Below are 144,179 nucleotides of genomic sequence, written 5' to 3' on the forward strand. Positions count from 1 at the left end.
ACCCCAGTGAGGAATCCCAGGACAAGGGCAGAGAAACGCTACAATGAGGCCCATGGGCGAACTTGAGGGATAATAGAGCGGACCTTCGGCCTCCTGAAGGCCAGGTTCAGGTGCCTCCATATGACAGGTGGATCCCTATTCTACTCACCAAAGAAGGTGTGCCAGATCATCGTGGCCTGCTGTATGCTTCACAACTTAGCTTTGCGATGACAGGTGCCTTTTCTGCAGGAGGATGGTCCAGATGGTGGTGTTGTTGCAGCTGTGGAGCCTGTGGACAGTGAAGACGAGGAAGCAGAAGAAGAGGACATGGACAACAGGAACTCAGTGATCCTGCAATATTTCCAGTGAGACACAGGTAAGAATACAAACCTGCCTCCTATTTGAACTTTAACACTACTACCTCTCTACTGTCTGTCGTTTTCACCCAGTGTATGGTCACTGAGTTGTCACTTTACCTTACGATTTCACAGATGTGTGTCCCACAGTGTGACATCTGCTTTGTTTCCTCATGGACTAGAGCTGTGTGACATAGGTATGTTGACATTACAATTGAAAGAGCATTTTGGCACTGTCATTGCTAATACACTATTTCTAAATCACAGACTGACTCCAGATTGTTTTGTGCTTCAAGGGTGTTTATTTAAGTGCTCAATATTGGAGGGGGTTGTAAAATGGTGAGGGGTGATGGTGGAGGAATGTCCATGGCAGAGTCCAGTCTATTACTCTCACAGGTGCATTGCCCAAATGGGCATAGGAAGTGGAGCTGGGGCAGTTTGAGGATGGACAGGGTGACAAGGTGGGACAAAAGGATGTAATTCAGAGCGGTCTCATTTCTTGGCAGGGGTCTTGGCATCGTTCTCTGTCTTTGTACTGGATCTCAGGGACCATTTGCGGGGTGGTTCTCCCTCTGCAGGGGGTGGGGTGCTGGTGTGGTGGTCCTGTGGCGGTGCCTTCTGTCCACAAGCGCCGGCGGAGGTGATGGGCAGTTCATCATCCAGGCTAGTGTCAGGGGCCCCTTGTTGTGCCACAGTGTCTCTCCTGGTGTTGAGTACTTCCTTCAGCACCCCTACGATGGTGCCCAGGGTGGAATTGATGGCTCTGAGTTCCTCCCTGAAGCCCAAATACTGTTCCTCCTGCAGGCGCTGGGTCTCCTGGAACTTGGCCAGTACCGTTGCCATCGTCTCCTGGGAGTGGTGGTAGGCTCCCATGATGTTGGAGAGGGCCTCGTGGAGAGTGGATTCCCTTGGCCTGTCCTCCCCCTGTCGCACAGCAGCCCTCCCAGTTTCCCTGTGTTCCTGGGCCTCCGTCCTCTGGACTGTGTGCCCACTACCACTGCCCCCAGGTCCCTGTTGTTGTTAGGGAGGTGGGTTAGCCTGGGTTCCCTGTAGTGGTGGACACACTGCTGATTGACGTGTCCTGGGGACAGAGGTATGGGACCGCTGGGTGGGTGCTGTGCTGGTGTTTCCAGAGGGGGGAAGCTCTGTAGTGGCCTGTGACTGTGTCAGGGGAACCGACTGTCCCGAGGTCCCCGATGGGCCGGGCTGGTCATCTAGATCCAGTTGGACAGAGCTGCTGTCATCACTGTGGGCCTCTTCTGTTGGTGGTGTGGACATGTGTGGACCCTCCTGTCCGGTGCTGTTGGGTAGGGGTCCTGCAGGGGTATAAAAGGATGTTTATTACATCTGTGTGTGCCATGGTGTGCAATAGGTGGGTGACCGGGTACCCCAAGGTTTGCATTCCTGTGTCGGACCTTGTGTGATGGTGGTTTAGGGGGGTGTATGGGTATGTGCAGTGGCCATGCTTTGGTGATGGGTGTCCATGCTTTGTTGTTGCATGCGGGGCTTGGTGTTGGGATGGGTGGGTTGTGATAGTGGGACATTTGTGAGGAGTAGGAGTAATCGGAGTGAGGGTGGGGGTATGTGATGGCATGCAGGTAGGGTGGGGGATGTAATAATAAAGCTTTGACTTACCAGAGTCCATTCCTCCATATACTCCTGCGAGGCCCTCAGGACGCAGAATCACCAAGACCTGCTCCTCCCATGTTGTTAGTTGTGGGGGAGGAGGTGGGGGTCTGCCGCCAGTCCGCTGAACCGCAAGGTCGTGTCTTGATACCAAGGAACGCACCTTCCCCCGTAGGTCGTTCCACCTCTTCCTGATGTCATCCCTATTTCTTGGGTGCTGTCCCACTGCGTTGACCCTGTCCACTATTCTTCGCCATAGCTCCATCTTCCTAGCTATGGAGGTGTGCTGCACCTGTGATCTGAATAGCTGTGGCTCTACCCCGACGATTTCCTCCACCATGACCCTGAGCTCCTGCTCAGACAACCTGGGGTATCTTTGACGTGCCATGGGGTGGTGTGGATGATGTGTGGGGTAGTGTGTATAGTGATAAGTGGGGTGATATTTAGTGGTGTGTTGTGTGAGGTGCGTGGAAGTTCTATGGGTGATGGTATTGTGTGCCTGTGGATGCTTGGTAGTTGTTTGTGGTGTCTCTCTCTGGCCTTCTCTCTGTAATTGTGGTCGCAGGGGTTTGTGGGTGATGTGGGTGGGTGTTTTATATTGTGATGGGTGTTTGGGAGTGGTGTGTGTATGTGTATCAGGTGTGTTTATTTCGATTTGTCCAATGTGGCTGTGTTTTGTAAGGGTGTGTGTATTTTGAGCGCTGCGGTGCGTACCGCCAATGGAATACCGCACTTGAAAGACCGCCCACGTGGATTCGTGTGTCGTGATAGTGTGGGCGTATTTCTGTTGGCGTGACGGTGGAGGTTTTGTTTTCGGCAGTTTATCACTGACCTTTGGTGTGGCGGACTTGTGTGGGTGTCTGAATTTTGGCGGATTCCGAGCTGTGTGTCATAATAGCTGTGGCGGGAATCCGCGGCCCGCGGCGGTGTGTTGGCGATCTTCTGCACGGCAGTACACAGATTTTACCGCCAATGTTGTAATTAGGGCCTTAGGTGGTCATTACAACCTCGGCGGTCTTTTAACAAGACCGCCGAGGGACCGCCGTGCGGAAGACCGCCAGTAGTGGAGGTTTGCCGCTCAGCGTATCATGACTGTTGGCTGCTCTCCGTCCTTTTTCGGACGGAGAGCCGCCAACCGCCATACTGGTGGGTGGCAGGGAAGTGGAGGTTTCTCCACCTCCACCGCCACGCCAACAGAACACCGCCCTCCGAATCACGTCCTGTGATTCGGCGTGGCGGTGTTCTGTTGGCGGTGTGGTGTCGGCGGAGCAGCCCCCATGGCTACCGTCCCCTCCCGGCGGATCGACGGACCAGGTAAGTCGACCGTCCGTTAGGGGAGGGGGGTGGGGAGTATTGTGTGTTGTGTGTGTACATGCGTCTGTGTATGTAGAGGGGGTGTGTGAGTGCGTGTATGCTTGCGGGAGTGTTGCGTGTTTTGGGAATGAGTGCGTGTATGTCTGTGGGTATGTCTGTATGGATGTGTGCCTGTATGTTTGAATGTGGGCGTGCATGTTTGACTGTGTGTGTGGATGTTAGCATGTATGTCGGTGTGTGTGCATGTGTGTGTGAGTTATGTGATGTTGGGGGTCGGGGTGGGGAGGGGGGCCCTGCCACCTTTAGGGGGTGGCAGGTGTGGTGGGGGGTGTAGGGGAGGGAGTGAGGGTGGGGGTGGGGGGTGGGGGAGACCCCTATCAGTATCAGGGAAGGAATTCCCTGCCACTGATATAGCTTACCGCCATGGATTTTATGGCGGTTCAAACCGCAGGAAATCCATGGTGGTAAGCCGGGTCCAAATACCGCCAGCGGTATAGTGACGACCGCCGGGCTGGAGACCATGGTCTCCAGCCCAGCGGGCGGAACGGAGAAGCGGCGGATGACCATTGCGGTAACCGCCATGGTCATAATTCGAGAAAAAAAGACCGCCAGTCTGTTGGCAGTCTTACCGCCGCTTCACCGCCTTCCGCCAGGGTCATAATGACCCCCTTAGTGTCTTACTTATGTGTCACTGGAAGTAGTGCTGTATGAGAGAACGTCTGTTGCCAACATCTTCATCCTCTGCCTCCTCTTCCTCACTGTCCACAGGCTCCACTGCTGCCACAAGACCATCTCCAGGCTCATCCTCCTGTAGAAAAGGCACCTGGCGTCTCAAGGCCAGGTTGTGCAACATGAAACATGCAACGATGATCTGCCACACCTTCTTGGGTGAGTAGTAGAGGGATCCACCAGTCAGATGGAGGCACCTGAACCTGGCCTTCAGGAGGCCGTAGGTTCTTTCAATTATCCTCCTTGTTTGCCCATGTGCCTCTTTGTAACGTTCCTCTGCCCTTGTCCTGGCATTCCTCACTGGGGTCAGTAGCCATGAGAGGTTGGGGTAACCAGAGTCACCTGCAAATATCGAGGGATACATGTTAGCCACACACTCACCCTTAGAGACAACTCCATACCCATACACCAATATATACTGGGTGGGGACCTTGGGCTCACCTATTAGCCACACCCGGTGCCTCTGGAGTTGAGCCATCACATATGGGATGCTGCTATTCCTCAAGATAAAGGCGTCATGCACAGAGCCAGGATACTTGGCATTCACATGGGAGATGTACTGGTCCACCAAACACACCATGTTCACATTCAAAGAGTGATAGCTTTTTCTATTCCTGAACACTTGTTCATTTCTCTGAGGTGGACAAATGCTACATGGGTACCATCAATGGCACCAATGATGTTGGGGATATGTCCCAGGGCATAAAAGGCAGCCTTCACTGTGGCCAAATCATCCACCTGAGGGAATACGATGTAGCTGTGCATGTGTTTCAGCAGGGCAGACAACACTCTGGTCAACAAGTTGGAGAATATTGGCTGAGACATCCCTGATGCCATGGCCACTGTTCTTTTGAAGGAACCACTTGCCAGGAAATGGAGCACTGACAAGACCTGCACTAGAGGGGGGATACCCGTGGGGTGGCGGATGGCTGAATTCAGGTGTGGCTCCAATTGGGAACACAGCTCTTAGATTGTGGCCTGATCAAGTCTGTAGGTTAGGATAATGTGTCTGTCCTCCATTGTCGCCCGGTCCACCAGGGGTCTGTACACTGGGGGATGTCTCCATCTCATATTCATCCTCAGTGGTTGAAGTCTAGGGAGGAAAACGGTGAGCAGAGGGTCATATTCACACATCTATTGAAATAATGATGAATATCTTCCTTTACAGAGCCAGTATGTGAATCAGAGAGTCAGTTGATGTGCCAATGCCTGCTGTGACGCAGTTAGGTGCCATGGCCTGTGCCCCCCTGAAATGGCGGCTGCCTGACCTGTGAGGAGGGACAAGTGGAAATGAGGTAATTCCGCTGGCATTGTGCGCCATTGCAGTAGGCGGTCGATGACCGCCGCGCAACTTCGCATTGGTTAACATTAGGCCCTATGGGTTCCAGGAGCCAATGGCGATGTACGCCGGTGGTGACGGTGCGCACTGCCACGGACGTGATGGCCATTTTCTATCTGTTCACTCACTTTCTACCTGACCTTCAACAGGAGAGGACCTACACTGCAAGTGCTGTTGTGACCTGTGTCTGGAAGCGACAATGGCTCACGTGTCTGGGGAAAGGGCCGCTGCCTTCACTTCGGAGGAGTTGGAGAGACTGGTGGATGGGGTCCTACCCCAGTACACTTTACTCTATGGTCCTCCAGACAAACAGGTGAGTACACTGTGAGCATGATGAGTGGGACATGAATGTATGGAGTGCTGTGTGTGTAAGCCACTTGATTGGGGGGGCTGAGGTGTCCTGGGCAGAGTGATGCATGTATGGTGGTCAATGTATGAGCGTAAGGGGATGGGAGGGATATGGGGGGTCATTGCAACCCTGGCGGACGGTGTTAAAGCGGCGGTAAGACCGCCAGCAGGCTGGCGGTCTTTTTTTTTTTGTATTATGACCATGGCGGTTACCGCCATGGTCATACGCCGCTTCACCGTTCCGCCTGCCAGGGCGGAGACGACCGCTGGGCTGGAGACCTGGGTCTCCAGCCTGGCGGCCGCCACAATACCACCGCCAGTATTTCGACCCGGCTTACCACCGTGGATTTCCAGCGGTAGGAACTGCCATGAAATCCATGGCGGTAAGCCCTATCAGTGCCAGGGAATTCCTTCCCTGTCACTGATGGGGATCTCCCCCACCCCCCACCCCCACCCGGACACCCTCCCCTACACCCCCCACCACCCCTGCCACCCCCCAAAGGTGGCAGGGCCCCCCTCCCCACCCCGACACCCAACATCACATAACTCATACACACACGACACGCACGCAGGCACCACCAACACACATACACGCACATACACCAACATACATGTCTACATCCACACACACAGTCAGACACGCACACCCATATACAGACATACACGCACACATTCCCAACACACGCAACACACCCGCAAGCATACACGCACTCACACCGCCCCTCTACATACACAGACGCACACCCCCATGCACCCACACAACACACAACACCCCCGCACCCCCTCCCCTAACGGACGATCGACTTTCCTTGTCCGTCAATCCTCCGGGAGGGGACGGGAGCCATGGGGGCTGCTCCGCCGACACCACACCGCCAACAGAACACCGCCGCGCCGAATCACAGGACGTGATTCGGAGGGCGGTGTTCTGTTGGCGTGGCGGTGGAGGTGGAGCAACCTCCACTTCCCCGCTGCCCGCCAGTATGGCTGTTGGCGGCTCTCCGTCGTAAAAAGGACGGAGAGCAGCCAACAGTCATAATACGCCGAGCGGCAAACCGCCACTACTGGTGGTCTTCCGCACGGTGGTCCCTCGGCGGTCTTGTTAAAAGACCGCCGAGGTTTTAATGACCCCCATGGTGGCCCATGAGTATGACAGTCCGGACGGTATGACTAATCCCTTTTCTGCTGTATTTTTCCTGCAGGTCAGCGCTCATCAGAAAAAGGGTATTTGGCGTGCCATCGCCAAGGAGGTGCAGTCCCTGGGCGTCTTTGACAGGTGCAGCACCCACTGCCGCAAACGGTAGGAGGACCTGCGCCGCTGGGCAAGGAAGACGGCGGAGGCCCAGCTGGGGCTGGCCTCCCAACGTGGAAAGGGTTGCCTGTCGTACCCTGAACGCCCTAATGTTCCCTATCCTGGCGGTGGCCTATCCGGAGTTGGACGGGCGCTTGAGGGCATCACAGCAGCCACAAGGGGGTGAGTACAAATTTAGAATCATGACTTTCCGCGCGTTAAGGTTTTTCCTGGGTGGGGGGGCTGGACTGTGGGTGCCCCTAGGCCAGGGCGAACATGGCAGGGTAGGTCCCTTTTTGGGCAGGCTCTGAAGCACTCCAACCCCAATGGGGTTAGTGGGCATCTCCTACTGGTCAGAGCCCTGTTTGTTTCAGGTGTGCAGCTGATGGCGTTATGCTATGTACCCCATGGGCTGGTAACTATCTTTGTAACTGGTAGTGCATGGCCTAGTGCATATTTTGTGTACGCTAACGGTAGTGTTGTTGCTGGCATTGACCAAGTGTATCCTCTGTCTCTCCCCCCTTTTTGTTTTGTCACCCTGTCCTTGTGTGCATTAGCATCATCTGGCGGAGGAGCAGAGGCACCAGCGACAGAGGGAGCTGAATCCCACATGCGCCTGGAGGCCAAATCCACCAAGGGTGAGGGCACCAGTGGGACGGAGGTTGAGGGGAGCACCACGACGGAGACAGGAGGGAACACTACATACAGCGACTCCTCCTCCGATGGAGGCTGCCTGGCGGACACCTCTGTGCCCACCCCAACAACAGGTACAGCTGCCACCCCCCTACCAGTACTGCCCTCCCAGCAGCCCCTCAGCGTGTTTCCTGTGCCTGCTCACCCAGGAGGGTGGGCATCTCCTTTGGCCCAGGCACCTCAGGCTCTGCCCCAGTCAGCCCTGCTGCCCTCAGTGAGGAGGCTATTGACCTCCTGTGATCCCTCACTGTTGGGCAGTCAACCATACTGAATGCCATCCACGGTGTCGAGAGGCACTTGCAACAAACAAATGCATACCTAGAGGGCATTCACTCTGGCGTGGCGGCCCAACAGAGAGCATTTCAGGCTCTGGCCTCAGCACTGATGGCAGCCATTGTCCATGTATCCAGCCTCCCCCCTTCAACTTCCTCTACCCAGTCCCAATCCCCTCAACCCCAGCCTATCCCAAGCACACCTTCAGACCAGCATTCCCCCTAATCAACACACAGAAGTGGCTCAGGCAAACAGAAGCACCACAATTCATCTCAGAGGCACTCACACAAGCACCATTCCCATGCAGACACACCAACATCCACTGCCTCCACTGTGTCCCCCTCCTCCTCCTCATCCACCTCCCTCCCAGTAGCATCTCCACTCACACCCGTGTGCACTACATCCTCATCCACTACCTCCATCACCAGCACGCCCATCACTACACACCCCTCACTGGCAGTCACCACCTCCACATCCATCCACACGTCCCCGGTGTCCTCTCCCACTGTGTCTGTGACCCCTCCTCCCAAAGTACACAAATGCAAGCACACACACACCCAACAGCCAACCACCTCCCAATAGCATCCAGCTCATGCACCTGCACCCAAACACAGAAGACTGACACCTCCTACAACCACTCCCTCTTCCTCCACTCCCAAACCTTCATCCTCTTCCCACCCCAATGTCCCTAAGAAGCTCTTCCTAGCAAACATTGGCCTCTTCCCTACCCCTCCCCCCGTCCTTCACCTCAGGCCAGGGTGGCCAAAACCTAGCCCAGCACCTCAACCACCAAATCTACATCCGCTGTGGTGTCTGCAGCTGTCAGAGGCTCAAAGGGGGCAGCCGTCAGCCCAGCCAGTGTGCCACCAACCCCTGCCAAGGGTAAGAACATTCTGCCACCTGGCAAGGTGAAGAAGAGGACAGCATCCAGCAAGGGGAAGGACCCACAACCACCCAGCAAGGCCACCTCCAAGACACCAGCTGCCAGACCCAAGGTTACACCACCATCTGCCAAGGGCTGGAAGGGGCACAAAACACCAGCCAAGGCACGTCAGCCATCCGAAACTGCAGGTGAAGCCTGGTGGCTACCAGCACAACCGCCAGCACCGCCACCTGCACCGTGGCCAGCACCGCCACCTGCACTGCTGACAGTAGCACCACTGCCAGCAGCAGCAGCCCCAGTGGGCAGCAGTCCGAGGCTGCAGGAGAAGGGCTGGAGCCTCCCCCCACTGTTGGCAGCACCACCAGCACTACCAACATTGTGCAGCCGTAGCCACCAGAGGATGGACTGTAGCCCTCCCTCCATGGACTATCATGCATCCTGGTCACTGCAAATCTCATGGCTCTGACACCCAGGTGAGGGACTGTGACCTGGCACCCCCCATGTGCTGCATCACTGGGCACAAAGCCCCTTTCAGAACCAGTGGAGAAAGGCATCCACTCACCAGATCCTTGACAGGATGAAGCACACTGGGCACCAAGCCCCCTCCAGAACAAGTGGAGAAAGGCATCCACTCACCCTATTCTTGGCAGGATAAAGAACACTGGGCACCAAGCCCCCTTCAGAACCAGTGGAGAAAGGCATCCACTCACCCTATCCTTGACAGGATGAAGCACACTGGGCACAAAGCCCCCTTCAGAACCAGTGGAACATGTCACCCACTTGAGAGACTGTGGCTTTGCACTCCCCAGGACCAAGCAGTGACCAAACCACCCACTGAGAGACCTGAGAGACTGTGGCTTTATACTCCCCAGGACCAAGCAGTGGGCAAACCACCTATTTGAGAGACTTGAGAGACTGTGGCTTTGCACTCCCCAGGACCAAGCAGTGGGCAAACCACCCACTTGAGAGACTGTGGCTTTGCACTCCCCAGGACCAAACAGTGGGCATGGAGCCCCCTCCAGGAGCAGTGGTGTAGTGCCATCTTCCGGCTGAGGTGCCCCCTCTTCCCCTTCCCCCTGAGGTGCCTGTGTGTTTTCGACCTGATGCCCCTGCAGTGTTCTCTCCTTTTTGAGTCAGGAGTCAAGTGTGGGCTTGGCCTATGTGTTATAGCCCAGTGGGCCATGGACTATTTTTGTGTGGACATTGTCCTTCATTTTGTATATATTGTATATATTGTACATACTGTTTATTTATTTATGAACGTATATCTCTAAATTTCTAATATTACACTCATTTGACTCAATTCCTTTTGTCCATGCGTTATTCCAGAGGGTTACGGGGTGTATATGTAATGTTGTTGCTTGGGTTTATGTGTATGTGTAGGAGGCTGGCCTGGCTTGTAGTGGGTACCAAGGGGTACTTACACTCTGTACCAGGTCCAGTTATCCCTTATTAGTGTAGAAGAGGTGTTTCTAGCAGCTTAGGCTGATAGAAGGTAGCTATAGCAGAGCAGCTTAGGCTGAACCAGGGGACATGCAAAGCTCCTACTATACCACTGGTGTCATATGCACAATATCATAAGAAAACACAATACACAGATATACTCAAAATAAAGGTACTTTATTTTTATGACAATATGCCAAAAGTATCTCAGTGAGTACCCTCAGTATGAGGATGCCAAATATACACAAGATATATGTACACAATACCAAAAATATGCAGTAATAGCAAAAGGAAGTAATGCAAGCAGTGTAAAGTTACAATTGAGAAAGATTGCAATAGGAGCACATAGGTATAGGGGCAACACAAACCATATACTCCAAAAGTGGAATGCGAACCACAAATGGACCCCAAACCTATGTGAGCTTGTAGAGGGTCGCTGGGACTGTAAGAAAACAGTGAGGGTTAGAAAAATAGCCCACCCCAAGACCCTGTAAAGTAGGTGTAAAGTGCACCTACAACCCCCCAGAGAGCACAGAAGTCGTGATAGGGGGATTCTGCAAGGAAAACCAACACCAGCAAAGCAACAACAGTGGATTTCCGGACCTGAGTACCTGTGAAACAAGGGGACCAAGTCCAAGAGTCGCGACAGTGTCGAGAGTGGGCAGATGCCCAGGAAATGCCAGCTGAGGGTGCAAAGGAGCTGCCACCGGATGGAAGAAGCTTGGTGTTTTGCAAGAACGAAGAGGACTAGGAACTTCTCCTTTGGAGGATGGATGTCCCACGTCATGAAGAAGCTTGTAGAGGTGTTCCCACGCAGAAAGACCGCAAACAAGCCTTGCTAGCTGCAAGGGTCGCAGTAAGGGTTTTTGGATGCTGCTGTGGCCCAGGAGGGACCAGGATATCGCCACTTGGATGAGGAGACAGAGGGGGCACCCAGAAAGTCAGGGAGCCCTCATAGAAGCAGGCAGCACCCGCAGAAGTACCGGAACAGGCACTTAGAAGAGGAGTGAACCGGAGTTCACCCGAAGTCACAAAAGGGAGTCCCACGACACCGGAGGACAACTCAGAAGGTTGTGCACTGCAGGTTAGAGTGTCGGGGATCCAGGCTTGGCTGTGCATGAAGGAAATCCTGGACGAGTGCACAGGAGCCGGAGCAGCTGCAAATCACGCGGTACCCAGCAATGCAGTCTAGCGTAGGGAGGCAAGGACTTACCTCCACCAAACTTGGACTGAAGAGTCACTGGACTTTGGGAGTCACTTGGACAGAGTTGCTGAGTTCCAGGGACCACGCTCGTCGTGCTGAGAGGGGACCCAGAGGACCGGTGATGCAGTCTTTTGTTGCCTGCGGTTGCAGGGGGAAGATTCCGTCGACCCACGGGAGATTTCTTCAGAGCTCCTGGTGCAAGAAGGAGGCAGGCTACCCCCAGAGCATGCACCACCAGGAAACAGGCGAGAAAGCCGGCAGGATGAAGCGATACAAGGTTGCAGTAGTCTTTGCTACTTTGTTGCGGTTTTGCAGGCGTCCTGAGCAGTCAGCGGTCGATCCTTTGGAAGAAGGTGAAGAGGGAGATGCAGAGGAACTCTGGTGAGCTCTTGCATTCGGTATCTGAAGAATTCCCCAAAGCAGAGACCCTAAATAGCCAGAAAAGGAGGTTTGGCTACCTAGGAAGGAAGATAGGCTAGTAAGAAAGGTAAGAGCCTATCAGAAGGAGTCTCTGACGTCACCTGATGGCACTGGCCACTCAGAGCAGTCCAGTGTGCCAGCAACACCTCTGTTTCCAAGATGGCAGAGGTCTGGAGCACACTGGAGGAGTTCTGGGCACTTCCCCTGGGAGGTGCAGGTCAGGGGAGTGGTCACTCCCCTTTCCTTTGTCCAGTTTCGCGCCAGAGCAGGGCTGGGGGATCCCTAAACCGGTGTAGACTGGCTTATGCAGAGATGGGCAGCATCTGTGCCCATCAAAGCATTTCCAGAGGCTGGGGGAGGCTACTCCTCCCCAGCCTTCACACATATTTCCAAAGGGAGAGGGTGTTACACCCTCTCTCAGAGGAAATCCTTTGTTCTGCCTTCCTGGGCCAGGGCTGCCTGGACCCCAGGAGGGCAGAAACCTGTCTGAGGGGTTGGCAGCAGCTGCAGTGGAGACCCCGGAAAGGCAGTTTGGCAGTACCCGGGTTCTGTGCTAGAGACCCGGGGGATCATGGAATTGTCTCCCCAATGCCAGAATGGCATTGGGGTGACAATTCCATGATCTTAGACATGTTACATGGCCATGTTCAGAGTTACCATTGTGACGCTACACATAGGTAGTGACCTATGTATAGTGCACGCGTGGAATGGTGTCCCCGCACTCACAAAGTCCGGGGAATTTGCACTGAACAATGTGGGGGCACCTTGGCTAGTGCCAGGGTGCCCACACACTAAGTAACTTAGAACCCAACCTTCACCAGGTGAAGTTTAGACATATAGGTGACTTATAAGTTACTTAAGTGCAGTGGTAAATGTCTGTGAAATAACGTGGACGTTATTTCACTCAGGCTGCACTGGCAGGCCTGTGTAAGAATAGTCAGATCTCCCTATGGGTGGCAAAAGAAATGCTGCAGCCCATTGGGATCTCCTGGAACCCCAATACCCTGGGTACCTCAGTGCCATATACTAGGGAATTATAAGGGTGTTCCAGTATGCCAATGTGAATTGGAGAAATTGGTCACTAGCCTGTTAGTGACAATTTGGAAAGCAGAGAGAGCATAACCACTGAGGTTCTGGCTAGCAGAGCCTCAGTGAGACAGTTAGGCATCACACAGGGAACACATACATATAGGCCACAAACTTATGAGCACTGGGGTCCTGGCTAGCAGGGTCCCAGTGACACAAACATACTGACAACATAGGGTTTTCACTATGAGCACTGGGCCCTGGCTAGCAGGATCCCAGTGAGACAGTGAAAACACCCTGACATACTCACAAACAGGCCAAATGTGGGGGTAAGAAGGCTAGAAAGAGGCTACTTTCTCACACAGCCCCCCCCCCCCAAACGAAGGACAATATGGCTAACCTTGGCCAGTTGAGACTTTATTGTCTAAGTGGTGATAAGTGGAGAGTAGCTCTGCAATAGACTGGTTACTCCCTTTATCATCCACTATATGGTTACTTCCCTGTGGGGATGTAATCCACCCTGTTTGAAGTTTTTTAGCTAACCAACAATGTGAAGATATATTTTCAGAGTTTCTATCAGTAAGTTTTAGTTTAGAGCAGTGGGAATTGTCCACTGGACCTATTTCTAGTGATGAGAATGCCAGACAGGGATGCTGTCTCAGTAAAGCCATAGCTGGGCAAAAACTTTGTCCATATGGCTGTAAGAGAGAACAGGGATGCTGTTTCTCTTGAGTTGGAGCAGGGCAGGGATGCTGTCATGGGCCATTTACTACAACTGACACATAATTCACCATTGCACATCCCCCTGCCCCGACTGGTACAAGGAAGGGATGAAGCAGTCACAGCTCCACTTGTATGAAGGAAGTACTAGCAAGGTGCAACACACCTACATGAATATTATCAGCTACCTGGCTGGTTCTACTTTCATGTTTGTCAGCAAATGCCAGTGTCTATTGAGAATGAATACCTCAAGCATAGGTTGTAGAGCCAAACATCACATGGCTACATCAGTGAGTGGAAGAAAAGAGGAAAAGCTGTCCAGGTGTTTCAACAATGCACACAGTGCATCCTTCAACACAAGACTGAACATGGGCTGAGACATCCTAGCTGTTAAATCCACTGTATTCTGAAAGAACCCCCTGGCCAGGAAGTGTAGCACTGATACAACTTGAACGATTGGAGTATGCCATAGGGATGGTGAATTGCAGGCATCAATTCTGTCTCCACCTGAGTATAAAGTTCCATGAGGGTCAGACAATTCACATGATATGTCTGTATTACATGCCTGTCCTCCATGATTTCCAGGTCTACTAGTGGACGGTACACTGGTGAGTGTCTCATTCTCTTCATGGCAGCATTAACGTGTTGAGAGAAGGGAGTATACTATGCGGGATGCTGTATTCAGACATCTATTACACATTGCATATAACCTGACACCTAACATATGTAAAGGATGCGTAGAACTTCTGACATACACAGTACAGCCCATGGGTATTCACCGATTTCTGCCTCATTGCTGCACATTGGCTTACAATCAAATTGGAATGTATTAATGAGACTAATGTAAGTGTACAAGTGTGTGGCACTTAGCTGTCCAGCACTATTCACATATAACTATTATAAACTACCTATATTAACCCGTGGCCTATGTACCTCAGAGTTGCTATACATAGTTATCACAATATAAACTCCCTAATCATGACATTAAGTGAAATATCACCAATATGTTGCACAAACATGATGGCACTACATACGGGGCTACTGCTTTGGGGTGGATTAGGTGCATAACGCAGATAAGTAAACACATCCATCGAGGAAATGTTCACAAAATGGCAGGTGACCTACTATACTGGACAGGTAGAAGTGACATGAGTACGCCGGCGGAAGTCGTAACGGTGGTAGGCAGTTGCAACAGTGGTGCAACTTGCCATTGGATAGCATTGTTGCCTTTGGCAGACTTAGGCCAATGACGATGACTGCCAGCAGTGACGGTCCTATACGTGGTGGGCGTGGCTGCCATTTTCTGCTGTATTGCTCACTTGAATCCTGAAGCTGTTGCCAGGAAGACTTCCACGCCGTGAGCTGCTGTGTACTGCCTCTGGGAGCCATCATGCCACGTCCTGCAGGTGATAGGGCCCCCTGCCTTCACAGTGGAAGAACTAGAGAGGCTGGTGGAGGAGGTCCTACCTATGTATGGACAGCTATATGGGGCACCAGAGGAGCAGGTGAGTCCTACGCCATTGTCATGTGTGATATCTGTTGTGTGTGACGTTGCACACTGCATGTGCATTAGTGTGGGTGCCAATACATGCAGACGGCATGATGTGTAGGTGTGTGTGCTGAGAGGATGGGAATGAGTGGCAACTTGCTGTGCCTGTTGTGCACTGAACAATCCTATTGGTATAGTGCCAGTGTACATGATTTTCTATTTTTGTCTGTGTCAACCATGCAGGTGAACACCCGTCAGAAGAAGGGGATCTGCTGTGACATTGCCAAGCAAGTGTTGACCTTGGGGGCCCATATCCGGCGGAGCACCCATTGCAGAAAGCAGTGGGAGGACCTGAGACGCTGGGCCTGGAAGACTGCGGAGGCCCAGCTGGGGATGTCCTCTCAACAAGGGAGGGTTGCCCATTGGACCCTGACCCCCCCAATGGCCTGCATTTTGGTAGAGGCCTACCCTGAGGTGGATGGGCATTTGAGGGCAGCACAGCAGCCACAATGGGGTAAGTACTGACTGTACCCATGTAATTTGCTATGATAGTTTGGTGCTTGATGTCATACTTTAGAAGCTGAGACAATGCAGTATGTGATCCATGTATGCAGACAAATGGAAATACATTGTACTCTATTTGCATGTCAAAGAGATGGAGATCTGGCCCTAGGCTAGCGCATGTGTATGTTTAGGTCAGCTGTGTCTAGGTACAACTATGTCTGCATGTGGAGATGTACACTGGCCAATGCCACATGTGTCACTCCACCCAGGTGTATATAGGTCTGTGGGCTGCTGCGTCATCCTATCTGTCTAGTATATGCTCGTCCGTATATCCGAATATGAGTATGTAGCTCTCTGGACATGAAGGGGTGGGTAGCAGTGACATATTGTGACAGGAAGTAGGATTTTGGTATTCCATATGGGATTCCCTGGCCAGGAGATGTCTTCCTACAGTTGTGCATGTTATTATATGCGGATGTGAAGAATATGATGACCCTCTCTCTTCCTCTCTCTCTCTCTCTCTCTCCCTCCGCTCTCTCTATTTGTGTGATCATCAGCATGGGCATGCGAAGGAGACATGGTACAGGCGAATGGGGAAGCTGCCAACCACGGGACCCGGAGTGCTGAGACCACCGACAGCGAGGGACCCTGTGGCCCAGAGGGTGAGGTGAGTGCCACAGGGGAGACCAATACATCATCATCATCTTTGGAATCCTCTTCCAGTTGACACTCCCTGAAGGTGGCAGAGCCTCCTGGGACCACCCCAACACTATCCTTGTCCGCCACCCCCCTACTCTACCACCACCCTCTTTGTAGCTCACCACCCAGTTGTCCGTGCCCACTCACCCAAGATGGTGGGTGTCTCCTTCGCTGCAGGCACCTCTGCACCAGTCAGCCCGACTGCCCTCAGTGAAGAGGCTATTGACCTCCTGAGGTTGATCTCTGTGGGTCAGTCAACCATTGTGAATGATGTCCAGGGACTGGCAACTCAATTCCAGCAGAGTAATGTGTTCCTGGAGGGCATTCACGGTGCACTAGCAGGCCTACAGAGATCCTTTCAGGCTCTGGTATCCACACTGATGGCAGCCAGTTACCCTTTATCTTCCATCTCCCCTCCACCTTCCTCTTCCCAAACCCAAACCCCATTTCCTAAACCCAGCCAAAGCACACAGACAGACCAGCATACATCCACCTCAACATCCAAAGGTGTCTCAGTCAAACACAAGCACCACAAGACCCACCACCAGCATGCACACAAACAACACCCACCTGCACACACAGCAACAGTCACTTCCTGCACTGACACCCCCACCACCCCAGCACCTCAGACACTACCGCTGATATACCTGCAGTCACCATACCCACATTCATGGATCGGGCCACAACTCCTATCTTACCCACAGTCAGCACAATAGCAGACCCTCAGACATCAACCTTAGTCACCACATCCGCAGCCACCACAACTACCGACACACCTACATGCAGCACATCCAGCATGCCTGCAGTCACCACCCCAACAGACAGTCACCCAACCACCAGGGCATCTCCCAGCACCTCCACCACGCCTTCTCCCAAGACACATAAATGCCCACACTCACCCACCCAACAGACACCCACCACACACAAGAATACCTCGCTCACACATTCACCTATAACATCTACCAAGACACCTCTTACAAGCACTACTTCTCCCTCCACTCCCAAACGCATCTGTCATGACCGTCCCCATGTGAGTAAGAAGCATTTCCTCTTGGAGTTTTCCCTTTTCCTTACTCTTCTCCCACCCTGTGATACCCCTAGACGATCAGTGCCCCTCCACAAGTCCAGCTCTTCCACCTCCAAGACCTCCCCTGGCCCCCCTGCAATTTCCTATGCCCCTCCCCTCACCAAGAAGTCTACCCCTCCTAAGAGTTCCCAACCCTCCTCTAAGCCTCAACCAAAGCCCCCTCTCCCAAGCCCAAACCCAAGTATCCCCTCCCAATCCTAAGCCCAAACCCCCACCCCCCAATCCCTGAGGTGCCTGCCTGCCCCCTTGATGCCCAAACCAGTGGAGGTTACATGGCAGTCAGGAGTCAAGTTGGGGCACAGATATGTGCATTTTGTGCATTTAGCACTTTGACATTTTTAACTGGCCTATGGCCTTTGTACATTTTTATATATATATTCATGTATTTTAATCATTATCAGGGCCAACTTGTTGTTGGTTCAAAAGTAACATCTTTGTCCTGCATTTCTTTCCTTAAGGCAGTTTTGCCATTGGCTGATATTGTTTATGTGTAAGCATTTGTGTGTGAGTGGTGGTTGTGCTACCAGTTGTGTCTGGCCTGCATGTGTAGTTGTGTGCATGGCATTTGTCGCCCAGTGATGGGTGTGTTTTTGCGATGGGCATGTATATGTTGGGGACATGTCATTGTGTTGGTATTGTGTGGTGTTTGTGTTGACATATGTAATTTGCAGTGTTGTGTGCAGCTGTGTGGTTGTATTGTGTGCGTGTGTGGGGGGATTGGTATGTGTGAATGTGATGTGTGTTTGTGGGGCATGTGTTATGGCTCATTGTTTGGATGTCTGATTGTGTGTTCTTGTCTCTGGAGTTGTAACATTGTGTTGCATGATTGAATTGTGACATAGAGGTGTGTACTGTGTGTTCTGAAGGTGCTTTTGTGTTGTGGCGGTAGTGGTATTGTTGTGTCATTTGGTGGTGTTGTGCATTGTTTTGTGTGAGTGTGCTGCTGCTGAGTATCTGGGTGTTTGTATCTGGGTGTTTGTGTGTTTTTTGCTTGTGTGTGATGAGCGTAGTGTGTGTAGTTGCATGTGCATGTGTATATGTGGCAGTGTGCAAATATTTGTGTCACTGTCAGGTAACAAGTGTGTGTCACCCTCGTCACCCATCCCGGGTGTGTATGTTGTGTGTGCGTAGTTAGGTAGACATTTTACAACAGTGACAGGTAAGTGTGTGTACTCACAGTTGGTGTTGTCATTGCCGTCCCTGGTTCCGAAGTCATTGGGCAAGCAGGAGTAGTGGGAAGACATGTAGTTCTGGTTCCATGGCGGCTCAGGACGAGTATGTGTTCCTGGAGGTGAGTGTCTCCTTTTATAGAGTTGGTTTCCTCCAGGGTTTCCGTGGTGGTGGGACCGAGGCAGAAAACTTGCCAGTGTGCAACCATGTAATCTGTCCGGCGGAAACATGGTCTCCCCGGTCTGAAGGTGGCTACCGTCGTCCGTGGCGTCTTGACCGCTCTGGCAGTCCTGCAGTGGACTGGCTGTATTCTGTTGGGAAGACCACCATGGTCATAATTTGGTGGTCTTCTCTGCCAGCCTGTTGGGGGTACGACCACCACTGCGAACATGGTGGTCCTAAGACTGCCAAAGTCGTAATGACCCCCTAAGATTTGCAGGGTCGTAGGAATGTACTGAGCGCCCCGGAGTTATTATTTTTTAATTGGATATTGAATTGTTAAACACCTTGCTCATGTTCTTTTATGAAAAAATAGGCTGACAGTGCCACTGTGTGGTAAACTTTCAAAAGTATGAGCTGATGTTACAAAATAAGTGTTGGTGCTGAGCAATGGAAAACACCCGCACAAATTAAGCAATGTGTGGTTCACAGAGGCATTTCGGAGTATATAAAGTAGTGCTACAATAGTACTATAGTTCATGCACTCACAAATGCCTTTGTCAATTGTCACTGAAATTTCTAACTCTCAAATAGTAAAAGTACGAAGTAGGCACAGACCTTTTTGTCAGTACTAATTTTATATGAATGCTCCCTGAATATTCCCATTTCTTGATTATTTTGGGTCAATTCAAAAAGAACATTTAACTAGTACTTGAAATATGATTACATGAGTACTACTTCATGTTGTCAAGAACTGGCTTGCGAACTGGGCCACATATGTCAAGTACAAGTCCAGCTACTGGTAAACAGTATTGCGCGCACACACAGCCAAGAAGAGTAGGTAGACAGATCCATCGCAAGCAGAATGCATGGGAAATGTCTGCATTGAATGTATCAGATGGAACGTTCTTTGCTCAAATTTGCAAAACTTTCAAAAATATTTACACTGTGCATGAAAAATGTTTTTCTGCATTGATTGTCTTAGTTAACACTGCCAAAGTCTCTTTTCGTTACAATTCTTTGGCTGGTAGTAACTGGCAGACGAACAACTGATTTAACACTCAAAGCAAAAAACAGACAGCACTGTGGGGGTCTTCATATAGGAGCTAGAAAAATGCAGAGGTGCAGCCTCCTTATTTTTTGACTGATGGTCCTCAGCCACCTGTCCCTGGATGGGTATAAATACAGAGTCTCAAAGAGGCAGGAATGTCTCACAACCAATTGCAGAGGTGTGAAGTATAAGCTTTTTTCCAAATACATATGCTCTCCAGTACCACAACATACTTAGGCACAGTGTGGCAGAGCTATACAAACACTGTCAGAACAGGTAGAATCGGCCCTGAGGGTGGATGGGGCCAGGAAAACAGTGTGTACTAAGGTGCCTGTATATACATACTGAGATCTTGACATACATATCTGACATTTACAGTTATTTTGTAAACTGGGGATATGCTGAACTCCTGAAGAAAAAATGAAAGTTTCCCGAATAGGAATAGCAAGTGATTTAAATACAAGAGTTAAGGCATCTAATGAGAGTGTGATACACAGCAAGGCTCTGTCTGTCTATTGGAGATAGCCAAATAAAATCACAGCACATTAGGACAGTGGAGGAAACACAGAATTGGGCCTTTGCGTAGTGAGCGGCACAAAAGCTCATCAAGGAGCAAAAAATGTGCATGTTGTTATACTCGAATGATGTTATAGTTTTTACAAACATGCTTTTAATTGACAAGTTGCTGGCACATGTCAGTTTTACACATAAATATTAAAGTTAGATAAAATAAGAAAAAAAGAACAATCCCATTGGTTGCCATGCAACAAGGCTACAAAGATGTTCAGTGTTTCATGTGTATTTTGAATGTGTTTTTACCCTGTTTATGACAAGCCTAAAACGGCATGACTAGCAGATAAAGCCCGAAGCTGTGTTTGCATAACGTTAGCAGAACTTCTTTACTTTGAAGACAAGCGTTTATTAGTGAAAACAATTTATTTTACAGGAAATATCATAGGTATTCCTTCTTACAGAAATACACACAATATATGACAGATGTGAAAGTGCATGCAGACTTTTCATAATTTTAAAAATGAACAGGCAGAAACCGAAGTGGACAAGAGGCCCTAGGAGCAATGTATTTCCAGTAAAAATGCTGACCCAGATATAATTAGGTATGAGTATACAACTTTGTTAATCCAAGGAAATCTTCACAAATGAGATTGTTATTTGCTTAATGTTTCCAAACTCTATGAAATGTGACACATTAACTTCAATGTACAGGCTTATTTTGCTATTTACACCTTAAACAAACATATGTAGCACCATACTAACAGACAGTAGAAAATAGTCTGCTACTTACTTAAACAGATAAATCTGGATTGATTCCAGTGAAGAACACAAATCTGAACCAAAACATATTCTTTGCATGATGTGAGAACTTGGAGGACCTTCTCGTAATAGCCAGTTCAAATGCTGAAAACGTGCTGTCTAATCAGCTAGAAGTTCCTATTTAACAGGTTGAGATATAATTTTGTCCAAAGAAAATACAATTAATGTGTTTATTGAAAACTATGGTGTTGGTGAAAACAGGTTGCATTTACCCCAAAGAGTGGATAAGCAAAGGGGAAGTGGGTATTTACCTACCCCACTACTCTTTACTTTGGCAGTTGAGCAGTCCGAATATAGGTTCTGAGTTTATTCATCAGAGCCACCATGGGTCCCCTTGTGTGGGGACAATCTGTTGCCACTTGTTTAAGATGAAGGGAATAATTTCCCAGCCCTGTTTGAATAATTCCTTGGTCACAATTAGGTAGGACAATGCAAATCTGTTCCTTGCTCAGGGGAATGAGAGAAGACATCTTTTTTTGTAATTTGCTACTAACACGCACTTTGAACTGGTTACAATATCACAAGACTAAAGAACTAATGAAGTATAATGTGACTAATAAAGTAGGAAGTACCAGGTCAGTACATTTTTGGCACACCATCATCCTCTCGCTGATATGGAGGATAGTGACAAACAAGATGATCATTTTACAGCCATTATTATAAGTGTGTTAGTGTCATTCCACAATGTGTTCAGTGAAGATGGTCATGAAAATCAGTGGTCAGTTGTTAGGGCTGGAATCAACACATATGGTAGTTCTTGAGGCCACCATAATAACATGGAAGATCAGGACTACTGCATTTTTAAAACATATTATGTTGCACAGCTCCAATGAAGCTAAATGGATTAAAGAAAAGACCTGGAGTGAGATTGCAGCTGAGATCATTAGAATGGCATAGGAATTGTAAAAATAATTCACTGCTGTAGTTGGTGGAAAGATTAGCGTAGAACAGGGGTCTTCAAACTGGGGGGCGGGCCCCACTATGGGGGACTCAAGTGATCCCAGGGTGGGTGCCAGGTTCTGGCCAAAAGAAAGATTATGCAGATAAATGTGCTTTGTTTTTAGCAACAAAAAAGGTAACAGAACTTAAATGCAATGTTTGAATAAGTCTAGACATATTTAAACATTTCCAGCTTAATACAATAACTGTGAAAAATGCTGAGGGGCCGCTTGATTAATTTTTTTCCCATTAGGATACTGGCATTAAAAGGTTTGAAAACCACTGCCCTAGAATAATTGATTCTGCATTTGAAATGTCATACAGCATGAATGCAAGATTACTTGGGGTATCCCCTATGACACAGAGATTCAAATTTTTCAATTCTCTGAAAGAGAAGTGTAGCACAGATACTTTAGGCATAATAGGTTTAGCTATATATATGGCGAATCTCTTAAACAAGGGGAATTTGATGGGTCTAGAGATATATGTGGATTAATAGAGTGTCTATATATATATATATATATATATATATATATATATATATATATATGTGTATATATATATATATACATATATATATGTTGTGCCTCAAGATCTCGTCAATCCCTAAGAAAGTGAAACAAACTGCACCAGTCACTTTTAATGTGAGAAAATGGTAAAATTGAAATGTTACTTTATAAGCACCACTGTGTGTATACTGGGATATGGACCAGAAATTTTCACCAGTCCTTTTCTATTTATGTGTACAGAGGGTCTGCACCAAAATCCCTCTGTTCATCTGGACTTTTCCAATGTTGCTCCAATCTAGGAGATATTTGAGGCTCACCTCTTTAAAGAACACTACATCACAATGCATTCACCGTCCACAACCCAGCTTCTTCTCCTATTATTCATTGCCTTTATGTTAGTCTTTGACCAGGTATGGCATGCCAATGCCTTTTGGCTAGGTTCCCACTATAGACATACCATACAAATATACATATATGCATTTCAGATTTGGAATGGGCAAAGTGTTTCTGGACACAAATAAGTTCTTACCTAACAGACATTTCAAGCAGGATGTATTTCAGTGTGCTTAGGAGATGCTCTGTCAGTCCTGCAGCGTTATACACATTTAACTCACAGTGTTTGCCAAATTGTCCAAAATACAGAAAGGATAAATCAGATTTTATTACTTGTGGAAACATGCTCTAAAATATAGGAGGGGTGGCAAAGGAAGGCAACATTTATCACATATCAGCAGGGTGTGAAAACCTCTGTTATGCTAACATCTACATCTTGTGTTTGTAACAACTTTATTGCAATGAAACCAATGAATGAATAGGAGGTTTTGGTTGAAGAAATGTATCATGACTAACTATGAGTGACGTTGAGAATTGATAACTGAATGATAATGGAAGCCATATTGGTGAGGGAAGAGTTTTAGAAGGTGCCAACAGACACACATAGCATCTGCATTTCTTGAGTGAACCGGAGAACCTATGAGGCAGCACAGAGACAGCAATCAAGAAGAGGTAAGGAAAGTGAATAAAGGGCACTACACCACTAGCCATTTAATAAAGGGACTGAGGTTTGTATAAGAAGGGGACAAGGGAACTTGAAAGGCAACTAAGGAATACTATCAAGAGATGTGCCCACTGCTACTTGCTCTTTGGATTGTATGAATTTGGTAATGTACTTTGGTATGGCTATGTTGTATGTGGAGAACACATACTAATGTTTTGAAAATGGAATTAACAATAAAAATGAATAAATACATCTGAATAAGCCTTCATACTCCTACTTTAACAGCTACAGTGAATGGGTGGCTGGGCTGGGACAATTTCAAGCCCAACCACACAATTTAAATCAAACATATTTGGTGTATGGTGTTATATGTTGAAAGAAAATTCTGACCTATACAAGTACATGGTTTACAGGTAGTGATACGGCCTTCCAGCAGCAATTATAGGTTTGGGTAAACAATTTGCATAAGTGGAGGCATAGCAGTTGCATATATTATGCTTTTTTAGTGAACTTTACAAATAACAATCAATAAAATGTGACAAGATGCATTTGAAAAAGCTGATCTTTTTTCTGAAATATTTCCTAGGTCATTTACATTGCATTTTTTAATCAGATTTGCATTACAGTCAGAAACATTTCTTTACACTAATAAATGAGCTTTGGTGTTCTGCTCTTGTGGCCCAGGAACAACCTCACCACAAAGGTAGAAACCTACTCAAACAAAAGCAATCGCCATACATTTCCTGACTCACATTGCACTTGAAGTGGCTTCCTGATGCATACTATTAACACCTCAATCTCATCTCATTACTAAACATTTACTAAACAAATATGTATATGTGTGTGTGTATGTGTGTGTGTGCTTTTCAGGTTGATCTGTTAAGTTATAATTCATAAAATAAGGGTTGTAAGCACCATTGAATTGTGTGTAGAATGTATCTGGATTGGCGAAGCTTCTGCATCAGGCTCTAATAATAGTGACTATTTCTCCATAGAGGGCTGCAGCACCTGTGTTGTATAGATAAAGTTTTGACCTGCTCCTAATTGCAAGATAAGAATGTACTTTTGATTCACAAATTATTAGAAACGACAACTGAAGAAGTCCTCCAAAATAAAAACATATGGGTATCTGTGATTTGAAACCACAGTTCCTCTTAGTCATGCCAACTCTGAGAAGCAATGGTCTACTCACAAGCAAATGAGTTCTTGTCTTGCGGCAAAGTTTTCCCCATATCCCAAACAAACCCAATTACTCTGTTTATTCCAGCTGCTTCTTTAAGAGGCATAAACTAAGATATGTTTATAAGTGTGTACAAGTGCACAATTTCATGCTTTGCAATGTTCAACTACATAAGTGAATCTCTTGATCCTTATCTGCAGTGTGGTATCATCAGTGATGAGGACTATTGAAAATGAGCAGATCAGTATTAAAATCATTGAGTGCATGGACTTCTTTCGATAGAAAATTCCTACAGATAGCTATATATGAACTTGCAAGAGAGACTGGCAACTAAATTTTATGTCACATACCTGTAATCCATCAAGTAACATTAGAAAATTAGATTCTTCAATATCTTTGGATAGTCAGGAACAGAACTAATTGAAAACATTTGAAATACTAAAATTACAGGTCCATGGCAATGATATATTTAATGCTCTTCATCAATATTCATAAATGTTACAGTCACACATGATTCATTTCGATGTAATAAAAATGTAACGCTACTGCAAGTATTTTCTAGCAGGTTTTCTATGTTAATGCCTTTAAAATACACTTTGGATATTTAGCTAAATATGAATATATTGTTTATTTTTAAAAACGTTCAACAAGATGACAATGTTTGACTTCTAATTATAAAAGAATTGATACTCTTACTAGTACACATTTTTAAATCTTCAATTTACTTTATTGTGCAATAATAAAACCCTTTCTTTTGATAGCTTATTTTTCTATTTTTCATCAGCTTTGCTCTTTGCATAGTGAGCAGCACGAAAGCTCATCAAGAGCCAAAATGTGCATGTTATTATACTCGAATGATTTTACAGTTTTTACAAACATGCTTTCACATGACAAGTTCCTGGTACATGTCAGTTTTACACATAAAGGTTAAAGTTAGATAAAATTTGAAAAAAGAACAATCCCATTGGTTACAATGCAACAAGGATACCAAGGCATGTTCAGTGTTTCAGTTTGTATTTTGAATGTGTTTTGACGCTATTCACGACAAGCCTCAAACAGCATGACTAGCAGACGAAGTCCGAAGCTGTGTTTGCATAAAGGTAGCAGAACTTCTTTATGCGGAAAACAAGTGTTTATTAGTGAAAACAATTTATTTTACTCAAAACATCAAGGGTATTCCTTCTTACAGAAATGCACACAATACATGACAGATGTAAAATTGCATGCAGATTTTTCGTAATTTTAAAAAGTAACAGGCAGAAACAATATTTTCTATTTACTGTTTTAGGCCCCACTTCCGTTATGAAAGAAATCTGTCCCCTGAATTTACAAAAATGCTCTTTAACCGATATACAACTAGTACAGATTTGCAAGCAGAGGCAATGAAAATATGTGGGCTTTTTACAAGTGGCTTTTGTTGGGCAAATGTTAACTTATTTCAATATTTACTTTTATTTAACAAGGGAAGGGTAAATAAATGCCAGGTTGCTCTGGGTTTTACATAACTTGTCTTTTTGAAAACAAAAGTTTGGTAACACACAATTTCAATTCCATTTCAATTTATCAGATACCAGAAGGAACGTTGCTTGTTAACATTCAGGAAATGCCATTCTGAGTCTTTTTTCTATTTGTTATTTTGGCTGTATAGAATTAGACATGGATGCTTAGCATAACCTAATAATGTCTTTGTCTTCAGTGCAGTGGTTTTCCGATCAAACTTTCCCCGTCTTTTAATACTTTAGGGAATTTTCAAACGCCGGGATGTGTGGCTGTAATGACCCAAGATTTGTTCTCCCTGAAAGAAATCATAGTGACAATTTATTAAACTACAGAGCAACCTGGCTTTTAGGGGTCTGCAATTTTTATTTTGCCTTACATGTATTCATCTACACCCTGTACATCTACTGGTAATGAATGATTCTATTAATAGATAATGGTGAGGTCATTTGTCATGCAATTATTTAACAGTATCTGCTAATGATCTGTGTTTTAGGGGCTGCAAGGCCAAAAGGAAAATCAATTGCAAATTATTGTTAAATGTGAATATAAATGTAGAAAAAGCAAAATAAAGGTATTTAAAATCAAAAAGTGAAAAGACATCAAAACATGTTTCTGTGGATAAATACATATTTGTGTATAGTTGTGCATGTAAATGTATACATATATCCACATACATAGCATTTATGTAGATGCATGTGTGTTTACATACACATATATAGACATACAGATTTATCTCCCCATAACTTTCATCACCATTCATTCACATTCTTTTAATCATTCAAGCAAGAAAGGTGTGTTGAGCTATAAATAAATACTATCAGAATGTAAAACTCCTTCAAATCAAAATGATTTATTCACACAAATTGAATAGGATATCTCACAATTGTTTGGTCCATAAATAGTTAGGGGCATTCATTTCTATACAATGCATTTCAATAAACAAAGAAATTGGACAAATTTGCTAGACCACTTACTGTACTCTAAACACAAAGCTCAATATATAAGATTATGGAGTTTTCCACAATACTTGAAAGAGTGCACAGCTGCTTTCTATGACATGGTTGTCCCCTTTAACATGGTACACCAAAAGTAGTTTTTTTTTCCGAAAAAAGAGGTAAAACCGTACAAAACTATTGAGTTGTCAAAAAGAGTATTAAACAATTAAGTTAACAAATAACACATACATCCTGATTTTCACAAAGTAACCCCAAGTTATATCATAAGGCACATAATAGAACTGAGTCATATTTAATTAGTCTACTTAATAAAGTAGGTTCATATTATTGTACTGTTCTGTCAAAGAACAATGTTTTACCTTTCAATATTCTTTACCTGTAAAAGTGTGTTCAAAGGATATCCGCATTAATACATTTGTTTCTATACTGGCCAGTGGTAAATGTCCATTAAGTAACTAAAACAGGAACTCTCAATATTTTCAGTAAAGAAAGGTTTTTGCTTTGCGATAAAGCATATTCCGTGTTTTTGTCTGCTATTTTAATATGGTAGGTTTCAAAATCCCCTGAGCAAAAGTTACAAAGATGAACTAGGATATTACAAGTACATTGATAACGTAGTTAAATATGCATACAAGTTGTTCTCAGTCTAGGATGGCCAGCACTGTGGTTCATGTTGGCAAGTGTGTGACTGTTTATATGATCAGGAAGTGGCTCACTCATATAAGGAGGGAAAGGATAACCTGTAGACAGCAGTAGGTGAACTTGTTGTAAACCTTCTGCTTAACAAATTCTTGTTGGAAATCATGCAAAGTGCTAACAAACTACCATTATTTGTTTCACGGGCAGTGTTCATGGAATTGATTTAGATTTAAAGACATAAGCTACCTGGACAGAGCTGAGGAGAAGGTGTTAACCACTACTCTCCAGCATCCCAGAAAAAGTAAGAGCAGTAAACAGCAATGCATATGTTAGCTTGCAAGTTATCTGTTCAAATCTAATGAGATGATTGTATTGGTCCGGTAAATGCAATTCAAGCAAAATGGACATTCACCACTGCCCAGATGTACATGTAATAAAATATATAAATTAAAGAGTACTGTTAAACATTTAAAAAATCCATATTTATCAGCATCCACTAGGCTTCTGAGTTTGAATAGTACTTTTCAGATGTCAGAACATATGCAATATTACTTTAAAACCCTAATAATGTAATTGCTTTTGAGAGGCCATAACTTTGGATATGTACTTTGGACATATGGTGACATATTTAACAATGGATTTGGTCTTTTTAATTAAGTGTCTTGTGGGTGTTATATATTAATATACTCCATTAGTTTGTAACTTTGTTTTTCAGTGTAAGTTTCTTTCTACCATTAATACAATAGCCTATGCAGGTAAATTGCAAACACAATATTACCTCTCAGGGAAGGTTTTCGGCTTGCAACATAGGAAAGTATCTCAATGTGTAGTAAATGGTGTGAGATGCTTCAGTATGCAAAGGTCTCCGTGCTAAAGGCTTTTCTTGTGAAGATCAGTGTTATATTCTTATACTAAAAAGACAACCATCAGGGGGATTTTATATGAAGACTTATTAGCTTCACATTGCGCTTACTCTCTCTCTCTCTCACTCTCCCTCTCTCTCCTTTACAGATCCTATATTTGTATGTTGTGTACAATACATGTATTTAGTGCACACTTTCTTACATGGTACACCCACATAGGTGGAATACAGTTCTAAATGTGTATGTCAGCTTCTGAGTGTTTTTGTGCACACATTGTATTTTGTCTAGAGGATGCATACTGATTGAGTGTGAAATATGAATCTGCAAAACCAGTTAGGGATTTCAGGTCTCGTGCTGCTAAACCAGATGCTCAATGTCATAATTGTTTGTATATGTTAACAGGGCCATAAGAGGACACTGTAGGATATTGTGGGTTTATAGAAGTGTGCCTATTGTGTAACTATGTATTTTAGGTTTGACACTATCCTTTTTATGGATATGCAATTCACTAGAACTATGCTATCCCTGTAAATTATTTCCAATAGTTCAGTGCAGGTGAGGCCACAAATCACAAGAGTACAGACCTGCGTAGACATACAGTCTGGATCCTCATGAACAATCATTGAAAATAAAAAATCTGCCTTACAACTTATACATATTGTTTACTATACCAAGACATTAAAAAGATAGGGGTTGAAATTTTGCACAAGGAAAGTATATTTAAAGTATAAAGAAGTTTCTTTAAGGTCTCAAGTTAAATGCAAATAAGTGAGAATTAAGGAATAGGGAGTTGGATTTTCAGCATGGCCTGTTGTGGTGACATAGAAACATAATGATGTCCTTGTCTCCTACAGTGTGTTTAAACTTAACTCCAACTGTCAAAAGTAATTTGTCAACCATGGCACCTAGATTCTAAATAGACTAGTGATAGACATTACAACAAAGAGATGAATATAGGGCCATTTTTCATAAGCCTTATGCAGATTTATATTGCCTCAATCATAGGTCAAATAAGCATGCACTGTAAACATTTGTTTTACAGTAATCACACTTCATGAATGCCCCTTTCAAGAATTACAGTCATTACCTTTTTTGTTTTTCTCAGTGAGAGAGCCTAAGTTCAAAAGGAATGCCTAGAAATGGGGTGCAGTTTATTTTTTGTCCCCATTCAGAGGGGCCATGATTTTGCAGTTCAGGATGGACTGCTCCTCTAGGAGCAGGACCATGGTTGATTTCATAAAGTTGAGTCCTGTCTGTAGGGTCACAATGCACAGCAAAGTGAGGCATAAAACGCTTCCAAGAATAATTACACAGTGGCTGCATTTAAACCAAGTTTTCCCAAAATCACATTTTTTTCTCACCCTTCCAGGAACACAGGCAGACACTGCAGGACTGTGACCATCTACTGCTAAGTACTTAAAGAACTCCTAGAATGATAGGACTCCTGTAACTTTCTTGAATGCGTTGGACCCACAAAACCATTGATAAATGCCTGAAGGGACCTGCATGGATGTGTTCAGTCCATTAACATGCCACCTGGTGAGTGGCCTCAGGCTCCTCCCAAAGGTTCTGGCTGTTAAGAACCAGTGCAAACAAAGGAATAATGGCAGTAGACACATCTACCTGTGCTGTGCTTCCACAATTTCACTTCTAAAATGGAGAGAGTCCCCCAAGAAGGTGCAGTGCATGACTGCTTGCATCTTGAAATTTCTAAAAACCCATTAAGCGTATCTTAGGCAACCTACATCCTGTATTCCTTTAGTGTGTTTCACTTCCCAAATGCCTTGTAATGGAAAGCGTGCTGAGAGAAGCCTGTATTCTCCATTTAAACATGCCTGTGGAGCATATGTGCCGGTGCATAGTACTGTTTTTGGACTAGGCACCCTGATTGCAAGGTTAGTTAGCTTTTACTTAACTGAAACAGGTGGTCGAGCTCACTTAATGCTCACTATCTGTCACTGCCTCCATCCCAAATTACATTTGATTGCCTCTATTCAACCCCTGATCAATATTTAGCCAGTCCCTTTTACAACTGCCTGGTTAAAACTCTGGCCCACAACAGAGTTATGTCACCTTTCATCCCACATGCAAAAAAGGTGTTTCATTTGTCTCACTGTTCAGTACACCTCACCCAAATACAGAATCTGATAATGCCTATAGCACAGTGGTACATTAAATGGATTTATCATATATGTGTTTGCTTGCTCTAATGAGTGTGATTGGATAGGCCAGACTGCTTTTGGGGCCTCATTGTGACTGAAAATCATGCAAATTTCCTCCACAGTGTTTGGCTGCAGCAGAGGGAAGAACACATCTTCTATAAACTATATATGATACATACATAAATACATGCTTTGGAGGAAACAGTGATGAGATTTGCAAATTATTTTGCAATACATTTAATTACATAGGATGGATTAGATAAGTTTTGTTTTTTGTGCTAGAAACAGCAAAAAGAAAAACAGACTAGCGCTTCTATTATGAAATGTTGCAGCCAGTGCAGAATGGCTGCATACACGTTTGGGGTATAAGTTTTTATTCCAGCAGAGGGGTGTGCATGTTCTGCATCAGTGTATAAATGCAGAAGACCTACCTGCATAGGCTCCTGCCCCATGCTCATATGGTCATATTTCCTGGCCACCAATGTATGTAAGAGAACAGTTCCGGACCAGGAAGGAATGCACCACACCTGATCACCCCATTATTTTCTTAAATAGTGATTATATGATGGGTCTGTGGACTTTGTGTAACTGCAGCAGTAAGCAGCTGTCATTGGTGGTATGCTGCAATGCCTACTGTGGCAGTATGTGCTGGTCTACAGCATGAGGCCACAAAATGTGTAATAAGGTACTGGGCACAATGTAGCACCAGATGCAGTACAAATTGCACTTTGCTCAAACAAATAATTCATTGGGCTAAGATGGCATAAGGTAAAAAATAATATAAAAATGGAGATTGAAAGCTAAAACTGGTACAACAAATCAGTCTGAGTCTAAAATTACACCTGTCCAATATTTTCTATTACCTGCACTTCTTTACAGTTCGGCACTAATGTTACCCAGATAATAAATTCTTGAGTGAGAGGGAGAGCATATGCATCAGACTAATTTGTTTTTCTTGGCTTCTTCTAATAATATCATTCTTACCTTTGTTGTTTTTAGAAATATCTGCAAATCTGCCTCTTGGCTATATGACCCAGTAGTTCATGTGTTTGGTACTTGCCAAATAAATGCTGCTAAATAAATCTAATCCTGAGAAGGTATGGGGACATTACACTGACCAGCTCATAGAGCTACTCCACATATTCATTAGTTAGCATTAACAAAACACATGGCACATTGGTATACATATTTGTTTTGCCAGCATACTACAGAGGGGATTAATTGGATCTACCTAGAATAATTTGAAACATTATCTGAATAACATATTTTATTGAGATCAGCTTAACCATATTGATTGATGACGAATAATCATTCCTTCGAACTCAGTGATGGCTAAAGTCATGTTTCATTGGCAAAGAATTGATTAAAATGGTCAAAATATCAAAAGAAACTTGCCTCCAGTAGAGTTCAAAGGAGCTAATACCATTCCATGTTTGAAAACATTTCCACAATTAAACCATATTGAATAAGATTCTAACCAGAGGATGACATTATGGGGTGGGGTACAATAAATAAAATCTCAATGATTTAACTTGAAAAGTAAATATACATAAAACATTTTGAAGATGCCATTTAGAGACACAAAAAAGATGACATTTAAAAATGGGAAAATTTCAAACCCCATATTCATAATAAAAGATTTTCTCTGACACCATGTTTTTTTTCTTTTGTACAAAAGTAAAAAAAATAAAGAATATATTAGAACTATGTTTGCTCATATGTAAAACAAAATGTCTGATACAATCTTATGTAACATCCAAAACAAATTCAGAATAGCAATGAATAAACATTACTAACCAAGTTTCCTAAACATCTTATTAAATTATATTTTGCTTATTTCCACGTTCTCTGAAAAAATATATTTTATAGAAAAAATATATTTGCAACTAGAGACTATGCCTAATTTAAGGCTTATTTCCATTAGAAAATAAATATTATTAATGAGAGAATGTAAAATCAATGAAATCAGCTTTAGTCTGTAGAAAAGAATTTTGCTCCGTGTCTGGACTATCCGGAACAATTGTTCCCCAAAAGAAATTGCCAAATGTTAAAAGCCAATGTACTATGTCTCTATTTGTGCTGACTTTTTATTTTCTCATAGCATAATTTCTTCCTAATTTGCTATAGGTGCAACCAACAACAAAAAATCCAATACATTCATAAATAGTACTAATGATAATAGAAGTAAAATGAGCACATAAATTAAAATTGAGGCGTAATGATCACATATTCCATTTGTGAGTAAAAGAGTTCCATTTCTTATTGGAAAGTAGCTCAGTGAAGTATATTAGTCATGGAATTAAACTTAGTTTTTCAAAACTCTGGAAATAAGGAACATACAATTTTAAGAGGCACTTTTTTAGGATAATTTATGTATATTTATAACCAATTATCGGTAATCTAATGGATTACTAAATCAATATGATCCTAGAACAATTTATAGACAATATGTGTTTATTTATAGTATAGACATTTTACTTGCAAACTCATTTGCCAAGTGGCTGCAGATGCTACAAACCGAGCTGATTCCAAAATAAGTTGAGGTGGTAAAAAGTCTTGTGAATTGTTATTAAAATAGAAAAAAAGATCAGTTAGAAAAGGTTTGTTAAGGTAGTTTGTGAGGGGCTCCCAGATTCATGGCTGTCCAAGTGAGGGGTCACTGACGTCACTACAGTGATAGTGGGATTGGTCAAGTCTGTTAAAGTGGTTGCAGTGCCGGGTGGTGGAGGAGACAGAGCGCCGCTGTCTGATGAGGCTGGGGGCGGAAGTGACGTACCATCAGCTTTATCAACACCCCCATTCTCCTGTCGCAAAAGATTCCTTCTGAATTTGGCTCGTGCGTTTTGGAACCAAACCTGCAAACCAATCCCAATTTGTGATTTCTTTACCGAGTTTTTGTTTGGATGTAAAACTGGCAAATCATTTCAGTAACACTACAGTGCCATTGCTACTTTTGTAGGTTTGTTACATTCATGGGCAAGTCAAATCACTACTTCATCAAATTAATTCATGGGGTATTGATTCTAAACTAGAATTCCTCAAAGATGGCATCAGAGAAACAGAAGAAAGACTACAACTGCAAGTTCTCAAGACTCTCTCTGAGCAGACATCAACACAGTGGCCATCTTGACAAAAGTGAGATTATTCCTTTGAATCTATTTGGAGGGCACTGCAGCTAATCAACAAGCACTAGCATCACCCAATAAAATATTTTACTCAAATGCCCTCTTACATCTTTTGTTAGAAACTTTGGCAAATGAGTTATCTGTTAAGACATGAAATCTGCAAGTCTTTCATTTTTCAATTTAGATTTCTCACAGTTGCTACTGAGGAATAACTACTACACTTTTAAGATGGCCACCATCTTTAACACTTCTAAGAAGTCATAGCTGCCAAATGTCCTAGTTTCAGATGTGCAAACTACATCCCGGCCTGGCTTTTCAGCCCACAGCGGTTTACATGCTGGGACTTGTAGGCCTGCTACTAGAATGATGAAAATGGAAATGCTACTAGACAGAGAATGTAAAGTGCTTTTGGTTGAAAGGCCAGAATGTGGTACAGAGTCACTTGATCTCATAGAGAGTGATGTTAGCCAGTCCTCTTTATAAAATTATTTATTAGAAGACTATATTTTCCAAAGAGTTAATCTAAGGCTAATCAACATGTCTTAGTCTATACATCTTCATGGCATGTAGGCACCGTTACATTTCATGCTTCAAATGGGTAATTCACTTGTCACATATACATATATAATCTGCCATGAGTGCATGACTGAATGCAGTATTACAGACATAGATTAAGTTACATATTAACAATTATACTTCTGTTTACATGTGCCAAATGATAACTGATGAAAATCATTTCACTAACACTAACTCCCCCAAATGTATATCTAAATGAAGACAGTCTCCCAAGTGAAAATAAAATTAAGCTGGGCCATATATTTTCTTTAATCTCTCTCAAAATTAAATGTGCACTATTTATTTAAGTGCAATTTAATGTATTTATGCCCCTCAGTAAACTTTTGTACTTGGCAGCTATGTTCTACTGTAAGTCTATGAAGTATTACCATGCAATAAATACATGCATTCATACTAGATGGCATTTAGTATATCAAGCTACGAGGGCTGCACTATGTAACACCAATTAGAATTGTGGAGCCCCAGAGTATATTATTAATTAATATGTGATAGGAAAGGCTAAATGTTGCTCACCTGTAGAACCCTCTTTGTTAATCCTGTTTTTTGGGCGAGCTGTTTCAAATCCTTTGCATCAGGATTGTGATTGATGGCAAAGTAAGACTTCATGGTGCGGAGCTGATGGTGCTTGAATGACGTCCGCATGCGCTTCGTCTTTTGGGAGGGAGGGTAGGACTGGTCTCTGTCCAAGTCTGTATCATTCTCATTACAACCTGCATCAAAAATTCAACAATTATGTATCTTCGACAAAACATGCCACTGTCTAGTTCATACAAATGAAAGATTAATTTTAAAAAACGGGGATATCAGTATGACATGTGATCCTCAATGCACTTCCCTTTGTCCTGCCTCACATATCATTGTTTACAATAACCCCTGGATTGAATGTGTCTTCTTATTTGCAGAGTAAGATTACTATTATAATAATGAAGTATGTTAAATTATGGTCTTACCCACCTGTCATTTGCTTTTGAATCTCCTTATTCACATTATTTGCAATTCAAATTTGGAAACCATGAAAAATCATTCAAGAACAAATAGAAATCTAATACAAATAGTATATTCAATGAGATAAAGATATATACTAGTAGTACTAGTAGTTTTACAAGTAGTATTCAAAATTGTAACACTAGTAACACAAATACTAATAAAGCTGAGGTGTGTCAATAGTAAAAGTGATATCGTTTAGCTGTTGCAGTAGAAGCACCAGCAAATTCAGCACCGTTACTTTTAGGGTCACAATAGCTTTAGTACTAAAAGATCTAGCTATAGTGATGATATTAGTGGTAGCATAATAATTCTAATAGTGATATTAGTGCTCTCAGTGCCTGTAGTAATCATAATTACACTTATATTCTGATGTTCTTCACTACCTTTTGTTCCAGAACTCTTTTTTCTATGACTACCATCCATACGAATTTGGTTCTTGTGAAAGGATTTTAGGCTATCTTTGTTGAATTACTGCTGTCAGTTAAATACTTCAGTTGCTGGGCTTCTGTAAGTCAAAGTCTCCTGTTTTCTTATTTCCTGTTTTATATGTTTACAATTTAAAAGTATATACATTTTAAATATATGTCAGTTGTATGATATTAGACCGTAAAGGGTTTACTAGCTCTAATGTAATTCTAAATAGTTTTGTCAGCTCACGTTTGCATTTAGTACATGGAGGGGGGAGTTCATTTTTTGGTTCTATGTTTTTCATTGTTATTGGTGTATATGAAAGGTCTTCTGTATGTTACACTGTATACCTTACTTTATTGAGTATTATACCTCAACAGAAAACTTATCATTAATAGTAGAACTATTTTGTGTATTTATTTGTGTTATTTGAGTTGATATACACATAGAAGACATCATTGCATATTATTTTTCTTTTGCCATTTATTTTCTTTCTTCTATAGTGATGCATGTTTACACATATCTGACCTAACATACCTATCAGTGCAGGGTCCATTGACACCAGTAGAAAAAGTTTGATGCTCTTTCTTTAAATGTGAAATTCAGTTTCTTTAATTTCGTTTTCAATATAGAAATTATGGTTTGTTAGGCCACATCCCTTAATAGTCCAGCCAAGCCTATCAAACACAAAGTGAGAGGCTTCTCTCCATGTTCACAACATTTCAACAAACATATTTATGAAACACTGCCTCTGTTTCTCCTTTATTGTCCACAAAAATAAAAATGATGTTATTGTTGATTTTATAAATTGTCACCTTGAGTTTGCTTAATGTTATTTCATCAGAGATGCTATGAACATTTCCTTTCCTTTAATGTTTTGTTGTGGGAACCCTAACATTAGTGCTGAGATTGTATTGTATCCTTTCTTTTTCTGACATTGATTTTTCTTGTGTTTCAGTTCCTTTATTGTAGTACCGATCCAGCAAACACCACAGTGCACTCAAGTGGCTATCATACATCATTGTTGGACTGGTCTACCAAGCAGACCATTGCCTTTAGTAATTAAAGTCCCTATTTTACATGTCACTCCACTAAATAGAGACCCTGACAGCAATCTGTGCTTGTCAGACTGCTCCCCCAAAAGACAGACATTAACTCCATGACACCTCGGTCTATGTTTTTCAGAATACTGTCAGAAACATGGACAAAAGCTAAAGTCTGGGGGCTGACACTCTTTTTTATGATAGACTAGTTGGCCAAAAGTGGACAACAAACACAATAGTGATAATCTCTAATCCTTAAATTGATGAGCTGAATGTAAGCATTTGTAGGGTTGATCCATGAACCACAGATGGTCAATGTGTGCTTAAAATGCCCCTGAACATCTTTCTGATGAGTTTTCATTTTCAAAAAATATTTTTTTAACTTCCTGCAGCTTAAAAAATGAAGATATTTTAGGATTGTCCAGTCACTGAAAAATGTATTCTAAATCCTGCCTTTTTGGAATAGTGAGCCAAAGATTGAGCTCTCCTATTACAGACTGCCCACTGAACCTAGAACATGTCTGTAGCCTGTTTACTGGGAATGGTATTGCAAACTTAGACCTTGGGCACAAAAAGCCAGGGTGCGCATCTGCTGAAACATTTCCCAACACATAACATAGCCACAAACAGCTGTGACCTATGTCAGCATGGACCAAAATAAAATCATAAGAATGATCTAAAAGTTTAAATATGCCAGTGCAAGTAAGATGTTAATGATCACAAGACATTAGTAATTGATTACATATATAGAACAATGCCTAGGCATTGTTATATTTTATGAGTGATTGGCTGACTGACAAATATTTGTATTCTACACAAGTATATTACATGAATAGTGCTTGTTATTCGCTGATATTAATGGCTTACGCCTCCTTCCATAAACCATGAATGTGTGCACAGTATGCAATGCATACAGTACACATGCATAGGGTTGGAAAATTAGTGAAAGTTTGCTTTTTGTTTTGCACCATGTTAAAACTGGTAATACTGGCACACATTTCACGCTTTGCGCAATTTCTAAACAAATTGTTGTTCACCTCATTTTCTTTGCCGTTTCCTGGTCATGCCATTGAGCCCATTGTTCCTACTAAGTTCACAACATTGTGTATGTTGAGTATGAATGAGATAGTACATTATGCAGATGTAGATCCCAGGTGGGTACATGCATTCACACATATTTCACATGTTATGAATCACACACAAAGTACACAAGAATGTATTACAATTTTCAACACAAGAGTATGATATATGCCTTGAGAAAGTGTTTGGAGCCAGCATAGGATATGGTCCTTATACAGAGTCACTGCTCCTGATGCACTGAGAGCTGTATCACATGCAGAGAACATTGAGCTTTCAAATGTAAGACAGGTCTCTGCCACAATTTGTTTTGACTGGTGTCAGGCAAAGTGCTTCAGAAGTGGTATTTTACCACCTTAGACAGTGGCAAAAGATTGGTTGTCGCTGGAACTTTAAGGAGTGTGCTGCATTTACTGGTAATGCTGCAGCATTTGCTGACATCTAAAAAGTAAACAACACAATGCAGCACAATGGCATAACATAAAGGAATATTTCAACACAAACTAGGAACATAACAGGGCACTGCATAACAAAACAGTCAAATCAGAATGCATCATAACAACCACAGTACAATATAACAACACAATGCAACAACGCAGCACAGAAAACCTTGCAAATCTGCTTTCGAAATTGTGGTACCTATTTTTCCCCCTAAGCACTGTCTTACTTATCATCAAAAAGATGGATTAGCACTTGTCAAAATGTTTTGTGTGATCTACTTGCCAAACGGACGTCTCAGTTAATCAATCTTGCATTAAATGTTACTATTTAAGTAAAACATAAATATCTGCAACCAAACCACTAACTTGCACAAATTACTACCAATTGTTTCAATAAATATAAAATATGTGTACTAGAACTTTAAAGTGATATTAATACCCATGTAAAAATACAAAACCAAATATATTGTGATGCTCTTTTTTGACCATCTAGAATATCAAATTAAAAATATTCCTAAATCCTTGTGAGAAATAACATGATTTTAGTTTTTTGCACCATTATCCCTTGCATGACATGGTTTGTAATCTATACCCTGAATGCTGAGTAAGCAGGTTGCCATTAACAATTGGAATTTCAATTTATAATGTCAGAATACAAAATAATTTTATAAAACAACCCCAGTAGATTAGGTGAGAATACTCCAATGTAAATGTCCAGAAGAGCGCTCACTGGTCTTGTTACTGTACAAGATAATTCACCAATCAGGGATTATATTATTGTGTAATGAGGCATGAACTATGATAAACAAGTCCTAAAGTAGCATATCTATATTAATTTTTAGTGGTCTGATATTTCTGAAGCAATAACTACACTAGATCACTGTAGCTATGAGTATGCTGACTTATGCCTTCTGTACCACATTCCCTCAGTTAACAAACTCATTATCCAAGAAGGGCCATCTAAGACATTCATATTTTTGGTGATGATAAATTAAGTTCCTCTGATGTGGGTCATGATAAAAGCGCGATTGTTAGAACAATGCTGATACCTCACTATATGGTGTAGCTATAACTATTATTAATAGTAGTTGTGGCAGTAGTAGTAGTAGTCGTACCAATTATAGTAGCAGAAGAAGAAGTAGTAATAGTCTGGTTTGTTTACAAGGAACAAAAGAGAGCAAGAATCATGGAGGATATCCAAATTGCAAAATAAGTTATACTTATACAGCTGGGTTCTCCATCCAAGACTGACACCGACCCAACTTGGTGTCTTCCCCTCCCCATTATCATTAATAGCTCACAACTACAATCCAGTCAAATTTCTCTCCATATTGATACCATGAAAGTTAATCAGATATCCTCAAAAGTATACTTAAACATAAACAAGGGTACTTTGTGTTAGAAAATGATTTAAATCAATCAGCAGATGGAAGTGGCTCTAATATCAGCAATGCAGTTCATCTAAACCCAAAATCTGAACATATCTTTTACCAAACTGCTGCGAATCTGACTTCAAAATTCTATATTACTTGCAAAACAATTACTAAAAGTCCATTGACAAGAGAAGTCAGTCTGTTATACATCTGATCTTTCTAACTCTTGATCTTCCATGTTGCCACAAAATGACAGCTCAGAGTAGCAGAAAAATATGTCATCTTTTTAATTTGCAGAAGTTGGGAATAAGATCGCAAACCTAATGGGCCTGATCACAAAGCCCATTGTCTTAAAATTGTAAATTTGCCTCTGAGGGTTTACGCATGCATTTAGATCAAATGTCTAACTGTGCCACATTTCACAGAGGATTCCCGGTGTACTCTTCTATGATATACAATTTCTGGTGTATTCCTATACGTTAGATTTACACATGCATATTTGTGGCCAAAAGGAATAGTCATCATATGTAAAAGTGAAGGAAATCTCCTTTCATACATATAACTTTTTTCCCCTCCACAGAGAAACTTTTTTCCCCAATAATAAGCCTTTCCTGCCATTTCCAGTCTGGTAAAGTGATCATCAACAGCTTTTACAGAAGCAAACACTGGCAAACTACATACTTTTACTACCTCTTTTTCAAAGGAATTACCCAAATTCAACCCTGAAACCTAAAGCTATGAATGCAATAATTCAGTTGACCAAACCAGCTGTTGTGAATTGGAATGATGCATCTGATACAGAATCCAAAACTCTACTTGATGGGTATTCAGAGTAAATCCATGAAGACTGCACCACCAGATTTCCAGGATAAAATAAATTATGTAAAATGGTTCATTGCATGTAACTGTATTATATGTGAAGTTGATATCAAGAAATTCTGGCATGGATCCCTGCCCTCCTGGGGTACATCAGACAAATCTCCTCCATTTAACATCCATCCCTTCCTTTACATGTAGAATAAGATTATTTTACTGCTATGTGTCTTTTTGAATTAAGTAACTGATTTTGAAAAAGCATTATTTGGTTGAAGGTGAGCCCAAGCACTTGACAACATTTCTGTGAAGCAAAGGATCCATGTGCCTCTCCTGCAACCAGCCCAACTTGCAGTACTTTGTACCTACCTGTTGCTAGGAGCAACAAATGTGCTGATGAGTGATCCCCAGTTCTGCCAGGGGTGTAGCTTCAGCAGGGGGGGATTACACACCCAATAAATGTACTTTGTGATAAATAGTTGGGTGCAGGTGCTTTCAGTCAGGTATGGCGATGGTGTCTGTTGGATTCCACCAGGAATTTTTACATAAACACAGACAAGGAACGTACACACACTCTCTTCCTCTCTCTGTTTGAAAGACTTAAAAAATGTTGGTTATTTCACAAAATAAAGTGCTTTCTCTCACTTAGTACACCTACCAAACCACATTCCCCTCTCTTTCAAGTGCCTCTTAAGCCCCTCTTGTGTGCCTTGCTTGCTGTATAATGTAATTCAAAATCATGTCAGAAATATGAAGCTGACACCCCCCCTCATCATACTAACCAAGCTACGCCCCTGAGTTCAGCTACATTCCACTTTTGAGATTTAGAAATATTTAATCATCCGAACTTCTCAAATGCCTTACTCAAGCCACTTCTCTTTCTCTATTTTTCTATAAAGGCTTTGCATAACTGCAACTTAGTAAGGTCTAGGATTCAACTAACAGGAAGCAGAAGTGAACCACTCATGTTGGGTATACACTGGCCAATCTCTTGGAGGTTGACAATGAGGAAGAAGCCAACTGGGAGGCTAGACTGATGGTGGGAGAACGGTGGAACTTTATGGAGTCAGCTAGCTACTGGTTTACCAGAAATCCATATGCATTTGACAAGCATAGTGTGTCAAGGTTGTCATTTCAGACAGCGAGATACTGGTGGCTCCCTATCAGTGCAGTGCCACCACTACAGCGTCTTCCCTCCCTCTGCAATATGTTCATCCTTTCCTCTGAATGCATTAGAATGAACTACTTATGAAAGAGATGAAAGTTAGAACGTTTTATTTGAGAACAGTAAGATCTTGTGTGCTTTGCTTATGGTACAGCTAAGTCCCTGATAAAAAGCCAGCTATATTTCTGATTATTTTGCATTTTTTGTGTTTTTTGTACCATGTGTACCATGGGTAGGCCACATGGATCTTTATAGAAATAACAAGCAGATAACCAAGCAAGGGGGAAACAAGCACTATTTCATAATTTCATAATGACACATATTGAGGTATTTTTGAGAAAGCTATGTAAGTTGCTGAGGCTTGAAAAGATATTACATAAGGCAGTTTTGCATTACAATTAACCTTATAATAGTAGAAATTAATCCCCCTCAAATAACTACTCATAAAATATGTAGAACTACCAGACAACTTTTTAGGATTGTACATGCCATGATCTTCATTATTCTCTTACATATATTGTTATTGTATCTCCTTAATGGACAATATAACATAGTTTGTAATATAGTTGAAAGAAAAAAAAGATGGAAAATAGTGTAATTAACATAATTTGGGGTGAAAAAGCAAGTGCAGAATTGAATAGCTATGGGGACGAGGAAATGCATTTTGTAAAGAAGGGAGTTGGCTAGTCCTAAAAGGTATGTATAGGTAGAAATAACGGGCTAAACTCCAAATTCGAGTACATTTGTCAGTGTTTAAAAATGAGAGAACCATAAAAAAAATCACTTGATGAATTATCTGCCTTCTCCCACATTATATTTTAAGAGAGTATTTGCCCAACGCTGATTCATTGGATGAGGAAATGATGTGGACATTCTGGGGTAAACCCCGAAATCGGGCTTTCCGTTGCCTGAATTGATAAAATAGGTAATGCTGCAATTAAAGGTGAGTGTACTACAGCAGTCCATATATGGAGGACATTTGGACTGGTGTTTCTGATCATATGACAGCATATATACACATTGTATACGCCACTGAATACTTTGGGCCATTCTACACAATGGTAAAATACCAAGGAGAGTGAAAAAAAGATTAAATGGACGCATCTTATGTAAGACAGGGAGACCTCATTTAACCAGTGGAAATGAACTTTGCTTGCGAAGGGAAATAAATAATATTGGCCTGTTTGAAATGTGTAATATCCATTTCAAACACATTTTAAATGGAGGCAGAAAAGAGCAAAAATCCAGTAGGATGTACCTGAAGGACAGGAATAATGCAAGCAATTTAATGTACAAGTTCCATGTATGTTTTAGGCACTCAGGGGTAGATTTACAAACGTTTTCTGCTCGGTTTGGGTCACAAAAGTCATGCAAACCAACACAATTTTTTTTTGTTATTTACTTTCCAGCGCAAAATGTATTCTGCACTAAAGCAGCACGAGCTCTGCTTTGCGTGACTTAGCATCCAGGGGTGGGTACTTGGGCATTCACATGCAACCACCCATGCTTTTTGAAAACTCTATCTACTAATAACAGTGGACAGGGTTTTGCATCAAAATTAACGCCACTTGAAGGCAGGCATTAAAATGAGAAATGTTTGCATTTCTCCTTTTTTATCTGGCTGTGCATGTGTGCTGCACTGTACGTCACCGATGCAAAGTTGAAAAAATTTCAAAACCGTTCTGGGCACAGTATTTTGTACTGGAAGAGTACCCTTCCAGTACAAAACCCATGCGCGACTCATGCACACACCCTTTCACTATGGCGCAAAGGTGCATGCATGACACTCGGCAGCAAAATCCTGTGTCAGCACTAGGGAGAGAGGACGAGAGTGTAACATCTCTGTAGATATGGCACTCTTCGCTCCTTCCATGTCACACAATGCAGCACAGCATTTTTGTCTGTTGTGTTTCTTTGCGTGACACTTTTGTAAATCTGGGCCGTAGGCTGAACCCTTCTCATAAACTGTTAATTAACACTGGGAACTTAAAACATTTAGGGCCTCATTTAGGAGGCCTGTGGCACTGGGCGGTTCAGCAAGTGCCTTGCTGCGCCACCCATACCACCAGGACAGGGCAGAAGTGCATGTATCTACAAGATACAGTGCATTTCTGTACTTCCCCCCCCCCCCTACGCTGGTGCACAAATTGCTGCCTAGCTCCAATGCAGGCATCCTTGCACTGTGGTGCAAGGATGCTTGCGTTGAGGGGATGATTGTTTTTGTGCAGGAATGTGAACCTTCCTGCACAAAAACAATCACAAGAGGTGATTTCCTCTTTCTATGTGTGCTGCAGAATACCATCAATAATACCATATCACTCATACTCCATGTAAAATGAACTCCTCCTTTAGCGTCTATTACACTGGGTATCCTCCCCTTACATTAAACAGACATTAAACAAAATTATTTTAGTTTAACTATACTTGTTTCATACACCTAAGATAGGTGTCACAGCTCTATTTAATAGCATATTTTCTTTTCATATTTTGTACATTTCTTAGAAGTGATTTGTTGTGTTATTGAGTACTTACTATTGTTTATGAATTAGTGTTTTTTGTCTTTGGTAAATGAATATGAGGCAATGCCAGTAAAAGGCATTCATGTTGAGTTATGTTCCTTTTGATTGCTTAAAGGATCTCGTGTGCCCCCAACCTCCAGGTTTTGAGAGAATGCACGCTTCACATGCTAGAGTTACTGTGCAGAGCTGGTTTTAGGTACACAGCTATGTGAGGTTCACCTACCACAACACGTTCATGTTGTTATACATAATCAGGGAGTGAAATGTCATTCAACACTAACAAGCAGAGCGTCCTATTTGGAATGCGATGCAGCCTCCATATTAGTGCCTGGGTCAGGGAGCTACCAAACATTAAAATAAAGGGTATCCAAAACGCAAATATATGAGGAACAATATGCACAACTAATTTTAATGACAATTACTGGCATTTTACTTTGGTTACTTTGAAATCCTCATATAATATTACTATGTTCAAGCCTCTAGAGAGCGCAATTTGAAAATAATTTGAACATGAAAATATCACATAAGAGGAGAGAGGTAGCAGGTATGCTTGAGATTTGCTTAAATACCAGAATTATATACAAAGGACACCGCTAAGATCTATTTCATCAGAAGTAGAATTTGAAGATGTGGATTCAAAAATGATTTGAGTGGGACCCAAGAAGTTTCTCAAATGTAGCAATTTCTATGTAGGAATCTTGTCAATTGCATAATGTACTGGGTCCTCATCACTTACTAGAGGAACTGTGCCAGAAGTTCATTAAATGTTGGAAATAGTAAATAGGAAACACATCAAATGCAGGATGCTGTTTAATGAGTTCAACAAATGCAGGAATTACTGTGTCAGGTGTTTATAAACTGCAAGAAGAAGCATATTCAGGAAGTTCTGTATCAGAACCTCTTCCAGTGCTGGAAGTACTGTATCTGGGCCTCTTCGGACGCAGGAATGGCTGTGTCATGAGCTCATAAACTGCAGGAAGCAGCATATCTGGAGGTCATAATATTCAGGAAGTACTGTTTCATGTCCTCTTCAAATGCAAGAAGTGCTCTATAGGGAGCTCATCAATTGCAGGAAGTATTAAATTAGATTCTTATTAAATGCCGGAAGTTTTATATTGGGAGCTCATCAAATACACGAACTACTTTATCAGAGGCTCTTCAAATACAAAGGAGTCCTGTGTCAGCAACACATGAAATGTGCAGGACATCCTGGGTAACCAGCTCATTGAACACAGGTTGCTCTGTATAAAGGCGTTGTAACTCACAAGATGTGCATGAAGTATAAGGGTTCACCTCACAATTTATATGCCCTGGAGTGGGTCAGGAACTTAGAAAAATAACTTATCAAACTGTCCTCTAACTTTGACGACCCCTTCATCACATCCATCTTCCTAGTAGCTGGACTCAAACAACCTCCACACAAAATACTATTCCACGTATGTCTCCTGAAGATGCTCCTAGGCTCTTCATTGTGAAAATGTAAAGTAGTCAAGGCACAATCAGAGCGAGTTCAGGGCCATCACCATTCAATCTTCCAGCAGCACCTTGGATTAGACATATCAAGGGCATTACAAATCCAACATTAAGAAGACAGGAGGAAAGTTTGTCCACAAGTTAACTTGACCCGTAGATCTAACCTTGGCCGCCTTTCATCCGCAACTATGACTGCCACAACACTATGTACATAAGACTGCCCAAGAAATGCATCCTAACACTGCGGCAAAATAGAACAATGTAGCCAAATAGGGCTCCTGCCACAAAATGCCAGGCTGTATGACCACCACCCTAAATGACCAATGCTGGTTCCCTGTAGAGCAAGAAATCAAATTCAATGTTTTGCATAAAGTCAGAAATATTTTTATTTTTAAAAGCTTCAGTTACACCCAGAAACCAGCGCACCATTACCAACCCATCAGAAACCTTAGATCTAGAGATGCTGCTGTGATCCATCAAAGCACTTCTAATGAGGAAGAAACTCAATGGAATGACACTAATGGCACAGGGAATCTTACCCTGGACCAACCTAGTGCAATGGCTATAAAACCAAAATAATTTTCAAAGGTTTACAAAAGAGCTGAAAATCTTGCTTTTAAAGGATTTATTTAATCTTGAACACTCTCATGTACGTGACCAGACCCCAACAAAGACCTCAGAGGATGAGACAGTTAAGCAAGCACAGTACACTAGTCCTGGATACCATGCACCCTGATGCACAGCACACCATGTTTTATTCATCTCACTCAACACCACACGACCAAGCAGCACTCTGAACATCTGATTGTGCACAGGCCATGACACAGACGTGTCGACCTCAAATACACTTAGAGAGGTAAGCCATGTGGCAGTCATTCAACTCAACGAACAAACATAATGTGTAGTGTCCGAAAGGTGAAAAGTATGAGTGCAATCCAAAACTCAAACAATATTGAGGTGCAAAAGAGGACTACAGTGCCAGCACCTACTTCACTTTTGTTTTTTAACAGTTCAAACGGTAACTTCAAAAGCTATACTACATCTTTCATATTTTCCTTCCCGTCCATCCACGCTTGTCACAAACCTATGAGCATGTTTTTTTGACACCACCTCTCATGGTTCCTCTCACCTTTGGACTTTGATATCTGGGACTACCACCTGGAAATGATCACCACTTAATATTTTGTTTCCTGCCTTTTAGATACATTTTTATTCAAGCACCATTGGATGGTATGTCTCTTGGGTTCTTACTAACATTTCACCCACCATTTCTGTTAATAATATTACTTTGGTCTGATTACCTTTCATTACTTCACAGCCTTGAAAAAGCCCCAGGTGAACAAACCACAAGGGGGTGAAACATGTGTCGGCTGTTTCTCCTTGTACTCTCAGAAATAACCACTGTGGATGGGACCAATAAATTAACTTAACTCGAAAACGTGGATCTGATGTCTTATTTTTTTAACACAACAAATATTTCTGAATTTCTCATAGTGGGTTTTCGACCTTTTTTGGAACTTCTTCTCTGACTTGGGGTTAACTGGTCCATCCCCCTAATGATTACCCACTGTTAAACATATTATTCTGGGCATTTTTGAGGAAGGGAGAATTGGACCTTGGCTATCTGTCTAAAAGAGTATATGTACAGTGCTTTATATGGAAATATAGAAGTGCAGGTACTCACTATTTAGAGTACATGTTTGCTCCTGATGAGTATTGGTACTCCCTCTTTAAGTACATTACAACAGTGCTTTCAAATTAAAGAAGTACAGGTACTCAGTTACTAGACAGTACCTGCCCATTTACAGTGCTGTATATGTATAAAAAAAAGTATTTTTCCAAGGCAAAGCACAACACTTTGCCACAACTTGTTCCTAAATCTTGTCTTACCCAAACTTGGCTTCTGCATAGCCCCATCACTACTCACCCTGCTGCGACAATCCCTGGATTACTTCTTTAAATCTCAAATAGTACCCGGACTGTAGTCCACTTTCTCGTGGCGTTTGCAACATGGGCTTACTCCCTGCCAGAGTTGCAAACTAACGACAACACTTTTACATATACTAGATCTAAATAGGAATCACTTATGTAGCCATTGGTAACACGTAAATTCTGCCATGGGCGCAGGCCTAATGTTGGCCACCTTTCACTTACTCCACCCACAGCTACTGGAGTCTGCCCCATTCACGCGTTATTGATGTTGCCACCTCTATTAGAGAAAGACGCCAGTCGATTGATCGTAATGTGAAATTCTGGAAGGGCCAGGAGCGAGTACTTGAATAAGGTTGCTTGTAAAATGCTCTATTTTCCTTGTATACGTAGCAAATCTGCCCCTACTAACGTTAATATACATTCTGAAATAGAGTACACAGATTCAACATACATACAGGCGATTCTACTTGTGTTTGTTGTTTTAACTTAAGATTTCGAATGACAAAAAATACTGTTTTTTTCTAATTTTCCCACATTTTGCGGGCCTCGAAATAAAAATGCATACCAATCCTGTGAAATACTGAACAGGTGGTAACCATATTACAGCCTTCTAGAGGCAGTGTTGTCCCTCCTCATATGAGGCTAGCTGGCAGAGGCCACGGAACACAACCCTGCCCACTTCCTAGTCATCATTGACTTCAAATCCTGTTCAGTATGTCCGCCATTTTGCTGCTTAATATTCACAGTACATGGCTGGTCTGCACCATATGCATGTTCGCTCTCACAAAGGTCAAGCTGAATATTAATAGTGCACTCCTAAATGCAACGTACCATGAAGAATAGGTATATATTTGTACTTTGCTTCAACACTGAGGTTGTGCTTTGGATTATTATTAGTACAGCTCTTCAAACGTTCCAAGGCTATTTCTAAGCGCTGTATGGAGCGGATGTAATACGGAGAAGAAGAGCAAACGTGGTGTTTTTTTTTTTTTGGGGTGGGTGGCTACAGTGCCGTCGTAGGGGCAGGGAGCAGCAAAACACTTTGTGGGGTATTTCTTGGTTATAACGGGGGATCCTATAACTTACTGAACGGTACGTAGAATATACCTCTGTGGAGCCCAGGTCAGAAAAGATAACGGAAATCAGAAAGCGACAAGAGGGAAGCTAAGATTTCTGGTAGTACACCATGCATTTTTTATTTGTTTTTGTTTGGTTTTACATTATGTATATTTATCATTTGAAGCAGACAGACACCACTCTCAATGTCACTGCTGTAGGTATAGTGTTGGGTCCAAGATATGAACTCGTGACTGTAGGTAATTGGGTACGTACGTTAGCCACTAAAATTAATTTCGCTCATGAGTTTTTTTCCTGTTGTTTGAATACAAGTTATGCCGTTCTTGAGTCGTCCAGTGTTGTGATAGGGTACATTAGAGCGATGGAATTTACAAAGGAAAGGAGAGGGCATGGACAAATGGCAGACGAGAAGGATAAGGCGATACAATACGTCAGTTGTTGCACTTTTTTAAAGCACAGTGGCCCTCATTCTGACCCTGGCGGTCTTTGACCGCCAGGGCGGAGGACCGCGGGAGCACCGCCGACAAGCCGGCGGTGCTCCAATGGGGATTCCGACCGCGGCGGTAAAGCCGCGGTCGGACCGGCACCACTGGCGGGGTCCCGCCAGTGTACCGCGGCCCCATTGAATCCTCCGCGGCGGCGCAGCTTGCTGCACCGCCGCGGGGATTCTGACCCCCCCTACCGCCATCCAGATCCCGGCGGTCGGACCGCCGAGATCCGGATGGCGGTAGGGGGGGTCGCGGGGCCCCTGGGGGCCCCTGCAGTGCCCATGCCACTGGCATGGGCATTGCAGGGGCCCCCGTAAGAGGGGCCCTACATGTATTTCACTGTCTGCTGCGCAGACAGTGAAATACGCGACGGGTGCAACTGCACCCGTCGCACAGCTTCCACTCCGCCGGCTCGATTCCGAGCCGGCTTCATCGTGGAAGCCTCTTTCCCGCTGGGCTGGCTGGCGGTCTGAAGGAGACCGCCCGCCAGCCCAGCGGGAAAGTCAGAATTACCGCCGCGGTCTTTCGACCGCGGAACGGTAACCTGACGGCGGGACTTTGGCGGGCGGCCTCCGCCGCCCGCCAAGGTCAGAATGAGGGCCAGTATGTCATTCGGATATTTCAGTCCGGGCCGTTAGTAATCTCTACACAGTTTGAAACTGGTTTGTTTAATATTCTGGCAGGAGCAGTTTCTACTGTAGGCCACTAGAGGTCACCGGCGCACTCCTTTTTGACTTATTTTACTTTTAAGCTTGTTTAAAACTTAAAGCGAAAATGAGCGTCATTTGAAAACCATCTCGGCAAAAATATTATTTTGAAGCGGCATTTTAATGATTAGTTTGCCCAAGGATCTTTCAAGACAGATATTAATCAAGAAACATCTGCAACTGTATCAGAACGTATGTGTATTTTAGAGTTGCTTAAAACCATTGCTATATATTAATTGCTTGCAATTAAATATATAATTATTTTAACATAATCAAACTGCAAAGTAATGTTGCAGAGGCGGCTATGCTTGAAAGTCTCCTTCGAAAAGGTCCTTCTTCCAAAGCCACAAAAGTCAGGTGCCAGGCGGAGTTTAAACCGAGAGCCAGAAACAAGCGGGAAATTGAACGAGTTCAGGGCACAGCTTTAAGTCCCCAATTAGTGCATGAAATCCCGCACAGCGGCTCCCACCCGGGCTTGCAGACGAGCGTTCCCGCGCAGCGCGCGGTGCACCATAAGCAGGACGCCGGGTCACGCACCGCGGCGACAGGGCGGAGCTAACGTCGCGTGACATACGGATTGGGGAAAAAAATGAGCCTATGGTCGGCTAATCTGGTTAAGATTGTGCTGGTGGTCTCTGTCCGGCAGCAATTAAACATTCATGTCATCAACTCTAACCGTAATAAATGCCCCCCTGTAGAATGTTTTGAGGGACCCATGACACCCTCAAATGTCACAGATCGTGATAGTCCTCAGGCAGAATGGGTGCTGTGAAGAGTTGGGGGACCCTTGCACAGCCGGCGCTGCAGAGTCCTGTTATGGCCACTGGAATTCTTAGATTCTGCTTGCTGTGGCGTTTTTCCCCCAAAATTATGTATTTTCCTGATTGAAAACAAAATCAATCATCCGCTACATAATCTTCAGATTTTTTTTAAAAGAGTGTTTCAAATTCAATCTATTCAAACGCTACTAAATTTGTTGTGCTGTGTGTTGCCACCTGGTGGAGGGCCCTATGCAAAGGTTGACCATCTTTCAGTTGCTTATTACTGTATTTAAATTGTAAAGTGATACTAAAAAAGTGAATCCTTTGCACAGACAGTGTTCACATGAAAAATGACAAAATTATGCAGTAATAGTACAACAAATGTGCTACATTATGCTGCACATTTTGGCTTTTCCTGTAACATAATTTAATAAACCCTGCAGCATAATTTGGTCTTTCCCTGACGCATAATTCCAGTGGCCCTGGTTATTACCCATGTGTATAGAGAGTTATATGCTGTTTACTACCATTATTGCAATTTTGAGTAGGGGTGAGGATATGACTCGAGATGTGAAGCAGTAAGATTATCAGAATGCCCTACACTCACTCAACAATGATGATCGATAGAAGATTACTCAGTGCCATCCAGCCCATACGGTTTTCTGGCATGCCGTTGTGTCATATTCAGTATTTATAAGTAAAAGCTATTTAACCGGAACCAGGATGTAAGGGGTTGAAACTGTGAACAGAGAAAACGCCTTCTGACTTTTACCGGAGTCGTCGGTGCAATCCGCACTCTGTGAGATTGTAAACTGTTTTCTAAATCGGTAACACTAACTTATATTGACACTGTTGTAATAAATGTGAATTAACCAGCTCACTTCTCTTAAATAACGTGATATTGGGCCACATGTATTTTTACTGTAAGGGCATAAACATATTTATGCCATGTCATTGAAAATAAAAGTGGCAACATATCACATTACTTAGAGCAAGTGGGCTATTAAACACATTTTCGAACATTTATTACTGGTGCAATGGCCAAAATCCACGCTATTACCACAGTGAAGGGAAAGTTACACGAGATTGTTGCTTTCTTAATGATTGTATGTAACAATGACTTTACACAGGCAAACAACTCTTACAATCCTCACAGGGCCTTTTCAATGAGATTTCATTTCTCACAAGTTATAGCCACTCCTCACACTCAGTAGTGATAGTTAATAGTACATTACACTGGCAAATAGTAATAGATGTGTGAATGCATGAGGACTAGTAAACTTGCTCCGAATAACATTCACTGGCATGATATATGTATGCTGCAAGTAAATTATATATATATATTTAGAGAGAGAGAGAGACACACACAATCCCATTAGGAATACATTCCTCCCCAAAAATATGCTATTTGGTTCAAGTGTAGTACAACTTGCACATTCTCAAATGGATTACTATAGTGGAAAGGTCAAGTTTCTTGTTATTTCTATAGTGCCATCTATTTATTGTTAAGGAAACGCTGGTAGTGCCTCACAGTTGCCATGTAATTTCTCAATTATTCTATGTATTTACTTTGTGTTACAATCATTCTTCATTTATGAACAATTGGGCGCATACTCATATGGCCGTTTTTATATGACCTTATTTTACTGCATGAATTCAATTCCCTGAGCGCTGATTAAATATCTAATTTTATATATATATATGTATACAATAATGCTATAATATACAACGGAATAAGGCTTGACAGGAAGTACAGGCCCAGAGCCGCTCACAGTAATATGCTATGAACTATCATTGTTGGGGTCGAACAGGGACATCATGAGCCACTCGCGGTTGTACTGTAACAAGTCATGGCTCCCCAACACTCATTAAAGATGCATGAATGGCTGCGATGGGATAATAAAACGATGAGGATAAAGCTTACTGAGTTGAACATTTTGCCAGAACTGCAGAATGTGCTGTTCAACCAAAATATACATTACTCATTAATTATTTTTTTATATTTCATGTTCAATTTGAGTTAATGTTACAAAAAAAAAAACATTCTTAAAACTCATTTGTTACAGAAACATGTATGTTAGAGACAGTACGGTGGGATTGTCGTCAGAAGTTATTGAAGTGGAAATAAATATGTTATGCCAGTCAAAAGATGGGGTAATGGGAAGATGTTTACTGCCTAAGAAGGATGCTTTTCTGTAGAATGTAGGGGTTTTGCCTGCAGCCGCCGTCTGCAAGGTTGGCCTCTGGCTGAAGATGGACTCATCAGACTTTGTTTGCCATTCAGGAGGAGAAGGCTGGTGCCACAAAGAGCAATGATTAAAATGGGCTGTGAGTTTTGATGTTTTCATCCTTTAAACACATTGTCATGTTTGGAGTCTAATTGGGTGCTAAGAAGAAAATCAGACTAATAAGCTAACTTTCTATTTTTCTCATTGGATGGAATCCATAATTCATGGGAATTATCTTATTTCTGCAAAATGTAGGAAAACAATTACTGGATAAGACTTAAATTGCCATGAAATATTGAGTTTCAAACCACTTTTTTGTACAATAAGGATAGTGAAATGTATAATTTAAAATTGGAGAGTAAAGTAGATCATATTACACGATTGCTTATTTGTATAGTACATAAAGCACTTCTTTAAAAAAAAATTGCTGGAATTAGGTCATACCCATGAATTAGTTTCCAGAAAGTTTTACAAATAATATAAAATACATAACAGGTAACTAAAACTTTCTCCTGTGGTATCACAAAGATCTATTAAGGAGGCTCTGGTAAGTGTTTATGACTGGGGAAGGAAAAGACGTGCCTGTCTACAATTTAGAACTACTAAAAGAGTGCTGAAGCAAGCAAGAAATGGTGCCCCATGTAAATACCCTTACTCTGCTCCTACTCTTTAGAGATAAATACAATTTGAATTGAAAGACACGCACAATTACGTATATGGAGAAATGTGCTTGTTCCAAGCAAGTCAACGCCGTGTCCTCCGCCTGCTTCCTCACTCTCCGCATGCTCCGCAAGATCTTCCGCTGGATCCCCGCCGACACCAGAAAAACCGTGACCCACGCCCTTGTCACGAGTCGCCTGGACTACGGCAACACCCTCTACGCCGGGACCACCGCCAAACTCCAAAACCGCCTGCAACGCATCCAAAACGCCTCGGCCCGCCTCATCCTCGACGTACCCCGCAACAGCCACATCTCCGCACACCTGAGACACCTGCATTGGCTCCCAGTCAGCAAAAGGATCACCTTCCGTCTTCTCACCCACGCACACAAAGCCCTCCACAACAAGGGACCGGAATACCTCAACAGACGCCTCAGCTTCTACGTCCCCACCCGCCCCCTCCGCTCCGCTGGCCTCGCACTTGCTGCCGTCCCTCGCACCCGCCGCTCCACGGCGGGTGGGAGATCTTTCTCCTTCCTGGCGGCCAAGACCTGGAACTCCCTCCCCACCAGCCTCAGGACCACCCAGGACCACTCCGCTTTCCGGAGACTCCTAAAGACTTGGCTGTTCGAGCAGCGATAACCCCCCCTTTCCCCCCTAGCGCCTTGAGACCCGCACAGGTGAGTAGCGCGCTTTACAAATGCTAATGATTTGATTTGATTTGAAGGCTATCATTACGATTGGCAGCATAATATGAATAATTATTCATTTTAACATTTTAGTTCTTATTAGCATTTCTAGATCTGGTGTTCTTATGATTAGCATAATTCGTTATCTACTATTTGTTTAAAGATCGTGAACACCTAATGGTGGATTCAGCAGACATAACCAAACACATTTAAAATTGGGCACTTAGAATGCTAACTCTATTTTACTCTGGTGGCTACCTTGACCAATATTCGGTCCACGTGGGAGAGGGGTCTGTGGTGCCCACCCACGAATTTAATAACAAGAACTACTCCTTGCCTGGTAGGTAGATCATATAATCTCTGTGCTATGTATACAGTGTTACAAGGTTTACGTGACTGATTTATGTTCTCATAAAGTTTAATGTAATGTATTAATCATTGTACAGTTAATTAAAACATTTACATGATAAGAGAGAGTACAAGCCACAAATATGAAAACAGGTAAAATACGTGTGCTATCAAAAAGTCTCTTTTAAAACATGTTTTAAAAAAACAGAAAGAGCTCATGTTCTCGTCGATGTATGTGTCCCTACCGGGCCCTAGGTTTTTCTCGGCCCCAGGCCTCCAGCACGCCGAACCCTTCACCATGGAGCCTCCCATTCACTCTTACTATCCCCCACTCCACGAGATTGGCGGCCTGCTCAGTTCCCTCTGAAACTGTCCCTTGGTCTATCAGTGTATACTCGGCTGCTCCTGGCCCCCTCAGCCTCCTCAGGCCAAGATTAGCGGTCTGCTCGGTGCTCCTCATACGCCGGGATTAGCCGCCCGATCGGTGATCTCTGTTTAGGGTCTGGGACGCTGGCTGCTCGCGCGCCCCTTCTCCCCCTCCATGGTGGGTGCATCAGAGCCGGCAGCCCTGTTTTAATTGTTCTTTGTTAATTGGAGTTGACGTTGGAATCCCTCGGCTTCTACCCGGGATGTAATCACCCAAAGGCCTCCCATGAAAGCCCCTGCCCCGGGGCCTCCTCTCCAGGTCAGCACAGGCCCAGCAGCCCCTGCGTCAGGGCCGCCAACAACCCTCGGCTAGTTCAAGGCCCTTAGCTCTGTCCAGGAAGAACAGAGTCAAAAACACTGGGAAAAGCAAACACCAGAGCCTTGTGCGTCATTGTGAAGTCTGCGCTCTCACTCTGAGGCCCGCCTTTAACTCTGATCATAAGGAAATACCACAAGAGGAACACACAACCAAGAAAACATGTGAATATTGAGTGGCACATGCACTGTGGGCTATAGATGGGACAAATCCGTTATTTTCATGTCATGGTATTTGTATAGTGCTTGCTACCATTATCCAGGCGCTAATGTTAGCTATCTTTGGGTTTGCGGATGTTTGTATACATTTAGAATAGAGTTTTTTCAAAGTATTGATTGGTTTCTGTTAGTGAGATAGTAAAATAAGTCTGGTAAAGATATTTGAACAGGATAATGTGCAGGGCTATGTGCCTAAGGAATTACATTTTATTAGTTTTTTATGATTAATTGGTGGGTTATCCATTGCTTGTCCACTTAAGAGTGCTTGCTATGCATGTATCACATTGAAGGTAGGTAACTAGGATTGAATGCTGTCTTATTGAGGGTACAATATATTTAAGTGTGTTTCATCTGAGTGATTCAAGGGTGTATATTTGTAGTGCCTGAGTATGGTTGGTGTGGTAGTTCATTGCCAGTGATCTGCCTTTGGTGCTGTTTTGTGTGATTGAGGTTGTGATGGTTTTATTCTTGTTCATTCTGAGTGACTCTATGGTGTGGTGCCAAAGTATGGTTGGTGTGGTAGCATGTTGCTAGTTATCTGGCTTTGGTGCTCTGTTGTGTGATTAAGAGTGTGATGCTTATACTTGTTTCATCTGAGTGACTTTACACTGTACATTTGGTTGATGCATGATTGTGGTGGATGTGGAAGCGTGTTGCCAGCTATCTGGCTTTGGTGCTGTGTGATTGAGAGTGTGATCTGCCTATGCTTCTTTCATCTGAGTGACTCAAGGGCACATGTTGATGTAGCGACTGGGTGTGCTTCACGTGGCAGCCCTTTGCCAACTATCTGGCATTGGTGCGGTGTGTGTGAGGGTGAAGAGGTTCTGCTAGTGACTGCTCTCTGAAGAAGACCATTACAGGTGTGACTGTCACAATGGTGTGTGGTGTTATAGTAGGGGTGGAAAGAGCTATTAGCTATCGTTTAAATGCAAATTTTTGGATATAAAAAGTTGTCAAAGTACTCGTTGGGAGGTTGTGTGTTGTGTACAGTATTTGGGTGATGTGTGCATCCTTAAAAAATAGTGATTCTACCAACCAAGTTGCTTTTTACCCATCTATGATGTCAGGTACATATGACTAAGAGCACTATACTGACACATGTGAGCATTGGTTCCTACAATTAGTAACGTATGCACATTAGAACTTCAGATAAGGACATATACAAATAATTGCACATGTAGTTAGGTACAACGGGTCAAACATAACCACATGGATATATGGATATATATATGTCTCATATACTGCAACACTATACAAGCAGTCATATTCGACCATAACAACGCACAGTTAGGAGCATGCTCACCTACTGATCATGCGCCTAGGGCCCTACAGGTAGGGGCACTACAACTACAACACCACTCCACTAGAACGTACACCACAAGACACGGTTGCAGCAACTAGGTGGCCATGTAACGAGGGGCAGACACATAAAGGAGCACTCATAATGCCTTCAACAATCAATATGTCTGCTAAGGGCACTACATGGTAGGACCCTAAAAATAGGTATAGCTCCAATAGAGAATACACCAAACATTTACCAACAGCTGTCAACAAAACAAGTCACCTACAATTACAAACCAATGCATCTTGTGACAGGCACAAACAGAAACAAAAGATAGGCCCACCTCCTCCAACTTATGATGTGGGGCACCTACAACTAAGGAAAGCAACCACTAAGTGAGCTGTTTAACCATGAAAAAATGGGCACCGCAGCTACTGACATAAACAGCTTTATAAGACCTCCAAACAGAAAAACCTACCACCGTCCATGTCTGTAGCCACATGCTAGCCAGAGTTACCAGTAACTTTCAGAAGAAGGTGCATTCTTAACTGAAACTGCCACTATGTAGTGTGCACGCGCGCACATTCATCCTAATATAAGGCTGATACATTTCTGTGACTGTTATTTTTACAAATAGATGAATATGCACAGCCGGTGCTTTATGCATTCATTAACCTAGTAGTTTTGCATAGTGCAGTGTTGTGTCAAAAGTTTAACTTTGCAAGTAATTTTAGGGAAGTTGGGGCAATTTATGGGTGTTTTCTCGAAAGAAACAATATATATATTTTTTTAACATATTAGACTAATACAAATAATATTGCGGGACATATGCCCAGCAGGCGGTTTACTGCAGTGTGTTTTTAGTAAGAATAGCATATGCTATGATTACTCGTAGTACCCTTTAATAGGTTAGGAAGGATGAAAGGCTGGGTTTACGCTCCTGGGGATCAGGCCTGTGACCTCCAGGCTGCACACTAATTTGCAACAGGCCCTGCGGGTTGCACGCGAATCTGCAGTAGGCGTTCAACCCACTGAGTTTACACGCAAGGGTACAGTTTGCATTTGAATTTCAACTAAAAACGAAGGTTTCCTGAGTGAGGAATACTGTGGGGTAAGTGATGACTGTCGGCGTTTACTCGGGTGGATAAAGGAGGGGTACTGAATGAGTGACTGAATGCTGAATGGTAGGTGAATGCTATCTTTATGGTGAAAGCTGCCTGGGTGAATTCCGACTGGACATAAGTGGAACTGGAGGGGAGAATTTCGATTCGAGTGAACACTGGAGGGAGGGAGAGAGGGTCCCGGCAGGTGGGTAGGTGCCGTCTGGAGGGTAAATGCTGACTTTGGTTTGGGTTGAATGCCGGCTGAAGGTTAGATTGTGACAGGTGGTTAGTGCTGGCTGGGGGTCAGTGTTGAATGGGCATTAAATGCTGACGTTGGGTGAACAACGACTGGAGTAGCTGACTGAGGGGTGAATGCTGACTCGGAAATGATGGCTGAGTGGGGCGAGTGTTGTGTGAATTGTGGTATTCATCTTCAGGGTGAATGCTGACCGGTGGTGAATGGTGGGAGGGACTGAATGCTGTGTGAACAGAGGATGCTGACTGGGGAGCGCATGCTGATTGACCAGCGGGTGAACCCTCACCTGAGTTGTAGCTGACGATGTCCACGCCCAGCGCCGGACTCTTCCTCTTCCGGGGTCGTCCCTTCTGTACGGTGCCCGTGCCGTTGAAGTAGGGCAGGGCCGCCAGGCCCCCTCCCTTCGCCGCTAGCTCGGTGTAGCTGAGTTGCGGGTGGAAGTCTCCCTGTAGTAGCGCCTCGAAGTGTGCCCGGCAGTACACGAGGCTGTCCTTCATGCCGAAGTGGTCGCCCGTGCTGAGCGTCTTGTTGCAGGAGGTGCAGGTGAAGCAGCTCAGGTGGTACACCGAATCCCGGGCCCGCATCACCATCTCCGAGGCCGAGATCCCAAGGTGGCAGCGGGCGCATCTCTGCACAGAGAACCTTCTGGAAGCAAGACATGCCATCAACACCGGGGCAGGGGGCGGCACAGCCGTGACAGGGGGCACATGCTTACAGGCACACACAATGAAAGAGGCTACAATGCATGCACCGGGCCACCTGCTTAGCTCAACTACTCGCCTCATCCACTCGCCCTCATCCGCACACGGGTCACCTGGTCACCCATGTACTCACCTCGGCCTGCTCTAGTCTTTTCATATGTTAGCCATGTCCATTTATGGCACCTGCGTACACCTTAACTACTCACCTGCTCCCGCCCTTACCTACTCTCCTCACCTGTCACCGTTCACCCATTTACCCGGCCGGTTTAACTCATCCCTTCACTTTCTGGCCTACCTCATCACCTCACCAGCTCAGCTCACCCGCCCCCCTTTCTGCTTACCGCCTCACCTCGCCTGCTCACAGCAGCCACTCACCTCAGTAACTCAACTCGCCCCTTTTGTTTTACCTCACCAGCCTACCGCACATGCTCAACGCATCCACTCACCTCACCTGCGTGTCTCGCATGCTCACCCCACCTATTCACCTCACATGCCTCCCTCGCCTGCCGACCCTGCTTCCCTCGCCCATGCGCCTCACGGGCGCCCCTCGCCTGCTCACATCACCCACTGAGGTTACCAGCTCCTCTCATCTCACAGCGGCCTTGCAGCCCCGCGGCGGAGGAGCTGTGCCGAAGTGAGTACATGATGTCTGGGGAGCACATATTTTGTAATACACAACTGCACAATACAGAGACAGGTTCACACCCGTGCTTTTCCGTCTTCGGTTTGTCCGAAATGGTGACGGGGCGGGGGTGAGGCCGAGGAAGGGGCTTCTCCCTACAGAAGTAAATGTTGTTACTCAAATTTACTAAAATCTCCCTCCGAAATTTAAAAAAAAGGCTAGGGGCAGGGTCTTGAATGTGATCTTCAGAAGGGAGGCAACTGTATAGTTCTGTTCTTTATGAATTGTACCCCGACGATCGTTCCTTCCCCTTTGCACGAAAATTTTGCGCGGTCTATTGACCAAGAATGTCAATGAACTTGCACGTCCCATTACATACATGTTTCTTGTTTCTTTGTTTGTAATGCATCAGAAGAGTGGTTCATTTCAAATTAGTGTGTAGTAAAGTCCTGCAGGGGTCGAAATCGCTATTACATATATTTATTTCCTTGAAATATAGCGGATTTTAATGTATACAAAAACGAAGAACCGCAGTACAGAAATAGAACTGCAGCCAACAAAACGGACCCATTTGGCTATAAAATGAATATTCTAAGCACACTGGGACTCCGAGACGAATACATGGATTTCTACTCCCAGCAGCCGAATACAGCGGGGTTTAAAAATGACGCTGTAAAAATTAGGTTTGAACGTGAGTTTTTTCTATTTGTTCATAAAAGTATTCATTGTAGTAAAACTAAAGAAGGGCACGTGCCAGCCCCGGAAAACAACCGAGCCCGGCGAGGACTGTTAATATCATTTGATGTGTATAGTTCTGGCTTTCGACATGAAAACGCTTCGAATCGCTAGGATTCTCTTTACTATCATTAAAAGGCAAAGTGACTGATACCTTAGGCCTTTATAAATACATTATATTTTGGTTCAAAAGCTCTTTTATGTGCAGAGAAACGACAAAAAGTGTGATACGAAACGCTGTTTAAATCATACTCATTTTATTGTTCCCGTTTCCAATGAAACAATATAACCGCGGATTCATGTAATTGTGACTTTGACCCTAAGTTATATTCACACGTCATACACTCTGTGGGGCTTTTATGAGTCTCGGGTGAGTGCAGACAAATACAAACGAGTTTAATTCCCACAAATGTGATGGGATAGGCAGTCTTTTTAGACTCGAAATCCGAGAGTGCCACTATCTAATACTTTCAGGCACCGAAAAGGAAGTAATAACACGCTGCTAAATATTTAGCCATGTAATTTATAATAATGTTTCCAGGCGGATTTTTTGTTGTTGTTTTATTTTATGAAGCACATTCAACACAGTTGTTCTTTTTTGTGAAACGCCTGACCGTAGGTGATTCCCCTTTCTAGGATTAAAACGTTAATATTGTTTATAATCTGATCTGATTTATAGCCCAAAGCAGGAAGAGCACGGCGTGTCCTGCATTAAACGGGGCTGGCTCGGTTTACGCGGTTATAAATCTGGGGCCGGTCAGTAAAAGGCTTTCAAACCCCGCGATGAGGTGCGTGAGCCGAGCCCTGTCACAGCAATGTGCACGCGCGCAGAGCCAGGGGCTTCTGCTCATTAGAAGCGCTTTACCTTTTAAACCAGGGTCCGCCGCTGAGCTTTTCAGGCAGCAATTGCGCACATTTTTGTTTCAGGCTTTCAATTGCAAGACTCGAAATACACAATATATCGGGCGGTTTGGTGGCTTGTACTGTGTCTTACTTGGTTCGCTACAAACCGGCTGGTACACATAATACTTCTGCACATTTTAGATGGCACCAGCAGCGACCCAGAGGAAGCTGGGCAAACTAACAGGGGGTGGACTGTCCCTTACGAGGAGGGTTGGTACCTGACTGACAATGCACAGAAGTGCTACATTCAGCACATGCAGAGGCTTCGTTGTTCTTATGAGCATTGTTAGCACAACCGGCCCGTTCTGTTCTCAGTTATTTTGGCCATCCACCTCCTAACCCCATGCACGTGTACGTTGTTTCCTTTTTGCTGACTTTGGTTGTGTGGCACACGTTGTGACTTGCTGCGCGTGTGTCGAGAGCTGCAGTTGGTAAACAAGGGTTTATACCAGTGTTTCTCGGACAGAATCCAGCTTTGATAAACTGCCATGTTGATGGTTCATCAGATAAATGCCACAACAGGGGGGGTGGGGGGGGGTCTCTGCCAGGCCTGTGGGACTGGAGATGGGTTTAGAGGTAGGAGTCCTGGGGGCACCTCTTAGAGGAAGGATCAGGACTGAGCATTAGATTCGGCATAGTTTGTAATGGGAGTTGGATAGGGTTGAGATTCTGTTTGGTATTTTGATTTAAGGTTAGAGGTGAGGGTGTGGCTGGAAGTTTTATGGTTATGGTAAAAAATGGGATAAGTTTGGACAGAGGGTGAAGTTATGGTCAGGGACGAGGTCACACACGTGTTAGGGTTAGGTCACAATACTATGCGCCTCACAGGGAGCTCCTGGGACTGGACTCTGACAATCACATCTGCTAAAGGCTAGAGGACGTCAGAAATGTGGATTGTATTTATGACTGGTGCCTCTGAAGGGCCTGTTGGGGTGGGGCGCCAGCAGCCGCATGCCCTTTAAAAAAGTCTCTGTCCCTTTAACTGTCTCTCGCCCCTCTCTCCTGCAGTCTGGCACTGGGGCGCCACCTCACTCCCTGTCGTCACAGGCACTGCTTCGGCGCGTCGGCTTGATTCTACAGAGCACTGAGCGCGTTTAGGTACTTCACATGGAGTTAAAGACTACAGCACCCAGAATGCATTAGGCCGTCACAAGAAAGCCTATGGCTGCTGGCCTTGTGTTTGATAATATGCCCTGCAGGGGCCAATCTGTTTGCTAGGGGGGCGCATAACTTTCATTCAGATTAATTAGGCCCCCACTTACGTGGGTACTCCGCTAAAACACCCCCATCCCTCACCAACCCACCTCGCCTCCGTCGGCGCCCCAGTACCTGTAGTAATCCTCCTTGCAGTAAATGCTGCCGTCCTTGGCGAAGCAGGTGAGCTCGGACTCTAGCGCCAACTTGCACTCGCAGCACTTGAGGCAGCGCAGGTGCCACTGCTTGTCCACGGCCAGCAGGTAGTATCTGTCCGCGATCTTCCCCCCACAGCCGGCGCACAGAGCCGGCTTCTCGGGGCTCATGGGGGGCAAGCCCTGTGGAGCAAACAGAAGAGAGAGACCGTGAGCGGCTGCCGAGGAGCACACAGTACGGTCAGGCGCTGCGCCGGGCCTGGCCCCGCCTGAGCCGCGCTATTGTTTAACGTGATGTCAAAGCTGAAATGTGATAATGCAGGTTCAATCTTTATTAAATGAGTTAATGCCTAAGTAACAGGGACACACGCAGCCAGGATGCAAACACCAAGACCTGGAATACAGCTTCAAGGTTACGAATACAAACCTTGGGATCGAACAGAAATGCCGAAGGTTTTATTTGTTTTTGAAAAACTTACAACTGAAAGTTATAAACATTCCTATACGATTTTCCCTGCACTCCAGACTGAAACCTCGGATGTCAAGCTATTGTGAATGGTGTTTTACTTTCGCACAGGAAGCCACAGTCTGTTTCAAACCCCAACAAAGGTTAAATTAACAAGGGATCAAAATCAAAGAGTTACAAATGTTATAAAGGAGTTCTTCTTATACATAGGTAAATACGCTAACCCCCAGTACTTGCAATTGCTACTTTGTCATTGTCAAGCATGTGCAATGACCCGATGAGCTGCATTAAGGAGCACGGGCTTAATTGCACAAAAGGGGTTGCCCCATAAATGAACGGCCTGCGTGCTTACAGATTATATTTCATAAGCAAAACACATGAATAGTGAAAGGATCACCCACCTGGAATTAACCTTATACCCTGAAACAAACCTCCCCGGTCATTAACAAAGAACTGAGTGCAGAGGTGGCAGATTGTTAACAAAGACACCCCCGTCGAGCGGCCGTCATGTGCATAGCTCGGAGGTGAGATATAGCTATCATACTTGTAAGTATTATATTCAACCGTAGAACAAAGAGGCCTGAGAGTCTCTCGCGCATCTTACACAGAACGCAAAGCACTCATCATGCAAGGGAGAGAGGACCCAAGAAACCCCCGGCCGCGCATTAACCTGTGATTGGACCGTTTTACAGCCCCGGGAAGCCCATCGTTAATGAGCCCGTTACACTCTCTAAATGCAGAGCCGTCTACGTGGACGAAAACGAGCGCTTTGTGTATGCATAGTTACATGCACAATTATTGTTATTATCTTTATTATTTATAATAATAATAATAATATTGTTGCTGTTGTGTTTTTATTGCGATTATATTTTCGAGTGTGCATAATTAACTCGACGAAGAGGCTGATGTTATTAATAATAATACAGATAATACTAATAATAACAGTTGTATTGATAATAATAATAATATTAATAATAATAATAGCAGATTAAGGCTAAGGACAGCAGTGTTCCTTCACCCTTTGCCTATACTAGTGTGATGAGACACATTCCTCCCTGAGTCCACCTGCTCTTCCCGCCCCGCCGGGTTCTGGGACTTGTAGTCCAAGGTGGCTCTGCACAACAGAGTCCCTGAGCCCCGTCCCGTTACACGCGGAAAGGTGTGAGCAGTGACCGCTATTCCTGCGGGAAGCCTGCCCTCCATCTAGCAGGGCCTGGGGGCTCTCTGGGAAGGGCCTGTCATGTCTCCAAAACATATATATTCGGCTACTCGCCCCTTCCCTGAGGAGTCACGTGTCTTTATGTTCTCCGTCCCTTCTGCCCGGCTTCGTAGTCCTTCCTTCATTTACAGACTGGAGGAGGGGACGCAAAACACCCGGGAGCGTTTTTTTTATTTTTAAAGTTGAACTTTTTTGTGGATAAAATAATTAGCAGTGGGAATTCCAAAAATCAAATAAAAATAATAATAATATTTGAAGAACCGCATTCACTGTGGTAAATCGTGTAATAGTATTAACGGCTGCAGTGTGTCTGAACTCACCACAATTATTTGCGTCGTTTTGTTTGGTTCCATTCCTCAGTGACTTGTTTCTTCTGAGGCTACTACTGTTTTATAGGCCCCATGGTTTGCTTTGCTGTAGGGCGAACTGCTGCGTCAGACCAAAAGTTAGCAAAGGGACTGGAGAATAGATGACCCCTCCACCCCAACGAGTTGTCCTGTGAAGAACCCAATCAAGTTCAATACTCTTCACGAAGCCCGAGCGCAAGAACAAGAAAATGCACTACAGTGTGACGAATACAAACTTACAGGAAACTTTCTCTCGAAAAACACCAAATCTGTGACCTTACACTTGAGGTTCGTTGGCATCAACCAACACAAAACAGACATCTAGGTTGACAGACCAGTTATTTCCCAGACGTACTTTAGCTGATTACTACCAAAATCTGTTGCACGCCATGCAGTTAGGAAAATTCAGTAGATAGGCTTTGTTTCAGAAGGAAGATACTTTATTTTTCCCCTTAGACCTGCATGGCACGAGGAGAACTTAATACGAAAAGTTAAAAATGAGCTTTAGAAATATAATAATTCAGCCTGTCTATAACTGAAAGAGTTACTCTGATTGGTATATTGTAAACGAAGTTTGTATACGTCATTATAGGGGATTTGTTTTACTGGACTGCAGGGGACTTTTTATGCAGCGGCTATAGGGCACATTAAATATACGACTTCGGTGTACTAACAGCAAGGATATCGTATTATGTATAATATATATGTAAATACACGTAAGTATAACCATGTCTGTGCATTCTTGTATAACGAACTATATGTATGCGACTACAGCACCCTATACGTAAGCGAGAAAAATAGGGTTTGTAAGGTTAAACATATGCCAGTTATTTAGACTACCCTAGGCTCCTTACATTTCATTTCCGGGGGTTGGGTGAGGTGGACTGGCCCTGAAATAGTGGCCGAACCCCCCGGTTGGCACGTGGAAGGGCGGCTCACTGGCATGGGCTGATGACCTGGGGCACCCGTGAAAAATACAAGAGGCCAAATGCCATTTAACGCCGCAGCCCCCACCACCACCATCACATTGGTATAACTTTCATTAAGATATGTGTCTACGGGAGACAATAGTTTGTGAATTGTGAGGGGAGCAGCAGGTTTTATAAATTAGGGAAATCTGCAATCCACACAGTGTAATCTTTGGCAAATCATTTTATAATCGGAAGCCTCGGCTCTCAAAATTTGCAAGTTTTTCTAGAAGGTGCAAACAAATGTATTTATACATCTGGACTTTTGTATTTTTTCTACTGCCCTTTCCTTAGAAATATGTTATGCACCTGCACCCAGGCTGCGTGGTCCCTGGCAAGTCAATATGGGCCAGATGCTTCCAAGGGTTTTACCTATTCTGTGTCAATGGGAAAATGTGTTCATGCACACGACCCTTGCTCTTCTCTGCAGATGTGTTTAACCGGAACCGGACGTGTAAACTGCTCGGTCTTTACTCGAGATCGGAATGAGGCGAAAGGCAGAGAGTGGCTCCAGAGTCATCTGTTGCGCCGGGAGCCTCTCTGGCGCGTGTGCGCGCGTGTGTGCACCTAGTGCCACTGTGGGTAGTTATTCCCCGAGTGCCTGCAACGCTACCCTGCCACTTCTGCCTGCTCCTTGCCCCAGAGTCCCTGTGCCTGCAGTCTGGTGCACCCACCTGTGATTCGCTCCCTGACAGCCTCTACATGTTCCTGCTGCCCTTGAGTGCCTTCGAGTGTAGTTACCGCACCTGCACGTTTCTGTGTGTGGTTTGTTGTCTGTCATTGCCTGTGTATGCAGGGTGTCGCCCTCACCTACCCGTGTATATCAGTTGGTACACCGAGTGCCCATGAGCAATCGGTTCCCTGATTGCCTGTGCTGGTGCCTCCGTGTGTATGTATTACACATATGTGTTTTTTTGTGTGAAGTGTTGTCTTCAGCTTCTTGTGTGTGTGGTTTGTTGTACATGGGTGCCCTTGGGTGTAGTTGGGGGCACCGGCGTGCTCGTCTTAGCAGTTTGGCACACCTGAGTTTATACGTAGGTACTTTACTCCCTACAATTATTTAAATATGTAAGTAGGTTGTTGTCCTGGATTTCTATCTTCGAGTAGAATCTCTTTCCCAGGTGAGAGAGAGTGTGTGTGTTTTTGTGTGTGTGGCGTTTTAGAGCACGTGTATGTGTGTAGTAAACTGCCACTGAGAACGTCATCTGTTGAAGTTTCGTGGTAGTTTGGGTTGCTGTTCTGGGTGTCCGTTCTCAGGGTACATTCGCTCAGTTCGCCCCCTCCACCGGTCCCAGCCCTCTCCTTGCCTCGGCCCTTCCGCTCTCTGCACCCCGCCCCCCCAGAGCCCCTCTTACCGTGTCCCGTCCGTTGAGCTGCACCCCCTTAGCCAGGCGGGCCTCGGCCGTCTTCGAGCGCCTCTCCATCTCCTCCATGATGCCCTGGATGTGCCCCCCGGAGATTCCGTGGAAGAGCATAGCTGCGGGCCGGAAGGCGCACGAGCTCTCCTCTGCTCGGCACCCCACTATTTCCATACAAAGGTCCTCCGGGGTTCCAAAGAGCGGGCGGGCGCCCAGGGCGGTGGTGCCCCCACAGGCCGTCCCAGGCTGGCACCCGGGCAGAAGGGGCCTCAGAGCGCCGCACAGCTTCCTGGGGGTGCAGAAAAAACACAAGAAGTGAGGGCCGGCAGCACGCACCTGGCAGGGGGCATGTGGGGTAGCGCTGCGGTGGAAGCAGGCGGGTCCCGAGGTGCAGCGCACGAGTTTTGGAGTCAGAAAACCCAAGGGGCGAGGAGAGTTGTCCGGCAAGGCTAGCCCGAGAGTTCCCCGCGCCTGTGGCTCGCACTCGGGAGTGCTGCCTTCCCCAGAAGTGCCCGGTTTGTTAAGAGGCTGAAGCCAGCCCACTCCCTCATAATTCAGGAGGAGGAGCACCCCCCCTCCTCGGAGCTGCCACTGGCGGGGCTCTCTTTATCCGCACAACAAAGGCCTGTCATGCTCCTCTCAGCCCCCTGCGGATGGACACGCACTGACAGCCCTCGGGGTTGTTGGGGGCTTCTACAACGCCCCCCTTTAAAATAATTATATTAGATACACAGACTGCGGCGGGGGCAGGGGAGTCAGATTTGTGCAGTGAACTGCAAAAGTGAGGAGTACTGGGTCAGTGGGGGAGAGGTGGTGCTTGTTTCCCCCTCAAAATGACCTGGTGCCCCGTGTTACCCCTCTACCCCCTCCGCCAGACTACTCGCCACGCTCTCCTTCTGTTTTTCATTTAGAGGATAAGAGGGCGCAATCCTTCCGAGTTTCCTGTTTACGGAAAAATGCTTTGTTATAATAGTCGTACATTTTGCCTAGCCAGTTCCACAATAAACTCTTATTTGGAATCTATCGCTCTCCTTTTCCAGATATAAATAGAGCACTTTGACTTCTGCCGATTTTGTGATGGCAAAAAATATATACACATTTCCCCATTTTACATTTCCAGCCACCCTGCAAAACCGCGAGAGCGCCGCTCAGAAATCGGTAAAACTAAATGCCCCGTGCCTTGTTTGGTGCAGTTGACCCCCAGTTTCGAATGCGCCAGTGGGCCGTGTCTATCTTCCGGACAAACAGCACTTTTACCCCTGTTTACTGAACAGGTGAAGAGGCAACGCCCTTAATTGCTCCCAGTTTTACCTGCCAGAAAGGACTAAACCCATAGTTATACTTTTTTTGCGCCGCATTTGCGTCATTTTTTTGACGCAAAAGCAGCGCAAACTTTCAAAACACAATTGTATTTTGTAAGTTTGCACCGATTTTGCATCAAAAAACGACGCAAATGCGGCGCTAAAAAAGTATAAATATGAGCCAAAGTTTGAAGCAAATTCGGTTTCTCTTCAATAAACAGGGCCAAGTTGGATGCAGGGCGGTACTTACCTCGCCATTTCTAGGAACCCGGAAATATGCACCCTTTTCGTCTTCCATTAAGACTATTTATTGCGCTGTCTTTTAAGGCATATACAAGATTTTTAGTGGGTTGAAAAAAGTAAGGGGCCTCTAAAAGGGCGTGGCCTAAGAAGTAGATCTAGAGATCCTTTCCACAAGGTGTGGGTAAGGGCCCTAAATAATTTAAACTAAAACCCTGTGCTTCTCATAAAGCCATCAGACTAGTATTCTCGAGCCCCTCAATGACCTTTGCATTATGGCATTCAGATGCATCACACAATAACAGTCATCCTCCCAAGTTAGGCCAGACCTATTGGTTTCGTCAGTGCTCCTTAGCAGTACCAGGAAATTAGTACAACCGACGGTTATTGTAAATACTTAGAATTGAAAATGTTCAATTCTGAAAATATGAGACTGTGAATTAAATATTACTGAGATCTGTGGAAAAGATGGTGGACTTCAAAATGCTGCATCACTCCTCTGCTTCCATTCACACATGTTCCTCTCTACTGTCTGTGAGACACAGCCTTTTCTCCCCACATCTTTCTGAAATGCCATGCCTGCATAATTCACGCCCCCCTTACCTCTTTACACACCCCCTGCATGCACTTCCTTGCACAAACCATCTCTCTCTCTCTCTCTCTCTCTCTCTCTCTCTCTCTCTATATATATATATATATATATATATAAAACCACATGCACACACACCTGTAAGCAGTGCATCTTCATTTACTGTTGCACTGTAAATAAGTGACAGCTGTGTGTACTCTTTCACACTCACTTGCCAAGGACTGCAATCACAAATGCCATTGAAGGCCATTTTCTGCATTTGCTGAGAGGCCAAGGAACGCATGAACAGGATTCTGATCACCTTTATGCCCTCTGACAGGCAGTGCCTTTACCCTCAACGCCCCAGCTCTCGAACCGGACCTCAACCTTCTCTCCTGCCACGTTTGCAACTATAGCAGAAAAACGTTTCCTCGTTTTTTTAAAAAATTCAGGCAATTGTGCAATTGTGTAACCCTTCTGAGAAACTGTAATGGACTAATATAACCGTCGCGGGCAGGGAGTAAAATGTTGATCAAAGATCGACTTGAATTCAATGCACTATAATAGCAATAAAATGTACAAATAACACATAGCTTTAAACACCTACCCTCAACCTCCCTCTCTCTCACACACACACACACACAGACTCCTAGAGACGACCCAGCTCTCAGAAGCACAATTAAAGAGTAACATGCCGATTAAAAAAAAAAAAACTACAGAAATGCAGCAACTTGGAAAAAGCAAATACTCTTGGGAAAGCAAATTAAGACACAGATATGAAACATAAACAGGAGCTACCTCGTCGACATGGGTTACTTTGACGAATTGTAGTGATATTATTCAGAAAGCAATCAATGTTTTCTCTGTGAAGCTAAGGACAGCATATGGGGGCCCATAAGGGGCCGTTATAACGCTTTAACTAGTGCCGCCTCGTTCCGGCGGGACCCGGCGCGCTCCTGAACTGGGGACGTGCTTCACAAGTCAGGAGCCGAACCATCGTGCCTTCTCCAAGGTTCACCGCGTTGCTTGCGACAGTCCTGTCAGAAGCGAGAACCTCGAGCAGGTGAGTTTACCGCCGCCCAAGCCCCACATAGAATTTCACCCCGAGTGCAGCAGTTTTCAGCCGCCAACAAGCGAATTAAAATGCGGCGGTGAACACAAAAGCCTCCCCTCTGTGGCACTCTCCAGGAACCGGTGGCGCTGCGTGATCTGCTACGAATAACCCTTCTCCGAACTTCACAGATTTGTTATAAAGCCCACAAAATATACATCTTTCATAAGGTAGCCCAGCCCGTAACTGCCATGTGGGAATTTGATATTGAAAATTGCAATTTCTGAAACACAATTGTATATGAGCCGGGATCATTTTTATTTTGCTTGGTCTATACACGTAAAACTAGCGCTGAATATCAACAGTGAACTACATTCTAAAATTTTATTAAAAGGAATATGTACTTGATTTTTGTGTGTCCGTGTGCATGTCACTGCGCTGTGTGCATATATCTGTTTGTGTCTGTATTTTTTGCGACTGTTCCCTCAGAATGTGCGGGCTTCCGTGTTCACGAGTCCGTGTCCGGGGGTTCATTTATCGTCCACTTACAAGTTTACAAGTCTCGGTGAGTGTATTGGCTGCGTGTTTTTGTGTGTGTCTACATGTATGCATCTGTGTGTCTCTGCGTGTCTATTTGCTTCTGCGTATGTTAGTCAACAGTGACTGTGTGTGTTTATCTGACTATTTTTGCCTGTATCTTTGTGTTCATCCATGTGTTCCTGTTGTGTCTTGATCTTGGGGACCGTTTACTTGTGGATTACGGTGCGGGTGTGTTCGTGCTTACATCTACGACAACTCATATGTGCCTGCGTCTGCTGTGTGTAAGTATGTTAATGTTTATGCCCGTGTGGTTTGGTTTTTGGATGTGTGTCTATACCCATATAGGTATTCCTGACTGTGTTTCAGAATGTGTAGTGCGGGTTTGATTTTTTTGCCTGTGTTGTTTAATAATTTTTTTATGAGCGGAACTACGCATGCAACAATGCTGCGCGTGTGGGCTGGTATAACTAGAGACACACGTTTTGTGTGTTTCTTTTTGCATATATGTGTGCTTATGAGCGCGTATGTGTGTCTATTCACACGCGTGCTTCTGTGTGTCTAAATGTGTACACGTGGTTGTGTGCTCATGTCTTAGACTACGTGACTGAGCATCTGCGTGTTTATGCCTTATTTTGTGGTACGAAATGTGTGATTACTTCTGTGTTTCTGAACTGTGTGTGCACGTTCCTATATGTTAGTTTATCTGAAGATTTGTATGTGTTTAGATGCATCGCGTCAGTATGTGATGCTATTAATCAGTGTACCTAAAATGTCTGTGTTTGTGGCTTGCATGGCCTTGCTCGTCAGTCTGTGTGTAACTGTCGGCCCAGCATTGAGCATCTCTGTGTACCTGTGTGTCTTTGGGTCTGTGCTTTGAGTCTTTGCGCGTTTCTCTGCCGTTGCAGCGGATCTTGTGCTAATGGGCTTGAGCGCGCGTGTGCCCGTATATGTCTGCAAATTTGAGTGTGCCTCTTTTGGGCACTATCTGTGTTTGTACATCCTTTTGGGGAATATGTATGTTTTTCTGGCAGCCATCAGTCGGTGCGTGTGTGTAACTATCTCTTTGTGTTTGTGCTTTTGTCTCTGTGTTTTCCAGTCTGTGTTAGTCCGTCAGTTGGTGTGTTTCTGTGTTAGTTTGCTTGCCTGAGTATATTTATGCTTGTGTTATCAGTGTCTCTCAGTCTATGTGTTGTCTGCTGGCGTGGCTGTGTGTTTGCCTGACTATATGCATGTCTGCTTGTATTTGTCAGCCTATGTCTGTCTGTCAGTCTGTGTTTTTTCTGTTGATGGGTCTAATTGTGTGAGTATGGCTGTGTTTCCCAGTCTGTGTTTGCCAGTCTCTGTGTTGCCTGAGTGTATGTTTGTTTGCGTTTACCGCTCAGTTTTTGCCAGTCTGCTTGTTGCCCGTTTGTTGGTGTGGCTGTGTATTTGTCTGAGTGCATGTATGCTGGTGTTGAGAAGTCTGTGCTTGTCATCTGTGTACTGCCTGAGTGTGAGTGTATGCATGCTTGCGAATACTATTCTCTGTGTTTCAGTCTACCTGCTTCCTGTTTCTTAGTGTGGCTGTGTGTTTGCCTGAGTGTATGTATTCTTGTGTTTGTCAGTCTGTGTGTTGCAGTTCGCGTTTACCAGCCTGTGTGATGCCTGTTTGTCGGTGTGGCTGTGTCTTTGCTTGAGTGTATGCATGAATGCCTATGTCAGTCAGTCTCTAGGTCTGACAGCCTGTTTGTCGACGTGGCTGTGTGTATGTATGCCTGTGTTTTGTCAGTCTATGTTTGTCAGTCTGTGTGTTGCCCAAGTGTAGGCATGCTTTCGTTACCAATCTGTGTTGGTCGGCCTATGTGTTGCCTGTTTTTTGGTGTAGCTCTGTGTGTTTGCCTGAGTACACGTGCGGGGCCTTATGTGTGTTGTCAGTCTGTGTGTTTCTCGGTCAGTCCGTCACTCAGTGTGTGGAACAGGGTATAATGTTTAATCTGTCTTTCTTCCTCACTCTTCACACTCCTCTGCGGTTGAACAGCTGGCGGCTGTTTCCTGACACCTCAATCCCCACTGAGGGATCTTCCCGGCGGCGGAGGAACTGCTCCCCGGTCCCCCAGGGATGCCCTCACTAAACCCAACTCAGTTCGTCAAAAAAGCACCAGGCTGGGCCCCGTTTCCTCTCCATGCCTTGTAGCTCACTACCTCCTCCTCCAGGGGATTACACGGCATCTGCAGCCTCCTCTCCCCCACAGCCCACGCCCCTTTTCTGTTTAAAGTCCCCTGTAATGTTATTTGCAGCTTGAATGTAGCTGCATTCCTCTCGGTGCCAGAATACAGCTCATAAAACACAATTTCACACAAAGATGGAGCCAATCAAGTGAAATAAACCGGTCTTTTTTCTCTTGGCACACTAGATCCTGGACAGCAGGGCTGCTATTTACTGTAAGTAATGTCATTAGCCCCCTTTGGACGGAAATCAATGATTTCTTGAAGTAAAGCAGCCATAGCTGTGCAAACATCAAAATATCAAAGACAATCTCTCATTTGTTTCAAAACGTTGGCTGCGCCAGGAATGGTGTGAGTCTTTGGCAAGTAAACATGCAAGCAGGTTTCAGGCACAGGGAATGTCCTGGGAGAAAACAAGTCAATTAACACAACAAGCAAGATAAACAGGGAAAGTGAAACCTTGCTGCTGCCTGCCATGTTTTTAGCCACCTTTGTGTGTGTGTGTGAGAGAGAGAGATTGAAAGACTGAATGTGTGTGTGAGAGAGAGAGCTAAGGCGAGAGAGGGACATTGGATGTGTGTGTGCCTGTCTGTTTGTGTGTGTGTGTGTGTGAGAGAGAGAGAGAGACAGAGAGATATTGGATGCATGTGTGTCAGAGATAAAGAGATTGAACGTGTGTGTTTGTGAGAGAGAGAGAGATTGAATATGTGTGTGTGAGAGAGAGATTGAAAGCATGTGTGTCAGAGAGATAAAGTGATTGAATGTGTGTGTGCCTGTCTGTCTGTGTGTGTGTGTGTGTGTGTGTGTGACAGAGAGAGATTGGATGCATGTGTGTCAAAGATAAAGAGATTGAACGTGTGTGTGTGTGAGAGAGAGAGAGCGATTGAATGTGTGTGTGTGTGTGTGTGTGAGAGAGAGAGACAGAGAGATATTGGATGCATGTGTGTCAGAGATAAAGAGATTGAACGTGTGTGTGTGTGAGAGAGAGAGAGCGATTGAATGTGTGTGTGTGTGTGTGAGAGAGAGAGAGAGACAGAGAGATATTGGATGCATGTGTGTCAGAGATAAAGAGATTGAACGTGTGTGTTTGTGAGAGAGAGAGAGATTGAATATGTGTGTGTGAGAGAGAGATTGAAAGCATGTGTGTCAGAGAGATAAAGTGATTGAATGTGTGTGTGCCTGTCTGTCTGTGTGTGTGTGTGTGTGTGTGTGACAGAGAGAGATTGGATGCATGTGTGTCAAAGATAAAGAGATTGAACGTGTGTGTGTGTGAGAGAGAGAGAGCGATTGAATGTGTGTGTGTGTGTGAGAGAGAGATAGAGAGATTGAAAACATGTGTATCAGAAAGATAAATCGATTGAATGTGTCAGAGAGATAGAATGAATGTGTGTGTGTGTGAGAGAGAGAGAGATTGAAAGCATGTGTGTCAGAGAGATAAAGCGATTGAATGTGTGTCAGAGAGATAGAATGAATGTGTGTGTGTGAGAGAGAGAGATTGAAAGCATGTGTGTCAGAGAGATAAAGCGATTGAATGTGTGTCAGAGAGATAGAATGAATGAGTGTGTGTGTGTGAAAGAGAGCGATTGAATGCATGTATGTCAGTGAGATAAAGCGACTGAATGTGTGTGTGTGAGAGAGTTTGAATGTGTCTATGTGAGACAGACAAAGCGAGACAAAGAGAGTGAGAGAGAGAAAGACAGAGAGAGAGATTTAATTTGTGTGCGAGTGCGTATTAGCCAGTTGGTGTCTATGTGCGCATTTGTGGGACTATGCCTGGGTGTGCATTCATGAGAGAGACTGATTGAGCTGTGTATGTCTCCCACGACTTCTATTAATGTGCTGCTTCATACTACACGTCTTGTTTCTAGGCACTGTTACAAATAGATATCACTCTTATACAATTTAATGGCGCTCAGTGTATCTATGGAAGTATGAGAGACTCATTGGGCCTACCTGGGATTCTAACGTGACCTGCAGGGGGCAGGAGATATCAGAGTTGAGTGAGATAAAATAATTTCTACAGCAGAAGGGGGTGATCGGTGTGTAACAAGGCTATTCGCACCACTAAACATTACGAATAGATTTTGTACAATTTCATGATTGACTTTTCCGAAGATTGTAAATAACAGAAGAGTGGACTTTATTTTGCAATATTTTAGTTCCTGTCAATGCTTGCATGGAGAAGACTTGATCACAAATTAAAGCAACTCTACAATGCTCATTACTTCGATTTACTAATGTTTCACGCATGGCAGGACAGCAAGCAAAGTTACTGGCAGTGTTGCGGAAAAACCGAGCGAGCAGAAAGCACCATCGCCCATATGTATACTTTTTTTGGCTCTGCATTTGCGTCATTTTTTTACGCAAAAGCAGCGCAAACTTACAAAATATGATTATATTTTTTAGGTTTGCACCACTTTTGCGTGAGAAAATGACGCAAATGCTGCGCAAAAAAAGTATACATATGGGCCCATATCTGTCAACATATGGCACACTTCTGCTCCCTCCTAGGGCGGGCACACTGTGTGGTGCCTAGCACCAATGCACGCACCCTGCTGCAAAGGTTTCCAATATTGTTTTTGTGCAGAATGCAGCACACATTGAAGCAGGAAGTAGTGAGGAGAAATAGAGATATTTCTCTGCATTGTGCCTCTCTCTGGTAGGTGCAGGAGTTTGGTGCAATCCTAGGTTTAGAGCCTTTAGTAAAACTGGGAGTGCGCCAAATCCATGGGTTTATGCACGGGAACACCCATTCACCATCCATGGAACACCTAACATAAGGACATGTAATGCAACACAACACAAGCCACTGTGTTACATTACATTTCTTTACAAAGTCACTCAAGGCCATGCAAATCGGCCCTTGCATGGCTTTGTAAATCTGGGCTACATGTGGCTGTGTCAAAAAAGTGGTGCAACCACGACGGAAAATGTTACTAAATCTGAGCCATGTTGTTTTGGTGTTGTGTTTCGCATAGTAGGTGAAATGTTGAGGAATGGAGGAAATGCCCATAATGAACTAGAGTGAGGCATTCACCCTATTTCTTGCCTGACTTGGTTCAATCCCTTTGCTTCCTGTTGCCTAGCCCACTGGAGATTCAAGTATACCTCTTCTTGTTCCCTGCATGGCTTTTTGGGTACCACCACCGGTTAAAACACAGGTTCAACAGTGGTTCATGAGGACCCTGTTGATTTTAGTTCTGTAATCCTTCCCTGTGTTTAAATAATACTTGGCTTGTTGGACCCTTCATTTCATGGGGCAGTTGATAGCGATTACTAAATCTAGATCTAAGATCTATTGATTCAATTTTGATTACTTATCCTTATAAGATTATAATAGATTATCTAAATTAAGTTTGGAATCTGAAGCTATTTATCTCTTTGAGGAGTACTGGTATAAGTTGTCACAGGAAGGCCACACTCCTTTTTTCCCTAGAACATAACCTTGCCGTTCAAGTCATGTGCCAAATGTGAGCTGAGGGTAACATACCAGAAGACTTTTCTACCATAGTGGGTTTGCCTTTTGGGTGCTGAGGTCATTCAGGTACAGCTCAGAAGAACACTGAACACATCTCCCCCCAAACCCTTGGAGATTATTTTTTACAGCGATGGTGGACAATTTCTCCAGCACACAGATGGCGAGTTCTGGAACTAAATTCTGTACAATTAAATCACACATTTGTCCCTATGTGGATGATGTAAGGGTGGGAGAGTGGGGGAAAACTGGGGGTGTGTTTACCCAATAGGTGGCACATTCTCAAGGGAAAACTTGAGCCCTCAAATGTCTGAGATTTGGAAGCTTTGCATAGTATTTTGATTGAGGATCTTTGTGAAATTAGAAATCAGGGGGATGCACCACAAGAGGTGGTGTTGCAATCTCCTTGCAACTCTTTTTGATGCTGAGATTAGGCAATGTATTAACTGTTCATTAGATTATGTAGTCTGTGCACAAATAGATAGGCAGATAGACAGACAGCAGACAGACGGGTGGAGGGAGGGACAGAGGGAGGGAAGGAAGAAGGGATTGGGGAAGAGATGGATAGATAGATAAATGGATAGATAGAGAGCTAGATAAGGGTGATGAAAATACAAATTATGGAACACTTACATACTTTCAAGAATGTTGTTGTAAAGATGCAATTTATCCGATGGTGTCACACTATACTGAGAAATAGGATAATGATCCCTCAGCAATATAAGTGGTGGACATATTTAAAGAAACAATATGGGAAAGAAGGTGTGACAGGGAGCTGCACCTAAATTGGCTGGAAGCTAGGATGATTTTAGATTACAATGTCCCATGAGGGCCTTAATACAGAAGAGGAGCTTCATGTGTTTTCAAGCAAACTGCTTCTGTATGCAAAGATGATTTCTAATATTAATAATTGGTATTGCTATTTTTGTAATTTTGTAGAAGGTGTAAGAATTATTTTAAAGTCTTATCAGGATGCCAAGAGCTGCATTCACTCATTCTTGATTGGACATTAGGATTTGTACACTCCATGGTAAGAATAATGAATATGTTAAATTGGATTACATGTCTACGTTTAATGCTATTACACTGAAGGAAAGTGGGTAGAAAATGTAAAATTGGTATACAGTTAGTGCAAAGTGTTTTCTGTTTTCTATTATAATCACGTAACACTCAGTATTTCAACTCCCTTTCTGCAGAGATGGAACATTTGCATTTTCCTTTGTGAAAGGCCGAAACATGTCAGATGCCTTCTTTAACATATACTGCTTTACATTATGTAGTTACGCAAATAATAAAAGGAGCTCCATTTCACCTCATCTTCTTTATAGAGAGATTTTTGATTCTATTTTAATGTCTACTTCTGCTAAATGTGCTCTGTGCACTGTGTCATTCCGCATAATCATAATTTGCTTTTGAAACATTTTGAAGCTGAACAGCCATCTTTGCACTTATTGGAGGTTGCTGATGAAGCATTTGGGAAAACCAGATGTAAACAGCTCTTTAGGCCTGGCTTAGTTATCACTTATGCAGCATGTGCAGTGGCATCAGAGCATAGTGAGGCAAGGGAACGTCTGCACCCCAAATATGGTTGTCTTTTGCTACCCACAGGGGATTATGGAACATTTTCCTTGATTGCATTAAGACCCAGGTGCCTTTGCTTCAGTTGTCCAGGCAATGTGAAGCTACAGTGGGGTCCACAGCCGAGGCCGTAAAGGGCTACAGAAAGAGAATGGTTTTCAGAAAAAAAGGCTGGAACTTGCCATTGTAGCCACCTAAAAAGGCAAGAGCTTGCCATTTGTGCCACCTTTAAAGGAAGGAGCTAGCCATTGGGGCCACCTCAAAAGGCAGGAGCTTGCCATTGGAGCCACCTAAAAAGGCAGGAGCTTGCCATGGGAGCCACTTTCAGAATCAAAGACAAAACATTTTCAACCAGAAAAGTCTTGGCATGAAGGCCATAGGGGCAGTTGATGAAGCCTGGGGGATAGCATTGTGACTGAACACCGCTGCTCCAAGCACTTACAACTGGCCCTATCATTGGAAAGATTGAATGAAACCATTAAACTGGCTTCACAAACATCCTGTGACATGACAGCTGACCATGCCAGAACAAAATCTAAAGAAGAAAGTAGATTGACACTGCAAATGCCTTATAAAGTGACTTGAGACTCTGATGGTGCAGCAAGCTTCCAATGCACGGACGACATACCCTATCTCAAACAAATGACCTGTAAGTGGACACTCTCACAAAAAAATCAATGAAAAAGGGAGACTGACACTGAAAGTTCCCTCTAAACTGAATGCAGACTCTGATGGCACTGCAAGCCTCCTATGCACTGACAACCGACCCTACATCAAAAAGATCTAGTGAAACCAGTAACTTGGCACTGCAGGTGTCCAATGAACTGGCAGTAGACCCTTCCACACAAAAATCGAATGAAAAAAGTAAACTGACACTGAAAGAGCAATGTGAATTGTCTACAGACCGTGCTGGTGGTGCAAGTTTCCCATAAACTGTCAGCGCATCCTGTCAAAAAAGATCTAATAAAATCATTCAACGTGCTCTGTTAGTGCCCTATCTGGTCCCAGTGGATGACACCATGCTGACTAAATGGACAATGACACTGCAAGTTTGGCATGTACTGTCAAAGAAATATCTAATGCAAGAAGGGCTCTGGAACTGGCAGCATCGAATGTACTGTCTGAGGACCCTGGCACGGAAGGCTCTAATGAGACTAGGGTACGGGCACTGCTAGTGTCACAAGTACTGACAGTGAACCATGGTATGGTGTACCCAGACCCTGTCAGAGGACAAGGTCATAGAAAAATGTAATGAATCTAGGACACTGGCATTGGCCTGTGGTACCTGTACTGATGGTGGGGCCTTGCCGCATGCTGCATGAGGGTGCACAGGTAAAATTCTGGGCAAAGTGAAAAGAATCACTGCCAAATTGTTGGGGTACATATAAGAGGGAGAGTCAAGGGTGTTCACAAGTTAATTAACGGCATGGGGAATCGGAGATGGGACCATGTGTGGAGGCAGGGTCAGACTGGCCTGTCGGGCAATCAGGTGTTGTCCGATCGGCTTTTAGGACAGGACAGTGTGTGTTGCTTTTTTTTTACTGTTTGTGGGACAGTTTTACAGCCTGGTGGGTGTTTTTTATAGTTGATATTTAAACAAGCATTGAGTTCATTTCCATGCAATGTCAAATGCAATGCAAAACACTAACACGTGTTTTTACAATGTCGAAACTGGCCCAGTTAGCAAACATGGGACAGTTCTACGCTATCTAATTTTCTAATGGGACCTCTTTTATTTTGATGCTCGGTCCTAGTTTCTGTCCCAGTCTGAAACTGTGTGGCTCGGGGCTGGGGTAGATTTGGGGGCTAGGGGTGGAGGGGTGGCAGGGGAGTTAAGGGTAGTTTTGTAGATTTGAGCCTCAGGGTATGGTGGTTTTACAGGCAGGGACGGGGTGGATGGCTGGTGTGTTTTAGGGCTCAGGGCATGGGTGGGTAGATTTTAAGGGTAGTTATGTGAATTTAGGCCTTGGGGTAGTTTTAAGAGCAGGGGAGTTCGGGGGGTCAGTCGATTTTTAGGTTTAGAGCTCAGGGCGTGGGGCAGGACAGTTTTAAGTACAGGGGCGTGTTAGGGTGCAGGGCAAGGGGATAATTTACCACACATACTTCTTTACCACATAGGGGGTCATTCTGACCCTGGCGGCCGGTGACCGCCAGGGTCACCGGCCACGGGAGCACCGCCAACAGGCTGGCGGTGCTCCCAAGGGCATTCTGACCGCGGCGGTTCAGCCGCGGTCAGAAAGGGTAAACCGGCGGTCTCCCGCCGGTTTACCGCTGCCCCATTGAATCCTCCATGGCGGCGGAGCGCGCTCCGCCGCCATGGGGATTCAGACACCCCCTACCGCCATCCTGTTCATGGCGGGAAACCCGCCATGAACAGGATGGCGGTAGGGGGTGCCGCAGGGCCCCTGGGGGCCCCTGCAGTGCCCATGCCAATGGCATGGGCACTGCAGGGGCCCCCGTAAGAGGGCCCCACAAAGTATTTCAGTGTCTGCTTTGCAGACACTGAAATACGCGACGGGTGCAACTGCACCCGTCGCACCCCTGCAACTACGCCGGCTCAATTCTGAGCCGGCGTCCACGTTGCAGGGGCATTTCCGCCGGCCCAGCGGAAATGTTTGAATGGCTGCCGCGGTCTTTTGACCGCGGTGCGGTCATTTGTCGGCGGTACCTTGGCGGACGGCCTCCGCCGTCCGCCAAGGTCTGAATGACCCCCATAGTCTTTTACAACAAAATTTGTTCTAAAGGCATGCGTGGTAAAGCCATGCATAGTAAAGACGCGGTTGTGGTTCTGACAGCGTTGTTCAAGCTTGCATTGTTTTTGCATGCATGGTTGTGTCATACAACACGGTCTAGGGTGTGTTAAGTGTGCCTTTCAGTCCAGCCGGAGACAGACTAGGACAGAAAATAGTCCCCGGAACCAAACCAAAAGTGGCCCCCATTAGTAAATTAGAGAGGTAAAAAGGTGGCCCACATTTGCAAATTGGGGCAGATTTGAAATTGCAAAGACACTCTGCATAAGTGTTTTGCAAGGCATGGGAGATTGCATGCATCTGTGCTTGCAGCAAGCAATATTTGTGGTAGAATAAAGGAAATCAACAGCAAAACCCGGCCCACCAGACCACAAAACAGGCCCACTAACAGGTAGAAAAAACACACAACCCTTCTGGCCTCGTCTAGTGTCTTTGTAGGCCAGTCTAACCCTCCTTCCAGTTAAAAGGTGTGAGAAGACTGTGCGCTTTTTGACACTACTTTCTCTTTTTAGATAGTATTAATTCCCTGACGAGGTGGAATGGTTGGCAGTTTGATTCCTGGAATAAGGGCCCTGTTGCTGCGGACGGGGGCAAGGTAGGCCTACTTCTGGTGCATGCAATGGCGTGCTGTTGGCTCCTTCACAGTTGTGTGCAAGGGGTATCGCCACGGTGTTGACGTGCAAATGATTCCACAAATATCTGGCGCGACACGTGAGACACTCGAGCTGCTCAACGTACAGAGCTGCTTGCGAAGTACAAAAGGGTGGCGTGGCAGTCGTGAGGGAGGGGGCGTCGTGGCCCCTCAGGGCAGCAGATGTTTGGCGGATGCTGAGACAGCTCGTTTACTAACTTCGTCCCCATAGTAAATGGAGAAAGTGTAACGTTCCGGAAAAAACTCAGGGGTGTGTTTAGTATCTGAATTTTGAAGTATTTCCGAACAGCGAGAGGGAGACAGTATGTGTGCGTTTTTGCCTGCATGGGTAAAAACTCCTGGTGAAATCCGACAGACACCTCACCATACCCGACTGAAAGCACCTCTGCCCAACTATTTATCACAATATACTTGTATTTGGGGGTGGGGGTGTAACACCCCCTCTGAAGCTACGCCCCTGTGTGAGGCTAAACAAAGATGCTAAGATAAGCTGGGGCTCAGTGTGAGCATCTCTGGGTATCAAGCAGATCTGGCACAGAGCCTCGTTCTCATGGTTAGGGATCTCCATTCACAGTGCCAGGATCCTAGGGGTTATGGATTTCACAGCCACAGTGCCTGGCTCCTGATAGGGGGGGGTGTAGAATGTCTCACGTGCAGTGCCTCCCAGGGGTAAGATTATCTCAGACACAGTCAGGTCCCTAGGGACTGGGTGACTCAGATGTAGTGCCAGGGCCCAATGTGTTAAGTGTGCTTCAGACATCATGCCAGGCTCCTAGGACTTAATGCTGTCTCTAGCACAGTGCCAAACTTCCAGCAGTTAAGGGTGCCTGAAACTCCGTTCCCGGCTCACGTGAGTTAAGACAACCAAGAATCAGTGCCAGGCTTTAGCGAGGAGGAGTTAGGAGGATTAACAATGTGTATCTTTAGGCTTGTTTTCATACCATGACATGGTGGCGTTCTGGAAGATTGGGGTTGTCATGGTGTTGGGAGCTTTCCTGGAGCTACTCACAGGACAAGCCTGACCTTCTGTGCTCCTCCGTGTCATGGGTTTATTTTTACTAATAAACTTATCGTTGACACCAACTTTGTTTCTTGGATGTACCTCTCTACATTATTGGTACCAGGAGTGGGGTGTTTGTGACAGCACGTGTCCAAATTCATCTTTTGAAGAAAGAAGAAAGGGAAACCCACCAACACTGATGACACTGTGGCAGGATTTATCGATGAGACAAGACTTGGTGTCTACTTTTGTGTCAGAAGCGAGATGAGGAAAAATTATTAGTTTAAAACTTACGATCGTCATCAAAGTTGAATGAAAATATCCTCAGTGTTCAGTTTCTGACGTTCTAAGGTTGAGAAATGCAGCTGAGGAGTCCATGGTTACGTGGCACTGGAGAATGGAGCATCATGGGATTTCTGACGTCAAGGCCTGATGCTTCGTGTGACATGAGCTCTTGATGCTAGAGGCAACATTGAGGGTTTATTGTCACCGAGAGGTTTTGCTTTGACACGATTCTCGTAACGTGAGCCCTGTTGTTAGAAGTAACAACGAGTGCTTCAGCTTACAGTAAGGTCTCTTCATTTGAGCAACGACTGAGAGTGGAGTGTTTGTTGCTAGAGGCAACAGAATTTGCAACAGGATCGTTTTTGACATCGAGGGGGCCACACTTCGTAGTTTTGGGAAGTGACAACCACAGTTCATTGTTTGTACCTGGAATTAGCAGTTTTACACTGGTTTGATGCATTTTGTGTATTTGACTGCCATAACTGTACATGTTTTAAAACTTCTTATTTGATCTAATTTAAATTTAAAAAAGAAGATTAAGGAAGAAAATCATTTTTCAGCTCTGATTATGGAGGTTAACAACAATGTTATTCAACCACCGCCATTTTTACAATGTTCTGGAATACCCATGATAAAATGGAGACAGTGGTTACACATTATTGAAAGCTATGTGGTGGCTATTGGGGTGGCAATATATGAGTCAGATTGTAAAACTGCTTTACTGTTCAACCATTTATGTTGGCTGGCCAAAAGGTATTTGACAATCTGCCTGTTGTACCTGCACTTGCTGCAGAAGGTGCCAGGTGGGATATATATGAAGAAGCAAAAGAGAGAATTCAAAAACAGTATTCTGAAGAGACTAGTGTACTATTGGAGAGACACAATTTTGCTAGAAGGAAACAAGGAAGTGATGAGTCAGCAGAGGAATATATTGCTGATCTTCATGTGTTGGCTCTAACATGTGAATTTGAAAACAATGTGTTTTTATATGTGCGATCAGTTTGTCTTCAATTGTTTTTCTAAAAAAACTCTGGAAAGATTGTTGACTTGTCTAAATCCTACTCTTTCTGAGGTTATTGATGTTGAAAAGAGCACTGAATGTTCAATTCTTTCCTCAAGAGCTTTAGCAAGTTGTGAGAGTAATCCTTCCTTTTTTTCGGTAGAAGAAGAAGTTGCTTGTGCTGTGAATACAAAATTCAAACAGAAAGGGGGGAATCAAAGTGTGTGTTTTCGTTGTGGGTCTCAGACACATTTTAGTAATTCATCGTTTTGTCCAGCCATCAATAAAAGGCGTAATGTTTGCAGAAAGTTGGGACATTTTAAGGTAATGTGTAGGGCAGGAAAAGAGTCATTTAAAGGGATCAACAATAGAATCAAAATTAGCAGTGTGGAAATGAGTGATGAGGATGTTTGTGTACAGAAGTTTGAGAATGTAATACTGTCAGTTGAGGGTAATAGAGATATGTCAAAGATCAAAGGGCCTCTGGTGAAAGCAGTCGTAGACAACAGGCATATTGTAGCCATGACTGATTCTGGTGCACCTGCTATCATTTTAGCTGATCATACAGTTTTGAAAATGTGGTCACAATGCTCTAAATCAATCCTAAAGTTTTTGTGGAGGTTTGACATTGAAATGTTGGGCTTTTTTGTTGGTTGTCTAGATTTTTTAGGTAGAAAAATGTCAACTAAACTTTACATTACTGTCAGGGGACATGACATTGTAGGTTGGAAGGATCTAGCAAGGCTTGGCTTAGTATTGAGGCCAGGTCATGATGAACCAGTTGCGTTAGGTGAATTACCACTAAACTTCATTGAGGATAATGAAGACATATTGCGACACATTATGAATAAGTTTCCAGAGGTATTTAAAAAAAGGTATTGGGAATGTGATAGGTTTTGAACATCATATCAATCTAAAGTCTAAAGTATGTTCTGTAGTACACAAAGTACGACCAATACCATTAAGCCTTCGCTCTGATTTGAAAATGTTATTGGACAATTTGTGTGAGGAAGGAGTGATACAACTGGCTGGGACCTCAGAGTGAGTTTCTCCCATTGACATCACAAAGAAGAAATCTGGTGATTTGAGGTTGTGTGTCGATTTAAGGTCACTCAATAAGAGCTTAGTTGTAGATTGTCATCCTCTTTCACACATTCAGGATATGTTAGCGAGGCAAAATATTTCTCCATAATTGACTTACATTCAGCGTATCATCAGATTCCCTTAGATGAATGTTCACAGGAACTTACCACATTTGTGACACCATTTGGAACCTACAAATATTTAAGGTTGCCGTTTGGGCTTGCATCGGCACCTAGTGTTTTCCAAAGGATGATGGATTATTTGCTTGGTGACTTAGTTTGCGTACAAGCTTACCACAATGATATTTTGATTTTCACCAAAGAGAGACAGGAATACATAACACAATTAGAAAGGGTTTTTGGTATTTTGAGAGAAAGGGGCATGACAGTAGGACTGGAGAAATGTAAAATTTTAGTTAAAGAAGTGGACATCAGATTTCTGTGGGAGGCATTAAACCTAAGTGTAGTAATTTGGAAGCCATTCAAAAAGCACCGAAACCCACTGATAAGGATACTCCTATGTCTTTCCTAGGCCTTTGTGAATATTATACTCGATTTGTGCCAGGTTACGCCATCATTGTCCAGCCTTTAAGTAAGTTACTTTGTAAAGGGGTGAAATTTGTTTCGTCTCAGGAAGTTAATGATTTTGGAAAAGTTAAAGAGTTAATAATTAGAGTTATGGCTTTGAAACCGTTCAATCATAAAGGTAATTGTTTTATCACTGTTGATGCTTGTCTCAAAGGACTGGGATCAGTTTTGGGAGAGTTTGTGGATGGTTGTGAGACAACTGTAGCCTTTGCATCAAGGACACTATCTAATGCAGAGAAAAAACTATAGCACCATTGAGCAGGAAGCTTTGGCTTGCGTTTGGGTGGTGAAGAAATTTAAAGTATCTGTTTACTGATCATAAACTGTTAGTATTCTTACTTTCAGGGGATGGTCTAGGTAAAGCCTACTGCTCACTTGGTTCATATTTTAGCAAAGTTGCAATAATTTGACATGTGTGTAAAATATGTTCAAGGTGGGAAATATTTTAGAGCAGACAGTCGTGTTTGCCTGTAGATATGGAACATATCTCAGATGATGATGATGATACTGAATGCATGGTTGGGGTGGTGGATGCTTTACAAGGTGTGGACAGGCAGCTTTCTGAAATTGATTGGGAGAAATGGAGAGTGGTGTTGTGCTAGGAAATGTGTTAAAATACATAAAAGAAGGGTAGCCAGTGAGAGTGGAGGGAGAGTTGCAGAGTTTTGAACAAGTGTCGTCTGAATTAACTTGTGATGGAAATATCTGTTTGAGGGGAGGATTTTTTGTTCCTTCAAGAAGTATTAGGTCCAAGATTGTAGAAATTGCACAATTAGGTCATCAAGGGGTTTCAGACACTTCTAAGAGGTTGAGGCAGTTTTATTGGTGGCCTAAAATGGACTCAGAAGTGAGAACTTTGATTGTTTTTTGTCCTCAATGTGTAGTGTCTGATAAACGTTGGGTGACTAGAGAGAAAGAGAGAAACCATTGACACCTGTTATATTACCTATGGGTTCTTGGCACAAAAGTAGCAATGGATTTCTCGCGGCCCTTTCAACTGTTGCATCGTGGAAGTCAATATATGTTAGTTTTAACTGATTACTTTACAAAATTGATTTATTTTGATTTTGTGGATTCCACACAATCTGGAAATGTGATTAGCTTTCTTAAAAAGGTATTTTGTGTGGAAGGCACACCAAAAGATCTGGTCACTGACAACGGCTCACATTTCCTGTCGAAAGACATGCAACAATTTCATGATGTTAAACATTTTCAAGTAGCTCTGTAAAGTCTTGCAGCGAATGGACTTGTAGAAAGGGCAAATCGCTTTTTAAAGGAAGGAATTCAGACTGCGCTATCTTCTGGTATGAATGTTATTAGTTATTTGAAAAAAAAAGTGTGGGCTTTTCATACCACACCTCACAAAATTACTAATGTTTCACCTTTTTCGTTACTCAGAGGTCGTAAGCCAAATGTGAAATTGGTTCCAAATTGGTTGTGTAAAGGGCAGGAAAGTGACTTTGTGTCTAGGGAATGTATCAAAAAGGGAGTTGAAGATAAGCAGTTGACACAAAAACAATACTTTGACAAGACAACACATGTGATGGAATTTGAATTCTAAGAAGGTGGTTGGCTTAAATTAAGGAAACACAAGGATTTTGAAAGGAGAATCGAAATTCCATAAACCTACCAGAGTTTTGAAAGTTGGGAAGAGTGCTGTGTTACTTTCTGGTAAAGGGTGGTGGGATAAAAACAAAGTTATACTGATTACTACTCAGCAGGCGAGGATTTATTTGGATACATGTTCAAAGGATTTAGATGAGGATGATTCTATGTTCAGCATGGATGTAAATATTTCTTTTTCAGACGGGAAGAAGAGTGTTCGTGGTAATGAATGTGTTAGTTCACAAGAGGATTCAATGGTGTGTAATCCTACAACAGTGGAGGCAACAATAAATATCAAACATTCAGATCTCCAAAGGTCCATTATGTTGCCATCAAAATTGTTGTGTTATGATCTCACTTAGTGTGTATTTAAGGGGGGACATTTCTTTTAACTTTACTTTTGTGTAAAGGGGAAGATGTGTAGTATTGTATCAGACTAACAATGTCTATCTTTAATCTTGTTTTCATTCCATTACATGGTGGCATTCTGGAAAATTTGGGTTGTCATGGTGATGGGAGCTTTCCTGGAGCTACTCACCGGACAAGCCTGACCTTCTGTGCTCCCTGTCATGGGTTTATTTTTTACAAATAAACTTATTGTTGACACCAACTTCGTTTCTTGGATGTACCTCTCTACAGGAGGGTGCAGGAACCAAAATAAATACTGTGCTATTAGCTAGGGGCATACGAGTAACACAGCCATAGTCTCAAACTACCCATGTTTGTGTGCTGAAACTGGACAGTCACAATGTCAGGCCCGCTGAGAGTGAGTCGAGTCAGGGCACGTCGTTAAGAAAAGCATGAGCATTTTGCCAGGTTTACCAGGGCCAGGCGCTGAGTACTGCAGAGGAACAGTGCCAGGCTCAAAGAGGCTATGAGCAGGCTAGAGGCAGGCTCAATTGGCTGGGTACTCAATGCCAGGCTTCTATGGGCGGAGCTAATGCTGAGACCACCGAACTCACAGTGCTAAACTCTTAAAAGATGGGCGACCAGTCCAGGTCTATGGCAGACTCTCCAATGGCCTGGCTCTGCAGGGGGTGAGTGACACTTGTCCGTTCTCTATTTCAGGCAACCTTCTGGCTCTACTGCAGGCTCTGGAGGGCCTGGCTCCGCAGGAGTGGGTGATGACACTTGTCCGTTCTCTATGTCAAACTGCCTTCGTCTGGGTACTCATTAGAGATAGACTCAAAGCAAGTCTGTTCTGAGCTATATGTCGAGTCCAGACCACGTTCGATGCCAGGCTCTCATGGGCTAGGAGTTGAGACTCAATGCCAGGCTGTTTGAGAACAGGGGGGCAGCCCATTGTAGGCAGGGTAAATACCAGTCTCCCATTACCGTGTGTTCAGATCAGCCCAGACTTAAAGCCAGGTCCACCGAGACTGGGCAGTCAACCTAGCAGAGAGCCTCGGCCACAGCCTCCCCAGGTCTGGGTGAGAGCTGAGACCAGCGCGCACTCAGTGCCAGGCTCTGGGAGGACGGTCGGTCAGCCCAGCCTTAACTCAGTACCCGGCTTCTATCGACTGGCTGCTGAGACAAGGCTCAAGCCAGACTCTTCCAAGGTGAGTACAACTCTGCTCATCCTGGGTCCAATGCCAGCCTCCTATTACCGAATGTTTCGTTCGTCCGAGACTCTATGCCAGGCGTCCGTGAACTTGGCACGGAGAGTAGCCCACACTTAATGACTGGTTTCAGTGGGCTGTGCGCCGAGACCACACCTCACTCAAATCCAGGCTCCTGGAGATCGAAAGTCCAGTGCAACCAGCGCGCAGTGCCAGTCTCTCGTTAAATGGGTACTGAGTCCAGTCGAGACTAGGTGACAGGATCTCTGATAGTTCAGTCGGACCATCCCTCAAGAGCAGCTCTTTCGGTTCAAAGTGCAGTCCAGCCCGGACTCGATGCCAGGCTCACATCGGGTGGCACAGGGTCGGGCTCGCGGGATGCCACTCCCGCACGTAGCAGGAAGCAGCACACACCTCTGCCACCTGTGCCAAGGCTGTGAAGGAAGCACGTCTCCATGCCACAGTGAGATGGGATGAGGGCCACGGCTGGAATCCTGTCAGGGCACATTCAATGCGCTTTCTGCAGCCGCAGCTCGGGTCAGCATGTCAAGCTTTTCACTATTTACTAATCCATTGTGTGTCCACAGCATAGAAAGGAAACGTATGTGTGTGATGTGTGTCTGTGTGTTAGCTGTTATTGATTTGTTTCAGTCATTATTTAATAGATTTCAGTAGCCTCATTGCGATGTCAATTTATATTTCCCAATAAACTAGGCATGTGTACTTGTGTGTTTGCATATATGCCCCACGAAGCCCCGCAAACGAAAGAAGTGTGCTTTGTAAATGCTGGTGACTTAACACAAACATACATAAACATATATGTAAATACAAGTAAACACATACGCGTGTGTAGAGAGAGGGAGATTATATCCAATTGGTTAATGTATGTTTTTTGGTGAGTTATAAACGTTTTTTTTGTAAATTAATTACTAGATTAGAATATTCATTTTATTTCAAACATTGGATTAAAACAATTAGTCTTTTCATCAGCTGATTTTGAATACAGCCGTGGCTTTTCTTCTAGTTGCAATATTTATATATCTATATCTAGTAATTTCTGTGTGTGCGCGCACGCTTAAATGGATATAGTTTGCGCTTAAATCTTAGGCGAAAACGTGTACAAATCCTCGAGTAAAAAGTCACATTTTAAACAAAGTAATATAAACACGGATTGTTTTAAAGGTTTGTAAGGTAGCTCGCACACTTTCGCACATGGATCATATTTTTATTGACATCTATTATTGTCGGGTTCGCCTGTTCCCCCAGGTAAAACACTCCATCTGGCAGCCTCTGTCATTCAAGGGGGATTAAACAAACTACAAAGTGAGGCGCCTGCCGAGGCGCCAGAGAGTGCCAGGGCAGGCGGCCACAAACCTCAACACGTCCGATTAAAAAGGCAAGGGTGGGGTGACTCCGTGCCCCAAGAATCACTCTGGTCCCAATCATCTGGTTGTGTGCCACATTATAGGGTTATTTTATTCAATAAGTCTGCGATATTATCCTAAAAAATTGTCAAAATATAAAAATCAAAAATGCCCAATCTGCAGGAAGACACACAACGCAAAAGAAGCGCAGCCGATACCTGCCACGAGCTTGAATTTAGGCATAAAAAGATGAATGGATTTCTCGCCCCAGGAGCGGGTTCTGTCATGAAATCAGCAGTATGTTGGGGGGATCGCGCATAGGGGTACCCGGGCACACCCTAGACAGCTGGTACCTGCCAAGACTTTGGACAAAAATGGGCCAGTTGGTGATGGTCATATCCTTAGGAGGGCGGCAGGGGGACGCCAGGTTGTGCCTGCAAACAAATTCAAACGAGTACGAGGCAATATCCCCGGAAATGGTGGAATTTAAAAACGAAAATGGACTGATGCTCCTGGCAGTGTGCTTCGGTCACCCACGGAATGATGCCCAGGGCGCGGCAGGAGGAGGGGGGGCGATCTTACCTTGGCACCGGGCGGCTTCCAGAAGAGAACGGACGGGGCTCTGGTGGAGAGGAAATGCGGTGCTCCTGCCACAGGGTGGACGGGCTCCTTGTGCTGCTGGCAGACAGCCGCGGCGTTAATTAAAATAAATAGGCTGCAATGTGAACCCCCTCCTAGCAGCCCCCTCTCTCTCGCCTTCCGGACTCTCTGCCACTACATGTGCCCAACTCTCTCTCCTCCCACCCCGACTCCTCGTGTCACCGATTGATTTGCTTCCCCTCCCTTTCTGCACCTCTGCCTGTCTCTCTAGGTGTGCCCTTGCTTCATTCATTGCCCCCGCCAACACACCTCACATGCACGTAAAGATTGGAGGAGACGAACGCAGTCTGCAGCAGGCTTTTCAGTTCAGGGGGCAGGGACTGGGTACAGGCAAGGGTTGCCTCTGGAGAGATGGCCTCAGGGCGCAGGGCCTGAGGCACAGGCCTGGAGAGATGGCCTGCGGCCTCGGGATGCAGGGAACGAAGGAGAGGAAAGGGCTGGCCCTGGAGAGATAGCTTCCGGCCTCGGGGTGCAGGGGGTGTGTTACAGGCAAGGGCTGCCCCTGAAGAGATGGCCGTCAGCCACGGGGTGCAGGGGATGGGGTATAGGCATGGGCTTCCCCTGGAGAGATGACCACCAGCCTCGGGGTGCAGGGGATTGGATACTGGCAAAGTGTACCCCTGGAGAGGTGGCCTCGGGATGCAGGTCCTGGGGTACAAGATTGCCTCCAGTCTTGGGATGCGGGGGAGGTAGAAGCATGGGGCACTCCCGGAGACGTGGTCGACAGCATTAGGAAACAGGGGAGGAAGGAGAGGCAGGGGCTGCCCCTGGAGAGAGGGCCTTCAAGCATGGGATGCAGGGATGAAGGAAAGGCAAGGACTGCACTCCAGAGATGGCCTCCAGCCTCCGGTTGAGTCGGGATGCAGGGTGGGGTACAAGAAAGGACTGCCCCTGCAGAGATGGCCTCCCGCCTCGGGATGCAGGGTATGAGGTAGAAGCATCGGATACTCCCGGAGACGTGACCTCCAGCCTCAGAGTGCAGGGGGTGGGGGTAGAAGCAAAGGCTGCTCATGAGATATGCCTCGAGATGCAGGGAATGAAGAAAAGGCAAGGGCTACTTCTAGAGCGATGGCTTCCATCATCGAGATGCAGGGGATGAGAGGACGAGCAAGTACAGCTCCCGGTGAGAGTGACTCCAGCCTCGGAATGCAGGGGTGAAGTGGGGAGAGACGGCCTTCAGCTGTGGGACACAGGGGATGACATGAGGCAGAGGCAAGGACTGCCCCTGGATATACGATCTCCAGCCTGGGGATGCGGGGACCGAAGGAGAGGCACTGCCTGCCCCTGGATATGTGGTCAGCAACTTCGGGATGCAGGGTGAATGTAAAGCAAGGGCTGCCCCTGGTGACAGGGCCACCAGCCTGGGGTTGCGGAGGTGAAGGAGAAGCAAGGGCTGCCCCCTGCAGACATGACCAGGAGCCCCGGGATGCAGGGGTGAATGAAAAGCAAGGGCTGCCCCAGGAGATATGGCCTCCAGCCTTGGGATGCAGTGGTGAAGAAGAAGCAAGGTTTTCCCTGGAGATAAGGCCTCCAGCCTAGGATGCAGGGGTGAAGGAGAAGGAAGGGCTGCCGCTGGAGACATGACCTCCAGCCTAGGATGCAGGGGTGAAGGAGAAGGAAGGACTGCCTCTGGAGACATGGCCTCCAGTCACAGGATGCAGGGGTGAAGGAGAAGCGAGGGCTGCCCTTAGAGACATGACCTCCAGCCTAGGATGCAGGGTTGAAGGAGAAGGAAGGGCTACCTCTGGAGACATGACCTCCAGCCTAGGATGCAGGGGTGAAGAAGTGAGGGCTGCCTCTGGAGACATGGCCTCCAGATACAGGATGCAGGGGGAAGGAGAAGGAAGGGCTGCCTCTGGAGACATGACCTCCAGCCACAGGATGCAGGGGGGAAGGAGAAGGAAGGGCTGCCTCTGGAGACATGACCTCCAGCCACAGGATGCAGGGATGAAGGAGAAGGAGCCTAGGATGCAGGGGTGACGGAGAAGTGAGGGCTGCCTCTGGAGACATGGCCTCCAGCCTAGGATGCAGGGGTGAAGGAGAAGGAAGGGCTGCCTCTGGAGACATGACCTCCTAGGATGCAGGGGTGAAGGAGAAGGAAGGGCTGCCTCTGGAGACATGGCCACCAGTCTCGGGATGCAGGGGTGAAGGAGAAGGAAGGGCTGCCCCTGCACATATGGCCACGGGCGTCGGGATGCAGGGGTAAAGGAGAAGCAAGGGCTATCCCTGGAGATATGGCCTCCAGCCTCGGGATGCAGGGATGAAGGAGGGTACATAGCTGCTCCCAGGAGGATGCGAATCTTGCCTGGGGCTAGAAAGGAGGCTAGGGTAGGTGGTTGCGCTTGGAAGTATGCGTTTCTAGCATCTGGGAGCAGGGGCAGCAAAAGAGGCAGGGGCTGCTTCGGGAGACAGTTGGCACGTCTCTAGCAACAGCATTCAAAGAAGCCAGGAAAAGCTAGCGATGCTCCTGGAGGGATAGTATCAGGTACCAGGGTACAGGGACGGTGGGTGACACCGGGCCCCGCGGAGGGACGCAGACGTCTCTAGGGACACTGTGCAGAGGGTGCGGACGAAGAACGGGCTGCTCCTGAAAGGACAGTATCTGGCCCCAGCGTACAGGGGCTAGGAGTGGAGAAGACAGGCCTGTCGCTTGAGGGACCGTCGATAACACCAGGATGTAGTGGCGAAGCAAGGCCTGTCGCTGAGGGACGCCTCTGGCACCAGGGTGTTGGGGCAGAGGAGAGGCAGGGACTGTTCATTGCGGGACGTTCTCTAATACCAGGGTGCAGGGGAGAGGCAAAGCTTGTCGCTTGAGGGATATCCTCTGGCACAAGAGTGTAGGGCAGGGGAGTGGCAAGGGTCGTCCTCTGGCACTAAGGTGCAGGAGAGAGGCAACGCCTGCCCCCTGAGGGACGTCCTCTGGCACCAGGGTGCAGAGGAGTGGCACGGCCTGACCACTGAGGGACTTCAGGAGTGGCAAGGCCTGCCCCCTGAGGGACGTCCTCTGGCACCAGGGTGCAGAGGAGTGGCAAGGCCTGACGACTGAGGGACGTCCTCTGGCACCAGGGTGCAGAGGAGTGGCAAGGCCCGACGACTGAGGGACGTCCTCTGGCACCAGGGTGCAGTGGAGTGGCAAGGCCTGACCACTGAGGGACATGCTCTGGCACCAGGGTGCAGGGGGCGGGGCACGGTCAATGGGCCGTCGAAGGGATGCAGGCGTCTCTCGGGACACGACGGAAAGGCTGTGGAAATGGCTGCTCCCTGAGGGACGGGTCTGTAGCGCTTGCACAACGTGATGAAGTGATCATTAGTGTGTGAATATAAACACGTGCTTGTAAACAACACATTAAGAAATGTGCTTAGAAAACAAGCGACACCACAGACACCTGTAAGAAACGCCGAACGTAACATAACCCCAGAAGAGACGTTACGGTGGAGCTCTGACTGGCCCTTTGCTCATTTTTACAGCTGTTATCTGGACCTGGCATCACGGACAAGGGTCCACTGGGGCAGTGGGTGCTCTGGCACCGATGCCTAGAGCCGGAAGGGCGCACTGAACCCTAATTGTTGTATTTTATGATCCACACAGCAGCCATGGGGCCAGTTTCCTTCCTTGCACCAGGGCCCAGGACTCACTGGCTAGCTACTGCCTGGCGTGGCTCCAGGATGGCCCCAACAGGTGTGCCCTGCTTAGCAGGGTATGCGATTGGAGGATAGAAGAGGGGTACAGACCCTATCGGTTTAACTATGGACGCGCCTTGTGCTCTGCACACTGGGGATGCTAGGCTTGTTAGTACGAGAGTCAGTTTATCCACGTGGAGCGAACATTAAAAAACACTGTTACACGCCAAACAAAGGGAGGGCGAGGAAAAGGAGAAATCGAGAGGTAGCGAGAGAAGTGGGTGTAAACCGAGAGGTCGTGAAAGAGGACTAAAGACAGGGGGTGGGGGAAGGTGTCAGTAAAATAAATGGGTGGGTAGCAAGTTACAGATACACAACGTTAGTAGCAACAAGTGGTGTATGAGGCTTCGCCACTAATTTAAATAGGGCATTTTAAAGCGACTTGTGTCAGGCCGTTTTCCTCAGAGGCGTTCGCGAATATATTTCACAATTGACCGAGTTTATCAGAGTGCTGTGAGGACCGCGGACTTTGAAGAGAGTGCAGAAAGTTCGGGATGTCACAGTGGTCTGGTACTCTGTTGGGCCTGACGCCAGGCACACTGCTCCAGTAGGACATTCCCTCAGGGTCTGCTGAGACATCCCTGGTGACTGCAACCAGGCCGCGTCCTCAAAGACCGACCGCAGAGCGCGGCCTACGAGGGCGTCTGTCAGAGCTGAGAGGTTACCAGAGCGCCCCCTGCAGGCGAACCTTAAGGTGACGTGCAGCATTAAAAGAAGGCCTCGCGCGGGCAACAATCTAGTGCCAATAATTTTAGTATTTTTTAGTTCATAATACGCCGTACCGAGGCATTATTACAAAGACAGGTAAGCAGTGGATTTAGACAGTAAACGAACCTCACATTATACAGGTCACTGTCAGAACGTAAGTATCCGAAATATACGAAATGCACACAATGAGAGAGTAAAATATGGAAAAAAACAACGCACTGAAATAACCCTATACATTCTTATCGGAACACAAACAGTGGCCAAGGTATAATGGGCTCAGATCCGTCATAAATCCTCCCCAAACATGTTGTCCGCCTTTCTCGCCCTATTCTTTGTCGAGAGCGTGTTCAGATATATGCATGTCACACATTTCTCCCTTACAGGATATATATAGGTCGTGGGGGTGGCTTCAGACTCTTCCAGTCAGGCGCCCCTCACAGCGACCCGCGGAGCGCGCTAATTAAGGCGCCTGCCACCGCTGCGAGGTTAGCAGAGCGCCCCCTGCAGCTCTCACCTCTCCCACCCTCAAGCGGACCTGCGCGGGCACCGGGCCGCAGACACGCACCTTCTGCCACCCCCGCGGCCCCAGGGATGCAGCATTTGAACCTCGGTCTGGCGCGACCAGGGATTTAGCCACCATAATGACTGCCAGGGCTGCTAGCAGATGGCTCCCCGCGCCTCCAGGAGCAGCTGAATCCGGAACATAAGTCTGTGAAACGAGCCCAGAGCGTTTAGATTTTGTGCATTCTGTGGCTTTTCTTGAGCAATTACCCGGCTCTGTATGAATATCTAGATGTGTGATTCTTGAACGCCGAAATTCTTAATGTAAAACCTGGTAATGGACTGGCGAAGGTGGCAGAATAGATGGCAGGCCCAGTCCTGGAGTCAGTTAAAACTTAACTTATCCAGAAGAAATAGTGCCCACATTGTGGGCATAGTTCCTGGCATTTATTCACCGAGACTACCCCCTGCACCTCAATTAGACACTCATTTTTAACACCTTATAAAATGCATACTCCCAAAGGATGGCTCTTTTTACCCCTTCTACGTATTTTCGTTAACCCCAGCTTTCCTACTGAAATTAGTATTTGATAATTGATTAATTGAATATTATTCCATAGCGTATTCTTTATTTAGGCGCTTTAAAAAGCACAGCTTGTCCTATAATAACGTTCGAGCTCTGACATATGCAGGAGTAAAGTAGTCAAGAAAAATCAGACAGCAAGTAAACTTCAATCTGGCAGAGCCCATTCGGATGAAATGACCATCACAATCTAATATTTAGCAGTGGAAGCCCGTGGCAGCAGCTTAGAGGCCAGTGGTGCCTTGGACATGTCAGGTTCGAGGAGTCTCCTGCACCAGAGGACGTTTGGCTCAGCTCTGAGTTAGAAGCTCTGGGCGTTCTACATTTTATACCTAATTCTGGCAGAAAACGGCCCCTGTTTTTGTGCTCTGTTCGTCGGGGGTCAGGCGCAAATGAGCTGTTGGACGTTCCTAATCAGAATATAGTGTAGAACCAGTTTTTGTAAACCTTACGTACAACAACGAGCATTTTTAAAACGATCATACATGATCATAACACCCATTGGGAGCCAGTGAATTGCTTTCAGAGCTGGCTTGGGGCGTTCTAAATGCCCTGACCACAGGCTCATTTTGGCAGCTTCATTTTGGAATTTTTAAACTCTAGGTATTAGAGTTTTATGGAGACCTGTCTAAATCACATTTCAGTACTGAAAAAAGCGGGCTGCCCTCTAGTTACCACATAAATACTGGGGAACAATAGGCACCTGAACGCGAAGGATGCCAAAACTAAGGTATGTCTACTAAATGTGTACGTACCACAGCAACAATATTTGGGATGAGTGTGTCATCTAGCCACGTCTTTGTCATCTAATGACTGTAAATCCTGCATCATGAAAGCTCCAGCCGAAAGATCAATTTGTAAACAAGCATTGGCAAAAGCAACAGGAAGCGTCTTTAAAAGCATTTAGTTGATCTGTTGGATTGGCCATTAGTTGCTGTTGCATCTGAATAGTTCCTCGCAGTGAGGGGTTTGTAGAGGAGGGAGGATTTTGCAAAGCACAGAAAGCTGCATGTTGACATTTTTATACATAGCTTTTAATTTGAGTGATAAATGAGAGATTCAACTGTTAGAGGGTGTCCTGTTTTGGAGGAATCGGAGGTTAGGCTGGGAAGTCATTTAAATGGGAGAGCTTTGTTGTTTTGCTCTCCCAAAAGCTAGGATTTCAGTTTTTGCTCCATGAAGGCAAAGCCACTTTCAAGATAGATGTAGCTTTCTTTGTCATCAGTGACATCTCATTGACGCTGGTTCCATGATGGTATCTCATTTTAATTACTTTATGACGTTGATTGTCAGAGAAAATATGACACAAGCAGCCACAAGACAATTATAATACTGCTTTTCTGATGCCACAAAACCTTAGGTATCAGAATAAAATAGTTCAACACGTATGCTGCCCTTTTACAATAGGTGAATGTTTTTAAACGTGTTTTTTAAGGTCGATGAGAGGGGAAATTAATTAAAAACAGGCAATGTTTCTATATACTATTTTGTGAAAAAAAGAGGGAGAATTAATGTGACGAGAGAGAAAGTGTATTTTACAACTATTTGCTAGAATAAGACGTCACAGTGTGCTCTTGTTATATTCCAAAACGAGGGACAAATCATTTTTTGTAATAATACTCTACTGGTGTGAGTGCAATTAATTTCCTGTGAGGTTTCTTCTTTAGTTGGAGTGGACGTCCTATTTTTCGAAATTTCATAATGAATCCAAGAAGCGCTCAAGACAAACTACAGCTGTCAGAGATTTCCAAGAATACTCATACTTGCCAAGGCTTACATCGGGCAAACGTGCATTTTCAAATGTAACTTTTTTTTCTCCATCACGAAACTATTTTCCTGATGGAGAAACACCTTCCAACAGGTGAAAACACACGGAGAGCTCATTTCTTTTCCTGAACTGACTTCCATCTTTATGAGGAGTAGTTTGAATGTTTTTTTAGGGCGGGAATTACTTATTAGTGGGCGTAGCCACAAAGGTGCCTATTGTGAATACTGAGGCATTTATGTATTTCCATTTCCCAGTTACGCCCCCATGGACGCCATTTAGGGGTCGCCAGGTGTCGCAGCTGGGACCCCTGGAATTGCCTTTGCGACCCCCTGGCCTCAGAAGTGGCAGAATCAGTGCCTGGAGCACCTGGGCAGCTCGTCCTAATGGACGTCGGTTGGGGCTCCAATTTCCTCGTTTTCTATCAATTTTGTATTACAGAAAATAGTGAATAATAATATTCACTATTTGTGTGACAGAAAATGGTGTACAATCAACTGGAATATGACCCTATCTGGCAGTTAAGGTAGGGAACAAATGTTTTTAAATGTATGTTGTATGCATGCTTGCAGGTGAATGTGTGCTTATGTGACAGTGTGTGAATGTGTGTGTAGGCATAAGCATATGTGTGTGAGTCAGAGTAAAGGTCCAATGACATGTGATTTCACTTCCGCTATCCCTGGCATTGTGGTGAATTGATGCCCATGAACGCCCCTTTCCTGGCCCTAATCTAAAAACTGCAATGGTGGCAATGCCACCGTATGGTCAGGTATTCCACCATTCCAAGTGAAGACACAATTTTACTAGTTTTGAGCAGGGCTCAATCAAGCCAACAAGACACATAACGAGCATTGGCAAAGCCCATCACACTGCTGGCCGCAACATTTTCTAGGTATGTAACCCATGCCTGTCCATGGCTACACAATGATGCGGCCACCTTTTTTCACTTTTGCCAATCTGACTTGGATTAGGAACAAAAAGGCCAAGACAGTTCTTTTTTGTAGCACTGGTGGTTTCGAGCAGCAAGAAGGGAGTGTGTGGGTCAACACGGAGGGCAAAGGTGGGGAGGAGCAATGCATGAGGGTCGGGAGGAGAAGCAACAGGAGACAGAGAAGGATGCTGAGGGTGAGGGAAGCAACACTGAGGGCCAGGGGATGGAAGCAACATGAAAGGTGGAGGTGGGTAGGAGAAGCAATGGGAAACAGAGAAGGCGGGTGCATTTGAGGGGAAGCCACATTAGAAATAGGCAAATGAGAGTGTCAGGAAAGCCAACCAATGGTAAGCAATAGGACAGCGCCTAGCACCCGTATGTTCCTGGTAAGCCTACAGCATGCCAATTATCAGACAGCACATGCATTGTTCAGTAGGCTCTACCTAAAAATCAAAATATACACTCTAAACAAACAGGTACCAGAATTACTATAAATCCATATAATTCTTGCCATCATTGATGGATTATCAATTTAAAGTAATCAGTCTTAAAACATAATCATTTAACATTTTCTTTATATATTTATTTCCAACTGGGATAATATAGGACATATAACCAGCAGGTACTGAATCCGGAATCAGTGTTTATTATAGTTTGAATTGCCTATTTTTCGGAAGTGCCTTATTCTAGGTCTCTGCATTAATTCCAAGTGGCAATTCTCCTGCTCGAAAATTGATCATAAATCTATGCAGAACATCTGTATCTACTTATTATATAAATAAATACAGGAGCGACATTTTCCATTGCAGAGTTACTCATCGAACTCAACCTTGGCATCTTTTGCCAGTGATAACATTTAGTCAATACCTAAAAACTTGCAACAATTACTTTTTGTCTTTTTTCAATTCTGCACCATTGGAACCATGTTCCGGTTGCTCTTCATTACGAGCCAGATAGAATAAGATCCAGATCTTGATTACATGGAAGTCTACGCTCCACATCATCAAATAATTCAGCACGAACTAGTTGACCCAGTTACCTTACCGCAGAATGACATATTCCATGCCATGCCTTTATGCAAGCTCCATAAACTGAAGCTTCAGCTCTGATCAGGACTACATTTAAATACCTTGCCTTTCCCAAAAATGCCTTTCTTAAACCAAGAAAGACCTTAAACCTTAGCTTCAACTTTCTCAAAATTGCCAGTAATATTATATGGGAACTACTCCACACTATATAAGCAGTATAGGGGTGCTTCAGCCATACACATAAAAAAAAAATCAAGTACATATCTCTCACTGACACTTTTAAAAACAAAATCAGCCACATGAAATATCAGAACTCACTTAATGATACGTTTTATTGTTTAGATTAGGGGCCAACAACATCCCATGATAGTAATAAGATTTAATTCGCTCAAGCCAATCTTCCCCCCTTCACTGATGATACTGACTGTGGAACTTTCCAATAATAGTGACAGTGGAATTCGTAGTCCTCTTGGCAATATGATTTGTGATCTGATATATTTTTCTATGTTTATCAGTAGGATATGTGACATGTTACGAAATAAGGGATGGACACCAGAATTGGTCACACATAGAAATATACTGCATTATTTAGCATTGATTAATATCGAGAACTTACTGTATTTTGCTCAGCACATGGCCTGGTTGTGGCAAACTTTCTATGTCTATGACGCTTTGTGTATGTTTTCACTGGTGAGTGGGCATGATTGTTAGCTTGACAAATGTTTTGTCCGAGGCCCAAAGACGTTGTTGTCGGTGTCCTGCAAAATAAACAAGTGCATTGCTGATGGAGTGAACGTTTCTTCTAGTAGCTAATGTATAGTGACTACCACGAACAAACACCTGCACTAGTGTGGATGTAATCAATGCATCCGTGCCAGAAAAATAAATTTGAATGTGCGTGTTTTATACAAATTACTAATGTGATTAAAAAAAAAAACAATGCATTTTTATTTATTGTTGGGTATTATAGAGGTATGGGTTTGTCGTGAAATAAATGTTTAATTTTATTTAACATTTACATTTGTTTTTTCTAATTTAAATTTATTTCATTTTTCCACTAATTTTTGAAACAGTATTTATGAGATTTGTTCTATTGATTGTTGGGGTTTGAACGTTTTTTGGTAGTGTACTTAAGAGCATTGTTAAAAAAATATTTTGTTTCATTTTTACTTTTGAAATGTAAATAGATATTTTTTTGTTTGATTTGTAGGGTTCATAGGGTTGAGTGTTGGGTGTTGCACTGTTTTAATAATTAATTTTCAGGGCACAGAGATGGATATTTCACCAGATTGCTGATTAGTTTTTATGGCACAGAGATAGGATTGTCACCAGTTTACTGAAGTCATTGTCGAAGTTGCACTGAGTTACTGATTAGTTTTTTTTAAAGGGTGCAGGTGTGGGTATTATACAGGTTAATTAATTAGTTTTTAGAGCACAGGGATGGGTGTTTCGACAGTTTCAGATTTGTTTTAGGGTACAGCAATGGATACTGAACTGAGTCACCATTTCGTTTTAGGGCATAGGAATGGATATTGTACCATGTTACTGAATAGTTTTTAGAGTGCATGGATTGGTATTTTACTGGGTTACTAATTAGTTTTTAGGGCACCGTTGTGGATGTTGCACTAGGTTACTGATTAGTTTTAGAGCGTATGGACAGGTATTGCCCCAGGTTACTGATTAGTGTTTAGGGCAAGTGGTCAAAAGGAATTTTTAGGGCTCAGGGATGGGTAGCAAATAGGGGTAGTAAGGAGTTTTTAGGGCTTATGGATTGGTAGAGGATAGAGGTAGCAGTGAGTTGGTATAACTCAGGGATGAATATTTCTTTAGGGTTCAGAGGTATTATAAATTGGGTTTCTGGTTGGCAGAGGTATGCACCCTGTCCAAACAGAAACCACAATCCTAGTCAAAGTAAGTCATATACACCAGAAGGGCTTAACTTAAGAGGCAATGTGTAAAGTATTTGTGCAAGGAAAAAACACACAAAAAGACACCAAACCTGGTTAAAAAAAAGACCTCAATGTTATGAATAAAACAAGACCCAAGATATCTATTTATGAAGAACAAACTGAAATGTCATGCTTAAAAGCATAAAGTGCCAACTGGGGCTATCTGGCCACCCTAAACCGGGATGAATCCAAAAGTTCAGGCTGACCGCAATGGAGCATAGTTTGAAAATTGTCCCAGAAAAGTCCTGCTGAAGTTTTACCTTCTCAAGAATTGAGCCAAGAGCCCCATTCGCAGGGAAGAAGTTCCCCCGGAGCAAGGAGCGCATTGCTAGCAGTGGTATGCAGGCACAAAGAGTTGTCCGGGCGTCACGTACAGGAAGACTGGAGTCTCACAGTCACAAGTGGCAATGTTTGCTGTGTGAAGAGACAAACTTGTGGCAGCTTGAGTTGATTCTTCAGGTGAGCAGCACAGTTCTGGTGCATGCGGGCCTCTTTACGGTAATGAAGAGCACAAACGCTTGATTTCAGGAGCTAAAAAACACTTTCAACGGCCCAGGACTGGAGAGGCACCTCTTGGGGGTCAGGAGCTGGTTGAAGATAGGTCCAGGAGCTGTAGCAGGTGCGTTGGAAGTAAGCTCCTCTCTCTCATACTGCCCAGGACGGCCCATCAGATTGTGGATGGCCCATCAGTCCCAGCTAAGCTTCAGTTGTGTGTGGCTGTTTGGAGAGAATGCACAAAAACCCAGATGTCACTCACCCAGACATGTACTGGAGACAGGTAGCAGACACCAAATGGCTAAAGTATGAAAATGCCAACTTTTTAAAAGTGACATTTTCAGAACTGCAATTTAAAACCTGGCTTCACCCTAAGTTGTGATTTTAAATTGTGAGTCCAGAGACACCAAAGTTGTCAAACTTATCTCGTTCAGATTGTGATTCACACATATAAGATGTAATAAGATAATCTCAATGTTATCCTAGGAGAGAGACAGGTCTTGCTGTAGTGAAAAACAACGTTGGGAATTTTTCATTACCAGGACATGTAAAACGTAAAAGTACATAACATGCCTTTTAAATTCATTGCAGCCTGCCCCCTGGGTTGTCCAGGGTCTACATTATGGATGACATAGGTATAACAACCATTTGCAATGCAATCGGTGTCACATTTGCTCCAGTTAGAGCATTGGCATTGTAAATTGAGTTTTCTTGTCACATAAATTGAAAATGAAAAGTAAAACATTAGTTCACAATAGCGAGCCGATTCAAAGCGCCATGGTTGCCATGAGCATGAGCACGAAGGAGAGACACCAAAGGAAAAAGATATTTGCTCAAAGTCAAACGTATCGGCAACTGCGCAATTATCCATGTAACAGGGGCAGTCTGCAAGGCTGCAACAAAACCACCCCAAGGAGGGAAAACTGTAAAGCATTTACCAATGATATCAAAGGATTTTTGATGGGTGTGGTTAAAAGTCCACAATACTAACAAAAGGTCAAAACGCTTGCGCGCTCGACCTAAAAAGAGAAGGTTTGGGCCCGGCAAAAGTGTTAATTTGCCAGGTTGACATGACAGTTTAAAGATGCACACACAGGCTCTGCAATGGCAGACCTAGGTCGTGTTTGAAGGGCTACTGAAGTGGATGGTACAATTAGTGCTGCAGGCTCACCAGTGACACCCCTTATGTTTGTTTTTATTTAGGTTCTCTCTCTGGGGGCCCAGCCAAGAAACAAAATGGCAGTTGCAACTTTCCTTTCAGGTTGTGGGCCAGCCAATAAGGGCCTTGCTTTTTGCTCAGATCGGTGGGTACCTGCCTATATTTGGGTTTTAACATATTTAAACTTTATTTATTTTTACGTAAATTTATTTTGGATTTGATGTTTTGGCTGTGACCTTTCTGTATCTCAATATTTTAATATCGATATATAGTACTACAATCAATGAGAAATACACTCTTGAAGTCCTGCTGGGGCCAATTTTAAGAACAGTGTCTCATCTGCAGATATAAGTAACCTGTTTACTTTCCTGTCAATCTTGGTGAACATTCAGACAGAGAGATATAGAATGCTTCTGGATCAGTAATCTTCATTCATTGGTCTGTTATATGGTCATCACATTTAGGGCCTCTTACAAGTTTGGCAGTTGGACTGCCAGATGACCAAGTTGGCAGTCCTGAAAAGACCGCCATGTTGGTGGTCTTAATGACCGCTCTATTAAGTTATACAGGCAGGACCGCCAATATCCATCCAGAAAAGGCAGACCGGCAGTGGCGCAGAGGGCTGGAAAGAGGCGGTCTGACCTCCAGCCCGGACAGCACTGCGACCACCCACTGACCATATTACAAGTCCAAAGTCGCAGTGACAAGCACCCATGGTGGTCAGCCAGTAGCGGTCCAAACAACGTCGGTCCGCGGTCTCCAAAGTAATACACAACTGCACATTGGATGGATTTGAAAACAACACAGCTGAAACACATTGCCACACTCGACACACCTGCAAAAGACACTATGAAACACACCCCTTAACACACCACAATCTGCATTTGCACACATAAAGATCCAGCAATTAATTAAATATTTAGAATAGGCACCCCTTTCAATTTTTTCATACAACGCATACCACACCCTGCACACACTTTTTCCAGTCACACACTTTTGCACTTCCCCGCTTTAGTAAGACACTGTCACCTGTTACTTTTTTTTTAACACCATGCCACCTAGGAAAAATCCACGTTTCACTGATGATGAGTTAAGAGTTATGGTGGATGAAATCATAAGAGTAGAGCCACAATTGTTTGGAGCACAAGTTCAGCACAGTTCTCTCAGTAGGTAAATGGAAATGTGGGATAGGATTGTCAGCAGAGTGAATGGTATAGGCACCACCCTGCGCACAAGGGAGGACATCAGGAAGAGGTGTAACAACTTCAGGGGCAAGGTCAGCTCCATGGTCTCCAGGCACCAGTTGCAGGCCAAGAAGACTGGTGGTGGCACCCCCACTCCTCCCTTACAACTCACTTCCTGGGAGGAGAAAGTCTTGGCCATCCTGCATCCTGAGGGCTTGAACAGGAATACCTGAGGGAGTGGAGTCTGGTAAGTCACAACAACAAAAAAGTCACCTAAATGCTGTGTCATGCATGTTCATTGCTCACCTTCTGTCACCTTTACTATCACCCAACTCACCAGTCCGGTGTCCACCTGTCCAAAAACCCCTATCTGGCAACTCACAAGTGTAGTAGACACACCTGGGGGAACAACATCTGTGTATAGTGTGTGCAGTACAGGGCATAACAGGACTGCAACTCATAGCAGGCATTGTTATAATGACACCTTATACCAGCACAGTGTTCTCTCCTCCAAATAATCCTGTTTGTGAACTTACCATTGCAGTGTACACACCTGGGACGGTAACATTTGTATAACGTGTGTAATACAGGGACTGACAGGACTGTAACTCCCAGCAGGCACTGTTCCTCCAACTTCAACCACCAGACCAGTGTTCTTTCCTCAATAGGCACCTGTGTCTCAACTCCCTATTGAAGCCTACTCACCTTGGATGAAACCATATGTATAGTGTACACAACTCACAGGAGGCTCTCTCTTACTGTCACTCCAGCCACCAGTCCAGACTCCTCTTCTCCAAACACACATGGTTGGGTAATCTCACATGAAGTGTACTCACCTAGGGGGATGGCATTTACCAAATGCATGAAGTAGAGGGAGTGAGATGACTGCTAAAGCCAGGAGGCTCGGTCTCACCAACTGCAAACACATGGCCATTGTTCTCATGCCCAAATACCCCTGTGTCTTAATGCACAAATGAAGTGTACTCACCTGGGAGGATTACTTTTGTATACTGTGTGTAGTACAGACAGTACCGTGACTGCAACTCCCCGAAGGCCTTGTGTCTGTAATTCCAAACACCAGCCCAGTGTCCACCTGTCCAAAGTCCCCTGTCTGGCATCTCACAATTGTAGTACACTCGGCTGGGGGAACAACATCTGTGTATAGTGTTTGTAGTACAGGGACTGACAGGACTACAACTCCCAGCAGGCACTGCTGTAATGACTCCTTTCACCAGCACAGTGTTCTCTCCACCAAATACTCCTGTTTGGAAATGCACCATTGAAGTGTACACAAGTGGAAGGGTAACATTTGTATGGTGTGTGTAGTACAGGGACTGACAGGACTGCTAAGACCAGGAGGGCCTGTGTATGTAATTTCAATCACAAGCCCAGTGTACTATTGTCCAAATACCCCTATTTGGTCAGTTCCAATTGAAGTTTACTCACCTGGGAAGATAACATTTGTATAGTGTGTGTTGTAGAGAGAGGTAACTGACTGCAACTCATAGCAGGCACTGTTTCTGTAATGGGGATAGTAATGTGGTTTCCTATTGGGCAACCTGTTGAGGGACCTCTACAAGTGCTTGCAACTTCTGTGTCTCTACAACATGCCAAGGACTAATGGCTTCTACTGAAGCACTCAGAGCATGTCATTGTAGAGGGTGCTAAACATTAGTGGTGATGACCCTGGGGCTTGAGGATTCATAGTGTTGTGCATTTAGTGGACATTTCTCCCTCACATCTTACACATGATGTCTACAGTGTTCATTTCCATGCCACATGTGTGGCCTATCTGAGCAACATTAATGATGCCTCCTTGACTCTATTGGGACAGATGTCACTTGGTGAAGTGTGCATAGTGGAACTGTTTCTAATGTGACATGAGTGTTTCCTGTCAACTTCTCCAGGCTATTGTACTTTTGTCATCAACATGACAGGATTTTGGAGAATCGTTTATTTATGTTGGGTCCTTATGTATGTGAAAAATAGATGGGTGCATGGCCTTGTGTGGGAAATTGGGAATACATTTGGCATTTGCCTATAATTATATGACAACAGGTAACAGAGGTCTGCTCCATGGGGAAAAACCTTGTGGGTGATGAGGTCTCCTACTAGTTCATTGGTTACTGTGATTGCAGAACTTCAGCCATGCAATTGTAGTTTTAATTGATCCTGTTTTTCCTGTGGTCATCTGTTGACATTTCAGTTGACATGCATGCATATGGTATGGCATGTGTATGGGCCACTTAGGTGGAGGTAGTAGCTGGGTCCTACTTGACAGCATGATAATGTTTGCTAATCAGAGCTGTTGTTCAAGTATGTTCATGTACATGTGATGAACCTATTTCTGTTTGTCATTGCAGCATCTGTACCGGCAAGCAAAGGAGACATGGCAGAGGCAAGTGACACAGAAGGACCCAGTGACCAACAGGGTGAGGGGAGTGCCACGGGGAGGCAGGATTGACATAATAATCATCATCATCGGATTCCTCCTCATGTGGCCACTCCCTACTGGTGGTGGGCCCATTGTGGCATCCCCCAGTACCATCCTTGTCCACCCCCCATTCTATCACCACCCTCCCTGTTGCTCCCCACCAAGGTGGCCATGCCCGCTCACTCAAGAGAGTGGGCGTCTCATTCACCACAGGCACCTCTGCCCCAGCCCCTGTTACACCTGCTGCCATCAGTGAGGAGAATGATCTCAGTGGATCAGTCAGCCATTGTGTATGCCATCCAGGGATTGGTTACCCACTCCAACAGGCAAAGACGTTCCTGAAAGGCACTCTGTTAGAAATGGGGTCTCTGGTTGGCAGTCAGTTTGCACTCTGTCCAAGCAAAGACCCTCACTGTAGTCAGGGAAAGGGAGATACACAGCTCAGATAACCCTTGGTAGCTTGGCACAAGCAGTCAGGCTTATCTCAGAGGCAATGTGTAAAGTATTTGTACTAACACACACAGTAACACAGTGAAAACACCACAAAAGTACTCACACCAGTTTAGAAAAATAGCAATACTTATCTAAATCAAGCAAGACCAAAACAATACAAATCCAACATAAACAAGCTAAGATATGAACTTTTAAAGTAAAAAGAGTCTTAATCCATAGAAATCAATGGATGCATTGTTTTAGCACAAAGTACCTGTTATGCATCAAAAATAAAGCCACATGGGCGAGTGTGCATTGTAAAAGGAAATGATGCATCGATTTCTTACTTGCATGTGAGGCAGTGCGTTGATTCTTTCTTCACCAGGCAAAGCGATGAGTTGATTCTTTGCTCACAGGAAGAGATGCGTCAATTTTTGGACAAGCAGCCCCAGGTCTGCGTGGTAATGTTGCAAGTTTTGATGCCCAGGAAGGATGCATGGAAAATCCAGACACATGGCAGTGATGAATCATCACTGAGCTGGCAATGCATCAATTTTACCAGAGATGCGTCAATTTTTCAGCCGCATTGTATGCGCTGCATCAATTGTTCTGCCTCTCGGCTCCGGTGCATGGATTTTCACCTTGGGTTCACCAGTGTCTCCTTTCAAGGGCTCAGGGACTGGATGTGGCACCACTTGGCAGGATAGGGGTCTCAGCAAGAGATCCCATGTGCTGGCAGATGAAGTCTTTGATGGCCCAGAGACTTCAGAACAGGGGGCAAGCACAGTCCAAGCCCTTGGAGAATCTTCACAAGCAGGATACACAGCAAAGTCCACTCTTTGTCTTCTTTAAGGCAGAAGCACACACAGCAAGTGGGCAGTACTCCTCCTCCAGCTATTCAGCTCTTCTCCTTGGCAGAGGTTCCTCTCAATCCAGAAAAATTCTAAAAGTCTGGTGTTTGGGGTCCACTTCTCATACTCATTTCTGCCTTTGAAGTAGAAAAACCTCAAAGGAAAGTCTCTGTTGTTCACAAGATCCTGCCTGGCCCCAGACATACACCAGGGGGTTAGAGACTGCATTGAGTGAGGACAGGCACAACCCTTTCTGGTGTAAGTGTCAGCTCCTCCCTCCCCACTCTAGCCCAGTGTAGAAAGGAAGCGCAGAATCTCCAAATAAGTATTGTAGGTCCTTTATTGGAGCATCCCATCCACTACAGCGCAACACAACTGCTCTCCTCAACCCAAGATGAACACTCCACATTCTATATGATGTAATATGTGACATCAGGCAGAGGCAGAACTATGAGAACATTTCACCCCTGTGCTGAACACACACAAGCTATATACCACACACCTTCCCTCTTTACAAAGAACCCCTAAGGAAACTATATACAAAGGTCTACAAAGTGGATAAAAAAAAAACAAAAAAAAAAAAAACTTCACAATAATAGGAAACGACTAACATCCTTAACATCTACCTATAGATCTAACAACTCTATTAAGATTCCACACTCTTCCATCCTTAATCTTCACAGCATTTCTAAAAAGCTTAACAACTTCAAAGGGTCCTAGAAATTTACTTCTGTCTTTACATAAAGTTGGTTTCTTAACTAAAATTTGATCTCCAATCTTTACATCAAAATCATGCGTGTCTTTCTTGTTATCATAGTACACCTTCCTCTTCTGTACACTTACTCTCTCATACTCATTCTCCACATTTACAGCACTCTCTTGTTCCATATTGTTTTTCCTCCAACTCACCCACGCAGGTGCAAGCGAAGTGTTGGCCTTACGACCTCTGAAAAGATCAAAAGGAACCTTACCCGTAGTGGAATGAGGAGTTACCCTGTAAGCATAAAGAAATCTCTTCAGACCATCTCTCCAGTCCCTATTAGACACAAATTCCAGCTCTATACATTCCTTCACACACCTGTTGAACCTCTCCACTGTCCCATTCCCTTCAGGATGATATGGTGAACACCTCTTGTGCTTGATACCAAATTTTCCAAGAAAATCCTTCATTTCCCTTGAAACAAACTGTGGACCATTATCTGTAACTATCGTGTTGGGCAAACCTTCTCGCCTTAAAAAATTAAATTAGCCTTTTTGTCTCCGTGGTGCCACAGATTCCAATTTCTGCCCACCTGGAAAACTGATCAATCAATATTATTAGATAGTTGGAGCCACCCCTACCATGCACCGGTCCTACAATGTCAACTGCTACTACTTCCCATGGTTTTTATGGCATGCCTCTTACACACATAGGAGGAACCCTCGTCTTGTAAACCTTGTCTCTGTTGCAACAATCCGCACACTCCCTTACTACTCTCTCCACCATCAAATCCATACCCGGCCACCAGCAGTCCAGACGAATCCTTGCCTTAGTCCTGCTCATACATTGATGCCCTTCATGCCCAAGTCCAATAATTTTTTCTCTCAACTCTACTGGAACCACCAGTCTCAAACCCCGTAACAGAAAACTATCTTCCACTGATAATTCATCTCTCACTTTCCAGAAACCACACAAATCCTTGTCCTGCTTAGCGTTATGACCCCAACCAAATCTGATTTTCTCACACACCTGTTGTAAGACTTTGTCTTCTGCTACAGCCTTTACCCACTCTTCTTGTTCAACTACACTGCCAGTTACACTGCACACGGATATGTCCTTTAATCCCTTCTTATCAGTAGACTCTTCTACTTCTGAGCTTAATCTGGATAGACAATCCGCAACTCTATTGTAGGAACCTGGAACATAATGTACAGTATAGTTGTAATCTTGTAAACTGATAACCCACTTACTAACTCTTCCAGAAATCAAGTCCAAGCCCGTCTTCATAAATACCTCCACCAACGGTTTGTGATCCGTAAAAATCTCAAACTCTCTACCCCACACAAAATTCCTGAGCTTATTAATTGCCCAATACACACTTAAAGCCTCCTTTTCTATCGTGGAGTAGTTGAATTCTGGTCCTCGTAAAGTCCTAGAACAAAATACTATTGGCTTACGATCATGATTGTCCATTTCTTGTAGTAGCACAGCTCCCAATCCTCTCTCACTCACATCAGTCATAATCACGCATTTCTTCTCTGGATCAAAGGATTCCAAAGACCCAATAGAAGATAATTCTGCTTTGATATTCTGAAACTCTTCCAGACACCTCTCGTCCCATATGATTTCAGCATTTTATTTAAAAAGCTGACGCATGCAAACTGTTTTAGAAGCTAAATCAGGTAAGAATTTTGCATGGAATTCAATCATCCCAAGAAAAGACAACAACTCTTCTTTTTTTTCTGGAACACGTAGGTGCAAAATGTTTTCTACCAGTTCTTCCTTTGGACGTAACCCTCCTGCTGTGATCTTATGGCCAAGATATTCCACTTCTGTTTTTCTAAAAAAACATTTCTTCAATTTAAGAGTTAGCCGATAGTCCCTGAGGATGGTTAAAACCCTCCTAACTCTCAAATCATGTTCCTCCATGGTGCTTCCATGTATTAAAATATCATCCTGGAAGCACTTGACTCCAGGTTCAGAACCAAACAGTTTGTACATAAGTCTTTGAAACACAGCAGCTGCTGAAACCAACCCAAAAGGCATCCTAATGAATCTGTAAGTACCAAACTGAGTAATGAATGTGGTGTAATCACGTGAATCAGGATGTAGTTCAATCTGATGATACGCTGAGGTCAGATCAAATTTTGTGAAGTACTTGGAACCAGATAGCATAGTAACCATTTTTGTGATGTTAGGCAAAGGAAACTGGTCACTGACAACACATCTATTGAGGTTCCTCAAGTCCACACACAGCCTCAGTTCTCCAGACTGTTTCCTCGCTACAACGATGGGCGAAATCCATTCCGATGATTCCAACGACTCAATGATACCCTCTGTGCATAATCCTCTAATCTCTCTCTCCACATCATCTTTTAGAGAGATAGGAACTGGACGCACCTTAGCTGCCACTGGTACAGAGCCTTATCTTAATCTTATCTGATGGGTATATTTCTTCAAACAGCCTAATTTCCCACAGAAAACTTCTTTAAACTCATCAACAAATTTAGGCAAAGAGTCTTGTTCCCTCGTCTCTACCTCACATATGCGATGTAAAGTTTTAGCATAGCCTTCTTTGATCATAACTGGAGAAGGTGAGTTAGGATCCAGAATGACCCTCAAACCCTCCTGATGAGGCCAACTTAGAACACTGTCTCCTTTAACGGGAACATAAACCTTCCCGTAAATAGTGTTCAACTTGAAAGTAATCTCCGCCTCAAAATATCCTCTCAGATCAATGACTTGACCTCCATAGCCACCAGGAATAAGATCAGGATCTTTCAACTTTACTTTATGGCTCAGACTTTCATCAAAAACTTCGTTCGAGATTAATGTTAACCATGCTCCAGAATCAAACAACATATCGCTCGATACACCAAGAATGGTAACAGTATTTTTAGGATGTTTCTTCCTTTCCGTACTCAAAGAAACTGACAGGATGCAATCCTCAACTGTTCTCACTGTTGCTTGACTCTTTTGTGACTTGCAACATTTACCGAAATGCCCTTTCTTGTTGCATAACTTACAGGTTGAATTCAAGGCTGGACATTTTTTGTAGCTTGCAAAATGTCCTATGTTCCCACAACGGAAACACCTAGCATTCTTATAACGGTTCTCTACACTTTGGTCTACCCTGTCTTCTTCTCGCTCAGCGTTGTTGCTTTTAGTACTACAAGATTCCCTTTTCATGGTAATTTTGTTCACTTCCATTCTCTTCTGCTTTTCTAGTTCCTCCACACAAGCCATGGTGTGTTCCACACTCTTGGCTAGAACAATGACTTCTTGCAACGTAGGATCATCCTTGCTCCATAACTCCTGCCTGATCTTGTCACTCGCACATCTCAACATGAACTGATCACGAATTCTTTCTTCAATCGTGATACCGAACTTTCATGTAGAAGCGAGTTTCCTAAGAGCTGTGATGTACTCCTCAATGCTTTCGCCCGCTCTTTGCTCTCTTATCCCAAAATGATAACGTTTTAAGATTGTACTGACTTTAGGCAAATAATGCAAATCAAGTTTCTTTAGATACAGCTCGAATTCATTGAGGTCCGTAGCCTCCTCACCCAGATCAGGAAGACTTTCGAATATTTCCTGACCCTCACAACCAAGACAGTGCATAAGGAGTGCCGTCTTCCTTTCATTAGTTAAATTTGTTCCACAAACTCTGGAATAATGAAGAAATGTTTTCTTCCACTTCGACCATTTTATTAGGGGTTCACCAGGTGTTGTTAAAAACAAAGGAGGTGGTGTAATACTCTGCATATTGTTAGGTTAGACAATGCTTCTTAGTAAGAGTAAAACTGGATTAAAGTTCTGTATTTCACAGTTAAGTACGTTCACAGATCACTTGTAGATCAATCAATGTTGTTTACAATATTGTCTCCATCAGATCCTTTTCTGCAGAAAATAGGCCTTGATTCTTTCTTTTTTTTTTTTTTCAAGCTTGAAGTTCACAGAGAGAGTAAGGATCGAGGCTGAGTCCGTGGGACTGTCTTAGCGAGTACAATAAATTGCTTTTCCCTATATTAAGACAGAAAACCAGTAAATGATGCGAGAGCCTTAGTGCACTCACGCTCTCCTGAGCGCAAGTGTATAAGTCCACTGGAACACAAGTAAAGCGCCTGGTCGTGAGGTGCACTTGCGCCCTCCTGAGCGCAAGTGTTCAAGGTGGCTGGAGCGCGAGCAAAGTGCCCAGCTGTGAGTTGCACTCGCGCCCTCTTCAGCGCGAGTGTTAAAGTCGGCTGGAGCACGAGCAAAGCGCCAGCCGCGAACTGCACTCGCACTCTATTTAGCACGAGTGTTAAAGTCGGTTGGAGCGCGAGCAAATCGCCAGCCGTGAACTGCACTCGGGCTCTATTAAGCGCGAGTGTTAAAGTCGGTTGGAGCACGAGCAAAGCGCCAGCCGTGAGCTGCACTCGCGCCCTCCTGAGCGCGAGTGTAGAAGTAAAATAACGCTGGTTAATCACACCAGTGAATGAACTTGCGCCCTCCTGAGCGCGATAGTACACCGGTAAATGTACTCACGCCCTCCTGAGCATGATAAAAGAAACGGCTGCAGCGCAAGAATAGCGCAAGTCTGAAAATTGAAAAGAACGTGTCCAAACCAACGTTGGCCAAGAGAGCCTGATGTATACATTTATCAAAATAGATGAAAATAACAAAAAATAAATACCTTAAAAGCAAGAATGAAGTCCAAAGAGCAGTAGATCAGATCCAAAATGTAGTATAAGTCGAGACAAGATCCGATTAGCACAGCACGACCTCCTGAAAAATCAAGAAAGGTTGAAAGAAGCAGTCCAAAGTAGTGTTAAGATGCTCCAAAGTCTCCTCGTCGCCAGTGTAGAAAAGAAGCGCAGAATCTCCAAATAAGTATTGTAGGTCCTTTATTGGAGCATCCCATCCACTACAGCGCAACACAACTGCTCTCCTCTCTGCTCTCCTCAAACCAAGATGAACACTCCACATTCTATACGATGTAATATGTGACATCAGGCAGAGGCAGAACTATGAGAACATTCCACCCCTGTGCTGAACACACACAAGCTATATACCACACCCAGGAGGCTAATCAGGATATGCAGAACACTCCTCAGCTCCCTTTGTGTCACTGTCTAGAGAGTATTTACAAACAGTCCAACTGTCAGTCTGACCCAGACGTGGATTCCACAGGCAGACAAAGGCCCAAATTGGTTAAGCAAGAAAATGCCCACTTTCTAAAAGTGGCATTTTCAAACAGACAATCTAAAAAACAACTCTACCAAAGGTAAAAGATGTATTTTTAAATTGTGAGTTCAGAGACCCCAAACTCCCTATCTCTATCAACTCCCAATGGGAAATTGCACTTAAAAGTTATTTAAAGGCAGTACCCATGTTAACCTATGGAAGAGATAGGCCTTGCAATAGTGAACAATGAATTTGGCAGTATTTAACTATCAGAACATGTAAAACACACCAGTACATGTCCTACCTTTTAAATGCACTGCACCCTGCCCATGGGTCTACCTACGGCCTACCTTAGGGGTGACTAATATGTAGTATAAGGGAAGCTTTGGGCCTGGCCAGTGGGTACACTGGCCAGGTCGAATTGGCAGTGCAAAACTGCACACAAAGACACTGCAGTGGCAGGTCTGAGACATGTTGGCTGGGATACTCATGTGGGTGGCACAATCAGTGCTGCAGGCCCACTAGTAGCATTTGATTTACAGGCTCCAGGCACCTCTAGTGCACTTTACTAGGTACTTATTAGCAAATCAAATATGCCAATCAGGGATAACCAGTCATAATCACAATTTATACAGGGAGCACTTGCACTTTAACACTAGTCAGTAGTGGTAAAGTACCCAGAGTACCATAAACCAGCAAAAAGAAAGTCCAGCACACAGTGAAAGTAAATATGTAGCCATTTTAGCCATAGCTCCATGCAGGTTATTTTAACACACTAGGCCAGGCCGCTGTGCACCTTAACCTAGATATATTTTATTCAGCTTCATTTTATTATTGTACAATAGCCACTTTTATGGTCTTGTTTTATTTTCTGTTTATCGAACTGTTTTTGCCTAGGCCAGCACTCTGTTCTCAAACAAGACATTCTTGATCACTCTGTTCTTCTTCCAAGGCTACAGCACGTTACATTGCCAGTTAACGTGGAAGAAGTTTAGTCTCCAACATTCGTAGAAAACACACATCCTTACGTAGGGACATTTTCCCAGAACATCAGCTGTGTTGTCATAAAAACACTTCCTTGCCCCTTACACGCTAGAGAGAGATTCCAGCCTGAGAACCACGACTGCATGCTGATTGCCGAATGCCTCGCTACAGATGCTAATGCAGACCGCAGGCCTATGTTCAGGTATGGGGGATGATGTCTTCCCAGTGGATCCTGAAGGGCAGAATTAGAGCTCAACATGCTGTGCTCTATCATCGTCTAGGTAGGAGTTAGTCTATTGACAATAGTGACAATATGATAGCGTTATTTTTATGCTTCACTCTTCTCGTAACAATTTTAATACTGTCATGTTGTGTTGTCCTGGTTATTGCAGCTCACGCTTTGCTATCTAAGATGCAGTCATTTTATTAAACTCATTATTGAAACATATACTGCCTCTGTTTGTCATTTATATATGAGACTAAATGTAACTAAGAGAAACTGATGAGACCTGAGTGACCAAGGCTTCCCTGAGAAACCAATTATGTCATGCGCTCGGCTGCCCAGTCATCCCTATACTTGGGTAGAGATGAGGCACTGCTAGTTAGCCGGAGCAAAACCTGGATTGGAGCGACAGGTGTCACCCGCAGAGGGTTAGACTTAGTCTCCCACACTGCAGGCGATTCTGCCGCTCAAAATCCAGTAGTCTCATTAGAATAATGAGAGCCTACGCGACAAGGAGAGGCAAGACAGAGGAAACTACACCAATGATGCCAGGTCTAAAACATTCATGGTGCAATGGCTGGACTACAGAGATCTTTTCAGGCTCTGGCCTCCTCACTGATGGCAGCTAGTCACCCACGCCTTCCATCCCCCTCCAACTCCCTCTTCCCAGTCTAAAGACGCCCTTCTCCTACCTAACCAATGCGCACAGACAGATCTGCAGACATCTACCTCAACACCCAAAAGGAGCACACACAAACACAAGCTTCACAAAACACACTGGTAAATACATAAACAACATCCACCAACATACAAATCACCACTCACAACTTCCTCAGATACTCCCAGCATCACACACACAACATCAGGCAGGTCCACAGGCACACACCCCACCCATCCTACCCACAGACACCACCTCAGCAGATCCCAAAGAATCCACTACAAGTACCACACCTGCAGACACCACAACTACAGACACAGACATCCACCACATCCACCATACCTGCACCCACCACCCCAACAGACCCACACTCACCCACTACTTCATCCCCCAGCACCCACCTAAGCCCAAGACATATAAACACCCTCAATCACCCACCCAGCAGACACCCACCACACACACAAGCATACCTCCCAGAAGCACGCACCCACAACATCCACACCTAAACAGCCTACAACCACTCCCTCAAGCTCAAAATCCTGAACCCCTTCTGCTGACAGTCCCCCGACTCCCACCCAGCTCCTACCCTGTCCCTTCCACCTCCAAGGCCTCCCCTGTCCATTACTGTTGAGACAACTTGAAAGTAAGTACATCATTCGACTCCGTACAAAGATCCAGTTTGGGTTAAACGTGGATGAAGAACTTTTTGTACATTTATAATATACTAACAATGAACAGTTGAAGTGGTTAGCATAATATTGAACTGAAGGATTATCAAAAACTATTGGATCATTTGTTGACAATTGCTAAGTTTCCCATCAATTGATAAAATAATTATCTTGGAATAAAATTATTGTTCGAGTGTGGAGGATATGGATAATATAGCATTTACTTTAATAGATATGATTTAATCTATTATTGAATCTCATATGAAGGATTGAAGGCTATTATGTTCAAATAATCAGTTTCATTGTTGAGGTGATGTTGAAATCTATTTGTAAAGGCACTTAGACGTCATTCAATGAATAATAATTGTTGTAATATGTGACAAGAAGCAATGAAAGATTTGAACTGATTTATACTCTTTAGTTTATATGAGAAAATATTATAAGCAATACATGGTTTGATAATAGAGCATGATAAGATTGATGATAATCCCATCCTCAAAAAATGAAAAAATGAAAATAATATAAAAAGAGATATACATATAAAAATACGCAAGTAGATGTATGTATAATATTCTTATGATGAAAATTTAGCAGTTGTAAAAATGGAGGAAACATGTTTAAAATGTAGAGAATAATATTGGACATAAGTCTCATACATATAGACGCAATTATTGTAAATCAATATTTTTCATTGGACATTCTTTCAACTTTGGGATTCTAATTTGGGTGATATTGTTAATTTTATTCTTCAATTTTTACTTTTATATATGTTTTTGTATAATGTCAAACTACCATAACCAGAATACAATGGAGTAGTAATAATGACATCGCACTATTTAAGGGTGGTAAGAAAAAAAACTCATTAATCGTGAGCAAGACTCAAGTGGAGTTGAAACGCGTTGGTGGTTGCTATTTTATCAATAAATCTGCCTGAAGGAACTTTGGAGTGCGGTAAATTACTTTTTGGATATATAATATATATGCCATTTTTATGAGCACCGAGCACTTTGTGCACAAACAAATGAAGAAAAATATCAAGTTTCAGATCTGGTTGTGCCGCCTTTCATTTAAGTCTTCCATTTGGAGACCTACAACGAAGTTTGGAAAGGTGGCAGGTTCCCTAGGGGGAGGAAAATATGAAATATACACACACACACACACACACACACACAAACACACACACACACACACACACAGCAGTTTCCTTCCATTGGTCAGTTAAATTCTCATTCACGTTTTGCTTACATCCACCTATCGGGATCAGGTGTATTAAGGGATCTGGCAGGTTGGTCAATGGCAGCTGGGCAACAAAGGTATCAGCTAGTCTTCCAGGTCAGGGCCATTAAGAGACCAACCAGAGTCAGGCCCTGAGAGAATGAGGGAATTTTCAGGGGAATTTAAGAACAGCAGAATAACTGCTTTGTTGTATGGCTCTCAGACTCGTAGTTATCGCTCACCACTTGCTCCTTCTCTGCTCTTTGTTATTTTTGCCCTCCCCTATTCACTTACCCTTGCAGTAGCTACCTTATTTGCCTTGCTGTCTCCTCCAAAAATTGCTTCACATTATAATTCATTGTATATTCATATACATCATCACTTTCAAATGTGGAATAGTCCTTCATTTCAGTTAGCATGGAATCAACTGTTTGGACATCCCAATAATCGTATGTTGTGGTTTGGACTCTTGCTGTAGGCAAGACTGCTTGTTAAAGGATGACATTGCTTTCGTTTGTAGACGACTCTGCCTATCCTACAACAAATCGCAACTGTTGTCCTAACCTTACTGTCTCACTAGCAGCACCTCACCAGAAACACAATAGTAAAAGGTGATTTGTGGCAGCCTTTACGCATGGACTCGAGAATAAGACATCTCAGGGAGTGTCGTGGTTAAACAGAGATTACCCCTTTCTCACAGATACATCATGTCTCATACAAACACAGGCAACGACAAAGATGCAGTAACGTTTCAATAGTTTTTATTTAACACAATTGCAATTTGCGATAAGTTGCATGGGCTGCAATGATTAGGATAATGAATAACGCAAGAAACAGAATTGTGAGGACAAGAGTCATTATTACAAAGACCCCCACCATCTTGCAATGCATGTAAAAGACATACGAGATGTAATATGCCCTAAAACCCTAATGTGATAGGCCTAATCTCCTACCTAAAGGAGAGCTGGGTTTGCTAAACCAAATCTGCCAATGTCATGTCCATGAGAGGAGCCCCCAACCCTTGTTACCTTGGAATGAGGTCTCTATCTCAGACTCCGCAGGGACACGAAGACTGGGTCAGCGTCAAGACGACGTGCAGCATCGATATCAGCGATGGTGGCGATGCCCTCTGGTCAGAATCCCTCTGATTATCTGTCTAAAGTGAGATGTATTTATACAGATCTACCAGGATCCCTGACGTAGGTGTGTTCCCAAACAATAGATAACAGACATGCTTGGGACGGCAATTATTATAAACAATCCCTCGAAAGTATAGAGAGGGAAAATCCCTAAGTGTGGACACCTACTATTTGTTTGTCTTTATTGCTTGATCTTGACGCCTTAGCGCGATGGCACTGATAATGCAAAACATAACAAGTGGCCTACCTATAAACAAGGCAGCCATCTTAGATGAATCAAATAATTAAATGGCTAAGACAGAGCAAGCTAAGTAGGTTAAAAGTCACTAGGTGACGGGGGCACGAGTCTGCAAGCCAGAGGCTGAGCTTACTTCTATTATCCCATTAAAGCAAACTGGGATTCACTACACCCGTAATCATCTAAATTTATCTGGTTGGTTTGCTTCTCCAGTGCCTAATCTTGTAATATTATTGTGACTTCCTTAATGTGGAATCTCAACACACCTGTTTCCCAGTCTGGTGGTGTGTGTGGACAGGTGTCTGGCTGACAGTGAGTATTGACTGGGTTCTGGCTGGCGATGTGTGTGGCTGGCATTTGGATGGTCATAGTGTTTCATCACATTAACTGTTTTATTTCTTATCATCATTTGCATTTGTGATTCTAATGTTTTATTTCTCCTTTTTATCCTAGTGTAAAGCTTTTGATTTCCTTTGCCGTGACTCCAGCTTGTGGTTTTGGCACTGGTAAATCTGCTGTTTGTGTAGTTGCATGTGTTTGCTAAGAAAAACGTTTTTTTGTACTGTTTACTCCAAATAAGTATCGTTGCCATTCATTAATGCATTTTTTGAAAATGCTGTAATAACAGCAGAAAATTTAGCTTCTTTTTTATTGTGTGTGAAATTCTCTGTGGATTTGTGCACAGTGTATTGCGTTGTTTTGTGTCCAATTTTTCTTTTTTCCTTCCTAGTGGGATATCGTTGGTGCTTGTTATGTTAGTGCTGAGTCTAGCAGTCTCTGGCAGGTGACTGGTATCACATTTAAGTATGCACGCTTTTGTGTGCTTTTTATTGATTGACTTTTCCTTCCAGGTTACTATGTGCCAGTAGTTTTACTTTCTATTTGATAATGCCATACTTTGGTTATTACCTATTTTACACAGTGTTGGTTATTTGTCAAGTTACTTTTATTAGTAAGAGTCAGAAATTGAGTTTCTGGTTGGCTAGCATGCACACCTCAGCGAGGCAGAACACACCGCTCTAGTCAGGGCAAATCAGTTGCATGCTAAAGACATCCTGTGCTCACCCCCTGGCAGCTTGGCACAGAGTAGTCAGGCTTATCTCCAGAGGTCATGTATAAAGCGTTTGCACAACACACACCAGTGACACAATAAATGAACCACAAAAGAGACTCCACACAAAGTTATATCAAAATATAACCTATATTATATACATCGCATAGACCAGAACAACATGAATCATTAATAATCAGCATATTCTGGAACTACTGAGGTAGTATTCGTTCTCCCGACAAGGCAAGACTGAGAAAATTATATACTTTAGAACTTATCAGTGCAGACTTACAGCATGAAATTTAACATGTGATAAATAAAATCGCATAGGTCACCCAAATACTGAGCTAATTAGGCCAACTCTGAAGTAGCACTTGTTTTCCTGACAGTGTCAGTGGCAGAAATGGTATACATAATGACATCAGGGTCTGATATGCAATAGTTTATGAAAGAGAACACCTGCATCACCAAAGTATAAAGGACCAGAATTACAATGGTATGTCTCATGAAATTAGGATATGTACCGTAGCGGGTTGATTAGATCAGTCCAAACACATAAAGCGTCCAATTCACCATAATTACTGTTAATACATGGAACAGCTTCTGCTCCTCTATCCCTGGTCAGGCTGTAATTTTAGGCACAAAACCTAGAGCATAATCGCCCCTACATGCCTATTACCTCTAATACTGCAATTTCCGCTGATAGTAGATGCTACTAAGTCCTACAGGCATACCCGCCAGCACAGGAGCCCACAAGTGCCACCCAAGGTATGTGTCACACAGAGGGGTGTGAGTGCACACACACACCAGGTTCAGTGGGGAGACCCGGCTGGGTCCATCCCCACATTTGAGAGAGTTAAATGTAGCTGCCTGGAAATGCGTGGCGCAGCTACTGTCACCGTGAAACTCAGTCTCCTTCTCCAAAGCAGGCTGCTCCAATTGGCATGTGGACAGAATCTCAGCCTGGTGCAACCACTAGGAATGTCCCAATCCACATCCTATGCTGGTTCATCCCCCGGGCCTCACTCACACTCTGGTCCTCAGTGGGGGCCTAGGAGGAGCTCCATAGTGTGTTTTATGGTGCAGGCTGGGAGCAGGAAGAATGTTAGGGCACTCTCCTCTGAGAATTATGGTAGTACCTCCGGACGGATGCAGCAGGCTCCAGCACCCAATTGTGGGTGTTCCTGCATCCCAGACATCACCCCAAAGTCAGAACTGGCATTGCAGAGTCATGCAGTGTGAGCAGCGTCTTAGGCTGAGGGTGGCTGGATGAGGGGATCCCTGGTATTGGCGGGCCTTGCACACGGGCACCACGTCCTGGGGTTAAGCTGAGGAAGGGGCTCGCGTAGACGGCCAAAGTACAGTGCTCACCCTGCTCTAGAAGGACCAAACAGCATAGTGGGGAATGATGTGCTCACTATGAGGAGGGAAGTAGTCACTATGCTCTGTCCTTGAGACGACTTGTGGGAGTGGAAATATAAAACACTCACCATGCGTTGGGGAATGAGAAAGCGCTCAGGCAGAAATGAGGGGTGGAGTACTCCCCAAGTGCCAATGGGGGCAGATAAACTGATCAGCCTCAGATCCTCACAACAGTCTTCCTAGAGCAGGAGGGCTGAGGGTGCAGGGGTAGCCAGGGAACCCCCAGAGAGCACTTACAGTCGGGGCAATGCAGGCAGGCCAGCACATTAGGACAATAATGGCGGTTCCCCCTAGCAGTCCCACAGGGTCTGGGGATCCACAGTGTCAGAGAACAGCTGGCAGCAAAGCACCAACAGAAGAGCAGTCCAGATGAGTCCTTTGGGCAGTCCAACAGTCCTTCTGGCACAAGTTCAGTCCAAGTTCCAAAAGTGCTCTAAAACTTGGGGTTAAAGCCCCTCTGCATATACTAAAAATGCCCAGCTTTTAGAAGGTGGGTGAAGGTTCAGTCAGATCTGACCAGTTTCAAGGATTTCCCTTCTCCTCCACCCTATTCCCAGACATCAGTGGGGGCTGTGTGTGAGAACAGGACACAACCCATTCAAGTGTAAAGTGTGCCCCAACTTACTCTCCCCCACCCCAAGAAAACATTCAGTATGTAGATGTAACCCTGTCAAACCCAACCCTCCCTGATGGATGGCAATCTGGAGATTATGCACAAAGCGGAGCTGTCACCCTGTCCCAGGAGTGGATTGGAGCCAGGCTGCAAAGCACCAGTTATAAGCACAGAGAAATGCCCACTTTCTAAAAGTGCCATATCTAAAATAGTATTGTAAAATCCAGCTACACCAGTAGGCAGGATTTCTCACTACTATTCCAAACATACCAAACATGCCCATGCTACTCCTCCCAGTTCAGAAATTACCACTTAGACATATAAGGGAATTTCCAATGCAACCCTATGAGAGGAGCAGCACTTACTATAGTAAAAAATTAAATAGGCTGCTTGTCACTGCTAAGACATGTATCACATAAAAATATATGTCATATCTTTTACATACACAGCACCCTGCCCACAGGGCTATCTGGGGCCTACCTTTAGGAGTGACTTAGGCCTTGGCAAATAGTCTGACTTGCCAATTCAGTACAGCAGTAAATTGCACATGCAGGCACTGCAGTGGCAGGCCTGAGACATGTTTGAAAGGTTACTACTGTGGGTGGCGCAATCTGTTCCTCATGCCCACTAGTAGTATTTAATTTACAGGCCCTGGGTATATGGTATACCATTTTGCACATGAAGCACAGGTAAATTAAATAAGCCAAGCAGGTGGAATTGCCTTCCTTTACTGTTGTGGCAGGTTGTAGAGTAAATACTGAAAATGTTTTGCCTATACATTTTTTTTCTGTTGTTTATGGGCAATGTATTTTTGGATGAGATTGTTGACCAGACTAATTTTTATGCTGAACAGTATTTGAGGGGGGACAACAGTGCCAGACTTAAGCCTCGTTCTAGAGCTACCCGATGGACTTCCACAAATTTGGGTGAGTTGAAGTTCTTGGGTTTAACTTTGTTGATGGGCTTTATAAGGAAGCAGTAACTGTCTTTATATTAGCCTACCAGTCTCTTTATGCCAAAGGTTATATTTTCTGCAACCAGGAGTCATGATCAGTAGTTTCTTCTACTTTGTATGTTGCATTTTGTTGATAATGCTTCAGCGTTGCCGCAAGATCACCCTGATTGTGACTGTCTTTTTAAGTTTTGGCCTGTCTTTGATCACTTTGTAGATAGATTTTCAGAGATTTATGGTCCAGGGAAATAAATTATTGTGGATGAGTCTTTGGTCCTGTCCAAGGATCATTTGTTTTTTAGGCAGTAGATTCCTAGCAAGAGAGCACATTATGGAACTAAGATATATTGACCCCCCCGGTTGTCTGTCTACTTTCATGGTAAGTGAGAAAATTGTGTCTGAACTTGGTAGAGGACATTTTAACAAATGTCTCTATTTACATATAGATAACTCATATAACGGTGTGCAATTATTCAGGAAGTTGTTCAAAGTGGACACTGTTGCTTGTGGCACAATCTGCTCTAACCGTAAAGGTTACGCAAAAGAGCTTGTTTGTTAAAAACTTGAGAGGGGCAGTGCACTGCCTTGCAAAGTGATGAACATCTAGCTGTGAAGTTTGCAGACAGGAGAGATGTCTACATGATAACTATCATCCATGACAAAAATACTACACCTGTGACTGGTTAGGGTCAGGTTGCTGAAGCGCACAAACCTGTGTGCATTTTAGACTACAATATGCACATGGGGGGTGTAGACAGAGTAGAGCAGAGGTTGGAACCTTACACTGCTGTTTGTAAGGCTTACACTTGGTGTAAGAAGTTGACTATCCATTTCTTCCACGTAGCAACCTTCAATGCTTTTGGTGTATTCAAGGATTGTTCTCCAGATTCAAAGATGACATTTGTTCAGTTTCAGCAGTCTGCAATAGGCAGCCTTTTTGTAGTGGAACAGGCAAGTGTTCCTAGAGTTGGTGTGATGGAGAATGTGACTAGACTGAAGGATTGCCACTTTCCTGATTAAAGTCCCCCCACGCCCAGAACAAACTTTCCCTGTGGGAGATCTATAGTCTGTGCCTGAAGAGGCATGCGGAAGGAGAGTCGCACATTCTGCTCCAAGTGTCCTTCTCATCCTGGGCTAGATGTGCCCGCAGTTGGCACTTGGCTGATGGCGTGCGTGGACTAGCATTTGCATGGTGGTGTGTGTGAGCAGGCACTTGGCTGGCGGTGTGTTAGTAGTGACATGTTGCTGGTCACTTCCCGGTGGCTGGAGGTGTGAATGGTCTTGTGTGTGTCACTCATGAAAGGTGTGTGAATAGCCTGTTAAGCAGTTGTTGTCTTGACACAGCTTTACAGCTCACAAGCTGTGAGTCATTGGTTCAGTTTTTGGATCTTTCAATTATTAACAGTGTATTTAATTTTTGTGTTATTAAAATTTACATTTTGAACCTTTCAATCACCCTTGTGCCAAAACCATCCAGTATGTGTGTGTACTTGAGGAATAGATGATTGTGGAGTAATATGTGTCGGCCAGGGTGTATATTGTCTCTAAGGAAAATCTACCATCTCTAGATATTTTCATAAACTAGACACCCAGGGCATCCAGGGTGTTGTGCCCCTCATGAATCCCAGCATGGTTTCTTACCCACAATGCCCTGCAAATCTCAAAATATGACTAACATCACACATTTATCTTTCATTTCTGTGCCGTATTCTTCCAGAATAAGAAGGAAACCACAAAATTCCTACCACCCAGCGCTACCCCACTTGCCATTAAAAATGCTGTCCCACTTGTGTGGCTGTGTCTAGTGTCCACAATAGGAACTGTTCAAACTAACATCCATTGGAGACCTCAGAAAGGGACCGTCATTGACCTTGGTTTGATTTGTTCTGGGGAAGGTACTAGGCCCAGGCACTCAAGTGAGGTGTCATTTTTGTTGGGAGACTTGGGAGAGAATGCCAGGTGGAAGGAAGTTTGTCCACATATTCTAGAACTTTCCATAACAGAAATCTGACAAAAAAGTGTTTTTTAGTCAAAGTTTCAGGTTTGCAAGGGATTCTAGGTAACAAAAATTGGTGAGAGCCAAGCAAGTCAGCCCACTCTGAATACCCCTAGGTGTCTAGTTTTCAAAAATGTACAGGTGGGCTAGGTTTCCCTAGGTGCCAGCTGAGCAAGGGTCCAAAATCTAGAGCTACCCACAGTGGAAAAAGAAAGCTATTTTTGGTGGAAAAATGAACTGCATTCATGTTGTGTTTTGGGCCGTTTCTTATCTCAGGCACTAGGTCTGCCCACACCAATGAGGTACCATTTTTATTGGGAGACTTGGGGGAATGCTGGGTGGAAGGAAGCTTGTGTTTCCCCACGTATTCCATAACTTTCCATCCAGTCACAGCTGGTGTCGGGGCAGGGTGGCAGATGAGGGGGATGGGGAGACAGGGGTGGCTGTGGACACAAAAATAAAACAGAAAGACAAAAAAATATTTAACTGCTGCATTGCCGCATCACTGATCTTCAGGCTTCACTGCTAGTACAGGCTCTCAGGCTGCCATGCTGCCAATCCTGATGCTGCTCTCGTGCTGCTGGCAGCATGAGATCAGCGTCAGGATTGGCCCGAGCGCCCTCCATTTGCACTCCCAGGCAGACTGGGAGCCTGTGCCTGCTGTCTCCACCCTAGCAACACAGCTCGGGTCAGTTTGGCCATCCTGAGACAACAGGCCAAGCCACATGCGTGCTGAGGAGAGGGCATACCACTCCTCCTCACTGCCTGTCATCCCCCATGGCCCAGCCCCCTTGAAAAATAAAATAATAATAAACATGATTTATTATCATTTTATTTTTCAGGTGTTGCCGTTACTGCTGCTGGCGGGGGGTGACAGTCCTCCGCCATTGCGGAGGAGCCGCCACTGTTTCCATCACAGAAACCTGAGGAAAATGTGTCTTTTTAGTCAAAGTTTGAGGTTTGGAAGTGATTCTGGATAACAAATCCTGGTGAGAGCCATAGAAGTCAGCCCACCCTTAATCCCCCTAGGAGTCTATTTTTCAAAAATATACAGGTTGACTAGGTTTCCCTAGGTGCCAGCTGAGCTAGGGTCCGAAATCTAGAGCGACCCACATTGGAAAAAGAGGGTCAGTTTTGAGTGTAAAAATATGTTGTGTCCATGTGTCGTTTTAAACCACTTCCTGTCACGGGCACAAGGTCTAACCACACAGGTGAGGTATCATTTTTATTGAGAGACTTGAGGAAATGCTGGGTGGAGGCAAGTTTATGGCTCCTCACAGATACTAGAATTTTCCATCACAGAAACGTGAGAAAAATGTGCTTTTTAGTCAAAGTTTGACATTTACATGGAATTCTGGCAATAAAGCTTGGGGAGAGCCATACAAGGCAGACCACCCTGGATACCCCTATGTGTCTAGTTTTCATAAATGCACAAGTTGGCTAGGTTTCCGAAGGTGCCAGCTGTGCTGGGGTCAAAAATATAGAGCTACCGATATTGTAAAAAGAGGGTCTGTTTTAGGTCGAAAAAAGCACTCTGTCCATGTCGCGTTTTGGGCCATTTACTGTTAGGCGCACTAGTTCTACCCACACAAGAATGGAGGAAGGTGGAAGGAAGTTTGTGGCTCCCCACAGATTCTAGAACTTTTCATCACAGAAATATGAGAAATATGTTTATTCAGTCAAAGTTTGAGGTTTAAATGGGATTCTGGGTATCAAAAACGGGTTGAGAGCCACCAAAAAGTCAAAAAAGTATAGGTTGGCTAGGTTTTCCTAGGTGCCAGCTGAGCTAAGGAGCAAAACCTAGGCTACCCCCATTGGACAAAGATGGTCAGTTTTGGGTGGGAAAATGTGCTGCATTAATGTTGCGTTTTGGGCCGTTTCCTGTCACGGGCACTAGTTTTACCCACACAAGCGAGGTACCATTTTTATAAGGAGACTTGTGGAAGCATAGGCTAATAGAATATTTGTTATTACCAATTAGATTTCACTGCATTTGTAGCTTTCAAATGTAAGCCAGTGCATAAAAAAGTTGACATTTTGAAAAATACCCTCCAAATCATACACTAGTGTGGGTACCCACAAATTTAGAAATGTAGAAATAACAACTGCTCCTAAACTTTATGGGCCTCATTACGAGTCTGGCAGTCGCTCGACTGCCAGATTCGCAGTGGTGGTCAGGACCGCTGCCACTGTGGTGGTCTGACTGCCACATTACGACCGTGGCTCTCAGTTGTCTCTGCCGGGATCAGGGATCCCGACGGGTTCACAGTGGGTGCAGATTACAATCAGCCAGGGCGGAGCTGTATGCAGTGCCACCCTGCTGATTACGGCCTGATTCTCCACCAGCCTTTTCATGGCAGTTTCACCAAACTCAAACAAGCAGGAAACACTTCACAGGAATGGCAAGCAGTAGCGAGGACCACCACCAGCAGGAAGTGTTGCAATGCAAGGAAGCAAACAACCAGGACTCCTTATTTACTGATGAACAGGAAGTGACAAACAGAAAAAAAGAAAAACGTCATGTTGGATTGCCACAGAGAAAACTGGAAAGGATACTATCTTGAAAGAGGAAAAAGAAAGTGCATACTGGGAAGTGAATAGGTTTCTGGGAAGAAGAAATATGTCCAGAGGGGATAGGAAGAAAAAAAAAGCAAGAACAAGGCCCCAAGGACTCCAGAAGAAAGGTAGGTATAATAAAGGGGCACCGTCGGGGACACCCGCGATGCAACATCATGCCCGAGCTGTCTGTGGAGAGGTCTGTGGCCCGATACTGGGCAGTCTGACCCCACTGCAGGCCAAAAGGGGAATGCTGCAGCTGCTACAGCTGAGCACGTGCCCCATGGTGGATCTGACAGCCCAGGAAGCGGACCGCGGACCTCACTGTGGGCCAGGAATGTGATGTTCTGGGTTTAGAGACCACCTGAGGCGGAACAGAACTGCTGAACGGAATTGCACGGAATTTGGCAGGAAAGTAGGTCTTTGTCCAGAAAGCAACACATTTGTATATCTGGGCAGAGCCTAAGCACAGATCTCATGGTGAGATCTGATTGGTTGTCAGCACTTCAACCAGAATTTAATGAGAGCCATTTTGGGACCAATATACATGATAGCACCAAATTGAAATGCATTGTAGTTAATGGCAGGTTTTGAGGGTCACAAGAAGGAGAATGTATAAAGGGTGATAACAGATTTTAGTTACAATATATTTATTTGTTGCTAAAGCCTTCTGCTGGGATTTAATAAATCATGTTTGAGAGAAAACTGTTTTCTCATGATTTTCCCATAGAAAATGTGCCCAGAAGTGAAAATGAGAGCATATTTTCTGAAAATTCACATTATCTTTCTCAGCCATATGGGAATTAAGTCTGTCATTCTCAGAATAATGTGCTTTCAACAAGAGCAGCCTGTCAGTTGATTCCCTTGTGTTCTACTGCACCCTCCCAGAGTGTTCTAAAGAGCAACTAGAGCACTAACAGTTTTACTTATCACAAAACTGTGCACACCTGAAGCCGTCTTGATTGAATCAAACTTAGATTTAGAAAGGAGCAAAATGAAGAGTTTCATTTTGCCATATAAATTATGGTTAGTGCTGTAGAAAGAAAAATGAGGACACATATTAATTGAGTTTGCAACCATCTTCCGCTTCTGTTTCATTAAAACATTCTGACATGTAGACTGAAACATGCACTTTCAACATCAGCATCAGACTGCCAGTTAACTCCGTGGTGGTCAACAGTTTACTACAGTGTTCTAATGAGCAACTAGAAGGCTAACATACTGAATTTATGCCTAAAGTGTGGCACATCTGACCACCATCTTGATGGAATCAAAGTGGGAAACTGAAAGACTGAAAGCACTTTTCACTGAGGATACTGCAGTAAATGATGAGATTAGGGAGCTTCATAACAACTAAGGCTCCCGAGATCGCCACCAGAGAAAAAAGAGCCCAAATGTAGCACAAATATCACCCAAATATAGCCCAAGTATAACCTAATTACAGAAGCATGCAAAACACTTTAATTCTTTTTGTTTTTTTGCGGTTTTATATAGTGCAAACCTGACCGGAAGGTATTGGAGTGCTTCACATGAACATCAGTTACATTACACAAGGACACATTTCTTTTGGGCTTTAGGTATGGTGAGATTAAGTGATCTGCCCAGAATCAGAGGATGTTGAGCTGACACCCAAACTCAAACCTGGTTCCTCAATAGCCTGACTATAATGCCATATTTTCTCCTCTACGTGTAACATATAATTAGGTGATCAACTGGATAAAAAACAGCAAGATAGCAAATTATTTAAAAGAGGGTGCAGAGGCAACAAGTTGACCATGCTGGGCAGGCAGGAGGGACCGTTGCAGAAAAACAGACCATGGAGGGCAGGGGAAAGGAGGGGGAGGCAACAAACCAACCAAGTTATAGTTACTTGAAATAACTCTAACAGTTGGATTTATATGGTTTTGTGCCTGTAAAATCTGAACTCAACTATAACACCCTGTAATCCTGTTTTTTAGTGAATAGATATAAAAAAAACAAAGGTTAAAGGGACATTATATTTAAGAAAAAAATGATGTGACTGAGAATTATGATAGGTAAATTCTACATATTTATAAAAGTAATTTGGTGACATTTTACAAATGAAAAACCACTGAAAATCCCTAGGTATAGTTTAGTGAGCTAACTATAACTTGCACCCCAGATATGCAATACTTGACTGCTTATGACATCGCATATTACATCAATCACAATACATTCATTGACGTCATTGTTGAAATATAAAATGACATAATTAATGATATAACGGATGAGATCATCATTAGCGCGACAGTTTGCTATATGCTTCTGACACTACAAGGTAATCAGTGAGCTACATCTAGAAGAATGTTTCTGTAGCTTCTGTAGTTCTGATGACTGTTAGTGTTTGCTGCATGCTTTGCCTCGTAATGGGGTTGAGTTTCTAGAGGGTGCAGGATCTCTGTGAAGAGTTGTCCCCAGGAGAAAGGCAAGGTGTTGTAGAGCATGGAAACCTAAGGGGGCTTGGATGTTTGAAAAGAGTGTCCTCTATATGATAAGCTGTGCACAGGGTGAAGGTTGTGCATAGCAGTGGCTTAGCCACTGTATGGGGCTTCAGTGTCTGAAGGGAGTGGGTCTCCATGACAGTTTGTGACGAGTTGTGCACAGGACAAAGTCTATGCACAGAAAGGGTTTGGTCAAGAAATGGGGCTTATATGTGGGAAGGGAGTGGTCTCTCTGTGAACGGTTGTGTATAGGGTGAACACTGTACATGGAAGGGGCATGGCCACATAGTAGGGTTTGAGTGTCTGTCGGTTGTGGCCTCTCCGTGAAGAGTTGTGCATTGGGTGAGGGCTGCACATAGTAACTGCTTGGTGACTTAAAGGGACTTGAGTGTTCGCAGGGAATGAAGAGTTGTGTATGTGGCAGAGGCTGTGGCAGTAGTGGTTTGTTCACCTAATGGGGTGAGTTGTCTGGAGGAAATAAGCTCTGAGTAAAGAGTTGTGCACAAGGTGAAGTCTGTGCATAATGGGCTTTTCGCCACCTACTCGAACTTCATTGTGAGTAGGGAGTGCGCTCTCCTTGATGAGCACCGCAAATGGCAAATCCTGTACATAATAGAAGTTTGGTCACCTAATACTGCTTGAGTGTCTCGAGGAAGTGGGCTGTCCGTGATATGTTTTTCTCAGGGTGCAGCTGTGTGCAATGGGAGCTGGCATACCTAATGGGGCTTGGATGTCTGAAGGTAGTAAAGTTTATGTGAAAACTTGTACACAAAACAAAGGATGTATGTATTTGGGGCCTGGCCACCTAATGTGGTTGTGTCTAGAGGGATTGGGCTACAATATAAATGTTTCATCTAACCATATATGTCTATGCATTTTATGCTTACAGGATTCTGCACCATTTAGTACTTATTTACATAGCTGAAACACTGTTCTGATTTACAAAGTAAATTGTACTAGAGTAGGATGGATTATGTCATTAGGGATGTCAACAATGTCGTCATTTCAGATGTAATCAATTATGCAACTGAACATGTCACAAGTGATGTACCGTGACAATATAAGAAGTGCATGACGGGGCACGTGTATATTTAACTCAATAAACTGTAACTGGCAATTTCAGTGGTTTTTCAAATTTAAAACATCAGAAATGATTGATATATACTTTTTTTTCTTTAAATTAATAGGTCGTCAATTCATAAAATCATCATTAAAGAGAGATAATCTCAAAGTAAAAAATAGAAATCCATTCGAAATCTCTCTGCACAAATGTAATTGCATCAACGTTCTATCGAATCACATACGGTTGAGTGCATGACACAATCTTAAACACGTAGAAAAATCTGTCCCCATGTACTATTACGCTTCGCAAAACCTCTTTTCTCTTTAATTTTAAGAGCATCACGCTCCAGTACGAAAAACTGAGCCAAGAATTCATCACGGGTAAAGATTAGCTTTTCCAGCCATGCTGTTGAAGAAGTTGAATCCCACCTATGTCGCTAGCGTCTCAGCTACAGCTAGCAATCTCGCAGTCCCACCACAGATCCTTCAAGTAATTGACATGCAGCAAACATGTGGATGATATCTGCCACCGACAGTCCACAGCGTAGGCATTGTAAAGTATGTTTATGACAATTAGCCCATTTAGCAAGTCTTTACAGGGTGAAACCGAGAATACGGATAATTTTAAATAGTTGAAACCTCAGCCTGACAAAAACTGATAGTGCAGAAGGGCAGTAAATGCCTGCACGAGTATTTGGGTGCCCACCTTCTGGGCGAACTTACTGGTCCATTTATCGTCACTTTTCACCAAATCATTTTGCCTGAAATCATTAAGGCCCTCATTACAACATTGGCGGTAAATGCCCCTTACCGCCACGGTGACGGACGACAACATACCATCGCCATGTCTAACCGCATTATGACCGTAGATGGAATACCGCCAGAAGGCTGGTGGTATTCCGTTGACGGTCATGGTGGCTGACGGCGGTAAGGTGGCACTGCTGCCAGCAGCAGCGCCACACCAGAAAAACACAGCTGACCGTATCATGAGCAATGATACGGCCTGGCGGTGTTTTGCTGGTGGACGCTGCTGCTGGCAGCAGCGCCACATCCCGTCTCCTGCCGGAGGAGCCCCTGCAAGCAGGTAAGTCGGGTTCTCCGACAGGAGAGGGGGGTGGTGTGTGCGTGTGTGTGGGGGTGTGTGTCTGTTTTTGTATGCGTGCATGTGGATGTTATACCCACTGGTTCTGGAGGGGGCGTCGTGCCCTGTGTTCTTGATCCTGGGTAGCCTTGGCAATGTGGGTGTCTTACTCACTGGTTCTGGAGGGGGCCTCATGCCCTTTGTTCTTGAACCTGGGAAGTGCAAGGTCACAGTCTCTCAGGTTGGTGTCATACCCACTGGATTTGCAGGGGGCAGGCCGCACAGCAGGCCATGGAGGCAGGATTACATATTGTCCACCGGCGGTGATGGCTGCTCAGTAGTGGTGCTGCTGCTGGTGGGGGGAGGCTCCTACCCATCCCCTTCAACCTCGGATGGCTGCCCACTGGAGGTGGTGGTGGTGCTGCTGGAGGGGGGGGCTCCTGCCCATCCCCTGCAACCTTGGGCAGCTGCCCACTGGAGGTGGTGGTGGTGCTGCTGGTGGGGGGAGGCTCCTGCCCATCCTCTGCAACCTCCGACGGCTGCACAACCATGGTTTGTGGTGGGGGCTCAGTTGCAGTTCCTGCCCCAGGACTTTGCTTTTCCTGCCTGCTAGTGCAGGCTCCTTGCTCTTCCTGGCAGCTGGGACTGGCTCCTTTACCTCCTTAGCAGCTGCTGGGCCAGGCTCCTTGGTCTTTCTGGCAGCTGGGGCAGACTCCTTTACCTTATTAGTCGCTGCTGGGGCAGGCTTCTTGGTCTTTCTGGCAGCTGGGGCAGGCTCCTTTGTCTTGAGGCTGCCTGGTGCAGGCTCCTTCACCTTGAGGACATGTGGCCTGGATCCTTTTCCACCACGAGTAGGTGTGGTGATGACTGGGCCCGTGGACTGAGTGGCTGAGGTGCTTGGCTGGGTTCTCCCTATCCTGGCCATCAGTGTAGGACTGGGGGGTAGGGGTAGGGAAGAGGTCAATGGTGGATAGGAACAGTTTTTTAGGGACATTGGGGTGGGAAGAGGGAGAAGGAATGGGAGTGGAGGAAGAGGGTGTGGTTGTTGGAGGTGTCTGTCTGCTGACTTTGGGTCCTGGTGCATGGGCTGGATGGTGTTGTGAGGTGGATGGCTATTGGGTGTCTGTGTGCTTGCGTTTGTGTACATTGTGGGGGGGACAGACACAGTGGGAGAGGACACAGAGGACGTGTACATGGCTGTTGTGGAGGTGTCTGCCAGAAAGGTGTGTGTTGTGCTTGGTGTGGTGATTATGATGGTAGTGGATGACGATGTAGTGCATGCAGGTGTGAGTGTAGACGGAACTGGGAGGGAGGTGGAGGAGGAGGAGGCGGAGGGGGAGACAGTGGAAATAGTGGATGTTGGTGTGTCTGCAACTGGATGGTGTTTGTTTGAGCGCCTGTGGGATGAAGTGTGGTGCCTGTGTTTGTCTGAACCACTCCTGTGTGTTGTCTTGTGTGCATGCTTGTCTGGCTGTGTGCCTGGGATGGGTTGGGGTTGAGGAGAATGGGACTGGGAAGAGGAAGTTGGAGGGGGGAGAGTAGAAACAGGGACAATGGCTGCCATCAGAGAGGAGGCCAGAGCCTGGATGGATCTCTGTTGGGCCGCCAAGCCAGAGTGAATGCCCTCCAGGAATGCATTAGTCTGTTGCAACTGGGCTGCCAGCACCTGGATGGCATTCACAATGGCTGACTGCCCTACAGAGATGGATCTCAGGAGGTCAATAGCCTCCTCACTCAGGGCAGCAGGGCTCACAGGGGAAGGGCCTAAGGTGCCTGGGGCAAAGGAGATGCCCACCCTCCTGCGTGAGCGGGCACGGGAAACTCGATTAGGGGCTGCTGGGAGGGCGGTGCTAGTACAGGGCGGGTGGCGGTGGTACTTGTAGCTGGGGTGGTCACAGAGGTGTCCGCCACCACCAGGGAGCTTCCATCGGAGGAGGCATCTGTGTCAGAACTGTCCCCTCCAGTCTCCTCCATGGTGCTGCCCTTGCCCTCCGTCCCCCTGGTGCCCTCAGTTTCGGTGGACTCTGCCTCCTGGGTCCTGTGGGATGCAGCTCCCTCCGTCACCGGTGCCTCACCTCCTCCGCCTGATGATGCTAATGCACATAAGGACAGGATGACAAAATAATAAGGGGGGAAGAGACAAAGGATACACTTAGTCAACAGCACCCTCACACAGAGGGAACAGCCGTACGCAATATGCCATAGCACTGGCAGACAAATAGGTAGCAGCCAAGCCATGGGGAGGGGCACATACCGCCAAATGCAGCACACCTGGGACCCACCCAGCCCTGACCATTTGTGGATGCCTACGAGCTAGGTAGCAAGATTATCCCTTCTGAACCCCAGCCACCAGGAGACCTATGCTGCAATGTCTGGCCTGGCCTAGGGGCACCCACTGACACACATCCCCCACCCGGATACCACCCTACCATGCGTAATTTGTAATGATGGGCCCCGTACTCACCCCCTTGTGGCTGCTGTAATGCCCTCAAGTGCCCATCCAGCTCAGGATAGCACACTGCGAGTATGTTGGCCATAAGGGGGGGGGGTTAGGGTTCCACGGGCACCCCTTCCTCATTGGGAGGCCATCCCCAGCTGGGCCTCCGCCGTGTTCCGTGCCCAGCGTCTCATGTCCTCCCACCGTTTCCGACAGTGGGTTGTCGGCCTGCTGTAGACCCCCAAGGTCCGTACGTCCTTGGCGATGGCACGCAATATACCCTTCTTTTGCTGGGCGCTGACCTGCAGAGGCAATTCACACAGGAAAATGGAATTAGTCAAACAGTCCTGCATGTTACACTTATGACCCACCATACCCCTTCACATCACCATTTACACAAGCATGGCCCAGCACTCAACCACTACACCGCCCAGAGGACATCCACCCACCTACCTTACATGAGGTCTTCACACACACCACTCCATGCATTCATGCCACATGCATCGTGCCCACAGTGTACTCACCTGTTGGTCTGGAGGCCCATACAGCAGTCTGTACTGGGGTAGCACCCTATCCACCAGTCTCTCCAACTCTGCCGAAGTGAAGGCTGGGGCCCTTTCCCCAGTCACAGGGGCCATGGTAGGTTCCAGACACAGTTCACAGCAGCACATGCAGTGTAGGTCGTCTCCCGTTGAAGATCAGGTAGGAAGTGAGGGATCTGATAGAAAATGGTTGTCACGTCCGCAGCTGTGCACACCTTCACCACCGGCGTAGATCACCATTGGCCACTGTACCCCATAGGGCCCAATGTTAACCAATAAGGAGTTGCATAGCGGTTCCAAACTGCCTCCTGCAACAACGCACAAAGTCAGTGGAATTACCTCACTTCCACCTGTCCCTCCACACAGGACAGGCAGACGCCATCTCACGGTGGGGGGGCAGGCCCTGGATAATTGCTGCATCACCGGATGAAATTAGGACATAATGTACAAATCACACTGACCCATTGCAAGTTAACAGCATGCAAAGTTCTGTTGTAGCCCCATTGTTCATTTTTTGACCGGCTCCTCAATCTTTTGCCCCATAGATTGCTACCGCTGTGGATGATTAGGAGATGGAGACATACCCCGTGTACAGACCCCTGGTGGACTTGGCAACAATGGAGGACAGGCACATTATCTTCACTTATAGACTGGACAGGGCCACAATCGCAGAGGTGTGTGCCCAATTGGAACCTGACCTGATTTCTACTATCCGTCACCCCACTGGAGTACCCCCTCTTGTGCAAGTTCTAACAGTTCTCCATTTCCTGGCAACTGGTTCTTTCCAAGTGACAGTGGGCTTGGCAGCAGGAATGTCACAACCAATGTTCTTTATACTGCTAACAAGAGTGTTGTCTGCCCTGATTAAACACATGTGCAGCTACATTGTGTTTCCCCAGCTTGGAGATCTGGCCACAGTGAAGGCCAAGTTCTATGCAATGGGACATAGCCCCAACATAATTGGGGAGATCGATGGTGCACATATTGCATTTGTCCCCCCGTCAGAATGAACAGGTGTTCAGAAATCAGAAGAGTGTCCACACCATGAATGTACAGATGGTGTGCTTGGCGGACCAGTAAATCTCCCACGTCAATGCTAAGTATCCTGGGTCAGTGCATGATGCCTTTGTCCAGAGGAATAGCAGCATCCCACATGTGATGGGCCAACTACAGAGGCACAGGGTGTGGCTAATAGGTGAGCCCTGGTTCCCACCTAGTAGATGTTGGGGTATGGGTATGGTGTGGGCCTTATGGGATAGTGTGTGGCTAAAAATTGTCCCTCAAAATTTGCAGGTGACTCTGGTAACCCCAACCTATCATGGCTGCTGACCCATGTGAGGAATGCCAGGACAACGGCAGAAGAACGCTATAATGAGGCACATGGGTGAACCGGAAGGATAATTGAAAGAACCTTCGGCCTCCTGAAGGCCAGGTTCAGATGCCTGCATCTGACAGGTGGATCCCTGTGCTACTCACCCAAGAAGGTCTGCCAGATAGTAGTGGCATGCTGTATGTTGCACAACCTTGCCCTGAGACGCCATGTGCCTTTTCTGCAGGAGGAGGTGGCTGGAGATACCCGGGTGGTAGCAGTGGACCCTGTGGACAGTGAGGATGAGGAGGCAGGGGATGAGGATGAGGACAACAGAACATCAGTGATTAGACAATACTTCCAATGACACACAGGTAAGACAGTGTTACTTCACTTTTCTATGACATTTGTTTGAATATCTGTGGCACTGGCATGCTGTTTTCCCACTTCTATGCTTACTTACTGTACCCTTTGCAAATTCATTTTGCAGATGTTGGTGACCTCACATATGCTTCTGGTGTGATCACTGCAGCCAGCTACAGGTCATTAATCTATGCTCATTTTCTGTACAGTTAAATTGCAATATTTGCAACTGTTTCAATGAATACATACTTGAAAAATTTGGCATACTCCATACTTCTTTTTTTCCAAGGGTGTTTGTTGAAGTGCCAAAATATAGGGGGCAGGTACAATGGGATGGGGTGATGATGGAGGAAAGTCCAGGGTATTGTTCTAGTCTGTTTGTAGCACAGGTGCATTGTCCAAGGGGACATAGGAAGGGGTAGCGATGACCTACAAGACACCAGCTCACTGTAGAGAGGACTGGCAGTGGACCCCCGCCTCCTCCCCCACAACTAACATGGGAGGAGGCAATCCTGCATCCTGAGGGCCTGGCCGGAGTAGGAGGAGGACTGGACTCTGGTAAGTCAACTCTCCACTATTATCACCCCCTACCTGCATGCCATCACATAACCCAACCCTCACCCTCACTCCCATCACTCCACCACTTCCCACGCACCCCACCATCACATCTCACTTATCCCAATTCCAAGCCCTGCATGCTCTACCAATGCATGGACACCACTCACAGCCCTGCATGGACACTCAGCACCAAAGCATGAACACTAAAGAGAACTAATCATCCCACCATACACCAACATACACAAGTGAAAGATGCCAGGGCAAATACAACCAAAGAGGGCAAGCCACTGATGCACAATATGTCAGACACAGAAACATTAGCACATAATTTGCATCCCCACAGGTACCCCAGCCAATGTCAGCGGAGAGGACATGCCACCACTATCCAGTCCCCCCAACAGAAGAGGCCCACAGTGATGAAAGCAACTCTGGTCTTCTGGATGACCAACCTGGCCCATCAGGGACCTCTGGATAGCTGGTTACCCAGGCCCAGTCACACACCACCACAGAGCCTCCCCCATCAAGAAACATCACCACAGTACCCATCCCTCTGTCCCCATGACATGTCAATCAGCAGTGTGTCCACCTCTACAGGGACCCCAGGGCACACCTCTCCCCCAAGACAATCAGGGACCTCATCTCACTTATCCCAATTCCAAGCCCTGCATGCTCTACCAATGCATGGACACCACTCACAGCCCTGCATGGACACTCAGCACCAAAGCATGAACACTAAAGAGAACTAATCATCCCACCATACACCAACATACACAAGTGAAAGATGCCAGGGCAAATACAACCAAAGAGGGCAAGCCACTGATGCACAATATGTCAGACACAGAAACATTAGCACATAATTTGCATCCCCACAGGTACCCCAGCCAATGTCAGCGGAGAGGACATGCCACCACTATCCAGTCCCCCCAACAGAAGAGGCCCACAGTGATGAAAGCAACTCTGGTCTTCTGGACAGACCCAGGGAACCGACTCTCCAGGAGGCACTTGCAGAGATCCTGGGAGCATATCAACATTCCCAGTACACGATGGGCCAGATCCTGGACAATGTGCAGGAGAACAGACAGCTGCAGCAGGGACAGTACCAGGGGATCAGGGAGGAGTTGCAGCCCACCAACAACACCCTGATCTCCATAGCAGGGGTGCTGGAAGACATGGCCAATATTATGACAGAGGCAGTCATAGAACAGCGGGCCCCTGCCAATAGCCAGACATCTGAACAGCTATCCACCTCCGCTGCCGCTAGTGGCCAGGAGGCCCCACCACAGGACTCACAGGCCACCAGCACCTCTCCCCCTGCAGAAGGAGAACCACCCTGAAAAAGGTCCCTGTGATCGAGGCACAAGCCAGAGAACAGTGCCAAGACCCCGCCAGGAAATAAGACTCTCCTGATTGTCACCCTTGTCTCCCACTCAGTCACCCTGTCCACCTTGAACTGCCATTGCTCCCCTTCCTATGCCCCTTGGACAATGCACCTGTGATACAAGTAGACTGGACTCTATCCTGGACTTTCCTCCACCATCAGCCCAGCCCATTCCACTGCTTAGCACTTAAATAAACACCATTTAAAAAATACAAGTATGGAGTCTGTCAAATGATTTAACTATGTATTCGTTTAACAAGCTTTGCACACTGCAATACAACTATACAGGAATAAATACATAGGAATGACCTATAGTAGGCTGCAGTCAACACACCAGCTGCCAGAGTGGGGAACAGATATCTGAAAATAGAGATGCCAAAGGGTACAGTAAGTGGCCACAGAATTGGGAGAATCTGCCTGCCATGTACAATGTCAAACACAAAACTGTCAGTGTAAAGTGAAGTTACAGTGCCTTACCTGTGTGTTACTGGAAGTACTGTTATATAATTTCTGTTCTATTGCCCTCACCCTCATCCTCTGCCTCCTCATCTTCACTGTCCACAGGGTCCACTGCTGCCACACGACCATCTCCAGCCTCATCCTCCTGCAGAAAAGGCACCTGGCATCTCAAGGAAAGGTTATGCAACATGCAGCATGCCACGATTATCTGGCAGACCTTCTTGGGTGAGTAGTACAGGGATCCACCAGTTAGATGGAGGCAACGAAACCTGGCCTTCAGGAGGCCAAATGTCCTTTCTATAATTCCTCTTGTTCGCCCATGTGCCTCATTGTAACGTTCCTCTGCCCTTGTCCTGGGATTCCTCACAGGGGTCAGTAGCCATAAGAGGTTGGGCTAACCAGAGTCACCTGCAAATATTGAGGGACAACTGTTAGACCCATACACCAACATCCACTGGGTGGGAACCAGGGCTCACCTATTAGCCACACCCGGTACCTCTTGAGTTGAGCCATCACATATGTGATGCTGCTAGTTCTCAGGATAAAGGCATCATGCACAGACCCAGGATACTTTGATTGCCCCAATGATATTGGGGATATGTCCCGTTGCATAGAAGTCAGCTTTCACTGTTGCCAAATCCTCCACCTGGGGGAAAACAATGTAGCTGCGCATGTTTTTAATCAGGGCAGATAACACTCTGGTCAGCACTATTGAGAACATTGGCTGTGACATTCCTGCTGCCAAGCCCACTGTCACTTGGAAGGAGCCACTTGCCAAGAAATGGAGCACAGATAGGACTTGCCCAAGAGGGGGGATCCCAGTGGGGTGACGGATATCAGATATCAGGTCAGGCTCCAATTGGGCACACAGCTCAATGATTGTGGCCCTGTCCAGTCAATTGGTGAGGATAATGTGCCTGTCCTCCATTGTTGCCAAGTCTACCAGGGGTCTGTACACGGGGGATGTCTCCATCTCCTATTCATCCACAGCAGTTGTAATCTAGGGGGCAAAACGGGGAGCAGCTGGTCAGTATTCCACATTTCCAAACACTACAATGCATTGCATGTTGTGACTGTAACAGTATTTTGTTGGAGAGGCCCAAATGGTGCCTATGTGTACTGTGACCCAGTTAGGTGCCATGGCCTGCCCCCACCCCTGAAATAGCGTCCGCCTGTCCTGTGTGGATGGACATGTGGAAATTAGGGAATGCCGCTGACGTTGTGCGCCGTTGTGGGAGGCGGTTGCGTACTGCCGTGCAGCTCCTCATTGGTTGTCATTGGGCTCTATGGGTTACAAAGGCCAATGGTGATGTGACCGCCATTTTCTATCTGTTCACTCACTTGCTACCTGACTTTCAACAGGAGAGGACCTACACTGCAAGTGCTGCTGTGACCTGTGCCTGGAACCGACCACGGCTCGTGTCACTGGGGAAGGGCCCCCTGCCTTCACCGCTGCAGAGTTGGAGAGACTGGTGGATGGGGTCCTACTCCAGTACCGAATGCTGTATGGGCCTCCAGACCAACAGGTGAGTACACTGTGAGCACGATGCAAGGGGCATGAACGCATGGAGTGCTGTGTGTGCGGGCCTCGTGTAGGGGGGGTTAGAAGAGTTCTTGGCAGCGTGATTCATGTATGGTGGGCAATGTCTGTGCATAAGGGGATGTGAGGGCTATGGTGGGCCATGAGTGTAATAGGCCGGACGGTCTGACTGATATCTTTTTCTATGTTTATTTTTCTGCAGGTCAGCTCCCATCAGAAAAAGGGAATATTTTGGGCCATCGCCAAGGACGTGCGGACCCTGGGGGTCTACGGCAGGTGGAGCACCCACTGTCGAAAAACAGTGGGATGACTTGAGATGCTGGGCAAGGAAGATGGTGGAGTCCCAGCTGGGGATGGCCACCCAACGAGGAAGGGGTGCCCGTCGAACCCTGACCCCCCTGATGGCTTGCATACTGGCGGTGGCCTATCCGGAGCTGGATGGGTGCTTGAGGGCATCACAACAGCAACAAGGGGGTGAATACAGTTTCCCTATATACTACATGCGCGTGGTGGGGTGGTCTCCGGGTGGGTGATGTGGGCCTGTGGGTGCCCCTACGCCAGGCCGGACATTGCAGGGTGGGTTCCATTTTGGGCAGGGGCTGATGAACACCACCTCCTACCAAGCTAGTAGGCATCCACTACTGGGCAGGGGTCTGTGGGTGCCAGGTACGCATCTATTGGCGTTAGGTATTCCTGTCCATGGCCTGGTGACTAGCATTGTGACTGGTAGTGCATTGCCTAGTGCGGAGGGCTGTTCCCTGTGTGTGTGTGTGTGTGTCATGTACGCCAACGGTGGTGTTGGATCAGCCATTGACCAAGTGTATTCTTTGTCTCCCCCCCCCCCTTTGTGTTTTGTCACCCTGTCCTTATGTTCATTAGCATCATCTGGCGGAGGAGCAGAGGCACCGGCGACAGAGGGAGCTGCATCCCACAGTGCCCATGATGACGAATTCACTGATGGTGAGGGCATCAGTGGGATGGAGGGTGAGGGGAGCACCACGGCGGAGGGAGGAGGGTGCAGTTCTGGCAGTGATACCTCCTCCTAAGGAAGCTTCCATGTGGTGGTGGACACCTCTGTGACCACCCCAACTACATGTACAGCTGCCACCCCCTGTACAAGCACCTCCCTCCCAGCAGCCCCTCAGTGAGTTTCCCGTGCCCGCTCACCCAGGAGGGTGGGCATCTCCTTAATCCCAGACACCTCAGGCCCTGCCACAGTTAGCCCTGCTGCCCTGAGTGAGGAGGCTAGTGACCTTCTGCAATCCATCTCTGTTGGGCAGTCAACCATTGTGAATGCCATCCAGGGGCTGGCAGCGCATTTGCAACAAACAAATTAATTCATGGAGGGCATTCACTCTGACATGACGGCCCAACAGAGATCAATGATGGCAGCCATTGTCCCTGTTTCTAGCCGCCTCCCTCCAACTTCAAGTACCCAGTCCCATTCCCCTCAATCCCATCCTATCTCAAGAACACAGGCAGACCAGCATGCACACAAGACAACACACAGGAGTGGCTCAGGCAAACACAAGCACCACACATCATCCTACAGGCACTCACACAAACACCATCCCGATGCAGACATACCAACATCCACTGCCTCCACTGTGTCCCATTCCTCCTCCTTGTCCACCTCCCTCCCAGTAGAATCTACACTCACACCTGCATGCCCTACATCCTCATCCACTACCTCCATCACTATCACGCCTATCACTACACACCCCTCACTGACAGTCACCACTCCCACATCCATGCACATGTCCCCTGTATCCTCTCCCGCTGTGTCTGTGCCCCCCCTCCCAAAGTACACAAACGCAAGCACTCAGGCACCCAACAGCCATACACCTCGCAACAGCATCCAGCCCATGCACCTGCACCCAAAATCAGCAGAAAGACAACTCCTACAGCTACTCCCTCTTCCTCCACTCCCAAATCTTCCCCCTCTTCCCCCCCAATGTCGCTAAGAAGCTTTTCCTCACCACTGTTGACCTCTTCCCTACCCCCCCGTCCTTCACGTCGGGCCAGGGTAGTCAGAACCCAGGCAAGCGCCTCAGCCACTCAGTGCATGGCCACAGTAGTGTTGACAGCTACTGCAGGTGGGAGAGGTTCCAGGGAACCAGCCATCAGCAACAAAAGTGTGCCTGCACCATCTGCCAAAGGGAAGGGCAAGGAGGCACCAACAGCTGCCAAAGGGAAGGGCAAGGAGGCACCACCAGCTGACTAAGGGAAGGGTAAGGAGGCACCACCAGCTGTCAAGGGGAAGGGCAAGGAGGATCACCAGCCTCCAAAGGGAAGGGCAAGGAGGCATCACCAGCTGCCAAGGGAAAGGGCAAGGGGCTTGCACCAACAAGCAGGAAGGACAGGAGGCCTGGGACTGATTCTGAGCCACCACCACCAACCATGGCAGTTCAGCCATCCGAGGCTGCATGGGAAGGTCTGGAGCCTCCCCCACCACTGCCTGCACCACCACCAGCAGCAGCAACCCGAGTGGGCAGCCGTCCGAGGCTGCAGGGGAAGGGCTGGAGCCTCCCCCTACCACTGCCTGCACCGCCACCAGCAACAGCAGCACCTAGTGGGCAGCCTTCCGAGGCTGCAGGGGAAGGGCTGGAACCTCCCCCACCACTGCCAGCAACGCCACCAGCACCGCCACCACCACTGCCACCAGCACCGCCAGCATCAGCAATGCCAGCATCAGCAGCCCCAGTGGGTAGCTGTCCAAGGCTGCAGGGGATGGGCTGAAGCCTCCCCCCACCACTGCCAGCCCCCACACCAGCCCCGATATTGCTACCACTGAGCAGCCATCACCAGCAGCGGGCAGTGTGTAGTCCTGTCTCCATGGGCTGTAGTGCGTCCTGGCCCCTGCAAATCCTGTAGGTGTGACACCCAGGTGAGAGACTGTGATCATGCACTCCCCAAGTGCTGCATCACAGGACACAAGGCCCCCTCCAGAACCAGTGGAAGAAGCCACCCACTCACCCCATCCTTGCTGGGATGAAGCACACTGGGCACAAGGCCTCCTCCAGAACCGGTAGAAGAAGCCATCCACTCACCGCATCCTTGCCGGGATGAAGCACACTGGGCACAAGGACCACTCCAGAACCAGTTGAAGAAGCCATCCACTCACCCCATCCTTGCCGGGATGAAGCAAACTGGGCACAAGGCCCCCTCC

General features: G+C 45.1%; 1 protein-coding gene across 5 annotated transcripts; it reads right to left on the reverse strand.

Moving 5' to 3' along the window:
* Positions 1-25,842: 25,842 nt before the first annotated feature.
* LHX9 (LIM homeobox 9) lies at positions 25,843-90,807 on the reverse strand. 5 transcript variants are annotated; one of them, XM_069232121.1, is made up of 6 exons: positions 90,460-90,807; positions 67,032-67,323; positions 62,657-62,859; positions 58,653-59,011; positions 35,092-35,288; positions 25,843-26,552 (listed from the first exon to the last, which is right to left on the reverse strand). In XM_069232121.1, exons 2-6 carry the CDS (start codon positions 67,206-67,208, stop codon positions 26,496-26,498), a joined length of 993 nt encoding a protein of 330 aa, XP_069088222.1. In that variant the 5' UTR covers positions 67,209-67,323; positions 90,460-90,807; the 3' UTR covers positions 25,843-26,495. The 5 variants fall into 5 exon arrangements, with proteins under 5 accessions (XP_069088222.1, XP_069088223.1, XP_069088219.1 ...); XM_069232118.1 differs by lacking the exon at positions 25,843-26,552 and adding an exon at positions 27,092-33,732 and having other exon boundaries at positions 90,460-90,787; XM_069232122.1 differs by lacking the exon at positions 90,460-90,807 and having other exon boundaries at positions 58,653-59,008; positions 67,032-67,773.
* Between the last annotated feature and the right edge of the window lie 53,372 nt (positions 90,808-144,179).

This window comes from Pleurodeles waltl, chromosome 4_2 (assembly GCF_031143425.1).
Source record: "Pleurodeles waltl isolate 20211129_DDA chromosome 4_2, aPleWal1.hap1.20221129, whole genome shotgun sequence".
NCBI classification, from domain to species: domain Eukaryota; kingdom Metazoa; phylum Chordata; class Amphibia; order Caudata; family Salamandridae; genus Pleurodeles; species Pleurodeles waltl.

Coding starts and splice junctions, on each gene's coding strand:
- LHX9 (XM_069232118.1), bottom strand. CDS start 67,208: ATGGAAATAGTGGGGTGCCGAGCAGAGGAGAGCTCGTGCGCCTTCCGG. Junction 35,289..58,652: donor CATCGTCAGCTACAACTCAG/GTGAGGGTTCAC, acceptor TTTTTGATGCAG/GTTGTAATGAGAATGATACA. Junction 33,733..35,091: donor TAACAAAGAGGGTTCTACAG/GTGAGCAACATT, acceptor ATTGGTTTGCAG/GTTTGGTTCCAAAACGCACG.